Source organism: Aedes aegypti, chromosome 3 (assembly GCF_002204515.2).
Source record: "Aedes aegypti strain LVP_AGWG chromosome 3, AaegL5.0 Primary Assembly, whole genome shotgun sequence".
Taxonomy (NCBI): Eukaryota; Metazoa; Arthropoda; class Insecta; order Diptera; family Culicidae; genus Aedes; species Aedes aegypti.
In genome coordinates, this window is record NC_035109.1 from 409,017,195 (window position 1) to 409,161,373 (window position 144,179).

General features: G+C 37.3%; 5 protein-coding genes and 3 long non-coding RNA genes across 16 annotated transcripts; 6 read left to right on the forward strand and 2 right to left on the reverse strand.

Moving 5' to 3' along the window:
* Positions 1–8,628: 8,628 nt before the first annotated feature.
* On the forward strand, positions 8,629–31,970 carry LOC110677657. Its single transcript, XM_021848592.1, has 3 exons — positions 8,629–9,015; positions 9,079–10,319; positions 30,958–31,970. The coding sequence occupies exons 1-3, from the start codon at positions 8,751–8,753 to the stop codon at positions 31,933–31,935; spliced, it is 2,484 nt and encodes an 827-aa protein (XP_021704284.1). The 5' UTR covers positions 8,629–8,750; the 3' UTR covers positions 31,936–31,970.
* On the reverse strand, positions 14,641–15,236 carry LOC110677658. The gene is made up of 3 exons (XR_002501102.1): positions 15,013–15,236; positions 14,880–14,952; positions 14,641–14,823 (listed from the first exon to the last, which is right to left on the reverse strand). It is a non-coding gene; the product is annotated as an uncharacterized LOC110677658 (long non-coding RNA).
* A 12,416-nt stretch (positions 31,971–44,386) lies between the features above and the next one.
* Positions 44,387–57,321, forward strand: LOC5573233 (phosphotriesterase-related protein). Of its 2 annotated transcripts, none has more exons than XM_021848596.1 (6): positions 44,387–44,505; positions 44,590–44,828; positions 44,891–45,145; positions 45,210–45,647; positions 45,714–45,934; positions 56,857–57,321. In XM_021848596.1, exons 2-6 carry the CDS (start codon positions 44,810–44,812, stop codon positions 56,992–56,994), a joined length of 1,071 nt encoding a protein of 356 aa, XP_021704288.1. In that variant the 5' UTR covers positions 44,387–44,505; positions 44,590–44,809; the 3' UTR covers positions 56,995–57,321. The 2 variants fall into 2 exon arrangements, with proteins under 2 accessions (XP_021704288.1, XP_001654444.1); XM_001654394.2 differs by having other exon boundaries at positions 44,606–44,828.
* Positions 57,322–57,362: 41 nt separating this feature from the next.
* On the forward strand, positions 57,363–65,965 carry LOC5573213 (hemoglobin-2). The gene is made up of 5 exons (XM_001654393.2): positions 57,363–57,435; positions 64,722–64,843; positions 64,954–65,075; positions 65,133–65,239; positions 65,677–65,965. The coding sequence occupies exons 2-5, from the start codon at positions 64,728–64,730 to the stop codon at positions 65,785–65,787; spliced, it is 456 nt and encodes a 151-aa protein (XP_001654443.1). The 5' UTR covers positions 57,363–57,435; positions 64,722–64,727; the 3' UTR covers positions 65,788–65,965.
* Positions 65,966–76,993: 11,028 nt separating this feature from the next.
* On the forward strand, positions 76,994–132,328 carry LOC5573215 (cysteine-rich motor neuron 1 protein). 8 transcript variants are annotated; one of them, XM_021848605.1, is made up of 7 exons: positions 76,994–77,524; positions 79,443–79,852; positions 91,005–91,132; positions 91,609–91,775; positions 91,843–91,927; positions 98,774–98,808; positions 128,858–131,309. In XM_021848605.1, the coding sequence occupies exons 2-7, from the start codon at positions 79,641–79,643 to the stop codon at positions 128,879–128,881; spliced, it is 651 nt and encodes a 216-aa protein (XP_021704297.1). In that variant the 5' UTR covers positions 76,994–77,524; positions 79,443–79,640; the 3' UTR covers positions 128,882–131,309. The 8 variants fall into 8 exon arrangements, 7 of the variants coding, with proteins under 7 accessions (XP_021704297.1, XP_021704294.1, XP_021704295.1 ...); XM_021848602.1 differs by having other exon boundaries at positions 76,995–77,524; positions 98,771–98,808; XM_021848603.1 differs by having other exon boundaries at positions 76,995–77,191; positions 98,771–98,808.
* LOC5573209 lies at positions 121,028–121,602 on the forward strand. Its single transcript, XR_002501106.1, has 2 exons — positions 121,028–121,408; positions 121,477–121,602. It is a non-coding gene; the product is annotated as an uncharacterized LOC5573209 (long non-coding RNA).
* Positions 132,329–132,961: 633 nt separating the features above from the next.
* On the reverse strand, positions 132,962–135,629 carry LOC110677662. Its single transcript, XR_002501108.1, has 2 exons — positions 135,543–135,629; positions 132,962–133,165 (listed from the first exon to the last, which is right to left on the reverse strand). It is a non-coding gene; the product is annotated as an uncharacterized LOC110677662 (long non-coding RNA).
* Positions 135,630–136,259: 630 nt separating this feature from the next.
* LOC110677661 lies at positions 136,260–137,378 on the forward strand. The gene is made up of 3 exons (XM_021848606.1): positions 136,260–136,493; positions 136,562–136,759; positions 137,004–137,378. Exons 1-3 carry the CDS (start codon positions 136,268–136,270, stop codon positions 137,237–137,239), a joined length of 660 nt encoding a protein of 219 aa, XP_021704298.1. The 5' UTR covers positions 136,260–136,267; the 3' UTR covers positions 137,240–137,378.
* The last annotated feature ends 6,801 nt before the right edge of the window (positions 137,379–144,179 follow it).

Below are 144,179 nucleotides of genomic sequence, written 5' to 3' on the forward strand. Positions count from 1 at the left end.
GAAATGTCAAAAACGATTCAGTGACTTAATCACAAATTTCAACGGATTCCTGGTGTCGCTTCCTGAATGGAAATCGTTTTTGATTATTAATGCTGTGCTTGGCTTACTCATGGTAGGTACATTCATTCATTTATTTCATAACGCTGAAATTAGCCATTTTGGACACCCACCCACCCCCTTGTAACGCTTAATTTTAATTTTAAAAATAGTTCCAAATATGAACCTTGACACTTTTGACCATGTTTGACGTTCACTTTGTCGACAAAAATGCCACAGGGGTTTTAGTTTAACCACTGGGATTGTTCCTATCTGACATTTCGGAAGGGACACGGAAGACAAAATATACCCAAAATTTGAGTTTAAACCAAGGGGTATGACAAAATCTCAAAAATCGTTTTTTTGGGCTTTAACAAACGATAGTCATTTAAAAATTGCGTAAACATGTGTTTCTGGTCTAAACTCAAGCGTTTGGTACCAAAATTGAGACAGGGCTTTAGGACCCTATTGTTATGTTTCCTGTAATTCCTTCTCAAATTCCATCGCGATCCAACACATTCCTAGAAATAATCGAGTGAACGAATCTTTTTGAGATTCTGCGATCGTCAGTAAAGCCCTCAGTACACTGTTTGTCAAGTGTGCAAATTTGTCCGCACGCATAAACCAACATGCAAACATCAGTCTCAACAATGACAAAATATCTGAAGTGTCAAGTGGATATTGAAGTGTTAGTTTATGCGTGTGGAAAAATTTGCACACTTGGCAAAGAGTGTACTGAGGGCTTATTCCTGTTCTGCTACGCAAACCAAATTTTTGGTGCCTTTTGTTGAATCCCACCATGAGGAGCTGGCATACGTATTTGTTGTTGCAAAGATCCGCCAAAAAATGGCTTGGACGGAATTTATGGTTGATAAAATGCACAATTCAATAAATCTAAGAGGCAAAACGATTATTAGGCATACTGGGTTTCATTTAATAAGCCGAGAAACTCAGCAAATTATTGTAATCAAACCAATTTCACCGAAAAAGACAGCATTGTATGTGCAGCAAAAACTACTGACAAAATCAGCATTGTTTGACAGTGCATGAATCTATAGCTTTACGGAGTTTTCGGTAGCAATAATTTTTACTGAGTTAACTCTGCTGTTCAAAAGTTCCGTAAAATTTTACCGACTTCGGTAATCAAATCTAAGTGTGTACCTATAAGTCAGTCTTCCCATGAACATGAACATTACCGATGTTCAACTTGGGTTCGCATCTTTCTACTCGTGTTCAACAGCAAACGCACGACGGCAAAAAACTCGCGTTGCATATTGAACCCGGTACACTTGAACTTCGGTTGAACCGAGGTTTGAAACATTCGTTCAAACCATGGTAGCCATGGTACAAAACAAACCGAGAGAAAGCAATTCGAATGCACGCTGATAAAATTTAACTTTATAATACTTCTCGTGACGAGAATCTCTTCACAGATCACATATTATAGCTTTAGGTTAAACATTTTAAGCGTGCGTACGAACTACCAAACTGAGCAAACAACGCGTTGCTATTTGAGAAAAAATACAAAACAAAACACACTGATGCTGATGCGTACTCGTGAAGGTGTACTGTGCGGTTGTACCGGTTTCTAAACATCGGTTTGAACTTTGGAACTCCAAACATTAGTTCGGGTTTAGGTATTATGTATCTGGTAGAAATCAAGACCAACATTTATTTATAATAGGGTCCTAAAATGTTTGATGAATTCTTGTTTTTATTTAATAACACGAAATAGCATGTTACTGCAACTGCTTTAGCAATTTTTTCCGCTCAAATATCGGCTATATCATATTTAAACTATAATTTAAAAATTTGGTCCATAAATGAACCTTGACACTTTCGATCATGTTTGACGTTCGCTTAGTCGACAAAAACACCACAGGGCTTTTAGTTTTAACACTGGGGTTGTTCCTATTTGACATTTTAGAAGGGACATGGAAAACAAAATACACCCAAAATTTGAGTTTAAAACAAGAGGTGTACCAAAATCTGAAGAAACATAAAAATTATGTTTTTTTTTGACTTAAACAAACGAAAAACATTGAAAAATTGAGTAAACATGTGTTTTTGGCCTAAACTTAAGCGTTTGGCACTAAAACTGGGACAGGGCTTTAGGACCCTATTATTGTTTTCTCGGGCCCCGTGCGTCGCAGCTAATATGTGAATAGTGCGCTCTGTTCATAAAAATCGTAAGAATGCAGCGCCACACTAAAAACTGATTTCAAAATGCGGCGAGTTGAGGCGCGTCACGAGTTTCGCTGGCGCGATCCAGTTTGGTGGTGGTGCGACAATACTGGTTCATGAGCTGCTTCATTGTTTCGGTTTGAACACGAAGACAGGTTTCGAAGCGAGTACGAAAACACCAGTACCCAACGTGTTTGATGTTCGTTTGGGAAGACTGCTATAAGTAGATGAAAAAACCGAATTTAGTACAGTGGGGATTTGCTCTTTGGGGGTCCGCTATGGAATGACTCGATGGTTGGATGTTCGCTGGTTGGAAAATATTCCAACTAAAAGCACTCAAATGTCAACAGAAAATGTCAAACTGACTTTGACGTCTGAGTACCGTCGCATTGCAGTCTCCATATATAGAACAAATGCGTATGAATTATTGGGTATTCGGAGGGCAAGAGAAGTTCGACTGAACGGATTGACGGTTGACTAAAGACTAATTTATTCAAGTAATCGTTACATTCAATATAATTCAATGGTTGCTACGATTCGTAATCTCTAACACTCCTCCTCGACATCGATAGCTACAATTCCTGCTGCAATTCTTAATTTTCCCAGCTTCACACTCGTCAACGGTTTGGTCATCATGTCTGCCAGCATGTCTTCTGTAGGACAATATGACAAACTGATAATGTTCTTATTTTTCAGGTCCTTGATGAAGCAATATTTTGTGTCGACGTGCTTCGATCGTTGATCCACTTTATCGTTCTCCACCTGCCGGATGCAGCTTTGGTTGTCTTCACGGATGCAGATCGGATGATCCACTTTCTTCCCCAGATCCTTAAGAAGCTTGCGTATCCATTGGATTTCTTGGCACGCTTCAGCCAGAGCAATGAACTCCGATTCAGTGGATGACAGAGCCACGCACGATTGCTTCCTGGAAGCCCAACTCACGACTCCACCACCGAGAAAAATGAGAAAACCAGAAGTTGATTTCCGGTCCTTGGTGTCACCGGCCCAGTCGGCGTCGCAGTAAACTTCCAAGCCTTTACCTATTGGGTATTCGGAGGACAAGAGAAGTTCGACTGAACGGATTGACGGTTGACTAAAGACTAATTTATTCAAGTAATCGTTACATTCAATATAATTCAATGGTTGCTACGATTCGTAATCTCTAACATGAATATGTGCGTTTCGTGACGATTTCCTCCCCAGATGCGTTAGTGTGGAGCATTTTCACCAGCTGTCAGTTGTTCCAACTAACGGATTGGATTCGCTAGATGGAAGGCAGTCGTGTTCCAACCAGTGAATCTCCGCTGTACTATACCATTTAATTCCACTAGAGTTTGTATCCTTTGACAGATACGCGTATTTCGACCTCAACTGTAAGGCCGTCTTCAGTGTCTTGTACACGCAGAAATAAAAGCATTCTAAATAGCTTAATTATCATACTCCTATTCGATCTATTCACCCCTTGTAAGGCATATTATGTCAATATGCATTGCTAGTATAAACGCCATTTATACAAACTAATGCATATTGGACAATTATCCGCTTGATGATTAAAAGCCTTATAAATCCAATTAAGCATAAAGCACATATTTTAATACACAAACAATGAAAAACAAAATGAAAGCAAATAACAAAAAACATGTTTATTTATTTCACTCATTAAATATCTCATATGTGATAATGTATAAGTTCTTTTTCCAAGCGTCGTTTCGTTTCCGTTGCACTTTATCCGGGTTATATTTACCATGTAGCCGGTGCATGTAAGAATTGATGCAGCTCCTCCCCTTGCTGTTGGCACTGGATATTTTTACGACGAAAAGCAGTTCGATCCTGATTTGGCTGCGATCGCCTTGTTTTGGGATGACTAGGAACAACGTTCTGGACTTAACCTACTCCTAACAGTTATCACAACAGTCTGCTCAATAGATACGATGAAATTCATTCCTTCTCTGGAATCTTCCGGCCAGCTCCTTTTCCTGCTTCTGTAGAACTGTTGGTAGATGGAACAGTTCGATAATTGCGATTGTCGTTAAAGTAATATAATGAATCAGATTAACTTACCTTGTAGATCTAAATTTACTAACCGGAAATCAAGCCAAAACTTGTTCGACTTTCTAGCAGCAGCCGTTGAACTTGGCGATGAAAGGGAAATAAAATCATAAAGTCCCAAGAGTAACAATGGTATCACTAAATTCAGTGAAAAATATATTTTTTGGATATGCAATGTAAAGTATAAACTAAAAGACGGCGACGCATATTGTATATGACGAGCAATGATTATAAATATATAATATCGTGAATGAAATAAAAAACACTCTAATTTGTATTTTCATTTTTATCCGTGTAGTAGACTCTTTTTTAAGTCTATGATAGTACTAAATTCGGTTTTTTTCATCTACTTGAAAAAAGGGCCACAGTATTCTATACGATCAATATTCATTTTTATTCAAAAATGTAAAAAAATGCGTATTTCACAAGATCTAGAGAACGGGGCATCCGTTTGCGTTGAAAATTTGATCGATTGGTTGCAAGCTGGTGATGATCAATCGATCAAATTTTACAGCTCAAAGCGCTGTTTGATTCTCTAGATTAGTTTTCTTTAAAATTCATAGTTGAACTTCGTTTTATAAGCATCTTTTTAATAGGCTAATATTTTCAAAGCTGAACGATCACTTCGACATCTGGTGGCTAGTAGGAGAACCGTCATAAAAGAGGTTGGGTTGAGAACGCACCGTGTGCAGCATAGGAAGGAGCACACATATGACACTTTTTCTCGAAATAGTTATGTTGTAGACGATCAGAGAGCATTGAAAAACATGATAAACTTTTTTTCCTTCCAAAATGTACAGATCCGGTCAGTGCTCATGTACGATTTGTGGGATAAAATTGGAAAATTGGTGTTTGGCTACATAGGTTATGAACTCCCGGATTCTTTGTTTGGGGCTAAAATTGTTGTGAAATCATGCGTATCGCAAGAATAGAGGGTCAAAATGATTATGCCAATGGAAAATAGTTTAATAATTAATTGATTATAAGCTAATTTTTGGGTCGAAAAATTGAATTTTGGACGTAAACAAATATTTTCAATGACATTTCTCTCCTTTTTACCTAGTGACCTCTATGCTGGTGGCGCATTAAATTTGCCTATTGAAGAGCCGAATAGAGTCAAAAGAGGTCAAAATTAGGTTGATTTTTAGGCACCGTGTACATTCCGAATAGTTCTTTCATTTACGCCCTTATTTAGTTCAGTCACGTTTCTTTTAGTCAGTTCTAGCGTAACATTTGAAAAGGGCCTATCTGCAAAACGTAAACATTGAGAAATTCTCAATTGAAGATTCCGTACCACATTTATAATTCCTATTTTAAACCCATTTGCATTTTTACTAGTTTCATACCTGTGTTCGACACCCATTAAAGTCTGTTGCGTGGCCCATTATGTTTCTAATCTCAAATAACACAACAACTCGTAAAAATTGTTGAATTCAAACATCATCGGCAGATAGGCCCTTTTATGAATCTTCAAACCAGTTAGGCCCTTTCAGTTAGGCCCTTTGATTGAACATGGTTTCAGTTAGGCCCTTTTATGATTTGCTAATTTTATTGATTTTTGAATCGGTTTCCATAAATCTTGAACAAAATTTAGCGATTATGTGAAAAAACACTATATAATAGCTAAATATTGGAAATTTTCGGTTGAAGATTCAGTACCATATTGATTATTCCTATTTCAAACCCATTTGCTTTTTACTAGTTTCATACTTGGGGAAGATCCAAAAATGACCTCCATCGTTTTTCGGGATTTCTAGAACCCTTCTACCCCCTCTGTCACGCTTTTTCTGATACCCAATCCATGCACTGTCACGTTTTCGTACATCCCCCCATTGGAGGAGGCCCCAATTGATGGACGTCATTTTCGGATAACCCCTTGTGTTCGACACTTATAATGGTCAATTAAGTGGCTCACAACGATTTGAATTTGAAATAGCACAACAACTTGTAAAAATAGTTCAATTCAAACATCATCCGCAGATAGGCCCTTCTACGAATTTTCAAACCAGTTAGGCCCTTTTTAAATTTGCTAATTTTATTGATTATTGAAGTGATTTGCATAATTCTTCGACAAAATTTAATGATTATGTGAGAAAACAACACAGTATCATACAAGCTTAATATTGGAAACTATTCTATACAAAATCAGCAACATATTGATTATTGATATTTCAAACCCATTCACTTTTTTTTACTAGTTTTATACTTGTGTTATACACTCATTATGGTTTATTACGTGGCCCAGAACGTTAGTAATCTCAAATAGCATAACGACTCGTGAAAATGGTTGCATTCAAATATCATCAGCAGATAGGCCCTTCAATGAATCTTCAAACCAGTTAGGCCCTTTCAGTTAGGCCCTTCGATTGGACATGGTTTCAGTTAGGCCCCTCCAGTTAGGCCCTTTTATTAAACATAGTTCCAGTTAGGCCCTTTTGGAATTTGTTGATATTATTGCTTATTGATTTTCATAGTTTTTAAATAAGATAAAGCGAGAGAAAAACAATGTAATAGCTAAATGTTGGATATTCTCGGTTGAAGGTTCAGTACCTTATTGATTATATCTATTTCAAACCCATTCACTTTTTTAGTTGTTTTATACTTGAGGGCCTTCCTTAGCCGAGCAGTTTAAGTCCGCAGCTACAAAGCAAAGCCATTCTGAAGGTATCAGAGTTCCATTCCCGGTCGGTCCAGGTTTTTTCGTAATGGAAATTTCCTTTATTTTCCTGAATATAGAGTACCTTCGTACTTGTCACACGATATACGAATGCAAAAATGGCAACTTGTCAAAGAAAGCTCTCAGTTTATAACTGTGGAAGTACTCATTGAACACAAAGCTGAGAAGCAGGCTCTGTCCCAGTGAGGACGTAATGCCAAGAAGAAGTATAAGAAGAATTCTTGCAGAGCTGTTACAAAAACAAACGAATTTTTTGTTTTTGTGAAAATCGCGACTTTTGGAACTCGATCCACAACTAGAGGCAACAAATAAAAATTAACAAATAAAAATTATTCAAAATTTTTAATGTAATTGTTTTTATTTTCAGGATAAAAAATCAGTTTTTCAACTAACTACGCATTAAGATTATGATAAAACTAGCATAAAAATAGAATGAGCATGAAATAGGAATCAATATAGTACTGAATCTTCAATAAAGAATTTTTATTAATCACTGTTGATTTTCTCACATACCTAATCGATTGATTTTGATCTAAAACTTTGAAAATCACTTCAATAATCAATAAAATTAACAAATTCCAAAAGGGCCTAACTGGAACTAAGTTTAATAAAAGGGCCTAACTGGAGGGGCCTAACTGAAACCATGTTCAATCGAAGGGCCTAACTGAAAGGGCCTAACTGGTTTGCAGACTCGTAAAAGGGCCTATCTACCGAAGATGTTTGAATTCAACCATTTTCACGAGTTGTTTTGTTATTTAGGATTTAAAACGTTATGGGCCACCTAGTAGACTATTATGAGTGTGAACACAAGTATAAAACTATAGTAAATAGGAGAAAGGGTTTGAAATAATAATAATCAATATAGTACTGAATCTTCAATAAAGAATTTTCAATATTCAATGTTGATTTTCTCACATAATGATTATGTTCTAAAACTTTGAAAATCTATTCAATAATCAATAAAATCGACAAATTCCAAAAGGGCCTAACTGGAACTATGTTAAATAAAAGGGCCTAACTGGAGGGGCCTAACTGGAACCATGTTCAATTAAAGGGCCTATTGAAAGGGCCTAACTGGTTTGAAGACTCGTAAAAGGGCCTATCTGCCAATGATGTTTGAATTCAACATTTTTTACTAGTTTTTATGTTATGTTAGATTTAAAACGTTACGTGGCCCAGTAATAGACTATGAGTGCCGAACAAAAGTTTAAAACTATTAGATAGCAATGAGTTTAAAATAGTAACAATCAATATGTTACAGAATCTTCAATCGAGCATTTCTCAATTTTTACGTTATGCTGATAGACCCTTTTCAAATATTTCACCAGGTTCCATTATGTGAGAAAAAACACTATACAATGGCTAAATATTGAAAAATATGGAGGAAAATTAAAAATGCACGGAAGGGCCAATCTGATTTTGATGGAAATTTTCAGTTAGGCCCTTTTATGACCAGTTAGGCCCTCTTAGTTTTATCATTTTCAGATAGGCCCTTTTAAATTTGAATAAAATTACCATTAATAATGCATTTTGCATGCCCGTAAGAGTATGTAGAAGTAATTTACGTAAAAATTGATACGAATAATGAATAATCAAGTTTGTTTACATTTTGCAGTTAGGCCCTTTTCAAATGTTACGCTAGAGTTTGTTTTACGGTGTATCAGTTTATGTCACTCGTGTGCTCACTTTCTTGCAGGCCAAGTCAAAAAAAGATGCGAAACATCGGCGTTTTGTTTCTTGTTTCGGATCGGTGGTGTTAAAAATTTAGATTTCGTTTGAAAAGTTTGCTTCCCCACGCAAAAAAATGACGAAAGTTTGCGTCGTTTGCGGCAACCGGGCGTCCGAAACGGATCGCGAAATAATCGATCCGCTGCTGAAAGTGACCTATCACAAGATTCCGGTGAGTGAAAATCGCAACAAAAAATGGCTCGCGTTTTGCTCGCTTACGAAAAAGGACAACATAAACAACAAATTCGTGTGCAGCGAACATTTCGAAAAGCATTGCCTGGAAAGGGATTTGAAATCGGAACTACTGGACGGAGTCAAACGGATGATTCTTAAAAGAGAAGGTAATGTATATAAAATGATATGCAAGCTTTCGGTGGGACAATTCAATCAAACTTTAATTTTAGCTGTTCCCACGATCAAATCGCCGAAGAAAGGCAAACGTAAAAATTCAGAAGACTTGGAACAAGATCAGCACAAGAAACGAAAGGAGGAAATCGATAAGCTTCTGAATGGCGAATATCCAAAGCCAATTACGAATCCTTTTCGGCCAAAGAATATGGGACCCAAATCTTCGAAAACGAATGCCAAGCAAAGCGACAAGCAACGTCAATCTGATCCCCCGGATGATGTTCCAGAAGTTGAGACGCGATCTTTGACCAGAAGAGAAGAATCGAAACGTTTGAAGGAAATTGAGGCGGAAAACAAGTCTCTAAAATTGAAAGTCGACGAATTGGAGCAACTTATAGTCAAGAAGAATGAAAAAATCACCTTGGCAAAAACGGAAATGGTCAATATTACAATAGCACTGCAAGAACTGAAAGACGTCGAAAACAAAAATCTTAACATACGCGTCAAAGAGCTACTCAAGGGACATTATACGGAAAATCAAATACGCAGAATATTCAACAGAACAGAGATCATCAGTTGGACCAATGAAGAAATGCAACAGGCATTCACTCTTCGAATGTTTGGAACGAATGTGTTCGATTACGTCTGCAATCAACTCCGGTATCCTTTGCCAGATGTAAAAGAAATGCTGCTTTGGGTTCACAAAGTCTATCAACAAACTGGATTCCTCATACCAACGCTTAGCATTTTGCATGCACTGGGCAGTAGAATGAATCCCAGCGAGAGAGAATGCGTTCTCCTTATTGGCCGCACGAAAATCTATCCCAAATATTACTACGATTCGGTTCGGGATCAAATCTTTGGCAAAAAGGCCTATCTGTACTGCATTTGCGTGCAAAGCATTTTCGCTGACTGGCATCAAATTATCTACCTCGACATTGATTTGATTTACTCCACGGACATTTTGATGGCACTGATCAACGAACTTCACGAAGTGGGGTTCAACGTGGCTGGAATAAGTGCAATGTGCGACCAGGAAACTGCTGATCTCTGGACGGAGCTGGATGTGTCCACCGAGGAACATTTTATCAGCCATCCCAAGACCAACCTACCCATCTACATGTTTTGCTGTCCCATTTCGACGCTTTCGGTGATACTGAAAACATTCGTGGAGGAAGGTTTGCGAGTACACGAAGATGTTTTGGTCACCAAGGACATCATCCAAAAGCTGTACGAATCTAATCAACCGGAGATTACTCAACTGCTGAGTACCACAACGCTCGACACGTTGTTGAATGTAAGTATAGCAAAGATATAGAGATTCCAAAGTTTTAGACTATAATTATTCTATAACGTTCTTCAGAAAAATCATTTCCCAGAATTCCGCTCCCTACGATCTCATTCCCCAGAATGTACCATACCTCAGAAAACCGAAATTCAGAATGTACCGTTCTCCAGAAAACTATATAAATCCAAATTAAAAAAAAATGATTTGAATATCAATTTGAAGCTTCATAAAAAATCATAAGTCGTTTTCAAAATCATGAAAATGTCAGCATTGGTGTTAATTATCGATATTACATAGGGTAAGAATGGGAAGGATTGACCTAAGAAAAGGACCTTCATATCTTCGCATATACACAGAGCTGGTAGCGAGTCATTTTTGCGACTTGGTCAACAAAAAGTCACAAAAGTAACTTCTTTCAGAAAAATGTCATTATTTGCGTGATCTTTTGACAAAGAAATTTAAGGGTGGATTCGCTTTTCAAAGGGAAACTTCTATCTAGGTAACCTTGTGGACCCAGTTTTAGCTGCTTTCAGTAAAAATGAAATGGCGAATTCGCGCTCCATGCCCCGCGCATGCGTGCTCGTTAATAAAGCAATCGTTGCTACACTCATTTCTGAGTTAACTACTAGAGATGTGTGTGCTGTCACAATCGATGTTTCTGTTGGTGACCTCAACATGAAATACGTCTATTGTTAGGTATACTTACCACATGATGAACCATCCTCAACGGATGATTTCAAGCAAGTTGTACACTGCGTAACAAAAGGCCTTCCGCTGATTCCGCTCATCACATCATCTGGGGCAGCTCAGATATCAATTTGAGAGGCTCCAGTCTGATGGAATACTTAAGTAGTACAGACCTTGGATTACTTAACATAGGCAATCGCCCAACCTTCATGGTTTCTAATAGAGAAGAAGTGTTAGACATAACGCTCTGCTCGAATAGAATCAGTCACGAGTTGACGAATTGGCATGTATCAGATGAGGAATCATTATCTGATCATCGCTACATCTTCTTTGAACATTCAAATGTAACTGCACAGATTTTGCGTTTTAGGAATCCTCGGTCAACAAACTGGGAACTCTATATTGAATTCGTTGCGACCAAATTTCATGGATATTCTCCGTCCATGGAAATTCCAAGTGGTTTGGATGATGCCGTGGATACTACAACATCCTACATTATGGAAGCTTTTGAAGAAGCATATCCTCTGCGGTCTGTGAAGACTACAAGAGGGACCCCATGGTGGAATTCCGATCTGACTAGGCTCAGGAAACAATGTAGAGTTGGAACAAACAAAGAGTTGGAACAGACGCCGCTCAGCTGGATCAGAGTCGTTCAAGTCGGCTCGCAAGGCTTACAAGAAGACTCTTCGTTCTGCTAAACGATCCGACTGGAAAAACCTTAGTACAAATGTTTCCAGTTTGAGTGATGTTAGTCGGATGAACAAAATCCTTGCAAAATATAAGGATTTCCAAATGCAAGAGTGAAACACGCTATAAGATCTTTTCAACCTTACAAATCTGCAGGAGTGGACGGAATATTCCCAGCACTGATTCAAAACGGAGAAGCAGTGCTGATTTCGCCTCTAATTGAGATGTTTAAGGCGAGCTTAAGATTAAACTATGTTCCATCTGATTGGAGAGCAGTGAAGGTTATCTTTATTCCTAAAATAGGAAAACGAGATAAAATGCATCCAAAGTCATATAGACCTATTAGTCTCTCATCAATTTTGTTAAAGACTATGGAAAAAGTGTTGTATGATTACATAAATTCAACATACATGCTCAAGTGTCCATTATCTGACTCGCAGTTTGCTTATCAATCTGGTAAGTCAACAGTTACGGCACTTCATACATTGGTAACAAAAGTGGAAAAAACTCTTTCAGTGAAAGAAATAGCACTTTGCTCATTCTTGGACATTGAAGGAGCCTTCGACAACGCTTCCTATTCTTCAATGACTCGTGCAATGAAGAAAAGGAATTTCAACAAGAATATCATTAACTGGATCAATAATATGCTTGCAAAAAGAGAAATTACTTCCGAGCTGGGAAGTTCGTCTATAACAGTAAGGGCTACAAAAGGTTGTCCACAAGGAGGAGTCCTCTCGCCTCTATTGTGGTCTTTAGTAGTTGACGATCTTCTTAAAAGCTTGGAAGAAAAAGGTTTCGAAGTTGTAGGATTTGCAGATGATATAGTCATTATTGTGAGAGGAAAGTTTGACAATATCATTTCAGAACGAATGCAACTGGCCCTAAACTTAACCAATTCTTGGTGTATTCAGGAGGGCCTTAACATAAATCCTTCAAAAGTAGTAATTGTCCCTTTTTCTAAGAAAAGGAAGTTCACCCTAAAAGCTTTGAAGCTTGGAGGAGTACAAATGCACCTTAGTGAACAAGTCAAATACTTAGGAGTAATTTTGGATTCTAAACTGAATTGGAATTCTCATATTGAATATGTGACTAATAAAGCTACAAGTTCATTTTTGGCATGCTCCAAAATTTTTGGCAGAAGATGGGGCTTGAAACCAAAAATGATAATGTGGATTTATTTGGCCATAATTCGTCCAAAAGTAACCTATGCTTCGCTAGTGTGGTGGCCAAAAACAAAAGAGGCCACAACACAAGCAAAACTATCAAAAGTACAACGTCTTGTGTCCATCGCTATAACGGGAGCGATGCAAAGCACTCCGTCAAAAGCATTAGATGCTATTCTTCATCTGCTACCGTTGTACGAATTTGAACAATTAGAAGCGGAGAAGAGTTTTCTAAGGCTTAATAGATTAAATAAGTTCAAATCAGGTGATCTTGTTGGGCACTTGAATATTTCACAACATATCCATTGTGGGCCAGTGATGACTATGCATGAGGAATGGATGAAAACTGTGGACAATTCTGATATCCCTTACAATGTATGCGATACGTCCCAATGTTCGTCAAGGCTCCATAAAATTCTTCACAGATGGCTCAAAAATTGGGACACAAACTGGAGCAGGAATCTACGGCCCTGGGACAAACGTCTCCGTGGCGATGGGAAGCTATCCAACAGTATTCCAAGCGGAGATTTTTGCCATACTAGAATGCGCTAATATTTGTCTTAAGAGAAAATACAGACATGCAAATATCTGTATTTTTTCTGATAGTCAAGCTGCGTTGAAGGCATTGGGCGCATATAAATGCTCATCAAGACTTGTCTGGGAATGCATTCTCTCATTGCGAAAGGTGTGCCAAGAAAACTCTGTATGTTTGTATTGGGTTCCGGGACACAATGGCATTGTAGGAAATGAAAAGGCAGACGAGCTTGCTAAACAGGGATCAAATACACAGTTCATTGGACCGGAGCCATTCTGTGGCATATCGTACTGTGCACTAAATAAGGAACTAAAAAGCTGGGAACGACAAAGGGTGATGACCAATTGGATGGTCACCACAAGGTGTAATCAATCTAAAAGATTTTTAGTTCCAAATGAAACTATCACGAAAAGACTCTTAGAGCTCAACAAGAGAGTTCTTTGTATATACACTGGCCTATTAACTGGACACTGTCCGAGTAGATATCATTTGAAGAATATTGGTCAGGTTCAGAATGATATCTGTCGTTTCTGTAACATGGAACGCGAAACCTCGGAACACCTGCTCTGCAGTTGTAGTGCATTATACAAGCGCAGATCCAAATTTCTAAACGGGGGTTATTTACCACCAAGTGAAATTTGGACTGGAAATCCCAAGAAAGGTTGTGGGTTTTATTAACTCTATTTTGCCTGACTGGGAAAAGACGCGTCAAAGTGCTTAAGCTGTTCACTTGATTCATGGTGGACAGTTTTAGTTTCTTCAATGATGCGAATAGTAAAAAGGGACATGCCACAAAAGTTCAATCCAATGGACGCAGTGGCTTAACCTTCCCAACAAAAAAAAAAAAAAAAAAAAAAAAATAAGGATTTCCAAGTGAACGAAATTCGCTTACCAAATAGTGACTTTACTTCATCTGTCGAAGAAATTTAAGAATGTTTATTCAATACACGCTTCCCCGGATGTGTATCATAACTACTGAATCGATTCAATAGGCACTTAATAGTTTTGCTCCTTTCAAATCTCCAGGAGCAGATGGAATTTATCCTGTTCTCCAGAAGAGATTTGATTTCATCAAACATGTTTTGAAAAAGCTACTTGTAAGCAGTTTTGTTACCGGGTAAATTCCAAAATCCTGGCGTGATATTACTGTGAAGTTTATCCCAAAAGGAGGAAGCGAAGAGTTTTAGACCAATCAGTCTGACCACTTTTCTTCTGAAATGTCTGGAACGCATTATCGATCTTCACATCCTGTTGGGGATCGTCACCAGGACAGGTATAACGCCTTTTAGCAGCTTGTCTGTAGCGCAGCTTAAAGCTAGAAGTTTATTGATTTCCATTAGCAACATAGTATGATTATATAGTTAGGCTTTTCTTACATTTCAGTACGCTTTCCTTGCCCGGTAGATTTTATGATGATCAATTCCCAACAGAAAATTCAAATCTATAATCATGTACGTTATAGGCAATAATTCAGGATGAAATTCAATTCAAACTTACGATTAATCTATAATTTTCTCAGACCCAGATAACCCAATCTTCTCGGCAACTCGGCAGTCGAAATCGATCAACCCTGAATAAACAATAAATCATTGAATTTAACTGATTTTACGCAATATATATAGTATCAAACCTCTTCTAATATTCAACAGTAGATTTTCAATAGTGAATCTCCAAATAATAGTTAAATAAAAGGTTTAAATCTATTTGCCACTCAACAGTTCGACTACACGTTGTTATATCTTTATGCTCCTTTCTGACAGATGACTTTATCTTTCGTGGGATGGTGGACGTCGGACAAACCGATCTCGACACTCACACTATCGTTATCAGTTGTCGCTCAGTGGGTCGGCAACATACCCCCTCCCGTGTGACTTCGAGATTCAGCAATCTTTGCCACGCCCAACTCGCCGACATCTAGCAATGCCAGCTTCACAGCCGCTCTTGTTAACACTCCATTTGCTGTTTGCACCATAGCTTTACGCACCTGACCATCTTTACTTCTCATGACCTGGACTATTCTACCTCTTTCCCACCCATTTCGTTTGGACTCGTCGAACACGATGACTAAATCACCTTCTTTCAAAGGCCTTACAGGATGATGCCATTTTGTGCGCCTTGCTAGTTCTGGCAGGTATTCGCGAATCCATCGTCTCCAGAACTCGTCCACAAGATTCTTGGCTAGCTTCCAGCTATCTCGAAGCGTTGCATAACTTTCGTCTAGTTTAGCAGGTGGTTGAACTATTCCTCGTGTTCCATACAGAAGGAAATGGTTGGGTGTTAAAGCTTCGTCATCCACCGAATCTAATGGCACGTGTGTCAGAGGTCTTGAATTTACAATTGCTTCCGCCTCCAAAGTGACAGTTTCTAACACCTCATCACTAGGGTGGTGAGGGTGGTCACTAATCGCTGACATCGCTGTTTTTACTGAGCGAATTAATCTTTCCCAGGCCCCACCCATGTGGGGCGCAGCAGGAGGGTTAAATACCCAATTAGTTCGAGCATTTGTGAATGTCGCAGAACATTGTTCGTTGATTTTTTGAAGCTGCTCTTTCAACAAATTGTTTGCGCCAACAAAATTTGTGCCGTTGTCTGAGTAAATAGTTTCAGGTGCCCCTCTACGTGCCACAAATCTTCGAATGGCCATCAGACATGATTGGGTGGTCAGGCCATGGGCTACCTCTAAATGGATCGCCCTTATTGATAAGCATGTAAATAACACGACCCAGCGTTTGACAATGCTTCGACCTTGCTTCACCATAAGAGGACCGAAATAGTCGATACCAGTATTGGTAAAGGGTCGGATGAATGACGTCAAACGAACCGCAGGAAGTGGAGACATGAGAGGAGGATGTGGAGCTGCCTTAACTATGCGACATTTTTGGCAACTTCTGGTTGTCCGCTTAATCAAGTTTCGTAGAGCCGGGATACAGAAACGCTGTCTCATTTCATTCAGCACAGTTTCGTTATTCGCATGGAGGAATTGACGATGATAACTATCAACAAGAAGCTGTGTTACATAGTGATCTTTTGGTAGGATAATTGGAAACTTAGTTTGGTCTCGAATATTTGGTGCCGATTTTATTCTGCTGTCCATCCGAATAATGCCTTCGCTGTCGAGAAAAGGTGACTGCTTCCACAATGGACTTGATTTGTCCAACATCTTCAGCTGCTCAGGATTTTTGCTATTGTGGTATAATGTTACATACTCATCTGGGTAGCTCTCCATTTGTGTTTGTTTCCATAAAATATTCTCCGCATTACGAAACTCTTCGCTTGATAACCACGGTGGTAACTGTTGCCCTTTAAACCTTTTCACAGCTCTCAACGCGAACGCAGTTGCCCGAAGTAATCTTTGCCACGTGGAGAAGCGAACAACATCAACAAACGGTTGAGAAACAACATGATGATTCATGTAGACGGCACGAAGTTCCTCTGTGACGGGTGCTGTATAATTCTTTTGCACTGGCCAGGACTCCTCCGGTTGCTTCAAGAAGGATGGTCCACTAAACCATCTACTCTCACAATCAAATTTAGGGCCAGATCCCCATTTTGTTGCTTCGTCTGCCACATTGTATCTTGATTGTAGATGTCTCCACTCGTCGACAGTGGTCAGGCTGAGAATCTCACCAACCCGATATGCTACGAATGGATGGTAACGTCGACTATCTGAGCCCAGCCAAGCCAAAACGGTTGAAGAATCGAGCCAAAGAAATCGTTTATAAAGAGGGATATTCAAACTTTTACAGATATTATCCATCAGTCGACTACCGATCAAAGCTGCCTGTAGCTCTAGACGAGGGATGGAAAGTGGTTTAAGAGGCGCTACCTTTGACTTTCCAGCCACTAGTGCACATCGTGGAAGTCCACGATCAATGATCCTTAAATACGCAACACAAGCATATGCCTCTGCACTCGCATCCACAAAAACGTGAATTTGTGTGTTCTCTAGCGCATTTCGACTCGCATTACTGAAAAAACATCGTGGAACTTGCACACTATTCAAATAAGCCAAAGATCGGCTCCATTTGTTCCACAGGTCTTGAAGATTCGCTGCTATCGGTTCATCCCAACCTGTTCCCGATCGCCAAATATCCTGCATGAGAATTTTACCTTGTACTATAGTATACGTATACGTATACGTATACGTATACGAAATGCGTTATTAAACCGAGGGGATCAAATAGTGACATTACAGTACGTAGTACTTGTCTTTTCGTCGGAACGGTTCGTTCCGTGATTAGATTTTCAATGACAGGATTCAGCGAAGACTCGAAGGTGAATATGTCGGTTTGCGGCTTCCATACCATTCCGAGGACGCGTTCTTTCTGCTCGGTTTGGTCCAAGTTCATAGACTTAGTCTTGGTGTCACTATTTTCTTCTACTCGAAGCAAGACATCGGGAGAATTCGAGATGAAATTACGAATGTCGAATCCCGCCTGAGAATGGACGAACTTCACCTCATTCCAGCGGTTGACAGCCTCGTCGACAGTGTCAACACTGTCTAGATAATCATCCACATAATGACTATTAATAATCGCATCAACTGCTTCTGGGTATTGCACCTCAAATTCTCTAGCATTTTTGTTTTTAACAAATTGAGCTGAACTCGGAGAGCATGTGGCTCCAAAGGTTGCCACGTCCATTACGTAGACCTTCGGGGACGTGTCAGGTGAGGTTCTCCAGAGGAATCTTTGCGCCTGTTTATCAGCTTGACGAATGAATATCTGGTGGAACATTTCTCTAATGTCACCGCAAATAGCAATGTTCCGTTGTCTAAATCGTAGGAGAATTGCGGTTAATGACGTCAATAAATCTGGTCCTTTAAGGAGCATATCGTTAAACGATACTCCACAGGCGCGTGCCGCCGCATCCCAGACAAGACGAATTTTGTTCGGCTTTTTGGGATTCTGAACAACTCCGATGGGTAAGTACCAAATTCTTCTTGGGTCAACGGAACGTTTTTCTTCTTCCGTCAACTGGTGGGTATAGCCCTTTTTCTCGTACTCTGCTATTTGTCTATGGACATTTTCCTTAAGCACCGGATCTTTGGACAGCCGTTTCTCCAGTTGCACTAATCGCTTCTCCGCCATCCTATAACTGTCCGGAAAAATAACATTATCGTATTTCCAGATAAGACCTGTCTCAAAGGCGTTGCCTATCCTATGCGTAGTGTCCATCATAATCTGCTTCGCACGTTTATCAACCTCAGCTTCGGGCTTCACTGTTATGCTCGCTTCCTCGATTCCAAAAAATGTTTTCATTTGTGCATGGAGTTCTCTGTTTTCCATATCCAAGTGGTAATTCAGAAGTTCTACCGATACGTTTGTACTACATTGTTTGCCAAAAATACACCATCCTAATCGCGTCTTCGCAGCTACAGGATCGTTGACTTTGCCCTCACGAATCTTCAATGTCGAAAGAAGGCGCGCATGTTCCATCCCAATAATGATTCCCGGACACGCTCTTGAGTAGCTCTCAACTAGTAATCCTCGGAGGTGAGGATAAATGCCTTTCAATTCATCATAGTGCAATGTTTGGTTTGGCAGATTCAATTTCTGGACAGTCCGTACATTATTCAGTCGGAAACAAGTTCCCACACCTTCGCCGGAGATTATGATGGAAACGCGTTTCGAACTCTTTTCTTCTCGGCTGACATTTCCCGTCCAGCTCAGCCAAAAGGAGTCAGTTGGTCCATCAACACCAAGCTTCGTTGCTATTGCAGCCTCCATAAGCGTAGAAGATGAGCCATCATCCAAAAACGCATATGTACGCACGCACTGTTCGTCCACTCCCTTGATTATGACAGGTAGGTAACGGAATAGTGTACTTGGTATTACGTGGTGTAAGTTTTGATGCACAACCGGTCCAATTTCCGGAACGCTGAGTTCTACGCTAGATCGCTTACTGTTTCTGTCCATGTCGTTAGGATGTAACAGTGTGTGGTGTCGTAAGCGGCAACCCTTAACTCCACATTCTCTAGCAGAACGGCAAGGCCACCGTCGATGGGGTACTAAACATATTCTGCACAATCCATTTTGACGCATGGCTTTCCATTTCGCATCTATATCCAACGCTTTAAAGTGCCTACATTCATGTATCTCGTGACTTACATTGGAGCAATAGAAACATTTCTTTACTACGTATTGCTCTGCCAAATGGTGACCTACAAGCTCATCGTCTATGGGGACATCTGGGACATCTTCAGTGTGCGTGAACAATTTCGATCTATTGCGCGTTCCAGCTGACTTTGCGGATTTTGATGCAACTGATAGATCCGGTAATGTCACGTCGGAGGCAGTGTTTACAAGTTCAGCCATGAAGTTCCCGAAGGTTGATAAGTTAACGACTGGACTGGCTCGTTTGAACGTAGACCATTGCATTTTGTAAGATGCTGGTAATTTCTCGATTAGTTCATGTAGCAGCATGGGATTATATAGATGATCATTCAATCTTGAAATCTGCATATGATCCACAAGATCTTGCACAGCTAAGCCAAATTCGATAACCGTTTTAAGATTATCCGCTTTCGGTGCTGGGACTTCCCGGAGCTTATTTAATAGTGAATGGATTAATACTTCCGGCCTTCCAAACAACCTTTGCAGTGTACTGATGACAAGGGGAACTGAGTCAGGTAATAATAGACGACTTTTTACTGCTGCCAGTGCAGCTCCTTCCAGACAGCGTTGAAGCCTTGATAAATTTTCGGCATCGGAATATCCACAGGCTCGTGTGGAGTTTTCAAAGGCGCTCAAGAAAATTGGCCACTCCTCAGGGTCCCCGGTGAACTTGGGCAAATCTCTCGACATAACCTGGCGTGCCGCAAGCTGTACTGGAGATGGTCCATAATTTAAAGAGCCAGAATGTCCAGGAGACGATTGGTCATTACGATAATTAGAGGTAAATTGAAGTCCTGCTGCTTCCCCCGTGTAGTTCCTGGCTGGAGGATTTTCGTAAGCCGCCGTACATGCTGGTCGATGTGAACTTGGCATACTGTGCGTTGGAGCAGCTGATCTACTAATCTGGCAAGAGTCCGTTGTCATAACTACTGGCGCCGGTTGAACTGAACTAGTAGCTTGTCGTTGATAAAGTGCTGTGTTTCTTGAAATATTAGTCACCACGGGAGCGAATTCTGATATATCCATGGGAATACGCGAGATAGATGTACGTTGTCCAATTTCTCCTGATGGGTTACCTTGACTGTGCGAGAACTGTGGTGTAGACGAGAAATTTGGCGGCACTGGCATGTTGCTTACACGTTGTGTTATGGCTTCGGACATGGATGTTGTAGGTTGAACAGCTCCAGATGATCGACTTACATTAGCTAGCACTGCTAATGTATCGTTTCCCACGATAGACGTTGGAATCGTTGGATTTTGGACACCGGTTGGTGTAAGATTGCGCGGGATTCCTCCAGCATCTTGTTGTGAATCACGTTCCCTACTAAGCCAATCTCGCACCTTTTGACTACTTGTCCGACTTTTGACGCTACTTTTTCCACTCCAGTGGCGCGGGAAGTGGGTAGGACAGGTAGGACATGTACTACGCACAAAAACATTGTCCTATCCACGTTTAAAACAAAAAAGCGAAACAATATGATATGCAGAAAGTTTGAAAAATAAATTAAACTATTTATCATTTGCTCATTATACAGACAAGAAACTTCTTTAATGATTAGAGAAATAAATGGAGCAATCTTCTATTGCATTTCGTAATGTATCGATGAGATTCTTGAATATATCTGCGAATGTACTAGGATAAATTGCCATGAGCGTTCCTGGTGCTACTTCTTGAGAAGTTTCTGGAACTTCCATAGTAATATCTTGAAGAATCATTGGTTGAAGTAACGGATTAAAATAAAAATATCATAATAATATTTTGAGCAGATTATGGCGATTTTCAAATAGTTTTTTTTTTGAAGGATGGTTGAAGTTGTTTCAGTGAAATATTTGAAAGAGTTTCTGCGCGATAAAACATTTTTCAAGAATCTTCAGTTTCTTTTGCAAACTTGTGCTATTAGGGTCACTTTAGCGCAAAGAAAAAAACACTACACAATTCAACATAATTTTGGCTGTTCATCAATTTGTTATCTAGGAAATTAAAACAAACTCACCGGTTGTAAAGACAAGCAGTTTGTAGGTATAAATGTAATAATAACACAAGTTGTTCCATTAAATGATCCTAAAGACAGGGCTGATAGTAGGTTGCTTTTTAGAGACTTGGCCCCAATTTTAATTCATGTCTCTAAAAAATCTCTATTTCATCCAAAATGATAGGTCCAACAGGCTCTTCAAGATTACCGGAGGAAAAGCTACAGGAATTATTTAGATTTTTCCAGGGTCTCCTACAAGGATGTATCCAGAACTTTTTCTAGAGATTTGTCTGCCAAATTCTCTCAGATTTTTCAAAGGATGCTTAGAAGAATTTCTCCAGAATTTACTTGAGGATATCCTTCAGAACTCAGATATTAGCTTGATTTTCTTTTCCAATACTAACCTACAATTTCCACCATCCTTCAACTGAATTCTCCAGTTGTTACTCTAGAAGATCTTCCTAAGATTTCTACAGAATTTCTCGTGAGAAATTCCTCAAAGGTTTATTTAAGAGATTTTGAAAAGAAAAAATGTTATGTGGTCATTCAAGAAACCCTACAAGAATTCATCTGTCTGTTCATGTAGATTCCTTCTAGAATTTATCCACAATTCCTCCCAGAGATCGAAAATTCCTCAAGGGGTTTCCTAGTTGGCTCTTCGAAAAAATTTTTTTTTTTCTTTGAATTTCTCCAGCATTTCATCTTCTGCAGTGTTTCCAAACATTTTTTCTATTTTTTTTATGTGATTCTCTTGAATAAATTCTTTAGGCATCCTAAACAAAATTCTTGGACAAATTCCCTGAGACAATTTGTCAAATTCCTTTAGAAATTTCCGGAGTGATATCTGAACATTTTATCTACATAAATTTCAGATTAAATTTTTAGATATATAGTATCAAGTAATCAAGTAATTCCAACTTACATCCCTTTGTGTTTGAGCCCCTTAAATATAGTAACTTTGAATTTTCAGTCCAGGATTCCAATTTTCAAATTTTGCACAACTTCACTTTGTACAACATATTTGTCAACGTTTGTCCTACCCATGGTTACAAACGTGGACGCGCCTCTGATCAAATTCGTGATGTTTATTTGGCAAACATGCCTCTTCATGTAAATCAACATGCTTACCAATCTGGAAAGTCCACTGTGACTCTTTTACACAAAGTTGTATACGATATCGAGAAAGCTTTCGCTCAGAAGCAATCCTGCTTGGGTGTTTTCTTTGATATTGAAAGTGCCTTTGATAACGTGTCTTTCGGAAGCCGCACGAAACCATGGGCTACCTACAATGATTACCAATTGGATTCATCAAATGCTCAAATCGGCTCTTCTCGACATTGCGTCAAGCAGCGATTCGAAAATTGAGTGTTTGCGGATGCCCCCAATGGGGGAGTCTTATCACCACTTTTGTGAAATCTCGTAGCAGCAGGCAACTCAATAAATGCGGTTTTTCAACTTATGGATTTTCCGACGACTATCTAGCTTAGATAGTTGGTATGTGCATAAGCACCCTATTCGACCTGATGCAAAGTGCTCTTCAGGTAGTCGAGAGTTGGTGTCGGTTAACCCGAATAAAACATCTATTGTTCTTTTTACGGAAAGACGAAACCGCGATGGAATTCGACCTTTACGTCTTTTTGGCACTGAGATTAATGTAACCGATCAGGTAAAGTATGTCGGAGTCGTTCTAGATTCCAAACTTTCTTGGGCACTTCACATTTATTTCAGAGTCAAAAAAGCTTGCATGGCCCTCGGTCAATGTCGGCGAACCTTTGATAAAACCTAGGGCCTCAAACCCAAGTATATCAAATGGATTTACACAACACAATAGTTGTTCGAGCAATATTGGCATATGGATGTCTTGTGTGTTGGCGAAAGGGCGAAGTGAGAACAATCCAATCCAAATTGGGCCATTCCCCAAAGGATGTGCTTGATGGCGATGTCTGGTGCATTCTCTACGACTCCCACGGCAGCGCTCGAGGCTCTTTTCGGCGTTGTGCCTGTTGAAGTACAATCGATCATAGCAACCTTCTGATATTGAATGTAAGAGATCCTGAAAATAAATTTATTCATTCCTTTGTCAACCACCAACCAGTAAAGGTGTCTTTCTTTTTCACTCTGCTAAAACGTTATGGGCCCAGAACAACCCAAACCAAGAAAATTCTCGAAGCCAGTTAAAATCCGGTACGATGGGAGACGACGAGAAGTTCCTCAAGATCAAGCCTTTCGACGGTACGGGTTTCAACAATTGGAGGTTCCGAATGTTGACATTCCTGGAGCAGTTGGAAATCGCGCACTGTGTCGAGAAGGCAGCGGAGGAGGAAGACTTCTGGGAAATCCCGGAAACGGATACGGCGGCTGTCAAGAAGGGGAAGGAGGAAAAGAAGGCCAACCGGAAGAAGCAGGACAACAAGTGTCGTTCGGTCTTGATCGGTGCGGTCGCGGATAGTCACCTGGAGTATATCAAGGACAAGAAGAGTCCGATGGAAATCTGGAACGGGCTGCATGAGGTTTTCAAGCGGAAGAGCTTGACGAATCGTTTCATGTTGAAGCGCAAACTGTTGGAGATGAAGCACGATGAGCGTTCGAGTCTGGAATCCCACTTTCTTCGCTTCGATCAGTTGATTCGGGAGCTGAAGTCAACCGGTGCGAAAATGGACGAGGAAGACATTGTGTGCCACTTGATGCTCACTATGCCGGTTTCGTACGAGTCGGTGAACACAGCAATGGAGGCGGTTTCAGAGAAGCTAACCCTGGAATTCGTGAAAGGGAAGTATTTGGACGTTGAATCGAAGCTAAAGGGAAGAAACTCGTCGGCCAATCAAGAATCGGACAACGTTGCGTTTGCTGGTAAGTCCGGAGGAAAGTGCCGTCTGAAGTGCTTCGGCTGTGGCAAATTCGGCCACAAGCGAGCCGATTGTCCTGAATCTGAACTGCGTCAAGAGCAGGGTCGGAACCACGAGAAGAAGAAATCTACGAAGGTCAGTGCTGCTGCAAAAACTGTGTCGTTTGTTGCCGGGTCCGGGTCAGCTTCGGATGAGAAATCGCGGAGCTGGTACCTGGATAGCGGGGCTTCAGACCACATGGCGAATCAACGAGAACTGTTCCAAAATCTGGAGGTGCTGGAAGAGCCCGTCTGGATCGCGACAGCGAAGAAAGGTGTCAACCTGGTCGCTAGGCAACGTGGAGAAATCAACGTGTACTCGACTGTCGATGGTAAGCACACCCATGTGCGTATGGAAAACGTTCTTTTCGTTCCAGAGCTGACGCTGAATCTGATGTCCCTGCGTCGGCTGGAAAGTTCGGGAAAGAAAGTGATTTTCCACAAAGGCAAGGTAGTCGTTGAAGATGCCGATCAAGATGTCGTAGCAACCGGCAAGCAAGTTGGTGTGCTATATGCGATGGACTTCCAGTACCTAGCAACGCCAAACAGTGCTATGGTAACAGGAAAGGTAACCAAGGAGCTGGACTTGTGGCATCAACGCTATGGTCACCTTGGCAACGGAAACCTGATGAAGCTTATCAACCGAAAAATGGTGGATGGACTCGATCTGGGAAGCAGCGTGAAGCCTGGATTTTGGGAGTCGATGGTTTGCGAATCATGTCTTGCTGGCAAACAAACTCGAGAATCGTTCGTCAGCCGTGAGGGAAAGCGGACAACCCGTCCGTTGGAGATGGTGCATAGCGACGTCTGTGGTTCCATCTCGCCTGTGTCGTGGAACGGCATGCAATATTTCATCACCTTCACGGACGACTTCACCCACTTAACGGTCGTCTACCTGATGAAGTCGAAGGATGAAGCGCTGGAGTGTCTGAAGACGTTCGAGGCTATGGCAACGGCACATTTCCAAACTAGGATGTCTCGTCTTCGCTGCGACAACGGTGGCGAATACAGTAGCAAGCAAATGAAGATGTTCTGTCGGCAACGAGGTATCCAGTTGGAGATGACGGTTCCTTACACACCGGAACAGAATGGGCTGAGCGAACGGATGAATCGAACCATCGTCGAGAAGGTACGGGCAATGCTGGCTGGAAGCAATGTTACGAAGCGCCTGTGGGGCGAAGCAGTATATGCAGCGGCGTACCTAATCAACCGCAGTCCGACTGTTGCTGTGGATGGTCATCGCACTCCCTATGAAGTCTGGAATGGAAGAAAGCCAAACGTGAGTAACCTTCGAATTTTTGGTGCAGAATGTTTCGTCCATGTCCCGAAGCAGAAGTGGAAGAAGTTGGATATGAAGTCCGAAAAGGCGACCTTCGTGGGCTACGCACCGAATGGATACCGTGTTTGGAACGGAAAGAAGGTATTTGTGGCTCGAGACATCGTGTTCAACGAAGGCAAGACTAGCAACAGTCAATCGGACGACAGCAAGAATGGCGAAGATGAAGAGCTGATTGTGAACCAAGATCCAATCGTCGGTGAGGAAGGAAATCAAGATTTGCCTGAGATCAACGATGAGCACGAAGCTACCGACAATGAAGAACTGAATGAAACGTTGCTTGATGAAGCTGCTGGCGGTAATCCTGATGAAAACAAGGTACGTAGAAGCGGTAGAGTTCGTGCACCTCCTATCTGGCACGAAGACTACAATATTTCGGCGTTCGCTTTGAGTGCCGAGGAGTACGTGGACAACATTCCAAGCGACATAGCGGAGTTGAAGAAACGTGACGACTGGCCGCTGTGGAAGGAGGCAATCGAAGCTGAACTAGCATCCCTGGAGAAGAACCGTACGTGGAGCTTGACGGAGCTGCCTGCTGGGCGTCGACCTGTAGGCAATAAATGGGTATTCACTATTAAGCAAGACGGTGAAGGCAAGATCGACCGATACAAAGCCCGACTTGTTGCGAAGGGCTTCACGCAGACGAAGGGCTTCGACTATTCGGAAACGTATTCCCCTGTGGCGAAGATGACGACGTTGAGGATTCTGTTGGCACTGGCGAACCAGCGAGACCTGCACGTGCATCAAATGGACGTGAAGACCGCGTTCCTGAACGGCGAACTGACTGAGGAAATTTATATGCGGCAACCATCAGGCTTTGAGGCGGGAAACGATCTGGTCTGCAAGCTCAACAAGGCGATTTATGGACTGAAGCAGGCATCCCGGAGCTGGAATATGAGGTTCCACACGTTCATTACGAGCATCGGATTCCAACGAAGTCAGCATGATCAGTGTCTTTACCATTGGTCGAAGGGAGAGGCAGTCGTTTACCTCGTTATATACGTAGACGACATCCTGATTGCTGGGAATTCGCTTCTGGCGATCAAACATTTGAAGCAAAAGCTGTCAAGAGAGTTCGAGATGAAGGACCTGGCCGAGGTGCGGTGCTTTCTTGGACTGAATATCAACCGAAACAGAGCCGACGGCGTTATGACGATCGACCAGAAGCAGTACGTGATGAAGATTCTGCAGCGTTTTGGGATGGAGGATTGTAGGCCGTCTGCTATTCCCATGGACCCTCATCTGAAGCTGCTCAAGTGTGAAGATCCGACGCGGTTCACGACGAAGCCTTACAAGGAGTTGATTGGGTGCTTGATGTACCAGATGATCACATCGAGGCTTGATATCTGCGCGGCGGTAAGCTATTTTGCGAGTTTCCAATGTTGTGCCACTGAAGAACACTGGGCTCACCTGAAGCGGATTTTGAAGTACCTGCGAGCTACTGTCGACTACAACTTGGTTTTCCGGAGGTCGATGGAGTCGAAAACACTTTCCGTATATGCCGATGCGGACTGGGGTAATAATCTGGACGACCGGCGCTCCGTCTCTGGGTACGTGGTGAAGCTGCATGGAGCAACGATCTCGTGGGCAACCAGAAAGCAGACATCGGTGGCGTTGTCGACGACTGAGGCGGAGTTCATGGCTCTTTGCCAAGCCAGCTGCGAAGCGATGTGGGTGGTGAACCTCTTGAAGATGCTTGATGTGGAAGTTGCCTAACCGGTGACTATCTATGAGGACAACCAGCCATGCATTGCCATCTGTAAAGAACCGAGAAAGCATAGAAGGATGAAGCATATCGATATCCAGTACTTTTTCCTGCAAGACCTGATCCAAGAGAAGAAGATTAAATTACAGTATCAGCCAACCGAGGACCAACTAGCGGATCTGATGACGAAAGGCCTTCCTGCCTCGAGATTCAGTAAACTGCGAACGATGCTGGGATTGATCAATTGAGGCGGGATGTTGAAGTACAATCGATCATAGCAACCTTCTGATATTGAATGTAAGAGATCCTGAAAATAAATTTATTCATTCCTTTGTCAACCACCAACCAGTAAAGGTGTCTTTCTTTTTCACTCTGCTAAAAGTGCCACTCACTACACATACATCTTAAACAAGTAGCACGAGAAGAGTGGACGTCTGGCTCATAGGGCAGGACACTAGATCCAGTATTAAAATATTAATATTTATTAATGATATTAATATTGATATTGAGAAGATTATCAAGTATGCATGGAGTTTTGCTGTTTGCCTGTTGCCGGAGTTGCCAAGGCAAATTGATTATTTATATGAAAAAAACAAGTTGTGTTTATCGTCAGATCGTCTGAGCAAAATATATGAAAAATCCGTCCGATGCAACATAGACCACACTGTTTGATGCCAACATCCATCTGGAGTCTGGCTAGAAGGAGACTCGATTCCGATGCAATTTGTTTCCTATGGTATATCAGATCAGCAAGACATATAATCCACTATCCCTAGTTTCTTGTTTATAAACCCCCATTATTGACTTAAATTCAAGATACTTCTGTCAGATGTCTTTAGGAAAATCGTAGGTAACTCGATGATATCATGAAAATAATATATATTAATCCGTATTAACGGATATTAATACCAATATGATTGAGTGTCTTACCCCATGGTCTGGCTATTTGGAAAGAAGTATATCAAACAATATAGTCGTGCTTATTCTGCGCGGCGTGTGAGTCGAGACGACTCGCTCTCACCGCGAGTGACGTGAGACGACTAATGTTAATCAAATGGGAGCGAGTCGACAATTGTCACCTCATTCGACTCGTGTCACCTCACACGCCGCGCAGAATAGGCACGAGTATGTTACACTGATGGCTCCCTTCTTGAAGGTAGAGCTGGTGCAGGAGTATATTCTCGTGAGCTAAGGCTGAATCTTACTCACTTGGTAGAAACTGCACCGTTTTTCAAGCGAAAATATTTGCTCTTATGTGTGGAGTGTAATCAGCACTTCAACAGTTCAGATAGTCAGGCTACTATAAAAGCCTTTGCTTCGGCTAACTCAAGGTCGAAACTTGTTATCGCATGTCGAACTCAAATTGAGGAACTGAATTCAGTCAACTCTGTAAACCTTTTATGGCTACCTGACCATTCTTCCATAGCTGAAAATGAATTGGCTGATGAGCTAGCACGCGATGGAGCGTCGTATGACTTCATTGGCCCTGAGCCAGCTATTCCAATTTCGAAGTCTGGGTTAAGCTTCATATAAATTCTTGGGTGGCAACTTAGCACAAGCAGTATTGGAATAGTTTGGAGTCGTGTCGTCAAAAAAATTGTACATTACTGAGCCATCTCCAAGGGTGGCGAAGTATTTAACAAATCTGTCAAACCAGAATTGCAGTCTCTTGGTCAGAGCGTTGACAGGCCACTGCCGACGCAACTACCACATGGCAAATATTCAGCGTGCTGTCTCATTTATGTATGATAGTTGTGATTCCGATTATGGAACTTCGTGTCACCTGATATGTAACTGTCCAGTTTTTGCGCAAATACGATTCCAATTATATTTGGCAAACACTTATTAAGTGAAACTGAATTCAGAAGCCTGAATCTTCAGCTTATTCTGTTATTCTTAACCCATCCGTGGTAATGAGCTATAGGCTCTCTTTACGCTCAAGCGTTTTGCAGTGCCTTTTTAGGGCGCTGTTCGAAACCATTGCATTGTGGTATGGAGCTACATACTCTCATTTCGCTTATGCGATCTTCCCTCTTCTAGGGACCCCACTCCTATTTCCTCCCATCTTTCCCTTCCCTAGCCTCTCCCTTCGGGTAGATGATAAAATAGGCTCAAATATGGCGATGGCACAAATCTGGGGGGGAACGTGCCTTTGGACCCGGCCTTCTGATACCTGAAAAGGCAGGTTAGTTATCCATCAATCTTCACCTCTGCAAGCTACATGCAAATGGGCTTCTTAAGGGAAAATTACCGGTCGTTCGAAGAAATTGTTAAAATTGTTTCAAAAATCTTATCACATATCCGTCTAATTTTTTGTAGAAATCATGCAAATAACAGATGGTCGGCGTTCAGTCAGACTGGACCAAGTGTTTTTTGTTTCAAATTATTTCAGGAAAACACATATCTTGGATGATTATCTGCTGGTATCACGTCATAAATGGTTTCATTACTAAAGGGTGTCCACGATGAAATTGCCACTCACTTATCACAACCGCGTAGTTGGGGCCTTCAACCGAAATCCGAACGCCTACGTTCGGGATGTGGCTAAGAACCTGCACGCTGCACCTAAGCCGAAGAAAGCCAAAACTAAGGCTGGGCTTCGAACGTTCAAGGTACAAAAGGCCCCCAATCGCGACGAGAAGCAGAACAAGTCCGCCAAAACCCGTGCCAGGAAGTTGTACCTCAACATGCTGACGAAAGTTGAATGCTGCATCATGGACGACCCCGGCAACCTGTTTTTCACGGGCAAGGATAAGTTCAGCGTTCCGGAGCATGTCCGCACTCAGAAGATGTCCAAATTTGCGAAGAAATTCCTGGTTTGGCAAGCCATCTGCACGTGCGGGAAGTGGAGTGCGCCTTTCGTGGCCCAGGACACAATGAACGGACAGATGTACATGAAAGAGTGCCTCCAGAAGCGGCTGCTTCCTCTCCTGAAGGCCCACAACGTCCCAACAATCTTCTGGCCGGATTTGGCCTCATGCCACTACTCCAAGGACGTGCTGAAGTGGTATGCGGACAATAAGGTCAATTTCGTGCCGAAAATGTTCAACCCTCCCAACACTCCGGAGCTCCGCCCCATCGAGAAGTACTGGGCGATTATGAAGCAGCACCTTCTTAAACGACCTAAGGTAGTGAAGACAGTCGAGGAACTGAAGAAAGTATGGGTTTACATGCAAAAAACGGTTGATTCACAGTTTGTGCAGTATCTTATGGCCGGGGTTAAGGCCAAGGTGCGGGCATTTGCATATGGACTGTAAATAAAATATGATTGAAATGGTAAAATACAGTTTAATAGTTATTTTTCAATCCCTGAAAATTTGATGGCAATCGGATGAAAACTCGAATTTTGCGAATCAATTTTGTGTTTGGCAATTTTATCGTGGACACCCTTTATATAGGCGATTTCTTGGCTGGATATCAATAGCTGTTTATCAACAATAAATTATAATAAAATCTTGGATCGGTATATCGGTTTCTCGGGAATATTGCATTCTGGGGATTGAAATTCTGGGGAATGTTATAGAATCATCATAACGGTTTCTAACGATTTTTTTTTCGCAGGAACCTGATTCCTTGGAAATGGAACCCGTCGGAGATGTGATTTCGGACAATTTAGTGCAGGCTCTGAAGATACTTGCGGAGGAAGGCGAAGAATCCATAGCTGTATCGGCCACTCTATTTGAGCTGTTTAGAGATTGGTATGATTTAATGACAGTGGAACGCAAAACAAGCGAACACGATGAAGAGCTCCTAATTACCAACCAAGAGTACGGTATGAACATTGACGAGCAAAATATTGTTCTGGATGGGATGTACGACACAATCGAAACTTTGAAATGCAGCAGCGAACAAGCCACGTGTCTGCGGCAGGCTATTCTAATATCGCTGAATTCGTTGAAGAAGCTTCTTAATGATCTGCGGCAAAAGCACGATTGCAAATCGATACCCACCAGAAATTTGAGTTTATTCAATCTCAACCGAACCTTTGAGGCTTTTCAGGAGAACAATCCTCCCAATGCCCAACCGACAAGCAAAATACTATTCGATCTAAGCAAAACTATCATAGAGAAAGATAAAACTTCTCTGTCGACTAGAATCATTGGAGAAGCTCTATTGCCCGTGAATAAAATTGTTTACGAAGCATCTGACGTCATTGTTGACCCAACCATTGCCAACATTTCGGAGAACCAAGCGTGTTCACACCTAATCCAGTATGTCGCCACAGCGCTACGGGGAAAATATGAATATTTGGGAGATCAAACTTTCGTGATCGAGAGGAAAGACAACAGCTACGTTGTTATGCCGGAAATGCCCACGGGAATTGTGGAACCATCGAAGCTTTGGGTTGAGCAGGCTCGAAAGCTGGAGACGTATGTTTCGGATATTACCTTCTATCGGAATGAAAATGTACTGGAAAATCTGGTGAATTCTATCTCCAGGCGCCACCCCAAGATGGGCGTTGATATCATTCGGTTGTATGTACAAAGGCGTTTATTGATTAAGCTCAACAATTTGAACAAAGATCTTGGCTTTGTTTAGAATAGATTAATAAAGACTGTCGTGAGTTGTAAATATTTTCGGCTGAAGTTCATTCAACAAAACAATCATTCGAATGCCAATCTTGAATTCTTTCCTGATGTTTTTTTTTTTTTTATCTTTATTAACGAGATTTTTTTCCTGATGTTTAATAATTCCCATCTCAACAACAAAAATGTGATCATCTTCACACTCTTGTCGCTTTTTTTTTCTTTGTAGCATCGATTAACTCTGTTTCAACATTAGCCTAGTTGAAGTAGGCCACTTTTAGTTCTTACAATAACGAGTACCAATTATTAAATGAAAACCGATTTTAGTACTACTACACTAGAGCTTGAATCTTTTGACAGATACGCGTATTTCGAGCTAAATGGTAAAACCGTCTTCTTTTTTGTCAAAGATACAAACCAGAGACGTTTTTGTATAAACTCTAGTGCAATAAAATGGTATACAGTCAGTGACAAAAGGTAATCAAATGCCGTTTTACTATATAAACTGCCCACGTTTGGGGCTCTATTTCTACTTGTCCGAAGTCGCTGAAATTTTCTAACAACTTTCCATGACTTCTAAAGAATTTGAACAATGCTTACATAGCCAAGGTTTTTTAGCTAATGAAAAATATTTTTCAAATATTATCTTGTATATCCCGTGATTGTTGATATTATTTCAAGAAAACAACAAAATTGCTCAAAAATTCAACCTTTTGTGCAAAAGGTGGCTCTCGGTTTTAATCTCAGAAGTTTGATTGTTTATCAAATTCCGATCAGTGCACGAATATGGGATTAGGTCAGTTTACGATACTCATTCAATACTTTTCAATTATTCAAATGATGAAAATAAATGGAAACAGTTTATGATTACCAAACAATAGATGACAACTGTGACCTATTGATAAAAAAAAAATCGAAGTCAATATATCATTAAGTAGTTTTTACCAATTTGAAAACAGTGTTCTATGCGAATATGAGTTTGAGTCACTGTTAATTCCCCATACCAAAACTGTAACGTTGAGGAAGAAAGGATACCACATACCGGAAATCGCCATCTTGTATTCCGAAAAGGTGTTGAACATCGATTGCCGTCATCCACTCGTCGGTCCCGTTCCAAAAACACTCTTAATTTTTGATCTATATAATTTAGCTCAAAAAGCATGAACCTAGCTTAACCGTAGCATTCTCCTCTTATTATAGAACATAAAAGTAACATCGATTTCCAGAATCTACTCGTCTGTCCCGTTCCAAAATACCCACTGTTTTGTTTTTCTGAAAAAAAAAATCGTGAAAAACCAGAAAAAAATTCTCGCTTATTTTAGACTAGTGCAAAACGAACAAAGTTTAAAGTATTGAAAAAAATATTAAATAAAAAAATTGAAATTATTATTGAATGATGCGACATAAATTATAGAACGAAAATTTTTAGATTCATTCACTACGCTTTCGTTTGCGCGTCATGCTTTGCCCATCCGTATCCATCCATCCACCCAACGAGAACGCACACGCACATATTCCACCCGTCCCACATACATACGCACATCACGCCTGTCCCACCGAATGGAAGTCATTTTGTGGAGCGCGAGCGTGAGAGCTAACGGAAATGCCGAACGTACAAAATTGGCATCTTCTCATGCAGCAGCAGCACATTTTCTGTGCAAAGGAGGCTGTAGTTACACAGATTTGTGCAAACGGTGGTAAAAAAAACAGAATGGGTAATTACGCACAGAGGAAGAACGCTCGGAAAAGAAGGGCAGGCAATCGTCAGATTCGTCACAGTGCGATGACGAAATAAAAGAAGACATCGTCATCCAGTATAATAACTCTGGCAGGTCGTCGTCTCTTCATCGACGAAAGAATGCACGACTAACTTCAATCCAAAATCGTCAACGAGTAAATTTTTCTTCATCCCGCTAGCTACCCTTACTCACAAGAAGAAGGCGTTTACTATATATACTGCTTCGCGTTGGAAAATGGGTTAACCAACGTGCGAAGTTTGATTTTTGACCAACTTTGCCGCGTCGCAACTCGATTCTCAATAGTGCGCATAATGCACAAGGTGGAGGGCATAGATGCGCACTATAGCGAAGTGACTCGCGACGCGGCGAAGTTGGTCAAAAATCGAACTTCGCACGTTGGTTCACCCATTTTAAGTCGCGAAGCAGTATATTGTGTGGTACTGAATGAACATTGTCATAGATCTTGTCTTCCAACCCTGTTATGATGGCTGACAATCAAAAGCCTGTTGAAAGATATCCGAAAATGCAGCAGCGGATCGAACATCAAACGATCTAGTAGGCATGGCACAACTTTGACGCCTCACTCCTATACTAACGTCAGAATGGAATGAAAGGTTTTTTCGTGGGGCTTCCGCTTGCCAACATCGATTCTGAGCTTCACATTTGGCGAACCTGCCAGAATTTTAAATAATATTTCGTGTTCCTGGAGAGCCTGGATTCGTTAACAAGCGGGAGTGTCCACTAGGAAATGTGTTTATGTCGGGTGCTTCTTAAACCGCGTGTGAAAATATGTGTTCAGAGTGATTGTGGAGTAAAGTTTGAATCTGATAAAAAAGGCATATATCTGTAAGTAAACAGCAATGTGGTATTTTCTATGAACAAGAGAAAACTGATTGAAGAGGAAATATGACATGAATATGTATTAGCCGCTTCACTACTCGTTGAAGCAGCAATGTTTCTCTCTGTGCTTGTTGTTGTTCTTATTGAACACCAGCATCACCTCAGCTATTTGAGTTGCGCGATGCAGGCTTTGAAGTGAATATTTTGTTTTGCTTTTGAATTCAAACAGATTACTTCGATGAAAATACTTGAATGTAAAAAAAAGAGAAATTGTTTCATCTGTTTTATCCGATTCAATTTATGTTATTCAGATTATGTTATTTCGAGCTGATTCATCTAAGTTATGAAGTGCGCATTCTGCTTTTATCAAGGACCTATTTTCTGCATAAGTTGAACGGAAGAAGAATAACGTTAGGAACTTAACTATTTTTTTGCAGAAGTCAGTTGAACATATCCGTGCAAAATGTATAATAATATGTATAATAAGTATAATTTGTATAATAATGCAAAAGAGAAGTGAAGTGTTAAAGTTCTATTAGTGGTTTTCTTGAATGTTAATCAATTTGTATAACTTATCATTTAGTTATATCAATCGTACAAAAAAAAAAACGCCCGTAACATTTATCAACTCTGCAAATTTCTATATAAACAATAAGAAAATTTCGCTTTGTTTTTTAGGTGATCATTTTATCGTTTCTTCTGTGATAATACGCACATTTCTATATTTTATCTCTCCTGCTTTCAAATGAAAATAAAATAGTTTTAATCAAGTAAGATAGAGTGAAAAATGAATGTTAGTGTGTCCAAATTTTCCAAGCCATGGGCGATTTTGAATTGATGTTCCAAAAGTAGATTTTTCGTTCCAATTAATCGATTTTTTTATGTTGGCACTACATAAAATCCTAATTCAAGGGATTTGGTCTTAATTTGAGCCGTTGTTCTTGTAAATTTGCTTACGATTGGATTTACCTACGATTTTTAAACCGGTGAGATCCAAACTATTCAAATCTGCTCAATTCATTATTATTTCTAAATAAATGCCATGTTAAAAAACATGTATGAATGCAAAAAAATGTCCTTAACGCGACTGGTAGTTGCAATAGAAAAATTGTCCTTAACACAACTGGTGTTTTCAATGCAAAAAAAACGTGACTTACCGTGACAGGTGGTTGCAATAAAAATAAATATTCTTGCCGCGATTGGAGTTTGCAATAAAAAATGTCCCTAAGAGCGACTGGTGGTTGCAATATAAAAGTAATGTCTAACGCGACAAATTGTTGCAAAATATGTCCTTAACACGACTGTTGGTCGCAAACTTGTTCCTATCAATCAATGTTATTGATATTGCTAGCGCGACTGGTGGTCGCATATTTGTTCTAAGCAATGGTAGTGTACACTTGCCTCCGCGACTGGTGGTCGCATGGTTGTTCCTATGAAGTGCTATTGATGTTGTTAACTCGACTGGTGGTCGTATACTTGTTCCATTGTGGTGTACACTTGCTACCGCGACTGGTGGTCGCATACTTGTTCTTAGTAAATGCTATTAATGTTGTTAACTCGACTGGTGGTCGTATACTTGTTCATAGCAAGTATTATTGATGTTGTAAGCTCGACTGGTGGACGTTTATTTGTTCTAAGCAATGGTGGTGTACACTTGATACCGCGACTGGTGGTCGCATACTTGTTCTTAGTAACTGCTATTAATGTTGTAAGCTCGACTGGTGGTCGTATATTTGTTCTAAGCAATGGTGGTGTACACTTGCTACCGCGACTGGTGGTCGCATACTTGTTCTTAGTAACTGCTATTAATGTTGTTAACTCGACTGGTGGTCGTATACTTGTTCCTATCAAGTATTATTGATGTTGTAAGCTCGACTAGTGGTCGTATATTTGCTCTAAGCAATGGTGGTGTACACTTGCTATCGCGACTAGCGGTCACAAATTGGTTCCTAATAAAAGTGATGCTCACATGCATGCGCGACTGGCGGTCGAAAATGTATCTATAGAATAATATATGTAAGCCCAATGATGTCTAGTAACTTAGTAGATCAAGGTATGTTATATCAAAATAAGTAACAACAGCCAAACAAGTCTTCGAGTGAGTATTTCCGTGAAAGTACGGTGGTTTGTATGTACAAAAAGATGAGAGTCAAACGCTGATGCTACTCTGTTCAACATGTATGTGTCAGTTTATTAATAGCAATATTTTGTCCAAAATTAGTTTGTCTTAGAGATGTCATTGCATAGAATTAGCTTGCCGTTTCTAATGAATGGAACTACATTCAACCGATCAATAAGTTCACCAACCTACAGCGGAAAAATGTTCCCAAGTCGCATGTACAAGTGAACAGTTGAGATATGAGACAGTATACATCGGGGAAGTTCTTAGCGATGTGAAAGATATATCCTGAATTCCTAAAAGCTTTGGTGATGACAAAAACGGAAAACTCATCACTTAAAACTTTTTTTTTTCATGAGAAGAGGGAGGATGTGTGGTACTGAATGAACATTGTCATACACTGAACCGAGTAATCATGTAAGATTTATCTGAAAACACATATAGTTTTTTTTTCCATATAGCTTTTCACATAACGCTCATCAATTTATCACATAAACTTGTGCGATTCCATTTTGATTAGATTCATCTGATAAAACACATACATTTCATGCAAACTCAAAATAAAAACCATTGGATTTTGCTGATGAATGTTATGTGAAATTCAGATAATAAATATTAGTATTTTTAGTGATTTCTACATGATAGTATAATAAGTTTGTGATGATTTAATTTCAGATGTTTAGTAGAATTAAGAAAACAATATAATTATAATTGAAATACTGTTTATTTGATAAATTATCTGCGTTGTCCTAAAGGTTCTATTACAATTAATTGAGTTTGACCTAGGTTTTAATCGAAAGTATAGTGTTTTCATGTTATACATCATAATTTGTGAACAAGTGATGGATTAAGCACGTTGGATAGCCAACCACTTTAATTGGTATAACTTGGAAAATCACATCCTATACGATTTTAAACACCTTCGTACGTTCTGAGTATTCTGTTCCTTCTGTACTTGTTTCGTCATTTGCAACTTCCAATCAAAGTGATGTCTCCTGTAAATTAAAATCTGAAATTAATGAACTTTTATTTGTATTCAATTAATAATTATTCAACTTACCCTTCTTTCATATATTTGCTAACTATTCTAAAATTCCAATATATGTCGCATTAAATTAAAACTTACTTTAATCCACCACAATTATATCTTGAGAGCCAAACTCCGCTATCACGAAAGTACCAACAAAAATAAGACAGAATTTTCACATCGGCAAATCACATAACATTCATCGGATTACATACATGACTTTTGTTCATCTACAATCCACAGTGTTGGTAAATGAATGGTATGAAATATCTTAATGTGTTTTATGTGTTTTTTAACTGAATATCAATGGATACACATAACATGTATCGAATTTCAATTTTTGCAAGGGTATGTGAGGTTTTTAATACTTTCTATGATATTTATTGGTTCAGTGTAGATCTTGTCTTCCAACCCTGTTATGATGGCTGACAATCAAAATCGTCATCCGAAGCTGGTTGAGCGGCGATGACGATGCTTCTTTTAGTTTCGTCGCCGACTTTTTCCATTTGACTAATAATAACTGTGGTATGGTTTTCAATGCCCCTAAGTTATGAATCAACGCTTCTAGAAATATGGTTGACATAACGGAAACAATATGTTTAGCCATACTTATTATAATTGATTGCGATACTGTATAAATTTATGGTTCACGTAGGTAAAATTTGTTCTGCGTGAATACAACTTTATTTTATAAGATCTCTGTTTAATCCCATATTGATTTATATCTGTGGAGCAACTTTAATAGCCACTTAGCTTAACTTAATTTAACGTGACCTAACTTCTGATCTACACGACATTATATGAACTTTACTGAAAGAAAGAGCATAACTCATTGTCTTATCTAAATAACAGGTGTATTCTTCTTGGTTTTTGATTGCATTAAGGCTGGGTAAGGATACTATGTATACAGTGGCGTAGCTAGGGTTTTCAGGGCCCGGTGCGAGGTCTGGGGACCCTACAAAAATATTAGGATTTTTCTTTCATTGAAAATAATGAACTTTAAGTTTTAGTTAACTCAAAGTTCATATTTTGTTAAGGACGTTTTAAATTTTTTTATTTAGTAATCAAAATGTCAATTAATGAGAGTGCTGTTTGATCCTTCGACCTTGACGCTTGCTCCTGTGGGGGCTGGCGTTGAGGGCAGGATCAAACATGTCGCGCGTCGTTCGCGTACATCGGTGGAATAGATCGGATCGCGTTAGTAGTGTTTGATCCTTTGATCTTGTCGCTTGCTCCTGTAGGGCGTGCGACGAACACTTGGTTCAGCGTTCAATGCTTTTAACAAAAAATATCGCGAATCCGGTTAGGCGCATTCATTTGAAATTATATATGTATCGTTTATAACAGGGGGTTTCAGCCTTTTCGCTGGCGGAGCACTGTTTGAAATAAGATTGTTGCGCGGAGCACCTTTAATCCGTTGCAACTCCATTTAAAATCCGGATTTTTTTACATGCTTAAATCAACCCTTTAATTCCTACGAAAATCATGAAGTAAAATTGTTGTCAATCTCCTCAAATTACGTAAAGCTATGTAAGTATGTTGTTTCACTCAAGAAAATAAAAGAAATTATCAAGAAATTTTCTTCAGCGAGCTCCACTTTGAATGACATCTTCTCAACTGCGTACTGCGATCAAAGAAAAAATATTTCTTGATCAAGACAGTCATCAAGGTAGGTTACACTTTTTGAAAAAAAAAAAATCAATATTTATATGTGTCGTGCCCCCTCCCTCCTTCTAGCGTTACGTAACATTTGGACGGAGCCTTTTTTAAATGTTTGATTCTTATCCTAAAATAAAATGGTTTCATTTGATTGAGAAATCGTCTTAATTTCAGGCTCAAACAGTAACAATTTGACATCTAAAGGGAATTATGTTTGGTTTAGTGTCAAATATTTAAAAATTAATTATTAGAAAACAGCTGAATTGCCTAAGTTAGGGCTTTTTGCGACTGCTGTTTCTAATTCGGACATGTGAGATAGTTTTGTAGCGAAATATTTCTTTTTTAACTTTTATCAATGTAAGTAAATGAAAAAACCGAATTTAGTGCTATACCATTTAATTCCACTAGAGTTTGTATCCTTTGACAGATACGCGTATTTCGACCTCAACTGTAAGGCCGTCTTCAGTGTCGTGTACTAGACTCGACTTAATAATAAGTGAGAGCACTTACTCATTGAGGATGCTACTGATCCCGAGTATTGTCTGTTGGTTCCCTGTGTAAGTACAGCTGTTCTTGCAATAACGGAGTAGCATTTGCGGGCGGTCAATCATGCTCATGTAATCAAAACGTCAATTAATGAAGAATGATATGCCGATACGACTTCTGGGCTGATAATGACTAAGTGTACAAGCATAAGAACTACAGAGACTTCAAGCCTGAAAAGCGAAACCAAAAGGAGACTGAAAAGTAGTTCCTCGTTTCAATAAGGACTTCTCAGAGAATCCGACAAGACATCTCTCAAAGTTTTTAATTTTTCTACAGAAATTCCTCGTGACTTTACGTAAAAATTACTACATGTATTCATTGTTTTTCTTCATAAATTACAGCAGAATGTTATTCAGGTATTTGCTTAAAGTTTCCTTTCAGATATAGATTAGAAAATTGCATTTGTTATGTCTACCTATCCCAATTATACTTCGTGATTTTTGTACCTTATATTTGTTCGTACCTATAGGAAGAGAATCTTCCCAGACTGTGGACTAATTAACTTATTATTTTATTCTTTATTTTCAGGCTATAAAACATTGAGCGATTTGTTTACAAACATTCCGAAGCAATTCCCCCAGCAATTCGTTGCAGAAATCTTGAAGAATTCAACCAGATTTTTTTAAATGATACCCTTAGATTTTTTTCTAATGATATCCTATGAAAATTTCACAAAGAAGTCCTCGAAGAAGAGTACTCATTCTTAAAGGATTTCTCTAGGAATTTGTTCAAGGAGGTGCTAAGGAAATTTTACAAAAATAATTGGTGGGAATTTCTGAAAAACAAATCGATAGTTCGAAACGAAATCCTAAAGATATCACTGGTGAAATAAACGACAAATTCCTTCAAGACAGAAGTCTCCGGATCTCTGAAAATAGTTATTGGAGAATTTACCAAAAAATTGCCTGAAAGATTTTCTAGACAAAACCCTCATACAATCTCAAGTGGGACTCTTGGAAAAATTATAGGAATAATTCCTAGCATTTTGGAGTTTTAAACCCTAAATGAATTATTAAATTGGAGAATTTACTTCAAAAATAATTCACAAAATCTTTTAAAGAACTCGAAATAAATTTAAATCAGATAAATTTAAGAAGAAAACTCAGTTGAACTAATTGTGAAAATCGTGGAAGCATTCCAAATAAATTTTGTGGAATAATTAATGCATGGAAGAAATTATGGAGCAATTCCTGGGAAGTTGAAGGATTGGTTCTGAAAACGACTGGAAGTATATCTGAAAAATTGCCATGTGAGCTTCAATCATAGAATAAACCTTTGTTAATTTTCCTGGTATAACTTCTGTAGGAATATTTTCAAAGTATCTCAGAGAAGCAACTAAAGGAATCAATACAAACATTTTTGAAAGAATGTTTCTACGAAATTCTATGATAATTTTACGATCGCTGTTATTCCATTATTGGACTTCCAAAAGATTTTCTGGTGAAAATTTTGAAGAGGACTTAGCACATCTTGAGACATCATTTAAAGAATATCAAAACGAATCCATGAGATAATTATTTGAGGTATCATTTTATAACAATTTCTAAAGGAATCCCTGGAGGGATTCGATGGTCATTGGCCACCACCGGCAAACCGAAGACAACGGCGCAAAAATGCCACAACATACCCATCAAGCACGGGCATCTTCCGTAACAAGTCAGTGGTTGGTTCCTCCTAGTGCAATGTGTGGCCAGCGCAGCATCATCCAACCGGTGTGGTGATGAGCGGGAAGCTCTCGTGGCGGTTGAAGTGGTTTTGGCTCGGTGGTAGATCTGTGTGCCGCCGCCGATTCAGATGATAACATTGAAACAGAAAGCTCTAGAAAATATTTAGAAATTGTTATAGGAAAACCGAGAAGAATTCTTTCAGGAACATCTCAAAGAACTTCTTACAGAATTTTTTCAGGGGATCCTGTAGGAATGCTTATATGAATTTCATCTAAGATATTTTGATTTTTTTTCCGGAATTCCTCTTTTTGGGATTCAACTTTATATTTTGTATTCAGAGTTGTGTTTGATCCTTCGACCTTGACGCTTGCTCCTGCGGGGCGGGCGATGAGGGTAGGATCGAACATGTCGTGCGACGTTCGCATAGTGAAATGAAAAAGCGCCGCGGATCGTTACTAGTATTTGATCTAGGCGCCGTGCACAAATTACGTAACGCTATAGGGGGAGGGGGAGTAGGCTCAAGCGTTACGGCTCATACAAAAATTTAAAAAATGTCATACAAAAAGCGTTAAGGAGGGGAGGGTCATAAATTTTCAATTTTAGCGTTACGTAATAAATGGACGCTATCCTATTGATGGCATCGCTTGCTCTTGCGGGGGTGAGTGATGAACACTTGTTCGGCGTACAATGCGATTATATCGCGAATCCGATTAGGCGTGATTGTGGAATGGATCGCAACACCAAACAGTGGTGACTCCCAGATCTCTACCTTATCCCACTAACCCAATATCCTTTCCATGTCAACTGTGGAGATGCAGAGGTGATCTCGGTCTCTAGTAACAACGGTAGTCACACTAACATTCCTTTCCTTCCCCCGATGACCTAAGGACATGGCCGGCGCCGTTATTGACTTTTAAATTTGAACTCTCGATTTGTGCACATTGAAGAATGGTAAGCTAATCCCAAGCCCCATTCACCCTGTGTAACTTCGATTGTTCTGGCCAATCACGGAGTAGCAACTACGAATTGTACGGTTATCTATGCTTATGATATTTCTAAAGGGATCACTGGAGGAGTCTTTGTATGTGTTTCTGAAGAAAGTTTTAGAGAATTCCTGAAGATTTGCTACGAAGAATCTATGAATTTATGGTATACTTGCGTAGTTATTTCTGGAACTTCAAGAATTTACATCAAGTTTCATTACATTCCAAAAAAAAATTTAAGCGAATTCGCATAATTTTCGCATGAATAAAAAAATAGACGCCTTTTTTCGCGTTTCATCACTTTTCGAGAATGTATGAAATATTTTGTACAACTATTTTTTTCGGCTTGGTTTAGAATATGGCTCATAATAAAATGTTTCCAAACCATTTCCTGACTTTAGACGTTGGAATAATCGCTACCTTTATCAATATACTGGAAGCTATAGGGCCACTTAAACACTATCATTTTAAGTACCCTCAAGACCTCATTTTTCTTGCCTGTATACATTTCAGTTTGTTAAAAAGTCAACTCATACTGCTATGAGAAATTTTCACCATGATTTCGGAACCCCCAACAACCAGGGGCCCGGTACGGACCGCACCCCCTAGCTACGCTACTGTATGCATATGTCGGATTATGGACAAAAGGTCGAAAGACAAAACGTTGAAAGGACCAAAAGGTCGAAAGGACCAAAAGGTCGAATGGACAAAAGATCGAAAATGATGTGCTTGGTGGGAATTTTTTCCTTCTTAGAAAATAGATTTTCAACCTATTGTCCCACTTTTTTTGTTGTTCGACCTTTTGTCTTTCGACCTTTTGTCCTTTCGACCTTCTGCCTTTCTACCTTTTGTCATAGATTCTCCATTATGACCTATAAAGCATAGTTGAACCTTACTGAAAAATATTTTCAGGTAATATTTTATACAGTTTGATGTTCAACATTGAATGTTCCGTTGGATGTTGGATATATAATTCTTCAAATTATTGTTCAACTGTCGCTGAGCTCAGACATTGACACTTAACACCAGCCAATGTTCAGCATTAATTGTCACCTTTTTTAACGACGGAAAAATCATCAAATCCTAAGATGCTAAGGTGTAGACAATCATTGTGACACATAATTTGGGTGCCTTCGTTGCATTTATTCCTTGTCACTAGAAGAACAAATGCGCAAAGATACAATATTTCGAAACACATTTTTTTCGAGATTTCAAAAATTAAAGTCAATTAAGGTGAAGATGAATCGAAGCCACATCTCAAATTTTCAAGAGCACAAATCTGGAGATCCAAATCGACTGTGAACGCAGGAAAGGCAAGCAGTCCTCTGCAAACGTACATTCGTTGGGCTGTAAAGTCACAGCAATGCCATAGTATGGTATTTATAAGCATCGAAATGTTGAAGAATGAAGACATGTGTCTGTAAATCAAACTCAAACTCCCACACAACATAAAAACGGAGCCTGGTTAGTGTGGCATCAGTTTTAACAATGTTCAAACCGCGCATACTATCCATACGATAGATAGCATAACATGTGATCGCATTAGTGTTTCTAATCTTTATTTTGGTGGAGACGCTTCATCGCTTGTTTTTGGGTCTCACTGCTAGCACTAGATCGTGTACGTGCATTTTCACACAAACACGTTTAGATATAGCTCCATTGTAGAAGTGATCATAGAAGGACAATTATAGCTTTGAGACCAGTACATGTACCTCAACATTGGAGTAAGATCATATGATTGATACATCTTCAATTAAACATCGTATTCTAAGCGCAACATTTAAATGGCGTCTAATAGATAGGCGGATGCCTACTAGGGGGGTCAACGCAAGCCAAATTGAATCCAATTGATAAAGAACGCAACGAAAGTCGGTCACGCTTTCGATTGATTCCGTCTGAGCCGACAATAACAAAGAACCCGTTCGAATTGGTTTGGTTTGAAGCCCGTTTCGTACGTTTTCTTTATGATATGTGTTATCATTGAAACAGCAGCTACACAACAGGTATGTGTGGTTTATATTTAGAACAGTGCTCTTCTCTTCGGTTATCATTTGCAGTGATATGATAAGCACATGATTGTGGTGGAGATTTTCTTGTTTACAGAATCCCTTGAAATCTGGTCGGTGTTAATAACAGAGTCAAGCTTAAAATTGTTGATAAAATTTTCGTGTATAAAGAAGAGGAACCAAACTACACAAATATTCTGTAACTGACCGTTCGACAGTGCGCTTGTAATTATAATCCTACTCGGTGCGTTGGATGTAAAGTGGTTATTTTAATTGATCGGATTAGATTGATCAGCTGAGCATGGCGAAGGTTATGACAGGTTTGCATAGAATTTACATGTTTTAGAAAATTTATGTTATCAATGCAATTAACCATTTTCAGTACGTGGTCCCATTGATCATCCAGAGACACTTGGATTCACATTGACGCATGAACATTTGTCGTTGGATTTCCACCACTTTTACGTTGCACCTCCACCGGGACTGGATGTGTACGTGAATAAGAAGATCACGTTGCAAAATGTAGGATACATTCGCCAGTATCCTTATAGTTCTGCGTATAATGTCAATTTCGAGGACGATGAAACACATGATGCTGTGCTGAAAGATGTGATGCAGTACAAAGCATGTGGTGGAGGTAAGGTTTTTGAATGGGTTGGTGAAACACAGGGATGTCACATGCTTCAAGGGATTCTTTACAGGTGCGATCGTCGAGAATACTTCACATGGAATCAACCGCAATTTGAAGCTTCTGTACAATATTTCGGAAGCATGCAGCGTGCACATCGTTGCTGGAACTGGACATTATGTCCAGGCGGTACAGCCAGATTCGGTAACCCACATGACCATAGAGGAGATGGGCGATCTCTATACAAAGGAAATTTTGTTCGGAACACAAGTTGACACAGCCGCTAATGAAACAACCATGATCAAATGCGGCATGATAGGTGAGGTTGGCAGCTCATGGCCAATAACGTCGTTCGAAAAGAAAGCGATTCAAGCCACAGCGGAAACTCAATGTGTGCTGAACTGTCCGGTAACTTTCCACCCTGGTCGAGATAAAGATGCACCGGCTGAGATAGTGCGCTTGTACTTGGAAGCCGGTGGCAAAGCAGACAAGTGTGTTATGTCGCATTTAGGTAAAGGATGAGGGTGTTGATGTATTTATGCATTGATCACATGGTTTCTATATTCGACAATTACAGATCGTACCATACTGGATCATGGTGACCTTTTGGAGTTCGCCAAGCTGGGAACATATTGCCAATTTGACCTTTTCGGCACAGAATGTTCTTACTACCAACTGAACAATACCGGCTATATGCCTTCTGACGAGCAGCGTATACAAAGCATCGAGATGATGCTGCAAGAAGGATATGAGGATCGTGTCCTGATGTCGCATGATATCCATACAAAGCATCGACTGGTGAGTATAGTAAGCTTTTAAGGCGAAGAAGCATAGAAGCCAAACCTCGAATTTTCCAGAGCACAAATCTAATGATCACCACCAGCGAGCGACCTATCGATCAAATTTGCAGCACAATCCGTTGTCTGATTTTCTTGATCTGTGCTCTGGAAAATTCGAGGCTTGGTTTCGATGCACTTCCACCTTATCGTAAAATGGCATTGAATGTCGGATTTGATGGTGTAGGAAATGTGAACTAGATTGGCTCGGTATCGGAATTGGAAAGTTGGGTTTGGTTAGCGATGAGAAACACTGTTCTTCGTGTGATGGTTTTTATTCGACTAACTGTACTGGCTATTCTATACAAGTTATACAATACGCTCAGGACCCGATTGAGAATACAAAAGAGATCCTATTGATTGGTTTCGCTCACACTATCAGACGGATAGGTGATAAGAGCGATATGCAATGGTGTTAAATGTTATACATTAGGGTGTTTCATAATTATTCTTATTCTTAACATAGCCGGCCTCCGTTGAAAAGTGTATGGTTTTCAATACTTCTTATCTACTACAAATTCAAATTTGAACGGGGGGGTCAACTCTACTAATCTATACTAATGCACTGGGTTTGATTTCGATCGATTAATAACAACCTTCAACATCGTTGAACCTTCGAACCTGAAGTTATCCGGGATTCCGTTCTGTGGTCCTGGTGAGTGTTCGCTTGTGGACTATGGGATTTGGGGGCCAGTTTATTGATGTCGTTTTCTGGATTCGACAACAATGTCCAATGTGATCGTATGACCACACAGCCGAGCGGTGAATCTCGACGAAGGGGCGCAGTTGCGCAGCATGAAACGAAAGAAAGCATTAGTTTACGGTTGACAAACGTACGGTATAGACAAAAAAGCGCCTAAACGCTGTTGGGATTGAGCAACGTTACATGTTGGCGAGAACTTCATCATCTTTAGCGGTCGCTGACTGTTGAACGGGAAGAACGCAGACCTTGCTTATTGAACGGTTGAATTCTCCGTCTTTTGTCTTCACTGAGACGACGCGGACGTTCCCGTCGTCACCATGGTAGAGTCGTGTCACACGACCGAGGCACCACCGGAGGGGTGGTAATTTTTCATCCTTCAGGAGTACTAGGGTTCCAACAGAAATATTGTCGCGCTGGCGGGTCCATTTGGTGCGCAGGTGCAGTCCGGACAAATAATCCGTACTCCAGCGCTTCCAAATTCGTCGAACAAATTCTTGCGTCGACTGATAGCGACTAAGTCGGTTCTGGGGCACTTGTTCATACGAAGGTTCGGCGGTAGCAACCAAAGGACGATGGACCAAAAAACTGACCCGGTGTAAGTACCTTCAGGTCCTCGGGATCAGTGGTCAGCTGCGTGAGTGGCCTGGAGTTCAGACAACTCTCAATCTGGACGAGCAGGGTTTCAAGATCGTCCTTGAAGAGAACGGTAGTTCCGATGGTCGCTTTTAGGTGCTTCTTAAACGACTTAACGGCGGCCTCCCAGAGGCCTCCGAAGTTTGGCGAGCGGGGCGGTATAAACTTGAAATCAATTCCTTCTGCTACACAAAAGGAACTGACGGAATGTTGATGCTGCTGCGATTTGAATTGCGTTAGAAGCTCGGCCAACGCACGGGATGCGCCTTGAAAGTTTTTCGCGTTGTCGCATTCGATAACGGCCGGTTTGGAGCGTCGGGCAATGAACCGTTTCAGGGCCGCGATGAAGGCGTCCGTTGTTAGATCCGCCACCAATTCAATATGTACTGCCTTGGTGACTAGACACACGAAAATGGCGACGTAGGATTTTACCGGAGGGGACTTACGACCATAATGGCGGTAGAATAATGGTCCGCAAAGGTCAACGCCGGTTTTCAAAAACGGGTAGGTGGGAGTCACCCGTTCGGTGGGGAGATCCCCCATTAGTTGCTCCTGGACCGTGGGTTTGCAGTGGTAGCATCTAATGCAATCTTGCACCACCTTGCGCGCCAAGTTGCGTACTCTCAGTGGCCAAAACTGTTCCCGCAAGTTGGCGATCATTAGTTGCGGGCCAGCGTGAAGAAGCTTCTGATGATAGTAGACAACCACCATCTTCGTGAAAGGGTGGTGTGAAGACAAGATCATTGGGTGTTTGCGTGTTTCGGGGACTGATGCGTTGCGTAGACGACCCCCGACCTTCAGGATTCCATCCTCCAGAATCGGTGCAAGGGTTTTTACTTTCGAGTTAGGTTTAACCTCTCCATTAGCGGCTATGGCTTCAATATCTTCCTTCAACGACTCTTGCTGGGATACACGAACTAGAACACTGAGAGCTTCCTTATACTCGGCGGCCAGGAGATAACCGGTTCGCCGATTAGATGGACTCCGTTGTTTGCAGTTGTGGGAAAATCTGAAAATATACGCCGTCAGAGAAACTAATCCAGTATACGACGAACGCAGACTAAAGATGGGGTTGGGCGTCTGGACTTGGATCGGTAGTGCTACAACCTTTTCCTCTAGTTCGTCTACAGCGAAGTCTTCCAATGTTGGGCGGACTAGGGGAGGCCAGAATCTGTTCGGTTGACTGAGCCACGGTGGACCATTCCACCACGCAGCACAATCCTTGAGTTCCGCCGTTGGGGTAAAACGCGCCACCCTTGTTTTGAACGAACAACGTGCTTTGGGACGCTGTTTTTCACCAGAGATAATGGAAAATATATTAAAATGCTTCTCTATGTATATTTTTAAGTGTTTTCCTGGCAAAAATCGTGAAAAACTCGAAAAAACGTTTTTCCGTGTTTTCGTTGTAATTTTGTGTTATTTTCTAGGCCATTTTTCAGGCCGATAAACAACAAAACTTTTGAAACTATCACCGAGAATCGACTTGTGCACTCCCATAGTTTGTATTCCATGCGAAAAAATTGTTGAATTTATCCTTAAAAAGCGTATTGAAAGACTTAAACTTTAATCAACTCGTGGGGCAAAACGACCCCACCTATTTCATAACACCAAAACAGCCGTTTGAATTCAAATTCCAGCAAACGTAATGCCAAGCTGTAGTTACGTACCAATTTGAACCTTACAAATGCACATTTTCGAATCAGCATGTATACTATAATCGAACAATAACAGCTGATCAAATGCAACGTATTTGCAAGCATGATTGCGAATGCGTGCGCGCGAATGACTAACGCCGATATCAGGTGGCGCGTTTTACCCCGCAAATAATAAAAATGCAGATAAGCAAGCATTTTATAAAAATAGATTTATTAACTCCAGAAAAAAGAAAATGGATGGCTGTTTCTACTATTTGATATGAAACATGTTTGTCTATGAGATAATGAATAAAAAAGGCTTATAATAATGTTCTTCATAGCTAAAAACGCTTCCTTCCTTAGAGGGCGGGTTTTACCCCATCGGCGCATTTTACACCCAATTCCCCTACTAGCACGAGCACTCATTCTTTTACACAAACATTCAAAAAGAGCAAGACGGAAATCGATCACCATCATTCGGTAACCATAGCATTGTATTGATCCATCCACCGGCGACCCGAATTCACTCGGTCCAATAATTCTGACACCTAAGCGAAGCCCGAACGCTTGGTAAACATTGAAAAGCGTGTCCAGCTAAAACTCTAGACCAAGCGAACTAAGCCCACCGATGGATGAGTCATCCATGCGCTCCACTGTTCAAAATCGAGCATACAACCTACCATCTTGCTCAGCCACTCCTCTCCTCAGAAATCGCGCACCGGTCCAGCTTGAGCACTAGTGACAAACACCTCACTAGCCCGGTTAAGTCCCAGAGGATGACGAGAGGGACGATCGGTCTTAGTAAGCAGTATGAGGGCAGGGAAAAGCAATGTTCTGAATGTTCTGGCGTCGCAGACCACTATTGCACGCCACAAGTTCTCTCCCCCATCCCCCCCCCGCCGTCTCTATGCATAGCAAATAGTGACGTCACTATTTTCTCTTCGCAAGAATAGTGCAAGAATGAAAGAGAAAACCAGCGGCACGCCAAAATGATCTGCGCCACCTGAGTAAATCCAGAACCTTAAGAGAAAGATGCCATTAAACTCGACAACGCGAGCCGGCCCTTCGGGCCTCATATTTTTACTCAACACGTTCTCGAGCCTTTCCACTAACACTTATAGGAAATCCTCTTCGGGTCTCACACCTACACTCACTCGCATTCCGGGAGAATGCATGAAGTATACACTCAGGCAAATGGACTATCGATAAACATATGTCGTTTTCGTTTTTAGGAACTGGGTCGGTGATCAGCACATAACAAACAAACGTCAGGGGAATTGTAGTTCTGTCGAATCTGAATCGGGTTGGGGTTGAAACTGTGATTCAGAACGGGTTGCGCCAGTTCCAACCTAGGTTCAAAAACGAATTCGACAATAGGAATCTCTTATGAAAATTCGCCACAAGGAATCGGGTTGAAATTCATAAATTTGCCTTATGAAACCAAAATTTGAAAACAAAAATAGTTTTTGCGGCAACCTGGAATCGAACCAAGGATTTCGCGATCGATAGGCTCGTGCGTACACCCCGCGCCTATCGACACCCTGGTGTGGAGTGATGCTAAAACGATACATAAAGCGTTCGTATTGCGTTGCGATAATCGTTCCATCTTTCATAAGGCAAAATGTATGAATTTCGATAGTCCAGTTCGCTACATGTACAAGAAATAATCTTCACCACATATATGAAATATATTTCCTTTGAGTTTGTTTTTCCAGTAGCCATGTTTGTATGTCACTTCATTGAAACTAAAAAAATCACTTTTTCACCATCCTCAGATAAATTTCCATTCAGTAAAACACTGTACATAATATTCTAAGTACTTTTTCATCATCTAGTCAACACTGAGTCATTTATAAAGTAATAACACTATAAAAATTGCCAAATGTTTCTCTATGTTCTATAGCTTATTTTTATTGTGTGGAAAGTCATCGGAAAATCTCTCTTTTTTCAATAAATACAAAACATTTTCCTGCAATTTCTACAAAGATAATTACCATTGATGCATATAAAAAATCTCTAGGAATCATTCAACTGATGTTATTGCATATTAATCTAAATATACTTAGCTATAATCTACAGATTTACCTCACCTTCTATGAATTCATTTAGGTTTTTCTCTGAAAAGTTCTTTATTCCAAGGATATTCCGTAGAGGAATAATTACGGGGAATATTAGTGTAGGTATTTATGATGGAACGAAATTCTAATGAAAAATCAAGATGATTTTTTTTATACATTTAAAGTAAATGAAATTCTGGTGGAATTCTTGGTGTTTCCGACGGACTTTAAAACTTTCAGTAAAATTTACCTGAATAACATTTTGATGGAATTTGAGGATTTTTGAAGCAATATTTGTGAAATTTTAGGAAAAATTTGAACTTGGGAACATTTCTGAGAAAAATGGAAAATATGGAACGATTTTGTTCAAAAAATTCAGAAGGAATTGTTTAGCTCGATATGAATTGATTAAATGATCATTAATGATACTTAAATTATCATCAGTGATGTAACTGGATGAGACATAAGGTGCTAAACTGCAATGAATTCAAGAGAATGTTTGATAATTATATTTCTCGTTTTTCTCATGCTTCAACATCCATCCTTTTAGATTTATTCGATTTGATTTTATTATTGTTATATTAGATATATTATCAAAGCAGTATACATATAAGAAATGAGTTGAAGCCGTAAAAAGAAGTGAGCTCTGGGTAAAATTGATCCAAATGTCATACGAATCATCAACATGCATCAGATTTAGAAAGGAATCTACCAAAAAAAATGTCATGATTCTTAAAACTGTTTCCTGTATTCCTGATCTTGTTAGCAGAACAGCAAATTATCTTACAGTAAATCCATACAGAAGCTCTCGAGGAGTTCGTCCAGGAATTTCCTCAAATATGACTTCGAAAAATCGTCAAAAAATTTATCCAGGTATTCGTTCTTGTTCTCGCCAATTTTATTAACTGAGATTCTTCCTGGAATTTCTCAATGAAATTCTCTTTCTGAAATTGTTTGTCTAAGAATTCTTCCAGAATTTTATCCATCCGAAAATTAATGTAGGAAATCCTTCATAATTCACAAGGAATTAGCTCGTCAGCTGTTCCAGAAATTATGTCATGAAATTTTGTTTGATTTTTAGGGATTTCTCTATTTTTTTCCAATAATCTTACTCCATAGCATCTCAAAAACTTCTTTATGATATTCTTCAATATTTTTCATGAAAGTATCTAGCAAACTCCTCCCGAAATATACCAAAATTTCTTCAAATGTATAATTTTTCAAAAATTACTTCACTATTTTCTTAAATTGTTCTGCCAACTATTTTTTTTCTTCAGATAACTGTGCTATATCTTTTTTTTATTGTGGAATCCTGATACTTTCTGTGGGATTCTGCTATAAATGTTCAAATAATTCATTCAAAGATCCTTCTAAAGAAATTTCACTTACTTGAATTATTTTAGAATTTCATGAACATTTTTTAGAATGAATCCTGAATAAATAATACTGGGAATTTTTGTAGTAAACTCACCTACATAAAAGTGATATAGGTTCTTATACGACTCCAAATCCTTGAATTTGTAGCAGAACTCCACAAAAAAAAACAAATTAGAGATTGTAAAAAATTCTTGAGGGCCTTCCTTAGCCGAGTGATTAGAGTCCGCGACTACAAAGCAAAGCCATGCTGAAGGTGGCTGGATTCAATTCCCGGTCGGTCCAGGATCCTTTCCTAATAGAAATTTCCTTGATATCCCTGGGCATAGAGTATCATCGTACCTGCCACACGATATACGAATACGAAAATGGTAAAGAAAGCTCTCAGTTAATAACTATGGAAGTGCTCATTGAACACTAAGCTGAGAAGTGGGCTCTATCCCAGAGAGGACGTAATACCAAACAGAAGAAGAAGAATATTATTGAAAAATTCAACCTAAGTTTGTAGAAGATTATCAGAGCATTCCTATACAAACCACACCAAGATTTTTTAAAGTATTTTACCAGAGCAAGGGACACAAAAAATGCTCCAGACAGGGATCCCTAAGACATTATTTAATGGATTTTTCGAAGTATAGGTTCTTGAATAATCAAGAGATTCTTTCAGTAGTCTTTCAATAGTAAGTAAATTTAAACAGAATTAAGTACCGTCAAGCTACCATTCACCGTGCATTTAAGAAAAATCTACACTTCAAAAAATTCTATAACTTTTCCAAATAATCTAAAGCGTACTAGAATACCACTACGAAGCGTACATTTATACCATAATTCAGGGAAAAATCTAAAACTAGTACCTAATGCTTGACAAAAAATTACTCAAAAATTATGTTTACAAATATCATGTTAAGGTCGCCTCGTACCGTTCTATGACACCATTTACCGTGCACACTAGTGCACCATTCACCGTGCGTATATTTTTCGTCATGATTTAATTTTGTATCTTGAAGAAACGTTGTAGGTGGAACAACTATGTCGCTAGTAGTGTGCGCAATCATTTTTCAGAGTATTTAAATCGTAATTTACAATAAAAGCCATGGAAAGTTTAAAATATAGCTAAATCATCAAATTTTCATTAAAATCGTTATAGTGGGTTTGACTGTATTGTCCAAACCATTCCATATTCGCCCAAAAACTGAGTATGAAGTAGTTAAATCACGACATAGCAATAAATCTAAAATTACCCAATAATTTCATGCCTTTTACACTAATGCACGGTAATAGGAACCATACATATTAAGAAGGGTCCATTCACCGTGTATTTGGATTTTGACTGAAATACAATAAAACAAATAATGTGCATAAAATCTCATTGCTCATACGATGAAATATATCTTGCTTGTTGTATCTACAGCGAAAACTTGTTGAAATTATGGAAAATTTGATACTTTAACGTTAAAATGAAAAATGTGATTGTTTGGCATTTCTACTAAGAGTATTAAGAAATTTCATTATTAAACAGAATTCACATGATTTTGACAATATAAACTAAGTTTTTCAAAAAGCATTGTGACAAGAACTACTTCATTTCATCAGTTTTGTATTGTCGCACCGCCACCAAACCGGATCGCGCCAGTGAGACTCGCGACGCGCCTAAACTCGCGCGATTTTGAAATCAGTTTTTTAGTGTGGCGCTGCATTCTTACGATTTTTATGAACACAGCGCACTATTCACATATTAGCTGCGACGCATGGGGCCCGAGAAAACAATAATTATAAATAAATGTTGGTCTTGATTTCTACCGGATACATAATATTATTTTGCTAACAAAACAATAATTTGTATAATTTTCATGAATATTCTGTAGGAATCTGTATATGTGCACGGTGAATGGAGGCCGCACGGTGACTGGTGACATAACGGTACTATGCCTATGCCATTTAATTACAGTAGAGTTTGTGTCCTTTGGCAGATGCGTGTTTTCGACCTCAACCGTCCTTAGTCGAGTCTAGTACACGGCACTTAAGTCGAGTTTAGTAAACGAAACTAAAGTCGAGTTTAGTAGACGAACCTAAAGTGTGCCTTACAGTTGTGGTTGAAATACGCGTATATGCTAAAGGATACAAATTCTAGTAGAAATTGAATGGTATAGAACTAAATTCGGGTTTCATTTTGTTACAGATGTTCTACTAAACAGCTTGAAGATTTATTATAAAAAAATAGCGGATATCTAACATAGATCCCCAAATTAGGTAGTTAACAGACAAATAGACGTTTTACATAGCACTAATTTTATTCAGATCCATCGCCCATTTCACACCATCATCATCATCTAGTGGTCATGTCGCACGCCAGTGTCAAACACGAAAAAAGATGTGCGACATAACGAATAAAAGGGGTCATGCACAAATTACGTCACGCTCCAAGGTGGGGTAAAATTACCGTAAAATTGGCAATTCTTAAGGGGACACGGGAGACCGTGTTATTTTCCCTATCTTTCGTCTCACTCTAACAATAATCATCAAAACTTTGTGGAAGCAAATCTCGAGTTTTAGTGAACCGATGAAGCTGAAAATTTATCGGGTTGTGCACTACATATATAGAATCATAGTGATACATTTTTGCATCGATATATGGAGTGGTTCTTGGGATTTGCTTCTTGAAATGGATAGGGTGATTATGATGACGTCCCGTGCGGCCTTAATAAAATTTACTAATATTTAACAGAATGTTGAGACAGTTTTTACGGTATGAATAAATTCATACAAGTATCGACAGTGGGGGAGGTTCGAGCCAAGCGTGACAAGTCTTACACAATTTTCGGAGGACTCATACAAAAAGTGTGACAAAGGGGGGGGGGAGGGGGTCGAAAAAGTTGAGATTTAGCGTGACATAATTTGTGTACCATCCAAAATGTGATTTAACATAACAATCATGTGTGTGCGGATGATTTCTCCAATGTCTCAGAAGCAAACCAGGGTTTATTGTTGTTTGGTAAGCTTTAAGCTAAAATTAGATTTATTTAGTATTATGATCGTGTTCTCTATATATGTCCTGGTCTTACAATTTTTGGTGAACCTTTGTAATGTCAAATCACTGTTTCCGATCTTGTTTTACCGTCACTTCAAAGATCGTGCTGTATGTATAGAGTAGTTTTAAGGTTATAATATGGTTTTAATTGCTAAACGATCGTACTCACGATTAGTTTCAACTAGACTTATTCGTCTTCGATGTTATTAGGTGACAAATGGTGGGCTTTAGGTTTAATTACACGTACACCTAGTTTAAGATCCAATTAATTAAACTAATTCATTTTCAACCGCATGATCTGTTACCTGTGCACGTATAATTTAACATTTATAAGGCAATTAACTAATTATTTATAGCCAACAACTTTTACGCCCAGAGAGAAATCCAACTTTTAAGTTCAAATATAAATTCACTTAGTTTTTTAGAATATTTAGTAACTAACTGTATGCCACGATTTCAATTGTACTTTCTACATGCGAGATCAATTCAATCCTTTTCCTTTTTGTTTACACCCGATTTTTTGGATATCGTTGTGATCGTTTGTAGTGTCGTTGTGCGGTCTTCGCGATGATCGTTTTCTACATCGACTGTAGAACGGGGGGTCTCATCGTGACAATGTGAGATGTGCAACATAACGAATTTGAATTGATAATCAAATGAGGTGTCAATAAAAATTTATCAGTGTTTTAGCTGTTTGTCTGTAATTTCACTGTCGATACTTGTATGAATTTATTCATACCGTAAAAACTGTCTCAACATTCTGTTAAATATTAGTAAATTTTATTAGGAATGGCCTATTTTACGATTCAGTATTCCGTATATTTGGGTCGATCATCACTACAATAGATTATCAATTTCACCCTAAAAACGGTTTTTCGATTAAAAATTCTAAAGATTGATGATTTTTATGCATGTAATTTGTTGAGAATACCAATATTAAAAAAGTATACGCCAAAGACTGTAAAAAAATATTAAATTCAAAGCAAAGCAGACCTATATGCAAAAAAATGCATGGTAATGTATCAAATAGCAAACTTCGCTTTATAGTTTCTCCTGTTGGGTAATCCCTACAGCTGACGGTATTTGTACTCTAAATTTATAGTAGCACTGTTTATCTTTGTTGTCGGAATGGTAAATCATTTACGCTAGATAACACGCGGAATCAAATTGATAAGTTAACTGTAAACAACATCCCTGCATTTACCGTGTGGACACCGACCAAAGTGAGTCCATTCCCGTAACGGAAAAAACAGTCTTTATTTTAGATATAGATACACCCACACTTTCACTAGCTCCACTACAGGGTATGGATAGTTGAATCAATATTGACCGTTCGGATATTGCGTATGATTAAATATCGACTATAAGCCCTAACAAACTCTAACTGCGACAAATAAGTGTGTAACTAATGATGTAACTCTCTCTCCCTCTCCTTCCTCTGACATATATTTTCAGACTCATTTTGGTGGACATGGCTATTCGCATATACTGAACAACATTCTGATGCGTTTATCTTTGAGGGGAATCGATATCAAAACCGTCGACAACATAACAATTAAGAACCCGGCAAAGTGGTTGGAAATGAAAGTTTGAGAAAGCAGACGGACATCATCAGCAATATAATCGTTTATTTGCGTGTCAGTGAACCGGATATTGGTCTGTTTTATCATAAGAAATGCTATCTAGTGTAGAAGAATAGTAATGTAGTACGACAGCGTAAACTTTCTGAAAACGTATATAAAATAGACTAAGATTTTAATATTCTGTAGAATGTTTTGTATGTATGTAGGTTTAATACATTAATCATATCCAATTATTTCAACAATGGAAGTGTCAAACAATTGGTAGGCATCCTGGAGAAATTTCCCTTCTAGGGGGATATAGAATGTGCTTTAATAAACATTAATAAAACCACCCTTACTTTGCGTTTCAATTTTTCTCCTTCGAAAGTATAAAAGGATTAACCTTTCCGGTAAAACATCAGTTGTGTATTTGTAATCGAGCTAAATTTTTCAACCTCTGAACAGTCTGCAAGTAAGAACAATATTTGAGGGTTTAAAGACTTGTGAAGTGAATTGAAAAAAAAAATATAACTGTGTAAAACAATGCGATTGAAGTGCATTACATTATTTATTCAACTGTTTTGGTTGAGTTTATCTGTTCGCACTGATAACTGCGCTATATTTGAAAGTAGTGTAGATAAAATTACGAACGAACTGGCGCAATTCTTAGAACAAATTGGATTGAACAGAATCACGGATGAAACAGACGAACAGATTGCGATCTACTCCATTGTCGTGAAAACGTGTTCAATCAGTTCTGAAAATATGGTGTTTGGTCAGTCTGGGACCAGGTGGCAGTAAAGTTCAAACATTAAACAGGGCAGAAGATACAGTGTTACATGAAGAACGAGCACTAGCGAGGAAAACGAATTGTTTAATTTCTTGGATTTATTTTGGTCCCATAACAAATGTGCATCATTTCAGCTCGATTGGTGACAGTTTTATGTGGCGCCGACCGTTCGAAATTTATAAGCAAAAATTTACTTCAAGAAATAAAAATTGCCAGAGGTCACCAATTGACCTCTATACATACATCAATTGACCCTATTGGAAATTTTAAGACAAAAAACATTGCCAAGATGCGAAACGAACCGATGTTGCTGGAAAAAAGGTGATTAAACCTTAACCTTAAAAAATCGCAATTATCATTCGTATGAATATCTATTTGGTCACATTATGTAAATGCTTCTTGTCGCAATCTTTAAGATGATTCTGCTGAGATTATCATGTCAAAGTGAATTATGGAGCTTTCAGAGCAAGTTTTTCCCCAGTGGTTGTTTCACGCCAACAGTGCTGGGAATGGTAATAGTAGTAGGCTTGAATTTCGCGAAAATCACGTGGCTCTTCCCAGTACAGTAGTTCAAAAACGTGAATCTCATCAAGTAGCCTCTGTTGGGTGCATGAATTTTCTAAAACGTTAGTGCCATTGAAGGCTCTGAATGCGGGAAATGCAGCGGGAAATAGAACATTTTTCTACAGTAATTTTGGGTTGCCCTTAGCAACGGGTGTTTTGCAATTTTCAAGGCTCTGCCTACACGGGAAAAAATTCTGTGGTAAAAATAACTATTTAAGCTGACTACGCCCATTCTTAAAACTACCATGGAAATTCAGACCAATTTACTATGTTTACGGTACACCCCACCACATTACTGGTACATTTGACAGGAATAATTTACAACAATCTGATTCCAACTACAGACATGGTAAAATCAAGCGCATTTCTGGTCTGCTGAAAATTGCAGGTGCGAGCGCTTAAGTTAACCCCCTAAAATGGTAGTTTTTACCGCACAATTTTTTTGCGTGTACAGCAGTGAAGGACGTGAGTTTCACTGGTTTCGCTAACTGTGATTGGCTTTGCTTGGCTACTGTAGAGTGAATTTCAGAATTTTTCCCAACCATGACGCCAAATATTCACTGTACCGTGGGGTAAGTGGATATAAAAAAATCAATAGTGAACTTCATTTTTATGTTCAGCTAACGTGAATGAAGTATTTCTGTGGATAATAAATGTGGGTCTAATATACTTCAAACCGTTATTTGTTTCGATTTTTCCGATTGTTACACGGAGAAAAATTCTGTGGTTAAAATTACTATTGGATGATTACTATCTTTGAATGGCTGTATAAACCGATCTAGTGGGTCACCGAATTCCGTGAAAATTTGCTATTTTGTTCCTTATCCGAAATAAGGATATACGTGTTTTTTTTATTTTTTTTATTGGGGTGACCATTTCCGAAATAGAATGACCAGAAAAATTGCGACTTCGCCAAATTTTTTAATTTTTTTTAAATCTTCTTCTTCTTCTTCTCTGGCGTTACGTCCCCACTGGGACAGAGCCTGCTTCTCAGCTTAGTGTTCTTATGAGCACTTCCACAGTTATTAACTGAGAGCTTACTATGCCAATGACCATTTTTGCATGCGTATATCGTGTGGCAGGTACGATGATACTCTATGCCCTGGGAAGTCGAGAAAATTTCCAACCCGAAAAGATCCTCGACCGGTGGGATTCGAACCCACGACCCTCAGCATGGTCTTGCTGAATAGCTGCGCGTTTACCGCTACGGCTATCTGGGCCCCTTTTTTTTAAATCATAACTATTGAACCGCTTGACCGATTTTCAATTTTTTTGGACAAAAAGAAAACTAAAGATTTTGACTTTTCAAAAATATATGAAATTTAAAATTTTTTTTTCCGGTCCTTGGGACCATAGGGACTGTTGCTCATTTTTCTTGAAAGTTCAGAAATTTTTTCGTATACTGTCAAATTTTCTGCGATTTATGTTTTTTAGTTCTTGAGATATATTTTTTTGAAAATAAAAAAAAAATCAGTCATTTTTTATTGACACACACTGTAGGTCTCAGCGCATTAGATTTTTAATTTTTATAAAATCATAACTTTTGAACAGCTCAACCGATATTTTTTTATGGAATGAAAGCTTAAGATTTCAAATTTTCAGAAAAAAAAATTTAACTTTGGAAAAAAAATTACACAAATATAAAAAGCTCTAGTTTTTTAGGCTTTTTAAGTTTTTTGTTTTTTTTCGGTTGTGGGACTAAAAAGGGTATTACTGTTTTCATTTTTTCTAGAAACTTCGTGTACCCTCAAATTTTCAGCGATGTATGTTCTTTAGTATTTGAGATATATTTTTGATTCTACGACACTACCCCGAACGCCACTACCCCGAATGCCACTACCCCGAACGCCATTACCCCGAAAGCCATTACCCCGAATGGGTCATTACCCCGAACGCCACTACCCCGAATGGGTCACTATCCCGAACGCCATTACCCCGAATGGATAACATTTTGAGACATATTCTAGTTAGAGAGTGGGGAGATAATTGTACGATTCCTTTTGAGTATTTCACGAGTTTGGCTCAAAAATGTAGACACAATGATGGAACCAGCCACAGGCTAAAAATCTCGATAATAAAGATAATAATAAAGATAATAATCAAAAATGTATTTTTCAAATATTAGAAGATAAAAAAGCAGCTAGTTGTTCAGCAAATAAATTTTACACACTAAGTTTTGTCCTCTAATTTTGGGAAGATTCACACAGCCACATTGCAATGCTCTGAAGAACAGCCTATTTCGAAAAGAAGGGTGAATTTATTATGAGAAGGATAGCTATAATATGTACAAAATTAGGATGTAGTAAAGTCACTTATTGGACGTCGGTAGCCACTTCCTTTACTCATTTTTATAGGTGTCGGGCATTAAGATTAAGATTTTTCTAAAGATTTCGTTTCGTAAATGATGGTAATGGAAGTTCACCCTGAGATAATCGCTGCAAGTGTTGTTCTTTGGAACCCACCTAAAAACCAACCTAATAGACGACCGTTCCGGTATCGCACTTGTACACTTGTACATGTTAGAAAAATTGGCGGCCTCTGATTGACGCTACAGTAAGAACTTTTGTTGATTTGTGGGATCATTAATTTGAATTTCTGTGAGATAACCACAAAAAAAATGTTTTTTGATTCAAGATAATGAAGAAATGATGATGGCAGAAAAGTGGTGAGTAAATCCATAAGAGACCTGTCTGTTTTAATACAAGAAGATAAATGAAAGGGAAAATTTCCGATTAGAATTATAGCTGGAATCACTTTAGTGAATGCCTTCAAGACATATTCCTTTAAAAAAAGCTGTTCTATATGGAAATATTAGTGACTAGCTTATCCAACAAAAACGTGAAAGAACAGCCTATTTAAAAAAGAAGGGCAAATTTCTGGTGAAATGTTTGCAGCTATGACGTGAATGATCACTGTAACAACGTGATGCTATGATAAAACCTATATTCATAAGAAAGAAAAATATTTGTTCAAAAACAAAATTGAAATATGAACACCACCAACAAGTCCAAATACCGGTGATTACGCATCTGTTAAGCAACACCATATTGAGGGTTATGGATTCGATTTCCTTTCAGTCAAGAAAAGGCTTATTTTATTAAAGCCCATTCACAAATTTCGTAACGCTGAAGGGAGCAAAAAAGTTTGTGGGTGGTTGTCTTCAAAATTTTACAGCCCATTCACAATATGTAAAATTTTCATACAAAAAAAAAAGTAGGTGTTAAAAATGGCAATTGTTGGCGAAATGAAATTTGTGAATGAACCCTTGAATTGCGAAGGTGCCCACTGAGCTGATAAACAGGCACTGTCTCAGAAGGAATGAGAAGAATATAGTTGCCATCAAGATATTTCGAAAGAATAGCTGACATATAAAAGAAGGGACAATATATGATGAACATTTTACCGACGAATTTTACGTGCCATTAATTACCAGCCTTCATTAGAGACGCATTTTTGCACGCAAAACAAGAACTGTATCTCATACTATTCGGGGTAGTGGCGTTCGGGGTAATGGCGTTCGGGGTAATGAGATGGAGCCATATTTTTTTGAAATTTAAAAATCAGGTATCCCGCAATCAGACACCCAACATTAAAGGTTTTTTACTCAATACCTGGTACCTCATGCAGCTTTTTTTTATATATTTAGTTCAATCATTTAAGAATGTAATGGTTCAGCTATATAGACGGCACTATACCTTGTAATAGGTAAGTTGCGATACATGATATAGGTATGGTTTAAGATAACATATAGTTTTGAAGTTGTTGAAGGAAATATCATTTACAAAGCAAAAGTGTTAAGTTGAACATTCTACATAATGAAATATAGTATGGCAAGTGTGAATTGTGGTTCAAACGGGACTTTGTAAGAGCTATAAATCATAGCTTACAAGACCATGCCGTAATTAAAAAAATAAGCTCAATGACAAAACTTCTTACGTATGTAAAACTTGCTACATGGAGCTGTATTATCCTAAGCAAACTGACAGTGAACGTAAAATTTTCTGAACTTTCAAGAAAAAATCATAACAGCAATAGACTTTTTGGTCGCAAGTCCTTCAAAACACAAAACGGAAATTTTTGATTTTTTTTTCATGTAAAAAAAACATTTTTTGTGAAATTTTATATTTTTCTTGAAAAGTCAAAAACTTTAGCTTTCATTTGATCTGATGAACTTTTTCAAACTGAAGTATGTTATTTTCATACGGTTTTGAAAAAAATAATCAAAAACAATTACAACCTGGTTTTTTAACTTTTTTTTTTAAGTGAATCATTTTTTTTCATGTTCATCGCTTAAATTTTGTATCCAATCAGCTCGCTTTCAAAAACTACAGTTAATTCTCCCTTACTCGATATTCCGCATCTCGGTATTGAGTTAGAGAACCATAGTAAAAGTTGGTTTTCATGGCTAACTCGATGGTCCCTTGGATCGCAGTTGCACTGGTTTTGTGTTCTGTAACTCGATACCTCCCTAACTCGACGGTCCCTTCAATATCGAGTAAGGGAGGGATGACTGTATGTAGTTTTTTTTATTTCCCACATTTAAGACAAAATGGTAAGTCATTTTATTCGATTACTTAGGATGTTTCTGTACCATTCTAAAATCAACTCAAGTAGTGTTTGGTTTTAATTCGATATTAAATCACTTTGTCTCGTTATACAACGGAGCGGGGAAGCAACGGTTAGATGGCGAAAGTTGAAAATCTTACTTGCGTCGTTTTGGTAATCCGGATATTAATGTTCTAAAAGTGAAAACCCGAGTTGGTTTAAAAATAAATCAATTAGAAACAACAAAATCTATCTACTGTTCATTTAAGGTTGTTCAAAAATAAATCCATATATTTAGGTTCTTACATGGACAAATCTATAATTCAAGTTGCATATTCAAAAAGTGCATATACTTGGCTGAAGTAACAGACAATGACGAGATTGTGATGACTGATTGTAATAAAACTTTACAGAATGCTTGAAAATAATAGAGTATTGTCCTCAAGAAAAGGTTCATTTTTTGTAGTTTGGGCTTTGTAATTGTTGAGGTTAGTGTATTCGGTCGGTATTCTTTATTCTTCCTCAATCAGCTAATGACAACAACATTTTCAAAAGATTTTGTTATTAGGTGAGCACGATTTAAGCAATACAATGTATAATGAATCTTACTCGTTAGTAGTTAAAATTACAAAAAATATAACAATTAAAATTAAAAACGATAATTTAAGAATAAAAATAAATTATTGCCAAAAACAAACTTAGATCGATTTCGGATTGCGTAAAATTATTTTTAAATCTAAGAAAAATCATATTAGAGAATTATTTTACTCATTACGCGTGGTAAAGATGGATAAATTATGAAATAAAAATCCGCGTGCTCAGATGAGATTCGAACACAGAACTCTTTCCAGACAACCAGAAGTCGCTTAAAAGTTCACGTAATATCTCGATTATTCATACAAATTACATCGAATCCGCAAAACACGGTGAATAAAATCGTCAGATTGATGAGTTTCCTCGCATAAAACGCTTTTTTCTGAGTTATTTTGTACATTTTGTTTCGTCCCGTACATTCGTACAAAGTAAATCGAATCAATCCGTAGCAGCTGTCAAATCAACATTTGTTGTCATAAGTTAAGTCGCATAAGATCACAGGTTAGCTCGGAAGAAAATTTTTACACTCGCATTGTATGCTATTATTCATCACATACTATATGCACGTATATCGCCTCCATTTTTGTACGTAGAAGTCCTTTTCGCGACATCTTATAAGTGAAATTTTGCACATACAAAGCCACCAGGTGATATCGTTATACGTACATTTTGGTTGTTTGGATTGTATGCTAGACGAGTGATTTATCAACTATGTTATCGAGCTACTTGTGTGATCTAATAACTCAAAGATTACAAGTTTTGAATTCAAATTCCAACAGTTTCCGCAGACCCTCAAAAACTGCTGATTTAATTACCAAACAACTCAATATAGATAATTCAATACAGATATTAGAGAGTTAAGGTGAAGATGCATCGAAGCCAAACCTCAAATTTTCAAGAGCACAAATCTGGAGAACCAAACACCCGTTTGAGCTGAAAGCTTAATCGATTGGTCACCACCAGCTACTGATCAATCGATTAAGCTTTCAGCTTGAACGCATATTTGGTTCTCCAGATTTGTGCTCTTGAAAATTTGATGAATGGCTTCGATTCATCTTCACCTTAAACAAGTTTTTAACCAAACATGGTATAGCTCAAACAACACCGTAGTTGTTTTCTGTTCTCCTAATCTGTTTTATAACACAGTTATAGTTGCGAACACAGAGCTAACTATTGCAACATCTACAATATGTGACATAAAATCAACAAAGTTTTGTTCCATTCTAAAAAGCTGATATTATTGATCTAACACTGATGCATTTAAGGTGAAAATGGCTGATACTGACCTCAGCACAGGCATAACTCCGGATCAAAGACATGTTCTGGTTGATGCTTGGAAACTGGTAAAACCAGATGTTGTTACTCATGGAACGAACATATTTTTAAAGTGAGTATTTAAATTCATTCGTTATTTTTATGTACATAGTCCCACAAATGTGATATGACGATTCCTACTTTTCTCAATGTATTAAATCTAACTGAGATTTTCATTTTCAGATTCTTCGAAAAGAATCCTGAATATTTAGGGTATTTCGACTTTTCGATGGATTACGAAGCGAAAGAGTTGAAGGATAACAGATCCCTGCACGCCCATGCCTTGAACGTTATGAACTTTTTCGGTAAGTGTCGGTCGTTTTCTCTGTTTCTTTTCGTATAAGTGAATTTCGCTATCACAGGAGCAATCATTGACTACGGGCTGGACCATCCCATAATGTACAAAAGCAGCCTTTCGAAAATGGTGATTAACCACAAGAGACATGGCGTCTCCAAACCGGATGTTGCGGTAGGTTACACATTATAAACTATTTTTTTCAATATATTTAGAAGTCCACATTATTGTTTTGAAGCTGAAGCTCACAAGCTCAAAAATTCAATCGGATTGAAATTTACACACGATTGTAATTTGATGTAGTTTTTGTTCCATTATAAATTGAAATTTAGAGCATAGTTTTTAGCATTTGCTTCTAAAATGTCAAGTTTGTTTTAATGAAATTGAGCACATTTAGTGTCTGTAAGATCGTTTCAATCACTTATAGGAGAAAAACAGTTACAATATGCCCAAGTTGAGCGTTTTATAAACTTCACTACTGTTTTCCTGAATACCGACGTAAATCATTTATAGCTGTAGACTAGGTCATAAGAATAGGCTTTAGCCCTGTTCCAGTTAGAACGCAAAAAAAAAAATGATCATTAATCATTCAAATCTCACATTTATTTCAGATCGTTTGTGCTATAATCAAGGACTACTGTTTGCAAACTCTGGGCCATTCTGATGAATTGGAAGATGCATTTACAGCCCTGCTGGATAGCGTTGCGAACGCATTTGATTGATTCTATTTCAAGTGAAACGCGGTAGCTCTTACATATGAGTAGCGTTGTAGACTAGTACAAAAACGCGGCATAGGTCAACCCGTTTGCCGTGTGCGATCATGACGAGCTATCGGAGGAGTACAATTGTTGAATTGTATCACAGATCTGTAACGAGTTTATTAGTGAATACAACAAAAAAGAAAGTCATATGGGTTGGTAGGTATATGATGGTGAAAGAAAAACCAGATCAATATGTAATTATCTCACATCAACTTAAATTCAAGGCTAGGTTCTCATTATTCATCACAATTTTGCAGTGTAGTTGGCTAGCACAGTATTGCAATTATCTGTCCCTAGGTCTATTCGCTTAATTTACGCTTGCTGAATTCATTTCCGTATTCAAAATATCCTAGTACGTCAAGTTTTTGATATATTTGATGCAGAAAATGCATAATATATCGACTACAGTCAACTTGCATACCCTAGTAGCACACATGTTATAATTGAGGCAAAATAACTCGTATATTACCAGATCTGGTCATATAGGAGTTATTCTGCCTCAATATAACATGTGTGTTGCTCGGGTAGAACTTTGTCAGCTTGTATGTTGATTTAGGTGCCTACAGATTACATAAACCAGTTCTTATGTGCTAAAGTTTACGAATCAAAGAAGTTTATGAAGCTTTTGTACCGGTGTCGGTGTATCGAGTTGTCTGTGCGATTCCTTTATCCATTTGATTTCAAATATTCTTTCCAGTGTGTGAATACCATCATGAGTAATGCATTTGAAAACGTTGAAACACTATTGTAAATTCGTTTATTTTATTTATTATTCTATAAAGGTGTGAAAAATTTATCCAATATCACCCAATCGAGGGGAATTGGTCCTCATTAGGAACAAAGCAGTAGAGTCGCCCTCTATTCATGTTTGATACTACTTAGCAATAATAATGAATATGATGGACAATGCTTATGGAATTTTAAAATAGTGTTAGTCCTTTAAACTATTTGAGGATCTATGACCCCCTCAAATGAGCAATTTAAAAAGTCTTTATTGCCAAGCTTTGTTGGAAGATCTATTTCAATTAAACCACTTGTAACTTGAAGGCCGTGTTACTCCCAGTCTATAGATAAGACCCCCGTCTCCAAGCTTCAGGGTCGGCGCTACGCTCGTAACACTCCACGAAAGCAAACACTTACAATTGGGTTGTTTAGTGATGAAAAATTCACAGTTTTTTGTAGCTTGATCGAAAGAGCACATTTTTCTAAGTGTAACACGATTTTATTGCGCTTTAATATCTTAATTTTGATATAGTAAATGATTAAAAAAGATTTCATTCCGTTGACTCAATGACATTTCCATTTGCATAATGACAGCTCGTACCGAAGTAAAATTTGCCGAGGGGTGATTCTAACGCGATTTCAATTCTAAATTCAAACGTGTTTTAAAAATAGTTCCAGGGCACGAAAAATTATGAAACTTTGGATTCTGGCTCAGTTGTTAACGTAGAATCAGAATATGTAAAAAACAGGATACCCCTAAACAAGCCAATTGGCTCAAGTAAAAAGACTCCCTGTATTTCCTGGTCTTGTGTATACTTTTATTCCTCTCTCTCACTTGATCTTACCCGCCTCATCATGGCCACCCCTATAACCACCCATTCGTGTAGTTTAGCGCCGCTCTGGTGACGACTAGCAGCACTTCCGTTATCCTTATATAAGGTGGTACAATGGTGGCTGCGTTCGTGGGACATTTTGGGACATTTTACTCCAACCTATCTATAAATGTTTTTTTTTGTTATACAATACATTTAAGTAATTGAACGCGACAAATCTCATCAAAATTAGACATCACACTACTCACACTCTTCTCACAGATCTAATTTTATTAATGGTAGTATTTGCAATTCGAATGAAACCTTCCTTAGCCGAGTGGTTGGAGTCCGCGGCAACATGCTGAAGGTTTCTGGGTTCGATTCCCGGTCGGTTCAGAATCTTTGCGTTAAATAAATTTCCTTAAATTCCCTGGACATAGACTGTCCCAGTAAGGACGGAATGCCAAGAAGACGAAAAAACATTTGAAATCTGGAGAAAAATGTTAAAAAGAGGAATTGCACACCTAAATTTCAATATTAGCTGAGATATTCCAAATTATGGTTGAATTTTAAACCAACAGGAAAAGAAATAATTAAAAAGCGTATACAGTCAAACTGTCAAGAGTGGATGTTTCATATGTCGATATCGACTAATAGAACTATACTTAAAACAAAACAACTTGTATATTATGATGGTCCCCTCAAACAGATTTCTAAAGAATATCTGTTCCATCACTCGATTTTAATATGAACCGATACTCGCTTCAACATCATATTACTCAATATTCAACGACTCAACGACAATCGAAAATCAATACAGCTTGAAGAGCTACCGAGGGTAGAAAGTAAATGAAGTTTTGAATGAACATTGAACTACTTATGGACGAAAAAATCAAACTACTTATGATGAAATTGCTTTACACATGGCGATTGTCGACGGCAGTGAAATAAGTGAAAGCTTATAGCAAAATTAAAAAAAAATGAAGAACAAAAACAATTGGGAATTCATGTTTTAATTTCCAAAAACATAAAAAATGTGGTGCTGTTCGACAAATGAATGTTTCGAAGAAACACTAAAAACGTTTGTGAATTATGCAAAGTTTGAAATTTCCTCGCGATTCCCTAGAGGATGCTTGGTAAACGATGAACTAAAATCTTCTTGCTTTACTTAGACATTGTATAGATTCCAGTAGATACAAAGTATCATTGTGCCTTCCATACTATACACTTTCAGAACACTAAGCCGGGAAGCGGCCTCTGTCCCAGAGTTATATGAAGGAAGCAGAAAAGGAAGAAAAATATGTGTCATGAATAATTTGAGAGCCCTAAAATAATATTAGAAGCAGATGATTATAATGAGATTCTTACAAAAAATCAAATTATTACTTTTAGAAAATATTCGTAGAGCATCCTTTTGCAACGGTCCTTAACAATTCAGCTTTTATGATTATGAAATACAAACGCTGGAACAAAGAAATTGATATCTCATTTTAGATATCTCCCATACTAATGAAAAGACAAATTACGCTATCAACCAGATTGTTCACTATAGCCATCACACCGAGGACGACCTAGTCTGGAATGTTAGCCATTCGCATTCCATTGTTATCTTTACTACTGGTTTGGTTAAAATATATACTGTCTGATAAACCCTAGGCACAATGAGCTCGAGCAAACGGAAAGTGCTTCTTGGTGATCTTGAACAATGTTATTCATCAACACGGTTGAGCCAAATCTGTATCATTTATAACGCAAAGGAATTTCGCCTCGGACACTGATAAACTGGCAATCTAGACTGGCTATATATCGGGTGGTTTTGAATGATGCATATGCAAACAAACAGGATTGTACCACATTCTGATGATACACCTGATTTGAATAGAAATCTGTTTGCGCTCTATCTTGTACGGTGTAACGGAAATATGGGTTGATTGATGCATATGACGCCAGTGAGTAAGACCATTGCAATTCAAAGTGCATCGCAGCTTGAACTTGAAATATGTACAAAATCACCCTATTTATTTTGGGCTACAATTTTAATGTAACAGCTGCATGTATGCGTGAGTCGCAGTGCGCATCGTACTCTGGTGCGGATTTAGTCAAGACATCTTGAACTTCATTAGAGGAATCGAGATTTCCTTCCAAATCGCAAAGAAGGGAGACTGCTGAGTTTTGCCGGAAAGCCTTAAATATTGCAAACTGCTTTTCAAACACATTGAAGAGGAGTGGCTTATGTTTTCTCTGTGACGACAAAACCGAACGCATTTAGTTCACTTCAACAAAAGTAATCTAAATAATATCAAAGCCATGAAAAAAAAAACAAAACGTATGTTCGATATCCGTGTGACATGGTAACGAAGCATAGAGATAATTTCACGTAGCGCTTTTTCTTGTTACTGGCTTTACGTCCTGCTTCGCAGCTTTGTGTTCCTACAAGCACTTCCAAAATTGTTAACTGAGAGTTATCTTTGCCAATTGACAATTATTGCATGGAATACATTGAGGACATTCAATCCAAATATAACAAAAGCTTAATTTAGTGTTATCAATTAAGGATGAGAATGTTGCCTCACGTTGAAATCTAGATATAAAAAATAAATGTAAGTCTTGCAATGATGCTAATAATAAAAGTGAAAAAAGTCATATCATTTTTGTGAACAATTTTGAACGGAAAATGCGTTTAGTAAAACCTTGGCCCTTCTAGGAAGCGTGTGATATTGAACTTTGAATTCCACTATGTGTACGGCGAACAATGTTTTGCAAATAGTGTTGTACTTCTTAAAACAACGAGCTCTCTACAAGGTCAAATATGAATGTAAGCAATGCGATTTTTTTCAGTCCAAAGTAAATTATAAGCGACTTCTATCAGAAAAAATCGATCAAATCAAAGATGCTCCAATGCAAACAGTTCGCTAATGACGAAATCATTTCTACAACATATGTCAGCGATTCCGGCGCCTCGTGATGGTGAGTCAGCGGTTCATTTCTGTGGAAGCGATGCTTTACAAACTGACACTAATATTGAATTAAACAGATATTCATTCTTACGAGCAAAGGAATCCAAAGAATGTGATCGTATAATAAACAGCACGCGTTTGCGATTGAGCACTTGAGTACAGACTGATACATATTAAAATAGATTCTCAATCAACGACGACGGCAAACGCAAACCTGTCAAAGCTATAGATGACTAATGTTGTCATGAACATCACTTTCTCTAGAACATTTCTCAGTATTTGACCAGTACATATTACGTTAGAGTTTAGGATCCTCTGCGGTACAGATAAATGGTTCAAAATCAGAAGAATGAAACACCTCATTTGATAGTTCTTGGTTTCTGAAAAAGCTTATCTTCTTGATGTGATTTATTTACGCCAAGCACGCACTCTATTACATTATGCCTGGTGAATACAAAACCGACGCCTTTCCTTTTTCTCTTTCGAGTGTCTCGGTGCATTGAGCTGTTATCGCAATGCGTACTTTTTCAAGAAATTTCAAGTGCATTCAAGTTGCAACTGGTCAGTGCATCAGTGCTCAGTGACGCAATATACTTAGTACCTACGTTGGCTTACATTTATTTACGGAACTGTGTGACATCACTGCACAGCATTGTATCCACCACACGACACATCATCAACACTCAACAGGTGGGTGATTAATGTGATCTATTCGATAGTGGTGTGGCGTAGGCAATTGACACTTCAAATTAGCAGGTCAATAGATCGCCAAGACCTGGAATTGATCAGAAAAATAAAAGTGATATATTGATGATTACACTATTCGTTCCCACTGGGACATGACCTACCTCTAGTGTTACTAGGGTCAGTGTACCAATAACCGCACAGCTAAGAACAAATATTCGAAAAAAGTAGCCAACGGCAATATTTTTTTATATTGCTTTTATGCAAAAAGCAACTAATGCCTACTAAGGGTATACCGACCCTAGTCGAAGAGTTTTATTTCGCACGTTGTTGTACGAATTTCTAAGGTAAGCGTTTATAACTATTAGCGAAGATTTTTCTCTTTTGGTTCGTTACTGATCGGTTGCAGAAACAACAACCCCATCGGAAAGCTTATCTTGTGGTTTTGCGTACCTTTCAAGACCTCTTCTTTATGAGATAAACCAGCCTAGGGCTAAAAGTCTCAATAATAAAGAAAAAAAAAACTCTTCTAAGAATAGCACCTTTCCGGAGCACCTTTCCGCTCGGGTGGAGTGATGTGGTCGGCTAATCAGATTTTGGCTAGGCTGTAATGAAAACAAAAACTAGTGATTCACAATTTTCGATGTTTATTGCCCCAGATATGACATATCCGTGCAAGTGGGTGGTGCTGCCATTTTTGGACAAATTGACAAATCTGTGACTTCAAACAATAAATATCTGAAAATTTCAACTAATTTTGTCCATGCGAACACTCTAAATTGAGTCGTTTCCATGAAAAAAGTTAACCACGATGATCGTGAAGTCGTTTGACCAATGATAAACTGAAGTAAAACCATTGAAACAGTGGTGCTCGAGCTGCGGGTCAAATCATGGTTTTTCATCAGAGCTGAGTCTGCCGAGAATCGGAAGTGAGTCCCATCTGTAAAAAGTAAGCATCGCGAAAATCGGCTTTAAAGTTTACAAGCTCATTCTCTACAGGAATACTCAAAAAAAAAAAAAAAATCAGATGGTAATAAAATGTTTGAATTTCAAAGAAACTTTCACAATTTGCTTTTGTCTTTCCGAGAAAAATATAAAGATGGCCAAAACATTTACATAATTTTTATTTTACACAGTTTTGTAATATGTTCTGGGTGGTTACTTTTAATTGGGTCATTTCGACTTGGTGTTTTTTTTTTATTTTTCAAAAAATCATGATGTGTCATTAGGGCAGCTGAAAACTCACTAGAAGATGTTTTCAACACATGAACTCAACTCAAGTTTGATGAAAATACAGATGAGACTGACTTGCAGCACGGCCGGATAGAAAAATTTAAATGATCCTGAGAAAACCGAACGCATCTGACCCCAATGAAATTTACAGCATTAGTTTGTTAAATGCGACGGAAATCGACATTCACTTACCCAAGAAATGTATGTTAAGAAATTCTAGATTGATGGATTTTCCATTTTCCCTTCTGGTCATTTTAAATTTCATTTACTTGAAAAAGGATGTTATAGAAATTATGCGGAAAATTTTAACATCATTGTAAGATTTTTTAAAATTTAATGGAGATATTTTGAAAATCTTCCGTTTGCTGTCAGCGACTACAGTATGGTCCATAAAAAAACATAATATTATGTTTTATATAGAAAATAAAAACGAATAATGCATTTTATTTATTGGTTGATTTGTTTAGTCTGCAATCTGTTTTTTTTTGTTGATTTTTATCTGTCCTTACGAGAGAGAGAACTTGGAAACATACTCTCTATATTTATTTAGTAATCATCACGCTCATGAAAGTCTTTAAAACGTCAACGATCTGGTGAAATTCATTACCAATCATGTATTAGCTCATACTTTATATTTTGAAGTACCGTAAGTTAGGCTTTATTTAAGCACATTTATATTGCTAAAATAAATATTAGCCGGTGTAAATCTATGTGGTTTTTAACCAAAGGAACAAATATCTTTTTCTAAAAGTTTGTACAAACCTCTGTATTTTCGTTTAATTAATGTTTGAAAAATAATCAATACATTGAATCCATAAGACGCAATTGATTTCAAAACTTTAACTATAGCAAAACATTTTATAGAGACAATGAAAAACAAGTTCTCTAAGAATTCTTCCATTATCTGAGACTGAAAAAACTTTTATTTTTGATAATTAGATACCTTTTTTTTTTGAAAGTATAAAGACCTTTCCTGCTTTAGTACATTGGCTAGGTTAGTAAAAAATATGACAAAAACTGTCCTACATGACGAAGTCATTTTAAAATATACTACGGTAATCAGGAATTATATTCGTTTGTGCCTCAGAAGAGAGACAGCGAGGAGCGGCCTGACCATTAATTCTACCAAAACGAAGTACATGATTGCAGGTAGATATAGAGGCAGGCTTGGTGGTGTAGGTGCTGAGGTAGTATTTGATAAAGATGTGTTAGAAGTTGTTGATTTTTCCGGTGGCTCTCTACGGGCACCAAGCGTAGACGTTGAAAGAGGCTAACCGGAAAGCCTTCGCTGTTTTCGAGCGTAGAGTGCTGTGGGCAATACTCGGTGGGGAACTCAAAAATGGTGTGTGGTGCTGACGCATTAATCACGAGTTGTACAAAGATGCGAATATTATCAAGCGTGTGAAATACGGCAGACTTCAGTGGGCTGGTCACTTAGTGTGAATATTGGAAGAAAGAATTGCGAAAAGTAGGGAACCAGGTAGAGTTCAGCGACTACGTGCAAGACCACGAATACGCTGGCTGTATGCAGTGGAAGAGGACCTGGCGATCCTAAAGTATCGCCTAAGACCAACGAAGATGGAGCTCTACAATACACCCGACAATGACATGACGCTACGCTGTAGTCATCAAGGTATATGAAAGGTAGGTAAGAAAATAATAAAAATAACGCTTGTGAGTGCTAAATTCAAAAATTTTCTCATTTTTTGGGCCATTTTGTAGAAACATGAGAAAACTGATCTCAATTTTGTTTTTAAAATCTCCAGATTGAGTTTCAGAAATTATTAGAAAACAGTGTATTTTTTTCTTCTTGTAGAACTCTTTTTTTCTCTTAAATCGTATTAAATTCATAAGAAGATTTGTTTTGTTCAAACAGTGGACTCTTATGCTAATTGCACTGTGCAGCATGCATTTACATAGATTGTTTGACCGCCGAATATGAAGGCTTCTGTTTTATTAATCATGCCCTCCGAACATAGTCAATGCACATGGTAACTTTGACCGACAGATATTCAAATATCACATAAGTAGGCTGCGACCAACATCGCACCATAGAAACAGCCCCTCTCGTTTCAGACTTGACAGTGTGCACACGAGTAAGCAACATTATTGCTTGAAGTTAATCATTGACCCTAGTTGATCCCTTTTCCAAAGATGCAGATATGCACATGCACATTCATGAAAAGAATAAATATTTAAAATATTCACAAAATGTTGCAATTATTTTCAAAAATTTGATTACCAATTTTCCATTATCCTTTTTTTTCGGGACAAAAATTGAAACTTTCCCCCGGTAAATCCCGGGAAATATAAATTAAATTTAAAGAAAAAGTAGGGCATCAGTGCCAGAGATAGAGGCAATAGTAACGGGTTGAGGAATACAAACTCGCCAAAAAATAACGGAAGCTCGTTATTCATTTCTGAAACTTCATTTGAAAGCTTTTCTAGTCTATTTCACGTAAAAAAATAATTTCACAATAAATAAATGAAAACCGCAGTTAGTACTAGGCATTTAACTAAACAGCTCGAAGATTTATTATAATCTAAGAATGATACAATTGACTCTCCACATTTTGATGTTCTATATCTCGATATCTCTCTCTATGTCGATGATTGCTCCGATCCCTTCATTCTGCATAGGATTTATCTCTCCATAACTCGATACCCTCCTAATCTCGATATCTTCATATCTCGATGTGTGTCTGTTGATTTTTTGTTCCCAATTTTCTCTCTATATGTCGGTATGAACATAATCAAAGGTTACTAGACCAGACTTAAGTGATTCAGAACTATTTAGAAACTCAAAATGATATTTGTTTGTTTATTATTTTCTTTTGAGACCAATGCACGAGTTCACTAATTTGACATTTGAGCGGTGCCGAATTCACTCGTTGCCATGGTCACGTAAATAACACGGCACCGCTCAAACGTCATATAGTGAACTCGTGCACAGGTCCATGGTGAGTAATTTTCAATCTAGTGTTCATTAAACTAATATTCTTTGTCTCGATCTCTATCTATCTCGATGGCCAATTCGATATCCAGATATGGAGAGGCGAATTTAAAATCATGGTTGACGTTTCAGGAAAACGACATTCGGGAAACAGAGGCACAACCAATCGTATAGAACATTTTAATTATTACAATTTTTAATAATTTTCGGACGCTTGGAGACCGACGTTTGAATGTAAAAAAGAAAAGTTGCATGGTTGTAACAGAGACAAATAGACGTAATGTTTGAAATAATTTCCTTTGAAATACCTCGGTCACTTCACACAATTCAACTCTAAGACAACCAGAATTCGCATAAGAATTATCGCGAAAACTAAACAGCAAAAAAATTTCAAATTTACATGGCACATATTTTTTTATGGTAATCATGTAAAAGGAGTTATAACTGAATATTCAACGATAATTAATGTGAACTGTCTCATTGCATTCGAAAATGCTTGCAATCTTGAGTGAAACTGAAACATTTCATGATCTTACATCCAACATTCGCCAACATGCAACATGCTTTCTTGCATCTTGAAAGTGAAATTGCAAACCAGAATGCTCATTTTACATGATTCTACGTTGAATATTCTGTCAAAAATAATGCACATGGATGGATCAACGGCCTGTCATGTCATGTGCAGCGTGAAAATCATGTAAACCGAGCCGTTTTGCATGCAACATCCGCGCGCACGGCTTGCTGCGATCTTTTCTTACAAACTTCGAGTGTGTTACACATTAAATTCGTTTGTTTTGCTCTATGGACTGATTCATCCACCGACATCAAAAATTCCATAATTTTTGAAGTTATTAAGTTTATTATTTTTAGTTAATTCATTGATTTGCGCGACTAGTATTTATACCTATGATGAAATCGATGAACTTCACTTTCGATTTCAATGTTCAAAATTTCGTAGTTGTCTGTGATTAACTCATAGTGAACTAAATTGCGGTCGGACCTCGGGTCGAGCGACAGTCATCATCATGCTTCCAAAGAGAAGAAGCGATTTCTGGGATTTCTAGCAAGGATAGAAAAACAATGCATTACTTTCATCATTGAATAAAATTTACGGTTTAGGAGAAAAATCGGATCCCACCAACAGGTTTTCTTAGATTTCAGTTTCGAATAAATGGAATATGCTAATCTTGGACTTCCCAAACCATGGATTTGCGGCGTTTCGCTTGTCGCTGGCTTACTTGTTTGTGAATAAACTGGAGAAAGTCCATAAATTATGTCACGTAAATTGACAACATTCAATCCTTCCTTACCCAATGAAACAATATTTTTGTGAATATTTTCCTTGAGCTTTAATGTTTGTTTGCCAAGTGTTTCGATAAACGACAAATTGTGTGATAACATAATTAGCACATTCCTTAAAAGCACGTAAATTACTTGAATAAAATTAAAGCATATCAAAATCGTCTTTCACTATTAGTATTCTGAACACAATTGTATTTTTAGTTTTAAATTGTGTACCCAAAGGATGGAAAAGTTATTCTCGTTTAATTATTTACTTACTCCTTAAACTTTTGTTTGGCTGTTGTTTTGTACATGCTAATCTTTTTGAAAAACATACATTTAGGCATATTGAATGCCAAAAAATGCATTTTTTCAGAGGATTCGAATTTTTTTCCCTAACTTCTCCTAAATTTGTTTGAAGCGCATGCGTTCACAAAAGCACAGAGCACGCGAGAAGAATCCACTTGTTTGGGCAAAGTATCAACTCATGTTTGGGAAAATGCAAGCCAGCGCTCTCCTGTTTATGCTTCATTGTTGTTTCCTTTGAGAAGTGGTAAAGTTTCACCTCTCGGTGGCATCACATCTTTGACCAATTGATTCATTTTAACTTAGGCCGCTGTCGCTAAAGAATGCAAAACTGAATTAATTGTTCGGGGAAGCTATCTACAAGTTGATTATGTAAACCGCGTCATATGGAAAAGCCGTGTTTAACTGTTCTATCGGTATGTGACTAGCAAGGATAAAGAAAGCAGCGAAGTGTGTAATTTACTGGAAATGGTTTGATTTTCATTGGAAACCATAAAAATCTTTAATGGGTTTAGGATGTGCATATGACGTTTGACGACTATGAGATAAGTGGAAAGTAAAAGCTGTTGTTTCTTGAATATTGATTATTGTTCAAAAGTGCAAAACATTTGGGATCACAATTTTTCCAAATAAACCGTAGTGTACGGAAAAGATACAAAAATATAAAATTATTGTGACTGAAACGAAGAAATGTGTTTCTCGATTGTATTATGGATAACATTGCTGTAAATACTCAAGTTACACACTCGGTAAGTTTTATATAATATTTCAATGCCATGGAGTACGATAGCTCCCTTCGATGTACATATATACAGCAGCTTGCCAAAAAACTTTCATCGATTGTGTTCGAAAAGCGATTGATAACGATTTAGCACGTGATAATATAAACTTTGCCTTATTTGTGGAATGGATTTAGTTTGGCTAACCGCAAATAAATCTCATCGTTAGCCTACGTATTAGTTTATGCAATGCACAATTCTCAATATTGTAACCTTTACGTGGATGGCGTACGAAGCTAAATTTCCCGGATCCGAACCGGATGTCACAATATTTGATCATCACTCGTCGCTGCAGCAGCAGGTATCATTAGGTTGGGAGTGAAAAGTCGAAGTTTTTGCTTCTTTGTATCTCGAAAATGTCGTTTCCGGGGTATTTTTGTATACAGCTTCGTTTGTATCTTCCGATTGGATTTTTTTTACTTCTTGAATGGTTGAATGCAAATAATGCTCTATTTGAACTTGGCCATAAATGCGGCTTGTGATAGTTATGGTTGTAGTGCATATTAATAAATATATACAAAGATGACTTGAAAGATGATCTGATCTGAATAATAGCCATTGGATTTGATGATTGTCGATCATTTTTTGGAGGTGAAACATTTCGCAAAAATACGTTTCACATAAGGACGATTCACTTTAGAATGTTTTGTATATTTTTAAGCATGGACGTTCCGCAATTAATTTTTATATGCCTTGTTAAAAATGGAACCTGTTCTGGGATGTAAATGCTTCAAGAAGCCACCACAATTTAATACTGTTTATTTGAGATTATCTAGGCAATAACTGTCTTCTCATAATTTCGCAAAGCTTAATTTCCTATTGACGGAAGGTGCTGAAATTCCACTGGTAAATGGCTTATATGTAGAATTCATTCCATGGACCGTTAAAAGATTTCAAATGTAAACCATACATAGAATTGTTATAGAAAAAAGAAGCAGGACACTTCATCGGCTTGACTTACTATGTTAGACATCAACAAATTGATTTTGATTTGTACTAAAATACATTATCGTCCTTCACTAACAGTAAAGGGCAATACTATTGATACTTTTTCTATTTTTCATACAAGCTTATTATTTGTAGTGTTATACATGAGTAATTTAAGTAAATAATTAAAAAAATTGAAGGTATCTTGGGAAAAGTCGTATATTTCAACAAGATAAAAAAACTGGTTTAAACTATTTTTTGTTTCTTTTAAATTTTGAGTTAGTGTATTTAGAATTTTTTTAGAAAGCTCTCAGTTAATAACTGTGGAAGCGCTCTTAAGAACACTAATCTGAGAAGCAGGTTTTGTCCCAGTTGGGACGTAACGCCAGAAAGAAGAAGAAGAAGAAGTATTTAGAAATTTACATTAAAAGTTTCAAGTAAATTCATTTTGAACTCTCATGAGAAAAACATATTTAGAATTTTTTTTTGAAAGTGTAGCACAGTGAAAGGTTTCGTCATTGTAGCACTTTTAGTAAAAAGCGCCCTAATTAGTTTTCCAAGTGTTTCGGTGAAAGTTTTTCAAAAAATGATTCCGCTTCTTTTCATTTATTCAGCATTTTGAACTATGCCTCTGAAAGAGAGATAGAACTTTTCAATGAACAATGTTGATGTCTTCTTAAGTTGTTTTGAACAACTTTGACGAAGATATCAAGTTCATAACTTCATTGATTTTGAAGATATAATATATTTATATTATAATCCCTTAAAAGAGTTTTTTACAAAGAGTAAGGTGGGGGAAAAGTTCGACCTTAGTGGAATAATCAATATTAACAATATACATATATGAAAGTACAAGTTCTTGAATATTAAATAACGCTAAAATGATCAAACATCAACAAAAACTTATCACCATGTATTGACCTTTTAATTTGACGATCCATATTTGTTCAATTTCTTACAGGCTGTTTAATCGAAGGCGCTTTACACTCATATCGTTTGCATATGGAAGAAAATAGTGAACAGATAACGCATTACTAAACGGATAATGTCAAACTTTAGTGGAGTTTCAGTCAATATGACAGTGCCATGAAAAATCATGACGATGAACATCTTCGGTTTCCTTAGTTGAATGAAGTTTAATCAGTAGAAAATTAGTAGAATGGAATTCATGGCAATGAAACTGCGTATTATCAGAAGCAAATTTTCCAACATATCACAATTTGATACCAAAGTGAAATTTATGATATACTTTTTGTTGGTACTCGATGTAAGAGCTTTTGCGCTTAAATGTGTGTGCAATCCGGATGAGTGCGACGTGATCCGATCAGAGGACTGCCCTGGAAAAGGATACATTGTATGGGATCCATGCAGGTATGTAATTATAGAACTGGTAAAATATACTTTTTAATAATGAGAGATTCTCGCTGGAACCGGGCCGCCATTGGCGCATATCGTAAGAGCTCAATTTTTGACGCTGTTCGCTAAAATATGCTAAAAGTGGACAATCAACCTTTAGATTTACTCAAATTGGTGAACCCATCACTGCTTGAAAGCTAAACAGTTTACGAAAAAGACAATTTTTTGACAGATCGTATCTATTTCTTTACGTGATATGCCTCATATTTTCCTTTAAGGTGAAGATGAATCGAAGCCAAACCTCAAATTTTCAAGAGCACGAATCTGGAGAACCGAACATCCGTTCAGGCTAAAAACTTAATCGATTGGTCACTAGCTGGTAGGGGCCAATCGATTAAGTTTTCAGCTTAAACGGGTGTTCGGTTCTTCAGATCCGTGCTCTTGAAAATTTGAAGTTTGGCTTCGATTCATCTTCACCTTAAAAACACAAGTGACATCTGACAGATATAGGGTATTCCGAAAGATATGAGTAAATTCAAATACATCGTATCTTTGATGTATCTGCTTGATTTTTTTGGCTTTGCCTTAGAATATTTGACAAAATGGTGAAATCCGCTAAAATAACTTGTTTTTATTTTCTCCACACAAGACAACATCACGAATTTACAACTTTTCATTTTTCATTTTCATTTTGCAGCGTTTGGTGGGGCAATGAGAGCGCAAGTCAGTCCAAAGCCGGGGGAAGGGATAGGTATTGGCCGTAATAGTCTATGCGGACCACTTGAACACCATCGGAAAGGATAAGAAGGGTTGGGGTAGGGTATAGGGAATGGAGAAGACTTGACATAGTAATGCGATTAATGCTGCAAAATGTAAATGTGCTGAAAGCAATTTAATTTGAGTTTTGGAAGTTTGATTTGACTTATTAAAATTCCAAATGGATCGGCCATTGTACAAGTATGAAAGAATATGCTGATCGCTTTCTAGAAATTTTATAAACAACAAAATAATAACAATATGAGAGTGATGCTAAGGGCTGCTGATGGCACAATGCGACGCTTTAGGAGATTTTGATACTGATTGAACATTACTATACAGAGCTCAATTCAATCGATGGTGGTAACTTTACAAACTTTATCTGTTTTTGCACTGATTGACAATGCTGATTTATATAAAAATATTATAAAAATATATGATATTATTAGTTCATTTGTTTGTGTAATCTAGGTGTTAATAATGGAAAAAATTTACATACCCTTGATGATAATACTTCCCTGACCAGAAATATTATATTTTGAGCGCCCTTTTCGAAGCTATTCTATCCAGGTATCCATGTTCTGCTTTCAATCCTGAAATTATTCTTATTGTGCATGCTCATGCATTATATTAGTGATGCTCATAATCATGCAACAGATAAGAAGGAGAGAAAAAGAGAATATAGGAACAGTGATTAGTAATGAGTTAATTATGTAGTGTTGTTAGAATCATAAACAATTAATTTAATTAATTGAATTAAACAATAGTAATGAATAGCTTATAAAATGACTTTTCAGCATGGCTGAGCCTTTCGGATCGTAGGACCGATGTATAAAAATAATTTGTTTCGAAATTGTCCGCGTGGTCTTCTAGTGCCCCCATTAGATAAGAATCAGTCATAGACATACATACCGAATACTCGCCATGACCCTATGACCAACATTTGTATATGTATAGACTTAGCTGATGTGGCTTTTCTAATAGGTAGTTCTTTCACTCATTGATTGTCTTCAAAACCTTGTCAAGTATAGAAAATTGATTTTATTTCATTTATTACTACATTGAAGCTACATTGTACTTATTAAGTATTAGGTATTATTGTATGTTTTTATCACTATTGATATTATCAAGGCCAGAATTCCCAGTGAGTGAAGAATTTTATAGTACTAGAACACCATAGAAGATCGCTAAACTTTACCTAACCATAGAACGGCTTTTTACTCTATTATTCTAGGTAGATGCTATTGATCTCCCTTTGCTCCTATCCGCAACCCGGTGCACGCGCCCTGTTGGTTTTCGAAAACCTCGTAGAAGATTACAAACCGTCAATGGCATTCCCAATTACTACCCCACATTGCACATTCAAGGGTCTGATTGTGCTCCTAACCCACCCTCAGTTCGTAATCTTCTCGCCATCTTGAAATTATATTTTCCAGAAGTGAAAGTAATTTTGATGAGTGATAGCCCAGTGCAGCCCAACTGCATAGTACAGTAGTTTAACCAGAATCTTAAGGTCAGAAGATAAAATCTAAATTTTGTATAAAAAGGTTGCCATTGCTTTGAAATTCACCCTACATCTAACCAAAACTACTAACAACAGCGATCAATTATCAAAATTCATCGCTCCCTGGAAAATATAATCCCAAGCCCAGGGAACATCACGAATTTACAACTTTTCAGGTATTTTTAATACAAAAAATAATACTTTTCAGATGAATATTAACCCTTATACCTTAGGATAGGCGTGGATATTTTCAATTCGAGCACATTTTAAATGTTATATACTTGAATTAATAATGTAATTAGTGTTATTCCGATAAATAATTTCATCTGCATTAATATGTGTATATATATTTTGCTGATTTTTATTGAATATACCTCCCGAACTAACAATTTCGTACAGTAAAGTCTCACAGAAATATCGTGATTTGTGAAAAACTGGTTTGGTTTGAGGTGCTCGAAAAAAAACGGCATTTACAAATTAATAGTGAAAAAAATGGCTGAAAAATATATGTATATATATTTTGCTGATTTTTATTGAATATACCTCCCGCACTAACAATTTCGTACAGCAAAGTCTCACAGAAATATCGTGATTTGTGGAAAACTGGTTTGGTTTGAGGTGCTCGTAAAAAAAACGACACTTACAAATTAATAGTGAAAAAATGGCTATTAATTCATTATTAAAATTCAAAATCTACTCTGGATGGGTGCAAGAATCAAATGTGTACAATTCAGACAACAGTATGTCCATACTTTCTGGGACGATGATGGGACAATAGGCATAAATACGTTCACCATAAAAATGGTTGCCATTCAGACGATTGCAATAATTATGTTAAGTATAATAGACGTATGCCATATTGGACGATAACCATAATATACGATTGCCTCACGCAGCATATAAAGTGCTTTCCCAGATCGTCTTCCGCCGTCTATCGCCACTGGCAAGCAGATTTGCGGGAAGTTATCAAGCCGGTTTTGTGGACGGGCGATCGACGACAGACCAAATCTTTATGTTGCGGCAGATCCTCCAAAAGTGTCGCGAATATCAAGTCCCTACGCACCACCTATTCATCGATTTCCAAGCGGCCTATGATACCATCGACCACGAAGAGCTATGGAAGATTATGGACGAGAACGGTTTTCCCGGGAAACTGACTAGACTGATCAAAGCAACGATGGATAGTGTACAGTGCTGTGTGAAGATATCGGGTGCTTTATCGGACCCGTTTGAAACACGCAAAGGACTTCGACAAGGCGATGGTCTTTCCTGCCTCCTGTTCAATATTGCGCTAGAAGGTGTTATGAAACGGGCGGACTTCAACATGCGGGGCACGATCTTCACGTGGACATTGTCGGAAGAACGTTCCAGGTGGTTTCTGAACAGTATACCAGGCTGAAACGTGAAGCAGATCGGGTTGGATTTGAGGTAAATACGTCGAAGACGAAATATCTGCTGGCTGGAGGATAGAGCTCGCATTGGCAGACGCATGATGATCGACGGGGATGAGTTCGAGGTGGTGGACGAATTCGTCTACCTCGGATCATTGATAACGTCGGATAACAACTGCAGCAGAGAAATTCGAAGACGTATCATTGCCGGAAGTCGTGCTTACTACGGACTCCACAAGACCTTGCGGTCTGGTAAACTTCACTTCCGTACTAAGTGTATCATGTACAAGACGCTAATAAGACCGGTAGTCCTCTACGGGCATGAGACGTGGACAATGCTCGAAGAGGACCTGCAAGCGCTAGGAGTTTTTGAACGACGTGTGCTTAGGACGATCTTCGGCGGAGTATGTGAGAACGGCGTATGGAGGAGAAGAATGAACCACGAGTTGCGCAACTCTACGGTGAACCCAGTATCACGAAAGTCGCCAAAGCTGGAAGGGTACGATGGGCGGGACACGTTGTGAGAATGCCGGACAACAATCCCGCAAAAATGGTGTTCACCTCAAATCCGGCCGGTACAAGACGAAGGGGAGTGCAACGAGCTAGGTGGTTTGACCAAGTGGAGCAGGATCTTGGAAGTGTGAAGCGATCAAGAAATTGGAGGATAGCAGCCATGGACCGAGTTAGTTGGCGTAACATTGTGGCGCAGGTCATGTCTTGAAGGACGTAGAGCCAGCAAAAGTAAAGTAAGTCACCAGACGTTAGTCATGATAACAGTACAGAGATAAATGTTGATGAAACAGCCAGAATGGATATGGACGTTAGCCATAATTCATTTGCTGGATGTTAGAATATTGGAGTATGTATGAAGATCATTATGAAGCAAGTGTCAAATTCCTTTCGGCTAATGAATCCCAGTTTTTACGCGCTCCGAATTGTTTCTTGAGTTGAGTAGATAAAGAATTTTCAATGCATCTAGAATCAACATGTGGGGTTACACACTACTAGACAAAACACATTTTGGCTGAATTTAAACAAATTATTTTTCGCAAAATTAAAAACAAATGTGCGGACATTTTACAGAATGCAGCTAATTGTTGTGTGGGCAAGCACCATGTTTCTGAAAAGTAACATTTATTGACATCTATTTTCCCTTCTTTTTAACAAAAGCTGTTCTTCCGAATTATACGAATGTTCTGTTAATTATTGACGTTAAAGTCTGTTTAAGATTAGAAATTATTGCTTCAAAGCAGCTATTGATGCGTTAATTAGGCATCGTATACGTTACGTAACGTGTGCAGGGAGAAGAGGGGGGTTGAGCTTCCGTTACTTACTGTTGCAATATGAGGATGGAGGGGTAGCAAATTTACACGACTGGAAAAATCAATGAACATACCTAAGAAAGGCTCATACCAGATGAGAATGATAGCTATCTGAAGTATCTTGTATTATGTATTATAGAAGTTTTGCCTTCTTTATATCACATGCTATTTCTTAGAGTTATGCTACTAGAAGTGCTTGTTCGATTATATGTGCAAACATTGTTTTCAGAAATGTTGCCATCTTTTTTAAATAGGTTGTTCTTTAAATTTATTCTGATTCAGTTAATGTGGGCTCTTAAGTGACCTACAATTTTCTTCTTAAATTATATTTTAAAACAGTTACTCGCGCAAATTATTAATTTACAGCGATAAACGTGCAGCTATTTAGCAAGACCATGTTGAGGGTCAATCATGTTGAGTTTCAATCCAGCCCAGGGGAATGGCATCTGTAATCGGATGCCCTAAAAATATCAAGGCTCAAAAAGCCATCGAAACGCTTTTGATTGTGATTGCAGGCTGAAGTACAAAATAAGGTTAAAAAAATATCATTCAAGATCACTAACTTATACAACACATAGGGGAAGGGGTGGTAAAATATCATCCTGTTTCTGATAGAAAATCGAGGAAATTGTATAGTTCTAGCGCACAACATCAAAAATAGGAATGTTATCTATAGCAGCGACATGAATTCAGACTAAAATAATTAAATTTCCACATATTTTTATTGCTAGCAAAAAGCGATGAAAATGTTCATTTTACCTGCACTATGTAGTAATGATTGTAACCCATTCAAAAAGAAATCTAAAGGTATCAGATTTGACATCATATCATAACGATATTGACCTAAAAGTTACGTCAGTTATGATTTTCAAACATGGTTTTCTAAAATCTTAGTTTTCGTTGACATTTTCACTTCAATTGACCTCCATATCGACCCGAACACTTCGATTTATGGACTAAATCGTCCGTGCGTGATAAAAATTCGATCAAATTTGTTTTTCCTCGGTAAAAGGCTCGGTGTTCATTTTGCCACCACTTTCCCTACTTAGATATTGTATTGTTGTAGAATAAACTTTCTAGAAAATAGTTCAGAGGTTCCGCCATGCCGAATAATGAAAATTGGTAATTTTTGATGCAATTCGTGCTTCAGAAGCGAACTATTTTTATAGAACTTATTTTTCTAAACTTATTTTCCTATGGATATTCTTGTGCATTCGTATGGTTCTAGTTTTCGAAAATATACCATTTTATTGTCTACAGAATTTCTGAATGACAAAAAAATGGGGGGCTATGTTTTTGCAGCAGTATGACAAGCGTACCGTTTTGTCTCAAATTCCGAACACTCGTTTTTTGTATGACGAGTTGTTTCGCTGGAATATGTCATCAGATTTCCAGCAAATAGCTGTCAGTTCGAATTTATTTTTATCGTCTTTTTATTTACTTTATACTTCGGGAGTTTTCATGATTCTCTAATCCAAGGTCAATAGAACTAGCTCAGATATATTTATAAGCAAAATTATTCATTTGAATACGGTTTATTTGTGCTGTTCGGAATTTTAATCAGAGTGTTCAGAATATGAGACAGAATGAACAGTGTTCGGTATTTGAATCAGAATGTTGTTCCACACTTTTACGTATAAACGATACTCAACAACTTTAAATAAACATTTTTATCAGCACACCCAACACCTAACAATTAAACCTTGCAAATAAACTAAAATTTGAAGTCACTGTTGGCCTTAAGTGTTCGGAATATGAAAAACGGTACGGTACTTTATGGCTAACATTCTTGGTGGTTAAATGAACATCATGCAAAAAACTTGAGCAAAACAAGTATTTTTGGAAAAAATCATCGCGTTTCCGAAAAAACATCCATAAATGATAAATAAATGAAACCCATTCGAAAAGAAATCTAAATGTATCAAATTTGACATCATATCATAACGATATTCACTTCACTGAAAAACATCAAGACCTCCGAGCTAAAAGTTACGTCAGTTCTAATTTTCAAACATGGTTTTCTAAAATCTTAGTTTTTGTTCATATCTTCACTTTAATTGACCTACCTGAATACTCCGATTTATGCTCTAAACCGTCCGTGCGTGATGAAAAATCATTGTAATTTGTTTTTTCTCGGTAAAAGGCATGGTGTTCATTTTACCACTCCTGTTCATTTTTCCACCACTTCCCCTATAACAAGTATATATCCTATGTGTAGAGTAAGGTGGGGCAAAAGTTCGACGTTATGTAATCAATGTTTTCAGTAAAACTATAACATTTTAAAAGTAATAAACACCAGACAGTTGGCTATTGGCTACAATCTTGCTGAACGAGCTTTTATAAAAATTTTTACCCCTTTTTAGTTGTACCAGTTTCAAAATTGATTGTCTTGAACAACTTTTGCCCCACTAGTGCACTCGACGTAAAATGATGCTGATGATGATGATGATTTGATTCTACCATCTATTGTAGCAAGGCATCTGCCTATAGCACTGGAATAATCTGAAAAGCGATTTCATCAAGATTGTGCTGTTGTTCGTAAGCAGTCAGTCTCCTGTATGAAGGGCCAAAAACGGATGTGCGGACCCGCAAGCAGAGACACTTGCACGAAACCCACGGCAGGGGAAAAGAATCTCCTTCCAGAAGAAAGTTTTCACGAACAACTGTACAATCAAGCCCTCGATTGACAGAATACTCCCAATAGATGGGGTCGAAGAGCCCGCCCTCAATCCACGAAATGTTAACAACAGGGAGGAGGCAGTCCCAAGCTCCCTGTCCAAGACGCTTCATTCGGGTGTAAAATGATGCTTGCATAAAAATACACACTAAATTGTGGTCAAAAATTTATTCAAAACAGGGTTATTTGTAATATACTAAAACAGTAGTTTTTTTGCGAAAGGTCTAAACTGGTTTCCAAACATTTATGTAAACACTAATACATGTCATAGCATCCTAATGATATACCTTATATACAGTGCCGTAGCGTGTGGTTGGCCAGGTTGGCACCCGCCAAGGGCGCCAGCCAAATGGGGGCGCCAAAATGCGCGAATCACTTGGTAACATTTTTGAAAAGGCTTATTAAATTAGGGCTCTTATTAGTGACAATTTCGAAAGAATTATCAGACATAATAAAAAAGAAAATATAAAACCATTTCTGAAAAGCTTGTAACAAAATATACAATAAGCACTTTAAAAGATATACTTCATTCCTTATATTTTTAAGTTAGAAGTTCAAATAATTACACATAAATTAAAATTGTTCATGAAATGAAACAAACATTTTGACACTTTGAGAAGTTAACAAGCATAATTCCTAAATTTGTAGAATAAAGTCTCATTGAATCCCAAAAAGGATTCTTAAAAAACATAGAATATTGAACATTAAGGTGAAGATGAATCGAAGCCAAACCCAAATTTTCAAGAGCACAAATCTGAAGAACCGAACACCCGTTTGGGCTGAAAATTTAATCAATTGGTTACCACCAGCTAGTGACCAATCGATTAAGTTTTCAACTTAAACGGATGTTTGGTTCTCCAGATTCGTGCTCTTGAAAATTTGAGATGTGGCTTCGATTTATCTTCACCTTAATCTAACATTATCCTGAGTGGCATCCACGAAACACTGGGCAGAATTTCAACAGAAAATTGGGCAAATTTCTCACATTATCAAGGGAAAAATTCTGAGTAGAACTCTCGCTATATCTTGATCGGTCTTTCACATAATTTTAGGTGTGATTGACAGTATGTTGTGTATTTTTTGATATTTTAAACTGCTCCAAACCTAGCGGAAAATTCTCTCATCAGACATAATCTGTAATGCATTTTTAATGATCAAAAAACAATAGCTGAAACTTGTTTGATTAAAAAAAATAGTAGGGAGATTGACTGTAACTATTTAGAACAGTTTTGTTGTTAAGATTTGACCACCTTTCAAAGAGCTTGCCTGGTTGAAATTTTCCTTAACTATTTGGTGTTTTTTAAGTATATTCCATCGGAAATATACATGATACTCTTACTTTTAATAGATCCTTGATGAACCTTCTCTTCCACCGTTAAATTCAGCTATGTTCTCAACAATATCTCTTGAAATTTTTGTACATATTTTCATTTTTTGGTACCTTATTGTAAAGAAAGCTTTCAAATTCAACACTAATAGCAATTCCTTGGAAATTAATTGAAAATTCTTTGATACATTTCAAGTTACTTAATATTTATTAATGACAAAATTTGTGACTTCCTTATTGCTATTTTGCAATAAAACTTCTAGAGAATATCTTGACTCTCAAATCTTAGACAATTTTCTTCGATTAATCACTGAACTTCCTAAAAAATGAAATTTTCATTTCCAACGAATCTAAACCATCCTCCAAATGTCCATTAGAATCAGAATTATGGAGTAAGACATTGTAAAACTTTTTTTTTGTAAGCAGTTGCTATGGCTTTAGAAATTTATTTAAAGCTCTCAGAGACGAACCGGCCTTGGGCCGAAAGTCTCTTTAATAAAGATATAAAAAATAAACTATTTAACGCATAAGCTCTTAAATTTATTTCCAGTTCTGCAGGGCAAAAAGTTCCAAAGCTCTACCTGAAAACAAATAATTCAGATACGTTTAGAACAATTTATGTATTTCACGAACATTTGCAAGAAAAAAAATTGTTTGAAACATCTAGTATATTCTGTAGATTCGTTTCTTACAAAAAGAACTGTAAATTTCTTCGGAATTTTTCAAAGCATCTTTCAGATAACATTAAAAAATTCTCTGATAATTTTCACATGAAAATATTAAAGAATGCAGGAGTTTAGTCAATAATTCAATGTATTCTAAACTTAAGAATAGGCTTTAACTACTTTTAACAACTTTTGATGATTTTTCTATAAATTCTTATAGAAATAAATAGCATTTTTTTTTTTCAAAAATCATTCTCAATGAAATCCTAATTATATGTATTGATAAGCTTTGACTAAGGGGCGCTGGAATTAAGATTCGCCAAGCGCGCCATGAGGCTACGCTACGGCTGTGCTTATATAAGAAATTTAATAATATTTTATTTTAATTTTGTTCCATGTATTGAAAGTTTGACCAAAAATTACTTTGTTTACGTCTATAAAAACAAATCGTTATAACTTTCTCAAATCTGAATCGATTTCAATGATATCTGGAGTGATTGTCCCATCCAAATCACCAAAACATTTTCAATATTTGTTTTGAATTGAGTCAAAAATTTTGAAAACAAAGTTTTGTCTCACTACACTCTATAATTACCTATTCTCATCTACATTCGTTCAGAAAGTTTTTCGTTGATTCGCTGTTATAAAATAGCTAAATGTACACTACTCAAACTATTTTTATGGGTCACATAGTCACGAGAAGCCTTCCTTAGCTTAGTATTAAAGTCCGCAGCTAACCAAGCTAAAGGTGTCTAAGTTCGATTCCCGGCCGGTCCAGGATTTTTTCATAATGGTAATTTCATTGAACTCCCTGAGCATACACGGAAAAACCATTTTACCTAATTTTTTAGTAGACTTTACCCAAAATTAAGTATATCGATTATTCTCTCAACCCAAAATCTCTCGGTATTCTCTCTCCTCCCCACCTGTTGTCAAAAATAGAGAGAGCTGCACCTACCCAAGAAGAGTAGTTTGGCCCAATAAATCAAATTTGGGTAAAATGCATTATTCTCAAGCTTGGGTTGAATGAACTCAATTTTGCGTTGAATCAAACCAAATTGAGGTAAATTTTGCTTATGGCTTTAAAGGCAAAGTACCTAATGGAAATACGAATGCGAAAATGGAAACTTTAGCCTAGAAAGCTCGCAGTTAATAACTGTGGAAGTGTTCATGAGAATACTAAGCTGAGAAGAAGGTTATGTACCAACCGGGACGTATTTCCAAGAAAAAGAAGAAGTCACGATTATTAGTCACTCTTTACAATTATTAGTCACTCGTACGATTATGAGTCACTCGTACAATTCAAATGGAAATTACACACAATAGTGGATGGCCTGTAATAGAGTAACCAGTGTAAAATCAACCTATTGTGTAAAAACTTTATCCATTTATTATTCTATCTGGTAATCTGCTAACAACTAGTTTTCTTCAGTCAATATGTTTATGTGTACAATAGGCTGATAAAGGTGGAAAATATTTCAGTGTTTTTTCTTTTGGTTAACGATTTTTGCATATCTATTCGCAGGTGCTGCAAGGTCTGTGCTCGCACATTCGGAGAAGCGTGTGGTGGCCCTGGAGGCTTTTCCGGGACGTGTGAACCACCACTGAGTTGCGTGTCCAAAATACCTGTCGGAGGATCTGGCATATGCTTAGGTAATTGAACAAAAACAAATATTCATGAAGGTGGCTTATGGCCCTTTTTTAAACGGCCAAGAAAAAGTAACGGTTTATATTTGATTGTAAAGTAGGGTTATCATTATAATTATAGATATTTTTAAATATCGTTCTATATTGAATTTAAAAAGAGACTGTTGTGTTCAAGTTCAATTTTATCATTAGGATTTTAAGGCAAGTTTTGGTAATTTAAAATTTTTTCATTGCAAGCTTTTATTTATTTTTAAATTCAAACAAAATGTTGCGATTGAGCTCCAATTATTTCAAAATTACAATAATAATTTATCTCTATTAGAGAGACTTCCAGCCCAGGCTGGTCTCCATCAAAATTAATTGATTACTTTGGATCGGACCGAGTGTTATCCAAATTTTCGTATTAACAATACTTTGAATGTTATTTTTATTTTAATTTCTTATCTCACATCTTCAACGTTGCGTTTCGTCTAACCTTCCAGATATTCCAACGCACAACGAGACCGATGTGGACCATTTCAAAAATTGTACTGAGACAATCGTAGTGGAGTCAGGCTGCGAAATTGTGAACCGCAAATGCAAATGCTGGAACAAAATGCAACTTTGCAAATCCAGATCCATCGTCAAGTGGGATTTCAGGAATATGCAGGTAGTTTTTTCATTGTTGGGTTTGAAGTGTACCGTCGAAAATGCTGAAATACTTATTTTCCATGTAGGAATGCCAACTGAACGTAGCCAATTTAGTCAAATCAGAATTAGAGTTCGACGAGGACTATACTGTTCCTACAAAGGCTAGTTATGGTATGTTGAAGCTAAAGAAATTGATTATTCTGTAGAACTCAATGTTCATGCAAATTTTGAAGTTTTTCTCCCCCCCTCTTTTGTTGGCCGTATTGTAGAGCTCTATCTTCTCCAAACGTTAAGGAATCCTTGGTCCTCTTAGACTGCGTACAGATAGTGAAATCGTGGCCTTACACGAAGTAGAGGTCTACTACTACAGCCTTTGCTTTCGACATTCGCTTTAAGTGACCAACCTACTAATGTCTGCTTTATTTCACACGCCAGAAGTCAGTACCATCTGTAAAAAGTAGGCATTGAGAAAATTTAGAGAAGTTTTCAATCTCGTTTTCCATACAAATATCCCAGGAGATTGGAACATGTTTCGATCTCAATGAAACTTTCATAATTTGCTTTTCCTTCCGTTAACTTTCCAAGAAAAATATAAAGATGACCAAATAACGATTCATTTTTGTGTTACACGATACGAAAATCTGCAGGGGGACTGACATGCATTCACTGTTCATTATTGGATAATTCGAATTGGTGTTTTTCCCAAATTTTACTGAACAAAAAGTGCAGATGAAAGGTCATTAGAAGATATAACGAAAACTGATATTAACTCAATTTAGTCCAAAACGCAGATGGGACTGACTTGCGATTCACGGTAGTGAACTTCAGTCAATAATTTTGAATAGGGGATTTTTTTTTATTATCGGACAATTTGGGCCGGATGTTCTCCGATTTGCATGAAATTTTCACCAGAGGTAGACTGCCGTTATACGCATAAATGTCCCATGTTCCAAAATATGAAACCGAGAAAAACGCGATTAAAGATTTTCACACATTTATGCTCCGTATTGGTGAAGGTTATGACAAATTTGAATAATTTCTTCATAATAATATGAGGCAATGGGTGTTTTTTATAGTCAAGAATTGGTTTTTGCGAAAGAATTTGAATTTTGCTATGAAATTCAAAGTGGGACGGTTATGCGTAGAAATACCGCGTTTTGGAGGAATTTCTACGCATAAGAGTCCCACTAATTGTAGCAGACCGATTTTGACCAATCACATTGCTCTTGATGGTTAGTTTGACGAAAGTTTAATACCAAAAATGAAAAATGTGTATTGTAAAGCCTATATTGAGGGTCCAGACGAAGGCTCGTGTGGCATGTAGCAAAGTGGAGTCGTATATGGGTATGTGAATCAATATGGTTATACAGGTTGGTAAATGCTGGGCATGGCGTACCATTGGTACCATGTGTACCTGAAGAAACAAAATAGATCCCTTTGAGTAGTTCATAGCCTCCAATTGTAAATGTTCCTGTGCTGAGGCTTGCAGAGCCTGACACAAACCCCCTAGATTTCAGGAGGACAATTCCCCCTAATGTTTGGAGGGCTATAGAGCACAGTTTAGCTTAGAGTTTTACTCTGGCACTCGGACGATGATCAGCCGCCGCCCCTGACAATGGTACACCATGCCAGTATTTACCACCCAAACGAACCATAATGTGGCATTCAATTTTCAATTAGTTGTAGTTTCTTAGAAAAATCGTTAACATGAATACAACTTCACATCGCACAAAAATACAAGCAACAGAAAAAATGTGATTAAAACATGAACTCAGAAAACCAGAAACATCAAACCAATATACATGGTCAAGCAAGTGCTGAAACTAGATAAAATTTTCCGTCGAATGCTTCTGGATGCATCCAATTACATTCAATTTTCAAAAAGTTTCAAGCATTTGTATTTAGGAAAAATTTTGCCTAACTCAATTATTCAGTCTATCCCCTGTACAACAGTCTTAGAACACTATTGTGTGAAACAGGCAGTGTTCCACATGGGATGTAAAGCCAAAGAAAAAAGATGGTATAAACCGATTTGACACAGCTCAATGAATCCTATAAATTAAGTATTTTATTTGCAACTGATTTTGGAAAATACATAGTGGGACAGATATGCGTAGAAATTCAGTAGCGAGACAGTTATGCGTAGAAATTCAACAGTGGGACAAATTGACTTGGTATGCTTTTCATAGAGTGTTCGAACAGAGTATATGTTTTTGAATTGTTTTATAATAATATAGGTTAAAATAGACTTTTTGGCTACAAAAAGTAAAAAATGACAAAAAGTAACATGGGACAATTATGCGTATAACGGCAGTAGAGCTTATAGATACATGACCAAAAGTGAAATTCAAAAAAAATTATAGTGGCCTATTTTCCCGGAAAACTCTAGATGAATTTTCACGATTTTTCTATATACCTCAAACTTTGAAAACACATATCTCCTGAACTATACATTGTAGAACAAAAGTTTTTAAGTGAAATCGAAGGGAAATTTTCTCAGCAATCTATTAAAAATATAAAAAGAAAAACATTTCTCGGAAAATTTTTCACCATGGAGAAAATTGTCGGAAAAATAGCGAAAAAACTATTGTCTGTATCATGGAAAATTTTCAAAAAAATATTTTTTGTTTCATCAATCCATACTCTAACTTTCGTCCATAGACGCCAAAGTGGTATCTTTTACCGTTTAGGCGACAGAACTGAAAAACCGATGACCACCCGCACGCTTTCCATAGAAAAATGTGTTCTATTGTGGGCCTCATAACCGTGCGCTAACGGCGGCAGTAATTTACACGCATTGTAAGTGTAACGCAGTAAACCATCCTTTCTTTTCCAGTCAGAAGAAGCTTTTCGTCAATCGGACCACTCTCTTTTGGTTTGTTTAGTGTTTTGTATGTCCTTTATTCGTAACCTTTACTATTGAGACCAACAGTCTTTAATTGAAAACGATCCTAACATTTAATAATATAGGTAATAGGAACTGACCCTCAGCAAGCATGGGAAAATTCACTCACTCACCCGAACGCCACCGATGAAAAATAACAAAAAATCTGCTGCTATCGAACCCTCAGTGATAGCTGAACCGTCCTAGGCGGAGTGTAGCATGAAAGCGTCGAAACCGATTGTGTAAAAACGACAATCGGAAGGAACACGAAGAGAAGTGAATACCAATACACCTGTATCTGCGAGGCACGAGTTAATGCACTTAGCATCCATTCGCCGAATGCATTGAACTGACTGAGAGGATTCCTACTCACTGAATCATTCCGTGGTGTGGACTGCCAGTCAGTGAACGCTCATTATAACACTCAAACCCGAATGCCATTCGAACGGAATCAGAATGTAAACAATCATTCCTGGACAAACATTTCAAAAGGGCACATCGACATTGGTAAACATTGGCTTTGCAAGCCGCTGTTGAACCCAATTCAACTCGATCACGCTCACCAATACCACTATAAGGAAGAGCTAACACCAATCTTTCTGATAGTGGGGTTAGTTTGCGTGGGCGGGCTAAAAAGGGCTCAACAGCAACGTTTCTGAAAAAAAGACTCAAGACCTCTTGGGCCCTTTTCAAATGTTTGTCCTTTGTCCGAATTTGTAAGGCGCACCCATTGAATTTGTAAGAATGTAGTTTCTTTCGTTTCTCCACCGAGTAGGCATGCTGCGTCTCAGTGGTAATAAATCTGTTAAAGTGAAGCCGTTCGCTTGATTTGCCGTCCGTTGTATCGTAAAAGACACAACGTAGGAAAGACGTCCTGGCCGAAACAACATATTAACAATATATTCATAAGTTTTCAAAGAAAGTGGATCTTGAGATTTGATCCTTCAAACGTTACCATAATGATTGATTATAACAAGAACTTCCCGTGTGGCTTTCATCGAGGCTGTTAGCTTTAATACTAAATAACGTTGCTGATGAAGGGCACACAAAACACCCAACTGACCAATGGAGAGTGGTCCGATTGACGAAAAGCTTCTTCTGACTGGAAAGGAAAGGATGGTTCACTGTGTTACACTTACAATGCGTGTAAATTACTGCTGCCGTTAGCGCACGGTTATGAGGCCCACAATAGAACATATTTTTCTATGGAAAGCGTGCGGGTGGTCATCGGTTTTTCAGTTCTGTCGCCTAAACGGTAAAAGATACCACTTTGGCGTCAGGCTCTTGATGTGTGTATCAAATGTATATCTCATACATCCGAAGGTAGTTTAGACTGCGAAATGAGGATACCATGTGCTTTGGGGTAGTCGAGTTCAGTTCGCCTCCGAGCGTCGGGGTCTCTCAGTTTCTATTTCTATGTGTACATTTTACACGTGTTTCGTCGTGTACATGTAAACTTCAAAACATTTTTAGTCTTCCACCGAGTATTGTCCGCAGTAAGTTACGCTCAAAAACACCAAAAGCTTCCGGTCTGCCTCTTTCAACCTCCACGCTTCGTGCCCGTGGCGAGCAACTGGAATTATCAATGTTTTATATAGGGGGTCGTCCATATATCACGTGGTCATTCATAAGGGGAGGGGAGGGTCTGGCCAAAGACCACGGTTCATACACATTTTAAAAATTTTGTATGGACAAATAATCACGAAGGGGGAGCGGGGTGGTCTGAAATCCCAAAAAACAGTGCACGTGGTTGATGACAGCCCCTAAGGCGAAATTTGTTTCCGTTTGTTAGTAGTTGGACCTAAGCTGGTTACGTAATCCGTAAACGCCTTATTCGCAGCCTCAACACGTCTTTTCCCTTTACGAGAAACGTCATAGTCACATGTCACTAGTGTTCCAAGATAAACGAATTCTTAAACAACTTCAAAAGCTACCTCAAAGTTGATGGTGACTAGGCCTACCTCTATCTCTAGCTGCAATCATGAACTATCCTCGTTTCTCCTTGTTCAGAAGCACGAAGACATCTTCCACTGACTTGCGATTGATTCCAACGAAGTCGATTTCAGGGCCTTACGGGCAAAATATCACATCAAATTTGCGATAACTCCACTCCTTTGCGTGATAAACATCTTCTACGAATGCAATTAGGTTACATTGACTGGCTACTATGAACCAATTTGAATAAATGGAAATTATTATGCTTAGTAGAATGGATGCTTACGAAACAAAAGAACGAAAGAGCAAACAAGAATCTTAATAACACAAATCACGAAACCGTGAAAATATCTCGAAATGTAATTTTTTATTAGTATTATTCCAAACATTACATTCATTTCATATTTGTAGGTGTTCTGTGTTAGACAACACTATCATCTTAATTTGATGCATCAAAATTAGGCTTTTATTGTGGGATGTGATAATATTAATTGATACAAAAGCCACAAAATCAAGACGAATTCAAATTCTGTATTCTTGGTTTTGTTCGAAATATCTCTAGCCAATTTGCTGTCAGTAGTACAGAAAAAGATATAGTTGTGGAACAAATTTTATTCTTATACGTTACACACTCAATTTGGAATGCCGAATCTTGTTTTTTTTTATCCCAGATTTGCACATATAAGTAGGTAGTCGGCAAACTAAACAACCTGCAACTTGTTAGTGGAATCTCGGTTAAATTGAAATCCCGATATTTGCACCGCCGAGCTCGAGAATAAAAAAAAAAAAATCAAAACAGAATAAAAAAAATAAATAAATAAATTATAATGTCTTTAATTTCTGCAATTTCTATACTTATAAAATAACTTCGGAAGTAGTGCGCTAAACAAAATGCATTTGACGTTTGATACTGCGTTCTACACCTGAATTCAGATTTATTGTACAGAAGCAGCAGAAGGAAAATACCAGAAGTCAAAATTCAAATTAGTGCGTGAACCACTACAGAGTGCAAGCACCTCAGTTTGAAAATCTATCAATAATACCAAAATTAAGTCTTCACAGTTCTGTCACAACTTTTTATAGGAACTACGACAAGTTCCATGCGGGAGTTTCCAACAAAGTCTTCTCAAATGCATATGCAGGATTTCCAGCAGTTATGTTTTGCAACGGTAAAGATTCAGAGGAATCTTTACCTACATTAGGGATATATTGTTATCTTTATTTAGGTGGCTCTTCGCTACTTATTAAGGAAATACCCAAGAAATCATCGAAATAAAGCAGTACTCATTGTACATACATATAACGTGTTGACATGTATTATCCTAAATCTACCAGGAGAATAATGATGACAGTTCTCATCGAAGTGTTCAAAAAATTTGTGCGAAACATTTCGGAAGGATTTTATATTGGGTATAAAACGATAAAATTATTCATCGTTTCAATAGAAACTTATTTTTCCATGCATTGAACCGAGATATCGTCAAGTTTCTTCTACTCAACTTATTATAATTCCAGTTACACGCTCCCACCTTTTTGACCTCCCCAGTCTTTTGTTTATTTTTTCTTTCTATCTTTCTTTTTTAATTTTTTTTCTATTCTACTAAGCAAAATAAACATCTCCATCTATTCATATGATTAATTCGGTTCATAGTAGCTACTCAACGTGACCAATTCAAAGGCCAAAAACAGCATTCGTAGAAGGTGTTTTATCAAATATCACCTAAAGGAATGTACATATCGCAAAATCATCAACGCAAGCTAAAGAGCATACCAAACTTATGTACATTAAATCGATAAGATTGCACTCACGCCCCATTTTAACCTTCACCAAAAATTCATATTTTTGACCGGATGTTATTTTGAGATTGATAATCATTTTGCATTTTATAAATTTTGACTATAAAAGTTTTTGGGATATAAGCCCCACCCCATTGTAAGAGGGTAGAAACGAAAGTTTGTCCTTTTCCGACATTGTTTGAGCTTAGAGGAGTCAAAAGTTCAAAATTTGCATGAACAATAGACTGGTCCATTCGAACATATTTCCCAGTACATCTTCAGAAACTTTTGTTTTCCATCAATCATCAAGCATTGAATTTCCCATAGATATTATTTTCAAGTGTCCATTACTCATATCGTGTTTGTGAAAAATTTGAATTATATTTTATGTAATTTAAATCTCTATTTTTTTCCTACAGAAGCTTTCACAGTTAAAGGACAAAAGGAACCCCCTAAGGTACGTATTAAACTATCAAATGTTTTTGCATTTTCTAAAAATTTGGCAGGTTGGCTTTCGGTCCGGTTTTACGTCCCCGTACGGTACTGTTAATTGATAATCTCTTCGAAAATCTAGAACTGCATTATATCGTTCGTATATGCGTGGAACGTGAAACGCGAAACGTTAAGCGCTCAAGTAAAATTTCTCTTTTTTACCAAAGTTAATTTGACAGCTGATCCAGTATGAGCGAAGTGTCACTTTTACTTGCGGAATAATAGAGCGGCACATTTTTCCGTACGGAAAAGTGACAGCTTCATTTGATTTGTACGGCAGGCGTTACCGACGTTATGAAATCAGCTCTACTTCTCAGCAGCGTACAGCTCAAGTAATTTCGGTAGCGGAATCATTCTTTGACCATTTATTGTCCTATCTTTTTGCACAGTAGGGTAACTGGGGGCAAAACACGCCGTCTAAGAAAGGAAGCGTTTTTAGTTATGAAGCTCATTTTTAATCATTATCTCATAAACAAACATATTTGCTATCAAATAGTGGAAACAGCCATCTATTTTATTTTTCCTGGAGTTATTAAATCAATTAAAAAAAAATGCTTGCTTAACTGCGGGGTAAAATGCGCCACCTGAGCTCGGCGTTAGTCGTACGCGCGTACGCATGAGCAATCATGCTTGCATATTCGTGGCATATATAAGGGCGTTTGATCAGATTATATTGTTCAATTATAGTATACATGCTGATTCGAAAAATGTACATTTGTAAGGTTCAAATTGGCACGTAACTACAGCGTGGCATTACGTTTGCTGTAATTTGAATTCAAACGGCTGTTTTGGTATTATTAAATAGGAATGGCCGTTTTGCCCCACGAGTTGATTGAAGTTTGAGTCCTTCAATACGCTTTTTAAGGATAAAATCAACACTTTTTTTTCGCATGGAATACAAACTATGGGGTGCACTAGGCGGTTCTCGGTGATAGTTTCAAAAGTTTTGTTGTTTATGGACATAAAAAATTATCTAGAAAATAACAAAAAATTACAACGAAAATAGCGAAAAACGTTTTCCGAGTTTTTCACGATTTTCGCCAGGAAAACACCTAAAATATATGTAGAAAAGCATTTTAATACATTTTCTATTATCTCGGGTGAAAAACAGCGTTCCAACGTTTGTACAAAATGGCGCATTTTACACCCAGGTCCCTTACTCAGCGTAGGGTAATTTGCCAATTATTGCGGTATTCTCTATTATTGCGGTATAAGAATTAAAACCTCATTATTAATCGAAAACTTTATTTTCTATGGATTTTATTCATTTTCATCGTCAGCTTGTAATATTCTCAAGCTAAACCAAATGAATGCTTTCAAAATTAAACGATTTTGATCGTTAGAGGAGCAGATTTAAGTTATGCATCAAGAAAAGTCTATATTTTTAACCGGTCCCTTTATCCACAGAACAGATTTCATGAGCGTAAATTTTTGAGTGTAGAACCAAAACAATTATAAGCAACGAGTATATCGATTCATGATGGATGCAGTTACTTGATAAAGGTTGAATTTTGAAGAAAATTTCTATATTTTTGAGAAAAAGCATATATAGTGCTCCATTTTTGGCATGTTCCGTTTTTGGCACCCCCCGATTTTTACAACAAGATGGATCCGTTTTTGGCAACATTTTTGAATACCACTGAAATTTTGTAATAATTTGTAATTATTATTGTGTCTGTTGCTTTTGTCATTTAAACAACAGGTCAGCCACTCATCGACTACATTCCAGAACTCTAACTTTTTTTGATATTCGCAAATCCTATCAACTACTACGGGCTCACGAACGTGCTTATTTATTTCGGGATGATCATTGACCATGCGTTCTCAACGTTTCATAGGTTCATTAATCTCCACCAGTATTTCAACTAGAGACCAACCTCTTGTTTCAGGCATTCATACCGTGCAACCAGCCCACTTGAGTCTGCCCGTAGGTAATACACTTGATAATAAACACTGTCCTTCAGATTTAGTACAGCTCGCTTGAACAAAGCATAAGCACTAACACAAGAGTAACAATAAATGTATGATTCACACAGACTGGAGTATAAGTGGAGAATCCTAAGGGGATTCATGGTTTTTAGTGGCTGCTCAGAAATTTCAATGGATTTTGGAGAATGTCTAGATATTCCTAGCGAACACTGGGAGTTTCTTGCGGGATCATAAGAATAAGTGATTGGTTATTTGGAATACTGTGTAAAATCTGACGATTCCCAATAAATTATTGAAATTTCTGGGGCATCCTGTGAATTTCTAGCGAGACACTGTAAATTTGAAGTGGTATTTTTAGTATTCCTGGTAACCAATGTTTGTTTGGAGAAGGAATGGTCCGCGAATCCTGGTCACGGCACCAATACATTGCAATGTTTGATTGGAGGTGAGCTTTACGTTGTGTTAAGGGATAGTGAAGGAGACGACAACGAAATGAACAACGGCAACAATTTCACTATTAACTGATTTTTTGCCACCAAGAGGCAGCGTGCAAAAAAAGAAAAAAAAAAATTTTTCAATAGCTTTCTAACGAAATTTGGAGAGTATTAGTGGTTGTTTGGAAATAATAAACTTTTGAAAATTTTTATCGGAGACTTGAAAATTCTCAGGAATGTCGCAGTGAAATCTTAAGATGTCAATTTCTATCGGAATCAGGTGGGATTCCTAGCAATATGCTCAAGAGCCCTGTAAATTTCCGTAAATTTATAACATGTATCGAACCCAACATCTAAAACACAACTAGGGTCAGCGTTCCCTTAGTGGACAGTCTCCTATAGTCGCACTAGTGGCTTTTTACAGCCGTTTTGCTATAAATCTTCTCAAAATATTTTTTGACATGAAGGTTAGGAGCTATTTATCTAAGTACTATTGATACACAGCTCGATTTTGTTCAAAAAATGATCGAAATAATTAGTTTTGCTTAAAATTTGAGCGCCCTTGCGCCTATAGTAAACCTATTGTTCCTATAGTAGCACTACTGAGAGAAACTATTTTTTATTATACGAAATAATTAATGAATTAGGAATTTATTTTACATCAAACGAATGCTTTTGATCCACACTTTGAAGGAAAAATATAAAAGCTTTGTAAAAATAAAGTTTTGATTAGTATTTTGCCAACGCCGTGATGCTAGTGCTACTATAGGAACAGAAATTAGAAATAGTGCTACTATAGGCAAATGTATTCCTATAGTGGCACAAGCGATAATAAATACAAACATATGAGTTTTTGTAGTTTTCACATTTTTCCCGCATAATCAAGATAAAAAGCTTTCAGATGATTTAAAAATAATGGCGCTAGCGTTAATTTTCGATTTTATACGAATATTTGTTCTTAGCTATGCGGCTATTGGTACATCGACCCTATAGCTTATTTTAAATAAAAATTATAAGTAGCCTATTTGCGTATTCAACGAAATAACGAGTCGCATTTATGAATCATGTTGTAGTGGTTTATTTGCCCTTTTGACTCCGATCAATTATTCGTTATGAAATATTTTTCTTTATCAGAAAGATAAATTATAAGAGTCTTTCTCAACATATCGATTTTTTGTAAATTTTACGCTAGGCCTAATACATAAATTGATTGTTAACGTTCATTGAAACCAAATAACCACACAGTTTTGTATCCACAGCATTTTTTCGTGTATTCTTTGTAAAGTTATACATTTCTTTTTTTTATATCCTTACACAGATTCAAGTTAATATTCAGTATTGAATAAAGGTCACTTATGCGATTATTAATTTTACATGACCCACAAATATAAAAAGTGTACATTATGCTTAAAAAAATCATTGAAGACATTTAAGCAATTAAAAGTATTTACAACGTATATCACAATTAACATTACGGTACTATAGATTCATAGCATAGTCCAATCCTACTGAAATCTGCTCCGAAGTGGGCCGTTCCGAAGTCTGAATGTCATATGGTTCCATAAGGACGTTGTAATAGCATTCTAATTTTTTTTAAATCAATTATTGAAAAATAAAATAAAAAATGGGTTCCGATTTTTGCATGGTTCCGTTTTTAACAAATGAAAATTTCGACTTTGTTGCCAAAAACGGAATCGCACTGTACTGTAATAATAGGACAAAGAAAATAGCTTTTTGTCTATTATTGCGGTATCTGTAAATAACATTCAAAGATTCGAAATGTCAATAGTAATTTTAAATGTAATTGCTAGAATAGTTATTTAGGCAACAAGTTGCAAAATGATGATTTTGTACGAGTTGTACATTTATCCAACGTGGCTCGCCGAGTTGGATAAATACAACGAGTGTTGAAAAAATCGAGTTTTGCAACGAGTTGCCTACAACATTTTTTGCTATTTCGAAAAATGCAATTTCAGCTGGATGAACTCTAAAAGCACAAACAAACATTTCTAGAGAACCCACATGGGCACACATCCATGCTTAGTAGGGTGCCAATGGAATGTATGGGAAAAATTTTGTCATCGAATTTCAAAAAATGGTAGTGCTCAAAAGTTTTGTCTCCTCGAAAAAAGTCCCCATGCAAAATTTGAGCTCAATCGGACTTCATTAAGTGGACCCCCAAAGCGGTCAAAGTTTGGCTTTTTTGACCCATGAAAAATCTCCAAATACGGGGGACATGAAATTTCCGAAATCGAATTTTTTTTTTTGATGCCAGATGTCTTAGAAATGCATGAAACGTCGAGATCTGGTGTTATTTGGAAATTTTTTTTTTTTGAAAAAATCGACTTTTTGGGACTTTTTTGAGTTGGGGGAGTGAATTGAATTTGAAATGAACGATTTGAATTCAATTGCTGAGAAATTCAAGGCAATAGTATTGAAACATATCCTATAGGGCTCAGCAATGTTTTGATTTTGTATGGGATGTTGACGTTTACTGGCCTTGTTGTTTACAAATTTTATGTAAGAGTAAAAGAGAGAGGAAGTTTTTTGTGCAGTGACCCATATCATTGTTGGCCACTGAAAGCATATTATATGTGATATTTCATTAGGGTGGTTCGTTTACTTTCCATTAGGGTGGTCCTTTTTGTTAAAAAATTAAAAAAAAATTAAAAATAGAATTGTAATTGAATATTGAAGACAATAGTATTGGAACATCTCTCACATTATCGTAAGCCATTTTCTACATTTAATATGTGGTATTTTACTAGGGTGGTTCACTTATTTTCCATTAGGGTGGGCCTTTCTGTCGAAAACTCATAATTTGAATGGGATATTAAAAACAATAGTATTTTAACACCTCTTTTATAATCGTAGGCCATTGTCTTCAATTTTGTTTAGAGAGGCTTTAAATTCCTCTGAATTCATGCACCTCTAGTTCCATTTGATATGCGACATCATCGTAGGACACTGTTAACATATTTCATTAGGGATTTCTTTTGGACCTTTGAAATTTAATTCGGAATATCCCTAGAAATTTCATTTACAATTTTCTTTGGAATTTCTACAGAGTTTTTTTTTGTTGAGAATTTCCTTACAAATTTGCTTTGGATATTCCATAGAAAATTCCTTAGAAATTTTCTACGAAATTTCCTTTTAACTTCCTTTTTTCATTGGAATTTGCTTCGGGATTTGCTTTGGAATTTTCTTTGAAATTTTCATAGAACTTCGCTTTTGAATATGCTTTGGATATTTTTCAGAATTGTCGTGGGAATGTTCTTTGGAATGTGCTTCAGAATTTGTTTTAGAATTTTATTCAGTTTTTTTTTTTCGGGATTTCCCTTATATTTTGAAAGTTTCCATTGAAGTTTCCTTTGGAATTTATTTTGGAGCTGTGATTTTTTCTTCGAAATTTCCTTAGAAATTCTTTTTTGGATTTCATTTGGAATTTGCTTTGAATTTTTTTATGGAATTTTTTAAGGTTTTTTTTGGATTTTCCTTTGGAATTTTCATTGGAATTTCTTTTGGATTTTTTTTCGGAATTTCCTTTGGAATTTTCTACGCAATTCTCGTCAGAATTTCATCTGAAATTTGCTTCGAAAATTCCGTTGGATTTTTTTTAGTTTCCTTCGGAATTAACTTTGGAGTGTCCGTCGAAATTTCCTTAGGAGTATCCTTCAAAATTCTCTTTGAAATTTCTTTCGGAATTTCGTTTGAAGTTTACTTCCAAATTTGTTATAGAGTTTCCTCGGAATTTCCTTTGGAATAACCTTTGGAATTTCCTATGGAGATTTCGGAATTTTATTTAGAAGTTTTGATTGGAATTTTTTACGGAATTTTCCTTTGGACTGTTTTACGTAATTTTCATTGGAATTTCCGTTGAATTTTCTCGGAATTTACTTTGGAATTACCTTCGAATTGTTTTTTCGGAATTTTTGTAGGAGTATCCTTTAAAATTCCTTTGTATTCTTTAGAACTTCATATCTCATTTACTTCAGAATTTCCTTTGGAATTTCTTTCAGTAAGTTGCTTCAGGAAGTTATTTTGGATTTCTTTGGAATTACTTTCGGAATTTACATCTTCAGTTCTTCAAAATTTTCTTCGGAATTTCCTTTGGAATTCGCTTCGGAAGTTCCTTTGAAATTTCTTATGGAATTTCCTTTGTAATTTCTTTTAGAGCTGGCTTCGGAATTTCATATGGAAATTTCTGCGCAATTTTTGTCCGAGTTTTCTTTGGAATTTGCTTCGGAATATCCTTCAAAAATCCATTCGGATATATTTTTATGGAATTTCCTTTTGAATTTGCTTTGGAATTTCTTTCGGGATTTGCTTTGGAATTTATTTTGGAACTACCTTCAGGATTTGATTTGGAATTTTCTACGTTATTTTCGTCGAAATTTACTTTGCTATTTGCTTCGGAATTTCTTCTGGAGTTTCCTTTGGAATTCCTTTTGGAGCTTCATGCTAAATTTGATTCGGTATTTCATTTGGAATTTCTTTTGAAGCTTTGAAATTATTTCGGAATTTTCTTTGGAATTTTCTTCGGCATATCTACAGCATTACCTTGAATTTTTTTTTTTAATCCCTCTTGGACTTTCCTTCGGAGTTTCCTTTGGAATTGACATTGGAATTTCATTCGGAAATTTCTATGGAATTTCTTTAGGAACTTCCTTCGGAATTTCTTTTGAAATTTTCATAGGAATTAATTTTGGAATTTCTTCCAAAATGTCCTTTCAAGTTTCCTTCGGATTATCCTTTGGAATTACTTTGGAGTTTGCTTTGGAATTTCTTTTGCAGCCCCCTCGGAATTTCCCTAAGGATTAAATTCGGAATTTAATTTGGAATTTTCTTTGAAATTTTCTGAGGAATTTCCTTCTGAATTTCCTGTGGAATTTCCTTCCAATTTTATATGGAATTTCCTTCTGAATTTTGTGCAAAGTTTCTAATATAATTTATAATTGCAGTTTTCTACGGAATTTTTTTCGGCGTTTCCTTTGGAGTTTTTTCGAAAGTTCCTCTATAATTTTCGTTTCCTCTGAAATTTCCTTCCGAATTTCCCCTGGAATTTCCTTCGGAATTTCCTCTGGAATTTCCTGCGGAATTTCCTCTGGAATCGGAAATTCCTCTGGATTTGAAAATTATTTCGGAATTTCCTTTGAAATTTTGTTCGGAATACCTACAGAATTATTTTGAAAATTTCCTTCGAAATTTGTCTTGGATTTTCCTTCGGAATTTCTTTGGAATTCCTTACGGAATTTTTTTAATCCCACTTGGACTTTCCTTCGGAGTATCCTTCGGAATTTCCTTTGAAATTTCATTCGGAATTTTCTATGGAATTTCTTTTGCAGCTCCCTTCGGAATTTCCCTTAGGATTTAATTCGGAATTTCATATGGAATTTCCTTTGGAATTTTCTGAGGAATTTCCTTCTGAGTTTCCTATGGAATTTCCTTCTTAATTTCATATGGAATTTCCTTCGGAATTTTGAGCAGAGTTTCTATTATAATTTATCATTGCAGTTTTCTACGGAATTTTCTTCGGCGTTTCCTTTGGAATTTTCTTCGGAAGTTCCTCTATAATTTTCGTTTCCTCTGGAATTTCCTTCGGAATTTCCTCTGGAATTTCCTCTGGAATTTCCTTCGGAATTTCCTTTGGAATTTCCTTCCGTATTTCCCCTAAAATTTTCTTCGAAATAAAAGCGGTGTTCGATTATAAAAGAGGTGTTAAAATACTATTGTGCTAAAAAAAAGGATCGAATTTAAAATTTCTTGATTTTTTTTTTATTTTCGGCAAACACCAATGGAAAATAAGTGAGCCACCCTAATAAAATATCACGAATCTAATGAAGGAAATGCCCTACGATGATGAAAGAGGTGATAAAATACTATTGTTTTTAATATCCCATTCAAATTATGATTTTTCGACAGAAAGGCCCACCCTAATGGAAAATAAGTGAACCACCCTAATAAAATACCACATGTTTCTACATTTAACAGAGAGATGTTCCAATACTATTGTCTTCAATATTCAATTAAAATTCTATTTTTTATATTTTTTATTTTTTAACAAAAAGGACCACCCTAATGGAAAGTAAATGAACCACCCTAATGAAATATCACATATAATATGCTTTCAGTGGCCAACAATGATATAGGATATGTTTCAATATTATTGCCTTGAATTTCTCAGCAATTAAATTCAAATCGTTCATTTCAAATTCAATTCATACCCCCAACTCAAAAATTTACTAAGTCCCAAAAGGTCGATTTTTTCAAAAAAAAAGACTTTTTTCGAGGAGACAAAACTTTTGAGCACTACCATTTTTTGAAATTCAAAAAATCGATTTTCATTGGCACCCTTGCGTAGTATCAATTCAGTATTTTTCAATCACGTAGGCTGTGATACAGTATTACCTCTACCCATGAATAAGTTTTTACGCTCCCACCGATATCAGGTAAGACAGCACAGCACAAATGTTGGACTATTCGATTCCAAATCAGAATCGCCAGCCTGTGTGGGGTCGTCCATAAATTACATGCTCATTCATGAGGAGAGGGAGGGTCTGGCCAATGATCACGGTCCATACGAATTTTATAAATTTGTGTATGGACAAATGACCACGAGGATGGAGGGGGGTGGCCTGGAATCCCAAAAAACTGATCACGTGGTTAATGGACAGCCCCTGTCGGAATCAGATCACACAACGCATTTAGAAACATATTGTCGCGCGCCCACCAAATCGGAACGCGCGTGTGGGACACGCGACGTGTGACTCGTTCCCGACATAACTGTCATAATGACATGTGTGGCGCTGCATTATTACGAAGTTTATGAACACAGCGCACAATTCAAATATTAGTCGCGACGCTTGGAGATTGAGAAAAAACATATTTAAAAAAAATGTTGTCCTTATTTCTGTCGTATCCATAATATGCAATTATGCTTATTCGGCATGTCGAATGAAGGACACTTGTCGACTCGCTCCCATTGGATTAACATTAGTCGCCTCACATCACCCGAGGTGAGAACGACTCGTCTCGACTCGCACGCCGTGCAATTAAGCACAAATAACATGAAGAGAATGGGTTGTTCGGTTGATGCCTACCAAAACAGTACTGAGTTTCAGCATTGTTTTTTTCAGTAGGAAAAGTAGGCCGTTTTGTTGATCAACTTCTCAATGAAAAGTTGATTGATTTGCAACGGAATTGCAAAAATATTGTTTTGTTATTGTTATTGTTACATTTATTCATTTAAACAAAATATTTCTGTTTTCTTTACTCTGTAGTTTCTCTTATTCACAAATATATTTCAAATAAACACATTGTTTTACCGAAAAATTATGAAAACTGATTGAAAATAGGTACACATGCCAAAAATGTGTTGAAACATTATTATGATACAAGATGTTCGCTGGGCAGCAATCTTCCAAAATTGCATTCGATTGGTAAAAGTTAGTGAAAAATCTAATTGATGCCTTTTAGTTAAGTCAACAAATTCATTTCGTATTTAGCGACTAGTCTCAGATAGAAGAACCTTGTCTATTTACATTAACATTGTCCTACTACGACAGAAGAGGAGACGAAACCGAAATTCGGATGTGTTGATTTGTTTCCGAATCTTGACATAAAGTAATGAAATAGTTTTCTTTTTATATGTGTCCAAAGTCACGCAAACTGACAGTACCGAGCAGTGTCATTAACATGAAGGGATCAATAACTTCAAGGTTTGAACATTGTGTAGATTTAAATGTAATAAAATATATGATTTTTGGTATACCGCAATAATAGGATAAAGGAAGAACTTTAGAATTCGTCAAAAAAAAAATGTATGTTCGATTTTAGGAGGATAGTTTTAACACTTTACATTGCAAAATACTAGAATATGTAGGTTTTTTACACCGAAATACGATTTAAATTTCAACACCGCGCTTAAGTCCTCCACAATAGGACGGATACCCTACCAGCCAATAGAGTCAACAAAATACAGTCGAAAGCATTCCTCACTGTTTGGTTTTATATATCGTAGTAGCAACGTACCAATACCAATTTATTTGAATTTATATCACCACATGTAGAATCACAGTTTCATACAAACGAAGAATTGTAAACATTGCTTGTTTTTTGCAACCAAAGCGATGACCTAAGCACGTGAAATATGTTGGTGTGGGTCCAATGTTACGATATGACCGACGATACAAATTTACTACCACAGCATTTTGATCCAACATGTACGCATGGGGCACAATTTGAAAGTGTATGGCGTGAAGCGCGCACCGCGTTAGTGTTAAGGATTACCATATGTGTATGGCGCAGAGCGAAGTTAGCGTCAGACTGGTTGACTTAGTCGAGCTATTTAGTGTCATATTATCGCTTTAGTAAGGCGGATAGGGCTCCGCAGTGTGGATTGGTTAAATTCAACCTAGTGAAATAGTAAGAACAGTTTCGGTGGAAAGATATTTAATTTTGTTTGTGATTTTTTTACGCCTCAATACACATCGAATGTTAATCAATCGTGAGCGATGCTAAGAGTTGATAAACGTACGTCCGCGAAAGTAGTATTGCATATCTGGTTAAACGATCGCTGTATGTGCCTGTTTGTTTTCGAGTTTCTCTGTCCATAAACAAAAAATTGGCACAAGCGACGTAATATCGCATTCCCGAGCAATCACTGATATCTAATTGAAATGAGCCGAGCAAATCATTCGGTACGATGACGTCTTAAACTTCCTGATCCGATGGTCAACAGATGCTGAAATAAATTCCTCGAATCGAATGCCAAGAGAATGAATAATCGTAGTTCGTGTACTACCTTAGAATCGAAAATAATCATCTGCTAAGCGTGTTTAAACCTTATGCTTGTTTTGCCTCGCGATGCTTGCGGCGGTTATGTCAACTTTTAAAATATGAACAGATTTGTGAAATCACTCTCTGGCAACGAGAAACACAGAACATGAACCTTGATGTGGACATTTTTTTTCCTCAATCAAACCTATTTGTTATTGTGTACTCAGAAGCTTCATATCTCGAAAACGAAACTGATGTGACTGATGTGTATCGAGTGTATATTTCGACGATGTCTTCGAGGCTGGTGGTGTTTATTCGTAATCTGGAAACGTAGCGTCATGAGTGATACTTATAGATATATATTACATCCGTTTTATCGTGAACAATAGAATAATGACTACTGTGGAAATGGAGATTTATGGCATATAAATTAGGTTTTCTTCATTTCGGTTCAGTTATTTTTATTCAGCAACGGTAGCAAAACATGAAAAGTAAATCTCAAACGAAGCATTCACGTAGTGCATCGTAAGCTCGTATATGTATATCATTTGTCGACGTAAACAGCTCACCAAGCACAACGTCCCTATCCATATGATACAATTGTTTAACTCATCAAGTCTCAGAGTAGAGCAGCAACTGCTTGAGCGTTCCATTCGTAGGGTATGCCATAGCTTCGTCACCCAACACCTTTAGTAAGTGTGAAGTAATCATTTTCAATCTCGCGAAAAGACTGTAATCGTAAACTGTACTGCGATACTTGAAGGTTTATTAGTCTTGATCCATTCGAAATAAGTATTTCATTGGTTGCGAAATTTTTGCCTGTTCAAAGCTTTTCTTTTTTAAATTGCGACGAATACGTGAGAAAGACTGATGATGTTTGTAATTGTGGCGGTATAATAACTAGGTTTCATATTTAAATTTATTTACATAAACATCTTGAAAATCGTATATCTATGGGTTACATCTACGATACAATAACGCGCTTCCCAGATTTACCAGCCTTGAAGACATGTGTAGCAAAAAAAAAAAATAACCCTTTCTACTGATCTAGTGAATCTGTATTCGAAGTATAATGCAAGATTTGGTATTCAAAGGTGAACAGAAAATGAACAAAGCTTCCGATCCCATCGATATATTTTCGGGTCGAAACCGTGAATGCAGTGAATGAACAGCAGTGACTGTCTGTAGAGTTGAAGGAATTCTCACCAAATGTGATCGTGATCGTCAATATAAGTTACTTCTACCGCGCAACATAAGGCCGAAGAAATGAAGTGGTTCATATTCATCTGTCTGCTGAAATTGCTGGTGCCGCTGATCGGAGCCACGACAGGTAATTAAGTGTCTTGTAAACACTTTTAGTTTCATTGACTGGAGTTCATTAAAGAATAAACAATGTATCGAGAGTTTTTCGAAAAGAAAAGATGCAGAACCTATTCATTGATGCATGTACCAAACTTAATTTCCCATGATGCTGTTTATTTTTTCGTCTTTAATAACAAATCATATTTTGGATTTCTGGGAAAACGTTTCATTCGATTCGAACTGGATGGATCATATACGTTGACTTAAAATAAAAAATAATCGTACAAATATTATTTTTTTTCATGGAATTAAAAAAAATAAAGACTGTCTTTCAAAATAAACAGTTCTATTGGGGTCCCAATTAGTTGAAGCGGTTAAAGGCGCGTATATCTCACGGTGTACACACTTAAATTATTTCACCCACCTCAGTAAAATTTTTCGCCGAGAACCCAACAGCTGAGAATTCGGTAATTTTCAACACCGAATCTCGGTACTTATTTTACCGAGATATCGGCAATCCGAATTTTTTGAGATGCGGTAAACGTTTACCGAAATCTTGGTAAAAGTTTTACCGAGAATCGTCAAATAATTACCGAGATATCAGCTGTTGGGTTCTCGGCGAAACCGTTTAAGTGTGTATAACGTTATCTAAATAAAAAAGTAAGTATAATTAGTTAGTTGTTTTCATTTGAGACGCTTTGACTGATTAAAAAAAGATATCCAGCGGTTTTTATTTCTGGAACAAATTGCAAGCAAATACCTATTTTTGGGTACCGTAATCCGGGGTAACATTGATCAGCAGGCTAACATTGATCGGAATGTCCCTCCTAATAAGAAGTTCGAATCATCATTTATCGATGGAATATTTTCAATGCATGCATGGTCTTTCTTGTTTACAGGGAGTCGATGTCGGTTATGGACCCTTTGCGTATTATGGACCCCCTGCATAAAACATAAAATTAACACTTAAAGCAACCTTATTCCTATGAAAATCCACCGGGGGAACATCGCTTGCATTGTTAGTCAGCAGTTTCAGGCAAAATATTTGGTTTGAGACGCATAAATACAGATATTGGAACAGTTTTGTAAATGAAACCACACAAGAGGGTGGGTCCATAATAGGCACGTCGGCAGCGAGCCGGATTAGGGTGATCAAAGTATTTTGGACAGACCGTTACGCGTATATAATTTGGACATTTACGGCAGAATCAATTGGAATTGAAATTGAAATTATATACGCGTAACGCTCTGTCAAAAATACATAAAATACCCTACATGGGAATCAAATGGAGGGTTCATAATAGGAAACGTCAGCTCTACAAATGCATATTTCGCTGGAAAAATCGAATGATTTTGTATGTTTCATAGGCGTACTATAAAGTAAAAACATTGAACTTGTTGTTAGACTCCACAAAACGTATATCCGGCTGAGATATCATTGCGGAAAAGCGTCGAGAATAAATTTCAGCTACTAAGGGGTCCATTACTAGCATTGAAACGCTATATTCATGAGCAAAAAAAAAACTTTTTGTTAAAATTAAAAAATTGCGTAAATTTTACAACTTTTTGAAACAACGATTTCCATGATTATGGATAACGCTACACAACATTCATAAATGAGTTCAGCAAATGATGTGAGTAAGAAAAATGTAGGTTTTTCTAAAAATGGCATCGCCAAAACCAATTCCGTTGTCAAAATTTTCATAGGTATTTTCAATATAGCAACATTGACGAATTACTATGTAGAATGTAGAATTTCCTCATGGAATTGCCTACCTGTAGGCGTATACCGCGGTTCAAGGTGTTTTTATTTTTTAAAAAACTTAAAAAGTATATGTTTTGTAAAAGTTTGGCCTTTATATTATTAAGTAACGACATTTCTAATAATACCGACCATTGTTTCATTGGGTGATCTATGTTACCCCATATCAGCTAAATCCCACAAAACATTTTTCTTAAACATGCTTAAATCTTTCAGATAACCATATAAAGTACATAGTCACGAGTGATGGGTGCTAGTACTTGTTTAAAAAAAATTAAAACTCGTAATGTTTGCATTTTTAATTTGAATTTTTAATAAATATTAAAACAAAAACTGATCAATGTTACCCCGGATTACGGTAGTTTTTTAAGTAAAAGTGCTTGAAAGAACCCTTATCGGAGAAGCATGATTTGTTCCAGTTGGGATGCCCCTACAGAAAAAATACTCTCATTTTCAAAGTTTCTGAAACATGCATCCTAATTGGATACATAATCACTAGTAAAATGAATGAAAAAAATCCAAATGAAAAATAAGATTAAATTGAGGTTTTCCATGTCCTTACCCTACGATATGAAGTGTTTCCTTTTTATAACAGTGCTATATAATGAAGCTACTTTTTCTGAATTTATTAAAAAAGGTAATATTACATTCCAATTCAGTAAGATAGAAGGGCCAAGATGGGTCACCCAAGAACAAGACCCACATATCTTCCCATACATAAATCGAAATGACCTTTTCTCTTCCTAAAACCTTTTTTACACTAATCACCTGTGATAATAAGGGAATGAAAAGTCATAAACTTTAATACCCGCCTTTTGACGAGCAGTTCCCAGAACGTATGCTTAAATTATATTCTTAAAATTCAGGGGTAAAATGGATCAACCTTTGTTAAATTCAGTTTTTCTCTGAACAAATCGCTACTCACCTAGCCTTTACATACAAATTGATTAAAAAAACAACTTGACAAAAAGAAGATTTATTTTTAGACCCGTAGACTTTTTATAATGATGACGACATATCCTTTTGAAAATACTTTTGTTTTATTAAAAAAATCCTGAGAACCGTAATCCGGGGTAACATTGATTTTTTGAATATTTCTTAAGTATTCCGTTTCCAAATGCAAATGTTGCAAATTTTGTATTTTTAAAACAAGTACTGCCACCCATAGCTCGTGACTACATATTGAATTTTGCTTTTTGAAAGAATTAAGGATGTTTAAAAAAATGTTTTAAGCGATTTTTTGATTTAGCTGATATGGGGTAACATTGATCACCTATGTAAACAACGTTCGGTAATATTGAAAATGACGTTACCTACTTAAACCATGGCCCCCGAAGCCGAATATGAAGGCCAAACGCTTACAAATCATTTACTTTTTGAATTATTTTAAAATTAAAAACACCTCGAACCACGGAATACGCCTAAAGGTAAGCAATTTCCTAAGGGATTTCTATGTTCTCAAAAGTAATTCGTTAATGTTGCCTAATTGAGAATATTTATGAAAGTTTTGACAACGGATTCGTTTTCAGCGATGCCATTTTTAGTAAGAACCGCATTTTCCTTGCTCATATCGTTTGCGGAAACGAAGGTGAGACATGAATCTTCGGTAGTGTCATCCTTACCCATTGAAATGATTGTTTCGAAAAGTTGACAAATTTACGCGTAAGGTAAACGCAATTTTCGCAAAAATGTTCACTTTCAATAGCCCATGAATATAAGTAAAGGAAGCACCCTTCATGATTTGGAAATATTTCATCAATAAATGATGATACGAACTTTTTACATGATGAGTCATTCCGATCAATGTTACCCCGCTGATCAATGATACCCCGGATCACGGAACTTACATAATAATTTGTAGCTTCCAAACTTGGCAGAAAATAAAACATTGTAAAAATATTACACAAATGGCTTCAAAAACTAGGTGACCTAACTTACCCCTTTTCCAATTGTAGGTCGATTGTACTGCCGTTATAAGTATAATTGTCCCATGTTCCAAAATATGCTATCGAGAAAAACGCGTTTAATGATTTTAACACATTTAGGCCTCGTATTGACCAGGTGTGTGACAAATTAAATTAAAATCTTTACAACAGTATAAAGAATAGCGTGTTCATTAGAGTCAAGAGTTTGTATAATGGGAAAAAAAGTAAATTTAGCTACGAAATGCAAAGTGGTACTGATATGCCTAGAAATACGTTTTTTTTTCTGAATTTCTACGCATAACAGTCCCACTGATAGTAGTGACTATATATGCTAAGCATACTGCTGTAGATGACCGGTCTTACGTATATATTGTACCGAATGTAGAGGACGTATATCCTCAAGACTTTTACGTTATGTGTGATAATGTGAAAATGTATGAGTTAGTGAAAGAAAGAGTGGATGAGTAAGTTAGCTAGTTTAATAAATGAAAGAAATGTAATAAATTCCTATACAGACACTTTGAGTTGCAGGCTTGACAGAAACTCATCTGAGAATTCAAGGTTATTCTGCGGAGTAAAAATTTACCTTAAAATTCACTTCACAAATCTTCACACGATTAGACATTTGACATTTCTTTGGACTTGGTTTGCAACATCATGATATTTGATACATTGCAAATTAAGTTTTACAACCGTCAACAAATTTGCCACTTGCCACGGTGAATTTGTAATCGATGACCGCGGAAAATTGAAAATTTCAATCAAATTTGACGTCAGGCTCGCATGGATGATGAATGCATCCAGATAATACAAACACAAAAACAGGTTGTGTTACACATGGGATGTTAAGCCAACGTAAGAAGATATTCAAAACGATTTTCCCAAACAACAGTTAATTAAAAACTACGTACTGAGTATTTGCTTCGAAATCAGCGCTGCGAATTGTATAGTGTTACAGTTATGCGTAGAAATACAGTAGTGGAAATTCAACAATGAGACAAATTGACTTGGCTTGCTTTGGTAAGTGTTTTCTAAAACTAGACGTAAAAATAAACTGTTAGCGTTAGCGTTAGCGTTAGCGTAGTTACGGTATACTTCGTAGATTGGATACTAACAATACTCATGTTCGTTTTTAATTATCTCATCCAGACTGCTTTCAGAAACAAGGTTGGGGAGTAAACCTTGATTCAATCTTAAATAAGACAACTAAAAGCATGAATATCGCTATTCCCGGCCACGCCCATCTTTACCGTAACTTGGAATTGGGGGAGGAAATGTTGATGTAGCACTTACTTAGCGAGAGGCCACCGACTCAGCGACACCCTCATAAGTGCTACGGAGGTGGAGGTTGGGAGGGGTAAAAGGTCATAGGATTCGCCTGAAAAGCTAGCGATCGACACAAGGCATTGTTGTTTAAGGTTTTGAAATTTAATCTTCTGAATGCCGGCAATCAAAAGATGGAATATTTTTTATTTATTTTTATGTTTAAAAGTGTTTTGCGAAACTTTCAACTACAACCCAATCACCGATAAAATGATTTATGCAAGATCATCCGCTCATTATCAAACAAAGAGCGAAACCGATCCCTCCAGGGTCATAGGATCAAAAAAAAAAATGCATAAAACACCAAAAAATACTTTATCCAAAAGTGAACAATCGGAACAAACTTACCAAATCTTCTAATCCGATTTCGGGCATTGTCTGCTTCCAGCACGCTTTTTGTGAGACGTGAGACCATTCCAGATACAGAACGGTTTTAAAATCTCCAAGAACACTTTCCAACTTGCACTCCAAAGAAATTACATACTTTGATGTCGAAACTTCACCATAAACTTAAAAGGAATTAAATTAAAAGGAATAAAAAAATGTTTTAAACACGACCGAGGTAAAGGTTTTGTATGTTTCTTTTTTTTTCAAAGCAAAAACTATCTCTTTTTCGTCATTGCATAAATTTAAAAAAAAAAATCGTTCTAACTACGAGCAAAGAGATATCCTAAACAAAATTGAAAAACAAAAATTAATCTTTTTCGTGCTAATGCTACTACCGTATATTGTCGCGTGGAACGAACGCGCCGATTGAAAAAGGGTGCAAAAAAAAACACCAAAAAATACTTTATCCAAAAGTGAACCATCGGAACAAACTTACCAAATCTTCTAATCCGATTTCGGGCATTGTCTGCTTCCAGCACGCTTTTTGTGAGACGTGAGACCATTCCAGATACAGAACGGTTTTAAAATCTCCAAGAACACTTTCCAACTTGCACTCCAAAGAAATTACATACTTTGATGTCGAAACTTCACCATAAACTTAAAAGATTTCATCAAAATCACAATAAAACACCGAAATTTTAAAATAACTAGCACCGCACTTTTTTCTTAACACCCGGTGGCAACCGTCTGAGTACCCTCTCGGTACATAAGTGAATGATTCAAATCAGCACTAATTTTCCGTCTGCACTGCACTGAGCACTTCAAATGAGCTTTCAAGAAAATAAAAGATTTTTTTTTTGTTATAGAAATAGCGAAGAAAATCAATATTTTAGAGACAAATTGACAGTGGCAAAATTTTTCTAGACGTAAAAATAAACTGTTTGATGACAAAAAGTCAAAATGCACAAAAAGTAACATGGGACAATTATGCGTATAATGGCAGTGTATGTAATGTATCGCTTAAGGAACGATTATCCATTATTATTTTTGCAAATAAAAAACGTACCGTAATCCGGGGAAACATTGATCATTTTTTTGAATATTTCTTGAATATTTGGTTCGAAAATGCAATAGTTGCAAATTTTATATTTTTAAAACAAGTACTGGCACCCATAGCTCGTGACTATATACTTTATTTTGTTTTGTGAAAGGTTTAAGCATGTTAAAAAAAATGTTTTAAGTGATTTTTTGATTTAGCTAATATGGGGTAACATTGATCACCTATGTAAACAACGTTCGGTAATATTGAAAATGTCGTTACCTGCTAAAATCATAGCCCCTGAAGCCGAATATGAAGGCTAAATGCTAACAAGTCATTTACTTTTTGAGTTATTTTAAAATTAAAAACATCTCGAACCACCGATTACGCCTAAAGGTAGGCAAATTTCTAAGGGAAAGTAACATTCTTAACAGTAATTCGGTAATGTTGCCTAATTGAACATACTTATGAAAGTTTTGACAACGGAATCGTTTTCGGCGATGCCGTTTTTAGTAACAACCGCATTTTCCTTGCTCATATCATTTACAAAACTTATGTGAGACATGAATGTTTGGTAGTGTCATCCTTAATCATTGAAATCATTGTTTCGAAAAGTTGCCAAATTTACGCATAAGGTAAACGCAATTTTCTCAAAAATCTTCACTTTTATCAGCTGATGAATACAAGAAAGAGAAGCACCATTCATGATTTGGAAATGTTCCATCAATAAATGATAATGCGAACTTTTTATGAGATGGGTCATTCCGATCAATGTTACCCCGCTCATCAATGATACCCCGGATTACGGTAAGAATCAATAAAACTCACACGTATCCTTCTAGCAGCTACACGTTTGTCATCTAATTAAATTTCTCATGACACCAAAATAAATATAATTACGTTTTAAAATGTCAGTGCCCCATGACCCACGTTGCCCCTTCCTACACTACTAAGTGTGTTCCGCACTTTTTAGGATCCGGATGATCATAATGAACTAATTTGGAAGCATGCATCTGTGATGAGAAGGTGATAATTAAATTCTAACAAATTTGCACACTTCATTATTTTTCTACATTTTGGGAATTTTCTAAACAATGACTCATCAAAGTTGCGTCGAATGGTGACTAAAGTATGCACCTAAAGTATCCTATTGCATGGATATTTGAGTCACTCGAAAACCAAAGCAAAAATGTTTTCAATGGAGATCTGAGATCACTGTGACGGTTTTTGAATTTTTGAAGACATTTTTTCATGTGCCTTTTGAAGTGCTCAAATTGTTGATTTTTGCGATATAATTAGTTCGGAGAAGTTTCTTGGTATATGGAAGCGGTGTAGTTAAGGTTCCAAATCCAGCTTCCGGCGTAAAGAAAAACGCAGACGACCCTTACAAATTATGAAAGTACAATATTTTCCCTTTTGGCAGGTGATAAAAACTTTCGTCTATAGGAGTCTTTCTTTAATGCGTTTTTACTTTCAAACAAATAAGTCTTATGAAACTGAAATCGACTGATAACTTATTTGTACAATTCTTGCTGAAACCAGACCGCTATCGGCACACCTCGTTAGAATTCCAATTTTATGTCACCTATTTGCTAGAGTATGCTTAAACCACAGACAAACAGACGTAACACTTAGAACAAATCTCGATCAAATTCATAGTCACGAGGACATGTACGCCCAATACTAAAATCAGTGTGTTTGGCCGACGCGCCAACAGATGGCGGTAGTGAGCAAACGTCAAACACGAACAAAACGATGCGAGCGCTGCGATTGGCGGATTGGCCACCTACCATATTTTTGAATCAACCGTTAAAAACGTAGTCGATGGACAACGATGGGAGTGTGACGTCTGTTTGTCTGTGCTTAAACTAAAGGCTGGTCTTTTTGGTTTTCTCAGATTCGTGGACCCCTCGTGCGCCAGCAAGCCATACAGTTTGCGAAAAATCCCCTTTTATAAATCTTACACGGGTAGAAATCAGAATCCAAAAACAAGATTATGACTCATGATATCATGATTCCAGCGTGTTTTCGTCTTATGAAAATACACCATGATTTGGACTCATGATATCATGAGTCAGATTGCCGTAACGCAAAACACGCGTTAGGTTTTTGTAGCTGATTGCTCGGAATCATGATTCAAATGCCAAAAATGCTGAGTCGCGCATCCGTTTATGATCGACAAAATAAAAAAAAATTAAAAATAGCAAGCATTGAGATTCGAGCCAAGAACCTTCCGATAGTGAGCCACGTACTCTACCACTCAACCGCTTCGTCATCTTGAATTGAGCGTGATCGATACGTATGAGATGAAGCAAAGTGCGCCGCTTAGTGTTTTCACACTGGATGTTACGCTTATGGGGAATCATGATTATGACTCCAGTAACCATGATTTGTGATCCTGATATCATGACCTAACCAATTTATGAATTTCATGATTTGTAAATCATGGTGTGGGGATCAGATTTTTATCCGTTTAGGCATTTCTCAACGCGATGTCTCATATTTCTTTTGCTAACTTAGTGTCATCGTATAAAAAAGCAAGGATATAGCTTTCATTTGAAGCTTAAAAAAATGGCGCCCATTTTAAATTTTGCCGTTATTTTGAAATTTGTTGGAAAATCGTTTTTCACCATTAGCGCACCGTTCGTTTTGAATTCTCAGCTCACCGTCAGAAAGCTGAGAAAAAGCTGAGTAGGATAAGCTACAAAAACTAGGTGATCAGTGGTATTTACCCTATTTACACGCCACTGAAGACGGCCTTACAGTTGAGGCCGAAATACGCGTATCTGCTAAAGGATACAAACTTTAGTGAAATTAACTGGAACCAAGCCTGCTTCTCAGCTAACAGAAATGAAACGAAACTTTTATTTTGTTTTAATTATGTTATAACCTATAGATTTGTTATCATTTCATTCACCAACTCAGAGTGATTCTAACAAAAATGAATCTAAATTATAATTTGTTACAATTTTTGATATAAATATGATACGATTTTGTTGTCATTCACTGGTCGGGTAATGTGTACTGCTAGCATAGTAGTTTATATTTCCCAACATATATTGCCAATATTTGTTTGTACTTTTTTTAAATATCGAATTCAAATGCAAAATTACCTTATTCATTATGAAACCCTTTCTCGATTTTTGGCTGCATTACGTATATTTGACTGAAGCTTTAAAAAAAATGCCATTTACCAGAATTGATTATCTACCCCCATTTAGTTTGGTACGATTGCCTACAAATCATTTAACAAAAAGTGTCTGTGCTCGTTATGTCTATCATTCCGTTTTAGTTCCTACATGGATCCATTCACGTGTATTCTTGTACGTACACCTTCGATTTCTACGTTCATTATCGTGTATCGTTATCTCGAAGTTATCAGTGAAGATGTACTCGCTCTTGAGACATGAAGTGATTTATATGTTAAATAGTCTCTATTCAATATTCCGAAACGTTGGACGACAGCGAGTTTACAGTCAAAATGTTCAAAGTAATTGTATTGATTTTCCTGCTGGTTAGGGTTAACATTTCGCAAGTCCAGGTGGAGAACATTAACTGCGCAAATGGTGCAAACGAAGGCGTATTCTTTCCGCATCCAGAATCTTGCCAGAGCTACCTGACGTGCTTTTTGGGGCAGCTGATTGAGGGACAATGTGGATATGGATTATTCTTCGATTTGGAGCGACAAATTTGTGAAGCTGAATCACGCGTCCGCTGTGTCATGCCTTCCAAGAGCGCAAAATAAGGTTGGGTATCATGTAATGAGTAATTGTTTTTCCATAGAATAATGTGAATTATTTTTTTGAATCCGTAGATTCCGTGGAGATGGTTATCTAATATTTAGCATGGAGTATGTTTTGATAAGAGCCTGTTTTTTTTTCAATTATATAAGTATAAACATTACCAGTTGTAAAATAAATAAGTGTTGCATATATTTCAATAGTTGTTTCAATTTCACCAGACACATCAATATAATCAAACATGTGGCTAAAATGAGCACTTCAACAGTTAACTGAGAGCATTCTTTGCCTAAATTGCCATTTCGCATTTGTATATCGTGTGGCAGGTACGATGATACTCTATGCCCAGGGAAGTCAAGGAAATTTCCATTATGAAAAGATCCTGGACTAACCGGGAATCGAACCCAGACACCTTCAGCATGGCTTTGCTTTGTAGCCGCGGACTCTATCCACTCGGCTAAGGAAGATCCCTAAATAAGTTAGTTGAACAATACTTATCCAAATAATTGAAATACAAATGCAGAAAATGGTGACCGTGGTCAGTTTAATCATTTTGAATTATACTGCAACCCACCACCAAAACCTGAAAATTACGCTTGAGAATAGGTGGCAAGAAGTCCAACACGGTTCTGCATAATAATGCATTTTGGAATTCCATGCATTCGGTCATCACTCTTCCATTTAGCATAGGCTGCGAATCTGTTACGTCGAGCGTTTCTGGGTCCAAGCTTAGCAAAATCAGTCTTCTGTCGTGTAGCTCTCACATGCTGTCGGTCGTAGCTAAATTACACTTACTTCTTGGTGGTGATTCAAAAGAGGAATGACATTAAAGGAAGTTGGGAAACCCATCACACTTCTCAATGGCAGTGTCGGTGTGGGGTCATTAAAATTCAGAATACTAATGAACTTTGGGGATTTTGTTTTTTCTTGTTTCCATTGTACGGATGTTTTAATGATTTTCCGGATGTTGTAAACATCTAGGATACTTTTGTTATTTAAAGGTTTGTGAATAGGCTAAATAATATTTTCTGCGTATCTGATACCAATCATTTGATTTGAAAATTAATTATTGCAAATTATATTAAATACTTATAAGTGTTCGCCATAGTACCCGTACCCGTTTTACGACACAAATGAGCAAAAAACGTTCAATATTCGTCGAATCGCTTTAAAATGATACAGAAACATTATAAGAAACCCCGAAATTTGCTCAAAAATAATAAAATTAAACGACACGTGACCTTTAATTGCCAAATATTATACGCAAAAATCGCGTGCCTCATCTTCTCTAAATCTTGTTACCTGGTTATAATCATCTGCTATACAACGGACTCATATTAAAACAAAATCTCAAAAATACTCCACACTGAACTACGAACACTTACAAGACATTTTTTGCAAAAAAAAGTCCACTGTACGCCGGCTGAAAGTCTTGAGAATCTATCTATATATCTTCTATCTATCTATCTATACAAATAAAAATGGAATGCTGTTTGTATGTCACGAAATGGCTTGAGAACGGGCTGATGAACTCACGTGTTTTTTTCACCGTTGCATTAATAAAAGGTTTTGATATGTTTGTGGGAAGGAAAAGTCCAGGAAAATCTCCGGAATTATTAAAAACGTGAGAAAACTAATCTGTCACTTTTCATGTGACTTTTTCATAGCGTCTTTAAAAAGCCTACTTGGTGGCAAGCCAAGGTTTGCCGGGAACAGTATACTGCCCATAACTGCATATTTGTAACATTCGACAAAAGAAGGCATTGAGTAAATGGAATACCAAATGAGAATTTTATGTCAGTATGGGACGAAACTAAAACTTCTAAAAATTACCAAGAATTCAAAAGTGCTTATTTGAGGCTGAAATTTTGTACAACTTCTATAGCATACTGGGTGAATAGTCAGATTTGAGAAGAATAGTCAGAAAATAATTCTGATAGAAATTTCATCGCTATTTCATTACGGGACTCGTGTATAATCTCAATGTGACTGTTATGCGGTTACAATTGCCAATGTGACAAAACAACTTGGTATTTTTTTCGGATTTTCTAGAACAAACTCACAGATTTCAGTGAGTTGATCGAAAGTATTTATCATTTGATGGATCTCCCCGGTATTAACTCGAAATTGTCAAAAAATGTCGAATGTGACAAATATGCAGTTATGGGCAGTACACCTTGCAGTTGCTCAAAATTTTCGTCTCTGATCAAAATCTGCAAACTTTCAGTTTACAAATCCTACAAGCTGAGCAGTGCATCCCTCAAATGGTCCATCATAGTTAAGGAGAATTACAACTAGTTCAAACCCGGCTTGGGAACTGTGACCACTATTTACCACAGTTCATCGATTCTGCCAATCAACCAAAACACAAAGCAGCAGCAGCATCAATACCAAGGTTGAGAAAAATTCTGAAATTCATTCTACAGTACCCAAGCAAAGCGAATCACAGTCAGCGAAGCCAGTGAAACTCACGCCCATCGCTATTGTAGGCAAACAGCCTTGAAAATAGCAAAACACCCGTTGCTAAAGGCAACCCAAAATTACTGTAGAAAAATGTTCTATTTCCCGCATTTAGAGCCTTCAATGACACTAACGATTTAGGAAATTCATGCACCCAACATAGGCTACTTGAAGAGATTCACATTTTTGAACTACTGTACTGAGTTTCTCGAAATTCAAGCCTACTACTATTACCAGTCCCAGCACTGATCAATACCATCAGGCGTTGCGCTGCAGACGGTTCACACACTGCTTGAATGTTTTTTCTCTCCACTCCACTATGATCGTTTTCGGGCAGCCATCTCGAGGTGAATGATTGAAAAATATGTTAAATAATTCAATCGCTAATATTTCGCTTGTGTTTTCAACTAATTAAAAACTGTTAGCGCTAATAGCAAGAGCACAATCATTCCGTTGCGATACATATAAACAAGTTCAATTTCATGCTCCCTTTATCGAACAAAAATGCAAAACCCCAAAAACCGGAAAAGTCGTGTCACCACTGTTCTCGAGTCATTTCGCATTCGGGTTTGCAGAAACGTTGGGAAGAACAAGATTACAGTTTTTAAAAGCCGTGACATTTTTTTGTTTTGAACGGTCATGGTTTGCTTTGGATTTTGATGGTCGTGTAGAAAAATGTGAATGTCGAGGTGGTAAATGTTTGCTACAGTACAGTAGCGCAACCAGGATTTGGCTCTAGGGGGGTTTTGTGAACTTGAAGATAATGTGTTTTTGAGAAAGTGAAACGGGTATGAAAAATTTCGGGCTGAAAAAATAAAAAATATTGTTTGATTAACATTGAAGAAAAAACTTTGTTTCAAACTTAAGCTTTTCTCGTCAACCCTAGCCATAAATTTTTATATAAATTTACAACGCTGCTCAAAGGAAATCTTTTATGCCTGGTAAAATTTTCCTTCCAAAAGTTTTCCAAAATATGGAAAATTTTCAGGTTTCAAAGAACATTTCATTCGTTACTAACATTGCTTTAGATTCTGCTTTTTAATATGAATGGCGAAACGGAATCTGATATCGTTCAAATTTTCTTTTTTCGTCGATGGTTCGAAAGTTTATCCAAGCTACATTTGGATGCACGCACATACATGATAACGTTCAACCAATCTTCGTCTGTTCTGTTCCTTACATATGTTTTCAAGTTTCTCAACGAACAGCGCATCAGCGATCTTTCAGCGCAAGTAACAGTAAAAATCATTGTGATTTTCATTAGCAGTGTGTTGAAGGCAAATCAGCATTGCAGATTTCGAAGCATTTGCTGATTGTAGATGAAAATTTGTGCCACGGAACCAAAATCTCCCTTAATATTTCCAAGAATTGCTATTTGTTACTATTAAAAATTGATTTTCCGGAAATTCATCTGCTCTCTGGAGGTCATAAAATTTGGCTAAATGCTGATCCAACTGAAATATTTTTCAAAATATTGTATCTTGAACCAATCAGCTTTTCAAACGGTCTCGATATACATACATATCTGCATGTTTGTTTGACAAAATTCTGTTGAAAATCCTGTAGCTTATTTATCAGAAAAAGCGAGCAAATTACGTTATTTCAAATTCTTCGAAGGTCTTCAAACCAGTGCTGAGAATGGTAATAGTAGTAGGCTTGAATTTTCGCGAAAATCACGTGGCTCTCCCAGTACAGTAGTTCAAAAACGTGAATCTCATCAAGTAGCCTATGTTGGGAGCGCGAGTTTTCTAAATCATGTGTGTTATTGAAGGCTCAAAATGCGGGAAATGCAGCGGGAAATAGAACATTTTTCTACAGTAATTCTAGGTTGCCCTTAGCAACGGGTGTTTTGCTATTTTCAAGGCTTTTTGCCTACAGCAGCGATGGGCGTGAGTTTCACTGGCTTCGATGACTGTGATTGGCTTTGCTTGGCTACTGTAGAGTAAATTTCAAGATTTTTCCCAACCCTGCTTCAAACTAGCATTCCTCAACTTAGAACAAAGTAATTGTTAAAACAACTTACTGCTCTGGTGTTTGTGGATTTTAGTGTTGAATTTCAAAAATATATTTTATAATTTTTATTAAAAAAATCTGCTCTGGGCCCCCAAAACCCCCCCTTGGTTGCGCCACTGCTACAGTACATTTCCCATCCCTGGTTCAAACTAAGAAGATGGAGTGACCAATTTGCGCTGTAAAAGAAGCATCACACTAAATGACGGACTTGCATGCAACACCCATGTGCACTATGGGCCAGAGACGCTATTTCGAAGGACAAAATTGATAACTTGGTAACAACGCGACTCTATGACACTACCCCGAATACCGCTACCCCGAACGCCATTACCCCGAATGGGTCATTACCCCGAAAGCCACTACCCCGAACGCCATTACCCCGAATTGTTATGCATTATTGAGACTAATTCTAATCAGAAGGAGGCGAGATAATTTTACGATTCCTTATGAATATTAAACAAGTTCTCAGCAAATATTTTTACATACTAAGTTTCGTTTGGATTTGTCCTCTAAATTTCATGAGATCTCCAAAGCCACACTGCAATGCTCTTATGAACAGCCTATTTCGAAAAGAAGGGTGAATTTATTATGAAAAGGATAGCTATAATATGCTCAAAATTAGGGTGTAGTAATATCTGGTTTTGGACGCTGCCACTCACTTCCTTCACTCATTTTTTTTAGATGCCGATCTACTTGCATTAAGATCTTGTAAAAGATTTTGTTTCGTAAACGATGGTAATACTCACTCTGATATTATCACTGCAAGTGATGTTCTATGGAACCCGCTTAAGAACCAACCTGATAGAAAAACGACGCCATTTGATCGCCTCTAAGGTAAATACTTTTGTTGGTTTGTGGATCATTCAGCTGAATTTCTTTGAGGTAACCACAAAAAAATAGTTGTGGTTGATTCAAGATGATGGTAGAAAAGTTGTGAGCAGTTCCATAATCGACCTGACTGTTTTTATACAAAAAGATAAAAGAAGGGTTATTTTTGATAAGAAGTATAGCAGGATTGTCTTCAATTAATGCCTTGAGGATATCTTCCTTTAAAAAAAAATAGATGTTCCATATGAAAATACTAGCGTGACAAGCTCCCCAAGAAACCAAATAGCACTTTTATTCGTTCTGCGTACTAATATACTGCTATTAAAGAGCTGACATGCCCTATTCTAGCCGTATAATAGCCCTATAAGACCAAAAAGGTGGATTAGCGGGTAGTGGTTACTTGGGTCATCCAACGAAAACTTAGAAGAACAGCCTATTTAAGAAAGAATGGCAAATATCTGGTGAAATGCTTGCAGCTATGATATGAATAATTACTGTAACAATGTGATGCTATCACACAACCTATATTCGTAAATGTTTTTGTTAAAAACAAAATTGAAATATAAACATCACCAAGAAGCCTACACAGCTAAAAGTATGTTGTAAATTTCATGCACATATTTTAAGCATCAAAATAAACTGAAATGTCAACGACAACTCGCTTATTTTTCAATCGAATGCACTTTAAATTTACACGATTATGTAACATTCAAGCATCTTTAGGTGAAAATTAAACGTGATGCTGTAACAATAGATTAATTTGAAAAAAAAGTTCAGCAGTCAATAAAAGGCTTGTTCCATTAAAAGCCCATTCGCAAATTTCATGTGAAGGCGGCAAAAAAAAATATGAAAGGTTGCACTTCATACAAAAATTTTAAAATTTCCATATAAAAAGTGTTTGGGGGTGGTTGGCTTTGTCAAAAATGGCAATTTTTGGTGTTATGAAATTGGTGAATGACCCCTTGAACTACGAAAGTGCCCACTGAGCTGAGAAACATGCACCGCCTCAGAAAGAAAAAAAAAGAAGATATTTCGAAAGAATAGCAGACATACGAAAGACGGAAAAATATATGATGATTATTTACCGACGAATTTTACGCACCATTAATTACCATTAGAGACGCATACATCCAATAGTCAAATGATTTTTTTAACAGTATGGTTAAAATTTTTGCCCGCAAAGCAAGCTACTGGTCTATATCTCATACTATTCGGGGTAATGGCTCATTCGGGGTAGTGGCGTTCGGGGTTATGACCCATTCGGGGTAGTGGCTTCCGGGATAGTGACCCATTCGGGGTAGTGGCGTTCGGGGTAATTCTTCATTGCACCACGAATCGAATTTGACAATGATCAGGTAATTTTTACAGAAGTAAAGTTATATCTCTCTTGCCAATGTACAATCTGTCAATATGACCTGAGTATTGATAAAGTTGGTTATGTTTTTTGGTACATATTTTTTTAAATTAACAACTTTGCCGAACATTCCAAGCTAGTCTCTAGAACGTCGGAGTGAAAAGTTAGGTTGTGGCGCCACCTATACGGACGATTTTCGAGCTATCCGTTTATGTTAGTACATGGTCCTTGTTGTTACAAAAAAACTTTGCCGAAGAGACCAAATGCCGGAAATGTTCCGTTACCGAGTTGTTAATTTTGTCCCGATTGCGTCCCTGGCCCATAATGCATTGGCACAGTCAGAAAAAAAACCTATAGGTATATAAAACCTATAGGTATATATACCAATTTTTGTTTTACAGTATGGACGGGAATTAAACGCAAACCCCGTATAACAATACACCTATCGCCTGGCAACACTGAACATAAATGTCACGTATATTAGGGCAAAGACTGAATGAGTTTAGTAATTTTTGAAAATGTAAAAATGATGATCTCTTTGAATATACCCATATAAGAGATTTTCCATAAAATTAGCAAAATCCAGAAAAAAATCCAAAAGCTTTTGTGTACACTATGATCTTAATTAAATTAAATTGCATTACAATTACATCACCATAACGAAAGCAACCAAAAAAAAAAACTAATTAAATATATTTGGAATTGTTGTACCCTTCCTAACAGACCATTTCATTTCAACTGTGTCATTAAAGCAATGCTAATTCGGTCAACGGTTTTCTTTTTATTATTTTTTTTTGCAGAGAGAGCAAGATGTAAAGACGTAGCGTGTCCTGCACCTGAAACATGTCCCGACGATAGCTATTTGAAGCCTGTCACGAAGCATTATTCCAATCATTTTCACCACCATCTCAATAGTAATGTTAAGGATTCCACTCGAAGAAAGCGTGCTCTCGCTTATGGGGGACGACAAAGAGAAACGATAAAAATAATTCCTGGAGCTTATGATCATCACCATCGTAAACGTAGTATTACTGATGATGAAATGCTTCTTCTACACTGTTGTACACAATACGAATGCGTATGCAAGCCCAATTATTGCGACCAGGAATGTCCAGCAAACAAAATACCTGCAAATACAACCAATCCCACCGAGCAATTTGGAGTCCCTGGTAAATGTTGCGTTCCCTGCAAGGATAGCTATTGCATACATGATAGGAAGTATCACAAGCATGGCGATTGGTGGCTTGCTGATGAGTGTACCAACTGTAAATGTGAATACGGAAAAGTAAGTTGTCAGATGTCATCGTGTAAGACGCCAAATTGTCTTAAATACAAGCTAATTCCCGGAGAATGCTGTCCTGTTTGCGATGAAGATGGCATGAACTTTTGTGCAGACGTCCAGTTCTGCAATATCCACTGTAAATACGGTTATCAACGACAGGGCAATTGTGATCTCTGCCAATGCGCTAGACCACCAACGAACGAATCAGTACACACAACAGTGGCATATCCTGAAGTCAAATCAACTACCGTGAATTCTACTGATAGCATTGAAGACATTGAGGATATAGTTCGAAAAGGTCCACATCAAAACAACTCATACGATGAAATGTTAAATCCATTTTGGATTTATTTTATGGCGTGTATATGTCCTCTGGTATTCATTGTAGGAGGAATTATTGTGTGGTACTATCGTCAAAATAACGCAAAGTACGACGCTGTACAAGTATAGCATAATTGTTCCGACATCGTCTTTGGATTTACTGAGCACCGTAAAGATAGCTGGTGATGTATTTAACTATCATTTGACAAACATGTACACCGAACTTTTAACACTTTGAATCATTATACTTTGTGTTGTTATCCAAATAGCTATTGTTAACCAGATAATTCATTATTGAACCTTTTTAAACTTTTCAAAGTCTGAATAGCATGCAAAAGTCTTCCGTAATTAACGAACTGTACGAGGCTCCGAAATCTGACGGTGCACGTATACTTAAAATCTATGATTACGAAACCATACCCACGATTCAAATATAAAAAAGTTTAGTTTTGAAACGTTGTGATAAATTGTATATAAATTTGTGTTCCATGCTGTTACGACGGCTTTATTTTACAAATCGAATTTTACCAAATTTGATATACTATAAAGCTGAGTTTAGGCACTTTAGGTTTAAATTGTAGAGCATTTTTCACCGGCGTAAACTATTACAATAACGTTGAAATGTTAATGTTAGACTGTTTCTATGAAAAATATAAATTAAAATAAAATTTATTTAACGTAAATGATTTCCGATGAACAAATTTCGAACAAATAGTAGCATATATTGCTGTTGTTATAAAATTACGGCAGGTAGTTGTACGTCATCGATTTTTAATTTACTTCTGTTTTAGTACTATTATTTTATCCTCGAAGGAGTTGTATATGGAAATTGAAAGTATTATTTATTATATATTATTGTTGAAAATTTTTCTTGTTCTTAAGGTTAGTTATATGAGAGATCAAGACGGCTAAGCACGATGATGATATGGTGATACAAAATATGAAAAAGAAATAAAAATGCTTCCATAGAATTCAATATTCCTCAGCAAAACAGAATAAACCAGAACAAAAATAATCATAAAAGCTATTTTGATTCCGTTTTTGAAAACCAAATATCTCATCGTCACAACTTCTTTCTACAATGTTTCAACAACAACTAAAAAATGAATCAATAGTCTATTGCATCCGAATACTATTATCTGTAATAATAGCTGAATGTAATTTTTAATATTAAGTGAGTGATAAATAAATGAAATATCTCCTATTCGCCTCGCTTACATTATAAATCAAAAGACTTTTGAATAAAACTGCAAAAAATTACTGTGCAAACCTCTCAAATATGTATCATTAAATCAATTGTTCCAGCAACTATTTTGTAGCATCAAATATCAAAAGTAAACTTCCGAAGCTGTAAACGTTTAGAGTGTGTTTTATTTCAAAACTCTTGCTACAAATTTGGCATTAAATAAGAAGATGGCAGCATCTAATATCAGCTATAAATCATATCATTGAAACGATTTCCTTTTTATATCTGTGAATGGCCACAAAGCAAAAAATAAATGAAATGAGAATCGTAGCTCGAAGTTCCAATATTGTTATGGAACAAAAGTAAATGTACACTCAACATACATTGTGGCTATCAGTCATGACAGGATTTGAAAAGCACATCAATATCATGGAAAGTAAAATTTGCGTTGTTAATAAAAAAATGAAATAAATTAAAAACTGTGTCCTCTTTATTCGCTTGACATTTCCCCGCTGTGATGCTCAAAAAACTAGTCAAAACGGTATTTCAACTTTATTTTCCGATACCAATTCGTCAGGATGCAATCTAAGTGTTTCTTCCGTTTCGCGCTCTTTTCCGTACGTGACTGCATTTGGTGCATATTTTATAATTTCTGTGTGTTGTTCTTTTGCCCTGTGAACAATTTCGAATGCGTATGTTCATCTCCCTAAAATATTATCCGTCATAAAAACAGCTACTCTTTTATATATGTTGCACTTTTATGCAACGCGACCTTCCCCCCCTTTTGCTCCGACAGAAACAGCTTACGTACACAACATTTTAAATTGGTATTGTACGCTCAGTGCACGTACGAAGCGAGTTGTGCTGCAGCCAACGAAATCGTAATAGAATACATGTGTAGATATGTATATCTACTCGTTTGGTGCTGTGTGGCGTCTACTGAAATGCATAATTTACTGCTGTTTCCGCGTAGGAGCTTTTCCGTTGAACAAACGATGCTTTAAGTTATTAAACTTCAGCAGTCATGATAAAGTATGCTCCCAAACACATAGTTTTGATGCCGTTTATTTTGTTCAATTGAGACAAGGCTCGAGAGTGTTCGATAGGATATAATGTTTTATTCATTCATTCATTCAAACACTTATTGAATAATGACGTCTGTTCCACTTTGGTTTTATTCTCTATTTGGATCTGCTAATGTGAACAGTTTTATACCTACACATATCCTTATCATACGGCACCATGCTATTGTAGGACGGTTAAGTATCAAATTCCCTGAAGCGATGACAATGACGATTGTAATATTCTGTTACTTTGGCTCTTTTAGCAGAAAAATCTCAATGAAAGCGTGCACCTCAAGGACGTAGCCAGGACTTTCTTCAATGGAAGGTAGACGAGTTGGAACACGTTTTTCACCATTTGATGAAAAATAATAATAATACCATCCGCATTCTTTTTCAGCCCTAATGTTAATCTTTTGCATGGAACACAACAATACGAAGGAAGCAAACCATTTTTATTCTTTCACATTAGGCAAAGAGGAGCCCAAGCTGCGACTTATTTCAGTTTATTAACTAGATTCAAGGGGCTCAGTTCACGGTTTTGGATGGATTGTAAAAAAGTCGAAAGTGACTGGAGGCGAAATATTAATACGTCGTATCATTGAGAAAAAAAAATCCTCCAACAGTTGGCCCAGTAATAACTCCAGAAATTCTGAAAGCCTGTGTATAGTTTTTTTTTGGGAAATTCCTTCAAACTATTCGTCTGGATCGAATTTAGTACTACCATTTAATTCCACTAGAGTTTGTATCCTTTGACAGATACGCGTATTTCGACCTCAACTGTAAGGCCGTACGGTGTCTTCGACAGAGTTGTTCAGTAGCTCAAAGGCTATCTTTATTTGAGCCATTGGTTTCGATATTTTGCCACCAGATGGCGGTTGTGAGCATAATACTTTTGTTCTGTAGATAACTCATAATCCTGACCACTTAGAAGATGGCGTTAGTGAGCAATTTCCATCAAATTTTCTTGCTCATTCATGGTGCCCTTATTGGAAGTACACAAAGACAATTCCAATTCCAGGATAGCTTATTGAGCACAAAGAAAACAAGCTAGTCCATTCCTCTGCAGACAGCTACTGACTGATAACTCAACTAGCAACTGCTGTTCCTTTTATTTCATCCAGGTATCTACAATTCATTTCCACTAAGCACAAAATAACATACCTCTAAACACTACCACAGACGATTCCCGTATATTCTACCTACGGGTGCGACACTAAAATCTCAACAGCCCTGACAGTTTGGTTTGGAAGCAGTGCTGAAAGAATAGAATAGACTTTTTATGAAAGCGTTAGCGTTAGCGTTAGCATAGTTACGGTATACTTCGTAGATTGGATACTAGCAACATTCATGTTTCTTTTCAATAATCTCATCCTGACTACTTTCAGGAACAAGGCAGGGGAGTATACCTTGTTCAAATCATAAACAAGAATACTAAAAGCATGAATATCACTATTCCCGGCCACGCCCATCTTTACCATAACTTGGGATAGGGGAAGGAAATGTTGATGTAGCAGTGCTTAATGAGAGGCCACCGACTCAGCGACACCCTCATAAGTGCTACGAAGTTGGAAGTTGGGGAAGGTATATTGTCAGGATTCGCCTAGAAAGCTGGCGAAAGACCATAAACATTTGTTGTTTAAGTGTTTTCAATTTAATCTTTTGAATGCCGGCAATCAAAAGAGAAAACAATAGTTTATTTATAGTATAAATTGTATTTCGTGAAATGCTTGTCGATTGTGCAGTAATATTTTTGCTCAATAGCCAGTAAAAAGCAAGACCGATCCCTCCAGGGTCATCGGATTGTATAAAATAACGTTACGCGTAAAAAAAACCGCCCGTTGAAAAAAAAAACCCCGATGGTACTGTATTTTTAGATAATCGAAAAACGAAAGGAAGCGCGTTCGAACTAAACACCCTAGGATAACACAGTCGGTTTTTCTGCTCAAAATTCTACGAAAAGCAGAATCGATCCCTCCAGGGTCATCGAACGGTTAAAAGGCATCCACTACCGATTGTTAGTTGCGTTACACCCGCCCGGACAGAATGCGCAATCTGAGCATAATTCAAGACCAACAATTGAAAAGGCCTCAAGTCCAAAATGTAAACAAATCGGTTTTATGCTGATTTCAGTGTATAGGAGCCTATTCTTGCTAAAACATACAATAGTCATTTAAAAATATGCATAAAAATTGAAAAAATAACATTTTTCTAAAAGGCCCCATCTCATTTTCCGCTAACCAGGATATTCATCGCAAATGCGGCCTTTTCTCAAAAAGGCCTCATTTCTATATCTGACGGAAACCGAGTTGAGGCCTGATAAACAAACATCAAAATTGCAATGTAGATTGCGAAAAATGTTCCAAATTCACTAAGTAGATGCAGGTTATACTACGGAACGACTGCTCCTTGTATTATTTTACACAGTGGTTGTCTAAACGGCGAACATTATCAAGTTTTCCGTCGGGTTCCGGTAGACTGATGTATTTTGTATCATACTACTAAATAATACCTGTGTCAGCCTGTCTGTACTTCACAACTTATTAACAAAAACACCATTTGGTTTCAATTGCATGAAAAATAACGTTCAATTGCAATATTATTTCAATTGAACCAATATTTCCATACATTTTCTCGACGACAAACTTGCGTACCACACACATAATGTTCATGGATGACGAAGGGTTCAATCAATCACACATTTATACGACCGCACGAATCTTCTCTTGCTGTAGGGATCTCTATGTACTTTACTTCACCACTTAACACTCTTCTACACTTTAAATTTCTTATTTCATCATCAATTTTGAATGATTTTCAAAAGGCCACATCAGAAGATGATAAAAAAACAAGCCACAACTAGAAGGCCTCAACACATTTTAGAGTAAACAAAGGCGTCAACTCACAGGCCTCATCAGCGTCGGCCGGCGTCTATGGCCACAAATGAAAAGGGCTGCACAGCTTTTGGTGAAATAAAAGCCTCATTTCCTTTGACTCGTTTTTTTAGCAGGATTTTTTGCGAAAATGATAGTAATGAATATTCATAGCTATAAATCAGTTTATCCATCGACTTTCTGGACGATAAAATAACATACAATGCCTAAATTCTTAATTTAAATTTGATTTATTGTTTGACAAAACAAGATTGTATTTTTCTCATTGTTTACTTTTTGGAGATGAGGCCTTTTGAATTGTTAGTCTTGAATTATCAAACTCCGAAAATAACATTTTCCGTTCAAGAAACGACCAGAAATTCCACGACGCGGACAAAAACGATCCGGAAGGCTCACAAAAGGAAAAGTATCATACTGGAACAAACTCACCGGTTTGATTCTCTAAATTCATGTGCTGCCTGTCACTTCCGGATGGTTCGGTGAACTTGGGGCAGCCAAAAACCATCAGTACTGAGGACACAAATCAATCAAATCACTTTTACATTTTTCACTTTTCACTATTCCATTTCTGAATGTAAAATTGTATTCTTATTAACTGTATATTAAGGACACTATAGAAGGAAGCCAAAGATGGCAGCCAAAATTGTTGTTTCCCTCCCCCTTCCCCTTTCCCTCATCTTGGCATGTACCTGACGAGTGCAAAGGTACCTACGCATAAATCTGCTTTTCTCCTGCTCTTACCTTGAGGTAGCTCTTCCGTATTGCTACTGTTGAATCATACATCTTCAATCTATCAATTGAAATCTTGTTTTAGGCAGGATTACATCTTAATCACTAGTTTTGTGCATTATTTCCGTGAGCATGCATTCTAGATTTCTTCTTCATATTCTCTTTCTATCAATCACACAATTTTGCTTCCCGAATTTCAACCGATTTTTTCACCACTATTCACAGCACAATGGTCAATAAAACTTGAATCGATTGTTTTCCACTATTCACTTTTTCTCCCATCGCATTCATTTTCAACGAAAATCCTCTAAAACCTCTAATCCGTGCACTTAAAATTTACTGAAATTGTTTTCCTCGATTTGATTTTCCGCAACAATCACACTCGCGACGGCAACTACCAGCAATGAAAATATGTTTATGTATTGATGGCTTTTTTGGCAGTGAGGCCAAATATATTAATAGCAAAAAAATAATTTAATTCATTTCAGTGTATTGTTATGTTTGACAAACAGTATTGCAAATCTTGAATTACAAGCGAATTAATTTAATTTGTATTTAAACACGTTTATTTGAATAAAATAATGAAATATAACAGATTTTGCCAACTATTACTTTTGGTCTGAAATCTGTCACCCAAGCTTCAGGCAACACTGTCAAGTCAGCTGGCACTGCCTTCAGAAGGTAAACAGTAAACATTACAGCTAGGTATTGCAATCGTGTCCAAACTGCGTTTCAAAATGCCTCGTCGGACGAAAAAAAGAAAAGCAGCTATTGAGCGTGAAAAACGCAAAAAAATCAATCTTGGCAATAGTGTTGAGGATGTGTGGGATACCGGCTACATACGGGAGTCGTCGTTGTGGTCAACGGAATTATTTGTGCCTGATATCAAGGAAGAGTGTGTTCCAGCTGAGTTCACCCACGATGACGAAGGTCCCGTTATTCCTAGCAGTTTACGAACATCGGGTAAGCTTCTTTCGTAATTTCATAGAAAATTAATAAAAATGGTCAATAAAGGTATTATTTTGTTTTAGAGTCGTATAGTGCAACGACGTCCACAGATTTGATTATAACAGTGAGATGCAATGCCGATGTTTCACATTCACCAGATTGCTCAGCAGAAATACCGTTTTCGCTTCCAAACGAGTCCTTCAAAGTATTCCACGACGAGAATTGTCCTGATGTGATATTGGCTTCGATGACTAGTTCTTCCTCTGTACATTCTAGTTTCGGTAAGCATCTATTTTATTCACATACTTATATAATCAGCATCGCTGGACCTGGTTGGCTAAATTTTACATGCTATAAGTTTCAAATATAGTCAGGTTACCTTCCACACCTAATTTAAAACTAAATATAAACTTATTTAAAAAACTAACTAAAAACTTATAGTAATGTGAGATTGGATTGTATTCTACTGCCTGTATATAAGATTTCATTGAACTATATACGACTCAATTATGAAATTCCTTGTAGGGTCGACCACAACTAGTTGTAACGAAAATTGCAGTGGTCAAGACCAATCAGACGCGTATACACCGAAGGCATTAGGTAGTCACGAATCCACTGGTACGATGAACTTATCATCTTATTTGGCTTCGGCGTCCGACAGATACCAACCGGCTGTAATTGGAGAGTCATCTTTTCACGATGCAAATGTTGTGACACCTCATCGAACAGGTACATTTTATGACCCTAGAGTAATACTATAATTATTGGGGGAATCTGCTCCAATTCCGACCCTGTTTCAATTTGGAACCCAAGCGCTCGTTCTAACATGGAAACTTGGAAACTTGGAACTTGGAACCAAACAAATTGGACCTTTTGAAGCATTTTGTTCAATCTTATCTAGTCATGTCTTGTTAGGAAATAACAAGAAGAAACTGAGAGAAAATTGTGCGCTCTGAATCATCCTTTCACGAAAAATAACCATGTCGTTTGTCGTGTTTGAAAGATATGACCTAAAAACTGTTTCGAAGTCTAAATTGGATCATGTTTCCCTATTATTGCTATGGCCATAATGCCATTTGGCAGACAGTCAAATGGTGTAAAGTCAGTTGGGATGATAGTCGTTTGGCATTAAGTCATTAATTTGAAAAAGAAGCAACTACAGTGGTACAATTTTGTCCGCGACCATGAGATATATACACTCCGAAAAAATCATGCGATTTTACGTCTTTTGGATGCACATAAAAGAAGCGAACCAAATGACGTGAGTTTGTGTCTCATTTTAAATACGATGGTGTCTGATTCGGGAAATGTCAATCATAGCGGCATCGTTTTCATGACCTTCATCATGTAAAACTACATTTTTCTTTCAATACATCTTTCAGAACCCATTTTTACATCATTTCATCACTTACATCATGTGTCATTCAGTCATAATGTGAATTACGTCCGGAGTGATTTTCATTATTTTTAAGAGTGTATCATAAAATTGCATTTAGCTTCTTTTTTACATGTTATCACTTATGTTAGCAGTTGGACGCATCATTGTTATAAATGCGCACTAATATCTCGGACATCGTGGCCCGGAAGTTATGATACAGCTTCATCACAAAAAAGGTTTATTAGTATTGTTTTTTTCTACAAATTATGAAAATTAGTATGGCTAGGTATGACTAATCGATACTCTGCTAGCGTCGATGAGATCGCGAGCATTTTTATTGACTATTGGAAGGAATTTAGAAATCGAATGCTTCTCAGAATTATGCCAAACGACAGCTATGCCAAACGGCCTACCCTGTTTTGCATATAGTCGTTTGCTATAATAAACTACTATATGCAAAACAGGGTAGGCTTATTGCTATTATTACTATAATTATTGTTTTAGCATTATTTGTTCCTGAATTAGAACCCAACAAGGACCCTGACCAAGATGTTTCAAATAAGAGCGTGGACGAAAATTATTATACAGTAAAGAGCATTAATAAACCTATTCAGTTAACGCGATCCACCACAACTATAATCGATATTCCCGGCGTTCCGGTGAAAATAGACAATGACTCTGATTCTGATTGCCACTGCGACGCATGTATGGAATGGGTCGAATTTAATCACCATTCCGATTGTAACCGATCATTAAACACGACGATCACCATAGACAACTCTCCTGATACGATTACGGGTGAAATGAAAAAAATATACAGATCCCTTGATAATATTGAGCCCAAGCACCGGTACATAAACCGGTCCGGATATGTTCTACGGAACGGTGTGTACAACAAAGCAAAACCTGTTGGAAAAGTAACTACTAAAAGGTTAGTCAAAATAATATCTTAATTTTTCGTGATTTGCTAGCTGCATTGCGTAATTACTCTTCTCCACTTACTTGTCTCATATTTTAAGAGACTTGTAGTCGTTTGTAGAAGGACACCACAGACAAACAGGCGTAACATTGAAGAATTTTTCATCAACCACTAATTTTACGATCATTTAAATTTAGCTATGTTTCGAACCTCAACAACAACAGTATTTCGTGCAACATGCTCACCGGATGCTAATGATGTCAACTGTTTGTACGTTTGTTTGTCTGTGAGGGCAGTATATGTATTGTACTACGCGAGGATAATAATCTCAGCATGTCTGTGTACACATGGATCATATCATATTTTTTAGGTTTCAGGCAATAGACACTGATGCATACACTGAAGTTGAGATCCCACAATGGAAGCATTTTGAGGGGCGGCGAATCGTCGATTTCGACTACTTTATGAAATGGTCTTTGACAACTCAAGCGCTACATTCTCAGCACTGTGTAGGCATTCTTTGTCCCTACCAAGAGGATTTTCAATCCATGGTGTCGTCCGTTTTTCTCAAGTGCAATGTTTGTAATAAAATTTACAAAGGTTCATCTGAAAAGCCATCTACAAAAAAACGTTTACGATTGAGCTTGGTTTGGGCAATTTTGTGTAGTGGAGGTACATACACATTAGCCCATGAGCTGTTCTCGTTTTTGAATATGCCGTTTCTAAGTAGACAGACTTTCATCAAGGATGAAGTTGCTATGGATGATACATTGGAAGCTGCATTGGAAGAATCCATGCAAAATGCTGTCAAAAACGAAAGAGAACTAGTTTTTCAGGATATGAAGGATCTGCCTACATCCATTACTGATGAAGAACCAACCGAAATATGCGCAGCTCTCGATGGATCATGGGGCCAGCGAAGTAATGGCCATCGATACAACTCAGCCTCGGGATGCGCAGCTATTATCGGTTTACGGACCAAGAAAGTTTGTTTTGTGGGCTGCAGAAATAAGCGATGCGTCGCTTGTAACATAAATGTGTTAAGGAGTAAAAAAGGCTTGAAACAACGTAAGCATAAATGCTACCGCAATTTCAAAGGAGCATCTGGTGGTATGGAACCAGATATATTAATTGAGGGTTTCAAAAAATTGCATAAACAAGGCGTGAAGGTGACAACAGTTGTAACTGACGGGGACTCCACGACGGTAGCAAGACTGAAAAACAATTGTCGATATGGACACGAAATCCGTCAGCAGCTTTGCTGTAACCACGCCATAAAAAGCTGTGGAAAAAAGCTTCGAGAGGTAAATTTTATGTTTATTATATTATTTCACAATAAATATTGTACTTATCATAAAGATAGGTTAAAAGATTTATACCAAAATTGGAGTTGACAAAATCAAGTGCGTAAATGTATTTTTTTGCTTTAGATAAAATGTCCCAAACAATATTTGAACGCCTTCAAAAAATCTATCGACCGTACTACACGGGGTATACGCGCCGCAATAAAACATTGTGCCGATGAAACCAATGGAAGCGACGTTGAAGGATTACGCCAAGATATACGTAATGCTCCTTATCATGCTTTTGGAATACATGATGACTGCCGTCCCTATTTTTGCGTTCCTAAAAAACTGGATGAAAATGAATGTAATTCTCAAAAATGCATCGTTCCAGAGTTACAAAACTTAGGAATATGGAACAAAGTACTGGTAGCCGTTGAAAAAATCGCAGCTAAAGCTGAGTTTCTTAGCGAAAACCGAACTAGTAACTTGTGAGTGCTTTGATTGTACTTTTGAATCGCAAAAATATCATTTTCATTTCATTTTAGGGTTGAAAATTTGTATTGTCGTCTAAGTAAATACAATGTGGGAAAACGCGTTGATACTATGAGCCGCGGTTCGTATCAGAGAAGGGTACATATTACAGTTTTACAACATAATGAACATTTTACTTGGCATGACAAGTATATGGAAATGTACACCGGTGAACGTCCAGGATTTTACATGAAAAAAATGATTCGTGAAAAAACTATTTCCTCCGAGTTCACAAAGAAAACTCAAAAAAGACCGGGTTTTACAAGGCGCAAAGCAACGTATTACGACGAAATAGAGCTTGATTATGGTGAAGATGCAGTTACTGCAGCGGAAGAAGCACAAACCGCCTTCGAACTTCCGGGGATGGAAGCAAAGTACCAGGTAAATGATCAATTTACATTTAAAATATACTTTTAGGTCTTTAAGCTACGATATGCGTACTCAATTTTCATGTAGGATTTCCATGTTGCCTGTTAGTGCACTCAATTTTTTTTTTGTTTAACATATTTTGTGAAAATTTGAAAGTTTTAGCAGATGACTACTTCTATTATTAAACAAAGCCATGAAATGAAAAACATCCCGAGTAACAAACACGTTATAATTTTGTATTATCAACTTATATATGACTTATTTTGGTCATATATCAGTGGATAATAAACAATTAGAACATGTGTGTTGCTGGGGATGTGTATGATGGTCAATAGAAATCATTATTTGCAGATCTCAGATGGCTCCAAACAACTTTTGAAAGACGATTTGACGATAACTCAGATGGAAGAATATTGTCAAGGCCGTATACTATCCAGGCACGTTCCAGAAGTAATAAGCTCAAGAGATTCAACTAAACTGAAAAAATGCGAAATGCTGCTGCAGACCACTACTGTATGGAACTTTCTGAAATGTAATCGTTCCATTGTTGGCCTTATTCTTCGGTTGCTCAAGGATGATCATGGATTCATGATGGGTGGAACAAAAATGTATATCGACGTTTGTCATTCCTATCTGTGCTGCGTACCGGATGGTAATCACGACCTTGACAGAATTTTACACGCTATACTGTATTAATGATGTTATTCACTTTTTCAGCTGTGTCCGAGGATGGCTCTACAATTCTGCTGTTGCGAAAAAGGGACTGCAAAGAAACAATACGCGAAGTTGCCTCAAAGCGTGGTACTACTTTGGGATGCAAAATGCTAAATGGAATGATTAAAATGGATAAAAATGCAATGCTTGAAGCACAAGCAGCCATGCATTCTTGTCGAATTCCAAAATGTTTAATGATTTTTGTAAATAGCAACAACCATACCGATTATATCATGTGCACTGTCAAATATGACGACAATTTTTTCCAAAATAATATCCAGGTAAAGCTGGTGAGTTTCTTCGAAAACTATCACGCAAAAATGGTTTTCCAGAAGAACATTCCAGTCAAAAATTGACTGCTTCAAACTATGTAGTTATTTTATCATGATAAAATAAATTCAACGTTATTCGAAAAATTTTTACATTGAGAATGATGATGACTTGTGGGTTTGATCTGTATATGCGGTGGTACTGTCGTTGGGGTAGAAAATGGGTCAAAACACATCTGTCCATGTTTGGATTGGATAAATCTCGTAATTTATGTATGTTCATAGGTGATGGATTTACAAATTCTGAAAACATATTTCGAAATTTCTCGCATAACTTCTGATCTCGCCCTAAAAGCCATTGGTAACCATGTGTGTAGCTCGTTGTTTCCGAGCATTTGAATGTATTTTCATGTTACTTAACAACGCTATGGTGATGAAAGGATCATTATCTACCTGCCCGTGATGTTGGTTTGGGTGCTTATTCTTTCATTTGCTCAGAAACAACGAGCTACACACGTGGTTACCAATGGCTTTTAGGGCGTTATCTCAGAGTATGCGAGATTTGTTTATTTTCACGGTAGAACAAGAGTATGAAAATTCGAGGGAGTGACATTGGGCAAAAGAAATTGGAGTTGGACCACATTATGAACACAACAGAAGAATCGTCCTCTATCCAAGTATGTACTACTTACAAATAACAATAAATATGATGGACATTATCATAATACTTCAAAGAGCAATTTAAAAAGTCGTATTTTTTTTCGATTTTACTCCTTTGTGAAGGAGTTAGATCTATTTTTTTTTATTTCTTAGGGCATACAGTATTTTAAAACTGGGCCTTCCTTAGAGGCCGCGGCTATAATGCAAAACCATGCTAAAGGTGTCTGGGTTCAATTCCCGGTCGGTCCAGGATGTTTTTGTAATGGAAATTTGCTCGACTTCCCTGGGCATAGAGTATAATCATACCTGCCACACGATATATGAATGAAAAAATGGCAACTTTGACAAACAAAGCTCTCAGTTATCAACTGTGGAAGTGCACGTTAAACAATAAGCTGAGAAGCAGGCTCTGTCCCAGTGAGGACGCAATGCCAAGAAGAAGAATAAGAAGAAGTATTTTCAAACCTACCACACCATACGAATACAAAAATCGTCAATTGGCAATGAAAGCTCTCAGCTTCCAGTAATGCTCTAAGCTTATAAGTAGGATTGGTTCCAGTACGGACGTAAAGAAGATGAAATTTAGATGCATAAAATATAGCGCATTTTGCACATAGCAAAGGTGGTTGCAAGTGCGAGAATACGTCGGATCAATTTGGCGTCTTCACCAAACATGTTCAGCATGAGATGACGAATAAGTGCGGTGCAGAAACCAGTACGATCCAAAGTAATCCTGCACTTATTTCAACGAGTCCGCATTTATAGTGGGGACCAGTTAGAAATGCATTTTATTATACTATCCACTACAGTGATCCATCAACAGGGAACATATAAGACAAATCTGTTACATCCTGGTAGGTGAATCAATCAGATGGCATATCACAACAAACATTGACATTTTGTTCTTACATTTGTATTAGTAGCATTTGCCTTCTTCCACAAATACTATCACTGTTTGGAAAAAATGAGATTTCACCAATACTTTTACATTCCTCTTTTCTGGCTTCATCATATCTTCACCTTAAAATGGACAAACAAATTTTTCGACGAAAACACGCACGAAACCGTGAGCAAAATCTATCGGACGACGCAAAACCGAACTGTCCTGCTTGGGCTTCACGAAGCACTACCCAGCAAGACGCTCCGAAACAGGAAAAAAATAAATCTCCAGCGACGAAAACACGCGCGAAATCGTGAGCAAAATCTCTAGAATAGACTTTTTATGAAAGAAGGCGAAATCTAGAATAAAAATGTTATCATATATTACTCCCAGTAAATATTCATTTTAAGAACAGAAATAAGAAAAATATGTATTAAATAATACTAATGAACATGTTATAAGTTTCAACGCCAATCATTGTGATAAAATTAGGTCATGAAAGACTTGTGATAAAAAAGGAACAATCTCTTATGAAAATATAAGCAATTTGTACTACTATAGCTATTTTATCTGTATGATAGCTGCAAAGCTGCAAATGACTTAAAGAAGGTAATATTACAAATTAAAATATGTCCAAACTTTTTTCAATCGTAATAAATCAAAACTGCTAATGGTAACCAGTAAAACCCGAAAAA

Bases quoted from the DNA above. Each gene is read 5' to 3' on its own strand.
- LOC110677657 (XM_021848592.1), top strand. From the start codon at position 8,751: ATGACGAAAGTTTGCGTCGTTTGCGGCAACCGGGCGTCCGAAACGGAT. The intron at 9,016-9,078 runs GTAATGTATATA...CTTTAATTTTAG, and splicing joins GATGATTCTTAAAAGAGAAG to CTGTTCCCACGATCAAATCG. The intron at 10,320-30,957 runs GTAAGTATAGCA...TTTTTTTCGCAG, and splicing joins CGCTCGACACGTTGTTGAAT to GAACCTGATTCCTTGGAAAT.
- LOC5573215 (XM_021848601.1), top strand. From the start codon at position 111,251: ATGAAGTGGTTCATATTCATCTGTCTGCTGAAATTGCTGGTGCCGCTG. The intron at 111,315-128,857 runs GTAATTAAGTGT...TTTTTTTTGCAG, and splicing joins GCTGATCGGAGCCACGACAG to AGAGAGCAAGATGTAAAGAC.
- LOC5573233 (XM_021848596.1), top strand. The intron at 45,146-45,209 runs GTAAGGTTTTTG...GATTCTTTACAG, and splicing joins GTACAAAGCATGTGGTGGAG to GTGCGATCGTCGAGAATACT. The intron at 45,648-45,713 runs GTAAAGGATGAG...CGACAATTACAG, and splicing joins GTGTGTTATGTCGCATTTAG to ATCGTACCATACTGGATCAT.
- LOC5573213 (XM_001654393.2), top strand. From the start codon at position 64,728: ATGGCTGATACTGACCTCAGCACAGGCATAACTCCGGATCAAAGACAT. The intron at 65,076-65,132 runs GTAAGTGTCGGT...TCGCTATCACAG, and splicing joins GAACGTTATGAACTTTTTCG to GAGCAATCATTGACTACGGG. The intron at 65,240-65,676 runs GTAGGTTACACA...CATTTATTTCAG, and splicing joins TCTCCAAACCGGATGTTGCG to ATCGTTTGTGCTATAATCAA.
- LOC110677661 (XM_021848606.1), top strand. From the start codon at position 136,268: ATGCCTCGTCGGACGAAAAAAAGAAAAGCAGCTATTGAGCGTGAAAAA. The intron at 136,494-136,561 runs GTAAGCTTCTTT...ATTTTGTTTTAG, and splicing joins TAGCAGTTTACGAACATCGG to AGTCGTATAGTGCAACGACG. The intron at 136,760-137,003 runs GTAAGCATCTAT...AATTCCTTGTAG, and splicing joins CTCTGTACATTCTAGTTTCG to GGTCGACCACAACTAGTTGT.